The sequence below is a fragment of the Terrapene carolina genome, unplaced genomic scaffold (assembly GCF_002925995.2).
Source record: "Terrapene carolina triunguis isolate 2854851 unplaced genomic scaffold, T_m_triunguis-2.0 Scaffold706, whole genome shotgun sequence".
Taxonomy (NCBI): domain Eukaryota; kingdom Metazoa; phylum Chordata; order Testudines; family Emydidae; genus Terrapene; species Terrapene triunguis.
This window is the reverse complement of record NW_020665057.1, coordinates 4,254,420-4,388,898: the sequence shown is the minus strand read 5'-3', so window position 1 is coordinate 4,388,898 and position 134,479 is coordinate 4,254,420. Positions and strand designations below refer to the sequence as shown.

At 40.6% G+C, this 134,479-nt stretch overlaps 2 protein-coding genes across 3 annotated transcripts in view; both read right to left on the bottom strand.

Annotated features, from left to right (window-relative positions):
- LOC112111240 (cytochrome P450 2U1) overlaps nt 1-9,604 on the bottom strand; it is a 21,065-nt gene extending 11,461 nt beyond the window's left edge. Inside the window, exon 1 of the mRNA XM_026659884.1 lies at nt 9,196-9,604. Coding sequence (XP_026515669.1) covers nt 9,196-9,604 — 409 coding nt within the window. The remainder of the gene's footprint in view (nt 1-9,195) is intronic.
- A 17,653-nt stretch (nt 9,605-27,257) lies between these two features.
- SGMS2 (sphingomyelin synthase 2) lies at nt 27,258-83,051 on the bottom strand. 2 transcript variants are annotated; one of them, XM_026659885.1, is made up of 6 exons: nt 82,669-83,051; nt 38,715-39,386; nt 37,407-37,524; nt 31,908-32,061; nt 28,521-28,687; nt 27,258-27,461 (listed from the first exon to the last, which is right to left on the bottom strand). In XM_026659885.1, exons 2-6 carry the CDS (start codon nt 39,167-39,169, stop codon nt 27,258-27,260), a joined length of 1,098 nt encoding a protein of 365 aa, XP_026515670.1. In that variant the 5' UTR covers nt 39,170-39,386; nt 82,669-83,051. The 2 variants fall into 2 exon arrangements, with proteins under 2 accessions (XP_026515670.1, XP_026515671.1); XM_026659886.1 differs by lacking the exon at nt 82,669-83,051 and adding an exon at nt 82,484-82,546.
- Nucleotides 83,052-134,479: the final 51,428 nt, after the last annotated feature.

Below are 134,479 nucleotides of genomic sequence, written 5' to 3'. Positions count from 1 at the left end.
TGCAGCAAGGGAGGTCTAGGTTGGACATTAGGAAAAAGTTCCTAACTGTCAGGGTGGTTAAACACTGGAATAAATTGCCTAGGGAGGTTGTGGAATCTCCATCTCTGGAGATATTTAAGAGTAGGTTAGATAAATGTCTATCAGGGATGGTCTAGACAGTATTTGGTCCTGCCATGCGGGCAGGGGACTGGACTCGATGACCTCTCGAGGTCCCTTCCAGTCCTAGAATCTATGAATCTGTTAAATAGTCGAAGATTTTAAAATTATTAAATAAAATTGGCCCAGTCCCCCCAGTTCACGCCTGTAGTTTAAATAATTTTATTTGAATGATGTGGTATGATAGAACGTTGGAAATAAACTGTAACAGGAAAGCGGATTCAAATTGCAAGCACAGTCCTTTTAGTAAAGAGCAAATTTTCGGAAATATGTTTTTCCTTCATCAGGCTGGAAACATTATACAAGATAGAACCTGTTATTTGCTCTATCTTGTATGTTTCCAGCCTGATGAAGGAAAAACATATTTCCGAAAATTTGCTCTCTTTACTAAAAGGACTGTGTTTGCAATTTGAATCCGCTTTCCCGTTAAAGTTTATTTTCAACCTTGTAACGCGTAGCCTCGTTACTTCCCAACAATTAATGTTGTAGAACAGCAATAGCACGTACTAACACTACGGCACATACCAAATTTCATTGATATATCTACATTAAAGCGTTTTTGAGATATTAATTAAAAACTTGGAATATATTTCGAATATTTTTACCACAAAATTTCATAAGAAAATCTAACTTGCAGTTTATAAATAAAAATTTATATTATGTATATTAAAATACTTCTAACATTAAAACTGCAAGAAACATTAAAATAATAAAATATACTTTAATAATAATTTTGTGTAAAAATAAAATGCAATCATTTTTGTCCAGAAAATCCAAAATAAATTCGAAGTACCTTAAGTGGTTAAGATATCACAAGCAGGTACATTATAAAAAGATGTAATGTTTTTGTTCATTGCTTTTTGAAGATCATAACAAGAAACATTTGAATGCGGTAGCAGCACAAGAAGATTTGGCCATGGCTTCAACAACAACAAAAATCAAATCTGCCCCCCATGATTGATAGCCAATTTACAGAAAAGGATCTCAATGACGTCTTTACTTTTGAATTTGAAAAGCCCAAATTTGGGCTTTTGGGAAAAGCAAAGAAGAAATCGGCAACGTGCAAGGTGGAAAAGGAAGTGAATAGTGAGCTCAAACCATGTAGCTTCAAGACAAGTGAAGCAAGTGCTGTGAAAAGTTTCAACCTTTGGTGGCATGTAAAACATAACCACCCTGAAAATGATGCGGCTCTGGTTACAAAAAAGGACCAGGAAGATGAGACAAAACAGAAAGCTGACGCGGCTAAATGACGTTCATCTGGCTCTTTGAAAACTCCTGGAGAAAAGATTTTTTGCGGAGCTTCATCTGAAAAGAAACCCAAAATTGAGCAAACAAAACTTGACTCATATTTTAAGTCCTCAAAGGTTACAGTCACCATGGATGCCAATCCTTTCCGTGAAGGGCTGATGGAAATGGTTTGCTTGAGTTCAACACCGCTCACTACCTTCAGGCTAAAGAACAAAGGATTCCAAAAAAATTGCAGGTGAAATGGGTCGGCAGCTTGGCGTTTCGACGGGGCACGATCCGGTTCGTCATTTAGTTGTCAGCACAGCTGAGTCTGGTCGCGAAGAGCTCAAGAAAGCTTTGGAGCAAAAATTGTGCTACCTGAAAATGGATGCGGCAACCCGTGGAAACAGAAATTTCCTTGCAATCAATGTTCAGTACTACGAAGAAGGAAAAGATAAAGCTGTGGTAAAAAAAAACCTTGGACATAATCGACACTGAAGGGTGTCACAATTCTTCTTACGTGAAAAGTCAAGTAAAAGCTATTTTAGAAAAATTTGGGATCAGTGAAATGCAAGTGCTGAGCATCTGCGTTGACAATGCAGCAAACATGACGTTTGCCGTCAAAAATTTCAGCGAGGACAATGAAACCATTTCTACCTCTGAGAACAGGGATGTGGACAGAACTGAAGCTATTTTGCCTGATGAAGGAACTAAAGGAATGGATGAAAACGAACTCAACATCGATGCTGCTGCGCAATGGGTTAATGACCCTAGCCTCATACTTCCAACATGGCTTCATGAGGACAACTCAAAAGTCCAACTGATGAGGTGTGGTATTCACACTCTTCAGTTGGCAATCTGGGATGGACTGAACAAAGAACATGAAGAAATTTCTGGCAAAAATTCGACAAGTCGTCAAACTACGAACCCCAAGTATTCAAAGTGTTCTGCTTGATCTACATGGGGTAACTCAATCATTGGATACTGTGACTCGCTGGGGTTCAACATTTGCGATGATTGATCGGCTTCTCGTTTTTCAGTCTTACTGTGAACAAGTGGGTGCTGTTGGAACAAGAGAACTCAAGTTAACAAAAGCTGAATGGGACGAAGTGAAGAACCTGCGAGACCTCTTGGCAAAGCCAAACCAAACAACCGTGAATCTTCAAGCTGTCGATGTAACCCCGGGAGTTTTAATGAAGGAATGGCGAAAACTGTCAAAATCCTTGCAAGAAAATGGTGGACAAATCGCAGAAGGAATTCTATCCTCCATGCAGAAACGCGAAGAGAAGCTTTTTGACAATATTAATTTCCTTGCTAGAGTTTATGTTGACCCACGGTATCGGATTCTTCTTACCTCAAGGGAAATACCAAAGGCAAAGGAAGGGCTCCTTGATATTGCTCAACAACTCGACAAATAAAATCTATTGCTACATTTGAACTCGGCAAAAGAGGTTGAAGAAAACAAAACACAACAAAAGGAGTCATCAACAATCGAATTTGCAGTTTCGGAAAGTACACATCCTTCAGAAATAGCAGGCTGTTCTCAAACTTCTGTCTCCATTCTGAACTTGTTCGAGCGTCCATCCCTGAGACGACTGCAACCATCACAGAGAAATGGAGATAATAGAAGTATTATTTCTTCAGAAGATGATGACTTCGAAAAGGAATTGGAAAACAAGACAGATGCCGGCGAGTTTCTGCAATTCATAATTGTAATGAAGCATTATTCGAGAGAAACTTTCAGGAAGATTGTGAGGCGATGAAGTCTATTGGTAGGCTAAAAGTTAAGTTTGTTTTTGAGGCCATTCACAGCTACCCACACCGCATTCAGGCTGCCTGTAGAATTGCTTCGAGCATGCCAACAACTCAAGCTAGTGTAGAGCGACTGTTTTCGGCTTTAAAGTTAATTTTAAATGATTTGCGGCAGGCTATGAAAGACGACTTGATTGGTGCAATAATTTTTTACAGAATGAATTACGAATGATTCTAGTTGGTATCATTGTTGATGACATTTGAATTGTTTTAAAAGTCTGAATAAAAATAATGTTTTTTCAAAATTACAATATGCACTTTTTATTTAGTTAAAAATTAATTTGAGTCAGAGCGGAGCTGGAGCAGTCACTATTGGTGCCGAAGCGGAGCTGGAGCAATTCAAAAATTTGATTGCTCCAAATCCCTGAATTAGACAGTCTTATTAGGCTTCTATGTTCATAATACTAGAGCTCACACCATTGCTACCACTGTTGGAGTTATATCAGAGAGAGTTTTGGGGGGGTTTGCCAAAAAACCCAAACCAAGAAACCTCCACATCTATAGGCAAGGCGTACCACGTATGATAGAAACTCTCCCACACAACCATTCAGCTACGGGCTCAGAAATCTCCCAGTATATATTTCTGAGTTATCCAAGATGTCTTCCAACAACTACTACAACATGGAAGACCGTACTTGATGTTGCCAATACTGGCACAAAGTCTGCTGACCTTCCATAAAACACAAATCTATGTACTTTAAATTATGTCAACATGGCTTCTGGGTTAAATCCAAAAATGGAGTTGTATTAGTCACTACAACAAGTTTTTAGACTAGATGATGAACTTAATCCTGAAACCATAAACAAGTTAATTAACTTTATCTAAGATCAATTATATCAGTACATGAAGAAGCAGGAGAATTGTTACTTTTTGGTGGTATTTGTCTATGGGGAATGTGTATTACAAAAATCAGTACATATATCATGTTTACTTCCCAGGAAATTTGCATCATGTATTTGTTTGTGAAATAAAAATTAACTCTTTATGGTAATGTAAATAGGACAAATACAGTAGTTGCATTCAACTGAAAACGTAGGCTTTTTTTAAAAAAAAAATGGATTGGATTAGAGGAGAAACATGGAGAGTGGGGCGTCAGTGATGATAATATTATGTTGAAAAGGATAAAGTAGTCCAGGGATCACTGGTGCCCAACTAGAAAAAAAACAAAAAACAGTTATTTGGTTTATCTTTTTAGCAATTTTAGTTTCAGTTTTGTTTGTTCTGCTGAAAGCATGTACCCTACAAAGAATAGCATGTGACTATATCCCTTTCTGTGAAACTTAAGTGAATGAGAGAAAGGAGAATGGATTGCACTGAAGAGAAAACAACTAAGCATTTCTTTACAATGGGAGGCTACAGAGCCCAGAAGAAAAAGGTAGTCAAATACACTGTTCTGAATAAAAAGAACGAGGAGTACTTGTGGAACCTTAGAGACTAACAAATTTATTTGGGCATAAGCTTTTGTGGGCTAAAACCCACTTCATCGGCTGCATGCAGTGGAAAATACAGTAGAAAGATGTATATACACAGAGAACATGAAAAAATAGGTGTTGCCATACCAAATCTAACGAGACTAATCAATTAAGGTGGGCTATTATCAGCAGGAGAGAAAAAAACTTTTGTAGTGATAATCAGGATGGCCCATTTCAAACAGTTGACAAGAAGGTGTGAGTAACAGTAGGGGAAAAATTAACATGGGGAAATAGTTTTTACTTTGTGTAATGACCCATCCATTCCCAGTCTTTATTCAAGCCTAATTTAATGGTGTCCAGTTTGCAAATTAATTCCAGTTCTGCAGTTTCTCGTTGGAGTCTGCATGCATTTGATGAAGTGGGTTTTAGCCCACGAAAGCTTATGCCCAAATAAATTAGTTAGTCTCTAAAGTGCCACAAGTACTCCTCGTTCTTTTTGCTGATACAGACTAACACAGCTACCACTCTGAAAACTGTCTGAATAGTGTATTCTCACTTGGAGAGTAGTAGTTTTCTTAACAATACAACAACATTAAAAACCAAGGATCAGTATTTTATCATTGATCCTGAGCCAGTATATGGAAAAGTTGATTGGTTAAAACAAACAAACAAACAAACCTGTATGTCCTGATTCCAAGCTCTGACAATTTTGTGAAACAACAGAACTTAAATCATATTACCAATTCCAGCAATCAATTTACTTCCACCCACACATGCTGATGTGACAGCTATCACCTTGGCTGACAGCAGGGATTGAACTAATAATCTCCAGTCTTAAAGGCATAAGTATCTACAGCTTGAGCTAAAGAGCCAAACTCTCTAGCTAGGAGCTGTAACATCCTCTGTGGATCAGGGGAACACAACACACCAGTGGGTTACAACAAACAATTTTAGCCAATAGCTCATAATCTGCTGGAATTAGAGATTCACACTGTGCTTATACTATAGAAAGTGTGGAATGCAGAACTTTCAGAGAGCAAAAAACACTGATTTCTAGCTCCACTCTCTCTCAAGATAATGGCCCCCAAGTAATATTGAAAGGAAAATAGAGGCAAGTACTTTACAGTGACTAGAATGATCATTAAAATCCAATAGTCCACTATTTGCCATAGTTAGAACCAAGTGCTGGGCTTCCAAGTAAGGGGACCTACACCATCAGTTTCTATAGAATTTAAGATTTCATTTTCAAAAATTTGACACACTTGGGGATGCTCTGGGCAGCTATCCCATAACAGAGCATAGAGTACTGCTGAGATACCTTTCCAAACATGAACCACAGATAAGCCAGCGTCACGTTACCTGTTAGAGCCTGCAGACTTCAATTTCTTTGCTGCTACACAGAGCTTTTCAAAGCAGCTGCAGAGTGAAATTCAGATGTTGCCTGTACTACAACTCCCCTCTCCACCTCTGGAATTTAAATGGTTGTTGATATTCTATTTAAAATGCTTGCGTGCACTGATTATTGTGCTGGCCCACTCTGTACCACCCTGATAAGGGGCTAGGCTAGCAAACAGTTGTCATCTTACCATAACCAGGAAGCACATGCTTATTTTGCACTATATTGACTGGCATGGCATGACTCATTCTTACCATGGAGTAGAAAAGATATCCCAGGATGCACTTTTGCATGTGGTGCTGATGCCCCTATCTGTGAATGTCCTCAGGGAACTCTGTGCCCTGTAGAAGTATTTATTATGGGTTACCTTCCCAGATTTTCCCAAAATACACCAGCTACCCTATTCAATTAATGTGTATGGTAGCATTAAAGAGCTATGGTCCAGCCTTGGTTTTGTAGCAGAAAAACTGCAGAGGACACAACTCAGACCTCATCTCATCTTGTTGACAAAAAACCAACAGCTGTACCTGTAGGCCTTGTTTCCACTAGCATTTCTCATCAGCTTTCTCATCATCGCATAGCCACTGGTGCAGCTTCAGTGGCCACAGCAATGGTGCGAATGATAGGATGGACTTGCTGCTGGTGCTTTTATCGCCACCTTGTCTAACACTGTTCAGAACAGGTCTGGATGATGTGGTGGTTAAAAGAGAGGTTGCCAGAAGCTGCCAGACTACATTAATGCCCCACATTGCTGCCACAGGTGGAGCTGAGCTGTGGCAGTTTACTGGTGGAAAGCTTGAAGAAAAATGTTAGTGTAGTGTACATGTGGGCTAACAGGATCAGTTAGTTTCATAGCTGCTATTCAGAACTTGGTGGGTTGCAGTGAAATGGTCAAAGATCACTCCAATTTCAATCTGCTGCTGCTGCTGCTCAAGAAGGCTACACAGAGCAGCAGAGTCAGGCACTGAAGTTATTCATGAGAGGACCCAACAAACAGAGGCTGGGAGAGCGACAGACACTCTCCATCCTAAACAGCAGCCAAGATTTTCCATGGGAGGGACAGTTGATAGTTTCACTTCAAGTATACATAGCAACCAGGAGGTCCAGAGGGGAGAAAAGATGCTACCACAGGCCGTTAGTGGTAGCATCCTTGCCCCAACCTTTCACATCTGGTTACTAGGAGTCCAGTGAATTTTTCAGCCCTGGTTCACAAGGCATCAGAACTTAAAGTCTGATAAAAGCAACAGCTGGTTAAAAATGCAGCAACCTGCTTTCCACCCCACACAACCATGTCACCTTGGGACTCTGCACAATTCACTGGCTCCCCATGAGATACAGATCAAATTCAAACTTCTGGCCTTGACATTTAAAGCCCTCAGTGGGCCAGGCCTGGACTACCTCAGAGATCAAGAGCCACGAAATCTATTATACTCATTAGAAACAATGAAAACATCAATGGCTGAAATTCACAAAAGAGGGGAAGAGCTGTCAGAAGCCAGCCCTCAGACATGGAGCTCCATGCTCTGGATTGGATTGCAGAACATGCCACAGTTAGGACAAAATACAAAACTCCCCCTCTATAAGCTAGAATTCCCAAAAGTAAGATGTGCCAAAGCCTAAGAACTCTAACACCTACTAACAGAAGGAGACAGACCCTCTGTCAGGAAACCACTTATTTAATGTAATTGTTGTACACTCAGATACCAGCCTGATGAACATAGGACACATTAGATGCCATTGGCCCCTCAGAATTATAGTGATATTTTGGTACTGATCTAGGACTAAATATATTAAGTCTTGGACACTAGACTAATAATACAAAACAATTCTTCTCATTCATCCCCACTAAGGGCTACAGTTTAAATGCTAGAGAGGCACAGCTGCACAGTTGCAGCCGTGCCACTGTACAGCTTCCCGATGGCATAGGTAATTCATCTCCCTGAGAGGCAGTAGCTACGTCAACGGAAGAATTCTTCTGTCAACCTAGCGCTGTCTACATGGATACTTAGGTTGGTTTAACTATGGTGCCCAGAGGTATGGATTTTTCACTCGACTAAGGTAGTTAAACCAACCTAATTTTCTAATATAGACCAGGCCTAAATATAATCAATTCCTATCCAACTTTTATCTACATAGGTCCCGACCCATCACTATCGTATCTGAACATCTTGCAAAAAGGTAATGAATTTACTGTAATACCTCCCCGTTACGTAGAGAAATACTGTTCTCCCAATTTTAAAGACGGGGAATAAAGAGGGAGAGAGTCTTGCCCAAGCCTTGCAGGAAGTCTGTGGTAGATCTGATAATTGAACCCAGATATACTGAGACCCGATCCAGTGACTTAGGGCTTGTCTGCACTTGAAACACTACATCAGCATTGCTATAGTGCTCATTGTAGACACTCATTACACTGACGAGGGGGGTTCTCAGTCGGCTTAATCCACCTCCCCAAGGGGCAGTAGCTAGGTCGAAAGAAGAATTCTTCCGTCGACCTAGCGCTGTCTACCCCAGGGGCTATTCCAACTTAACAACGTCACTCAGGGATGTGGATTTTTCACACCCCTGAGTGACGTCGCTGGGTTGACTCAACTTTTGAGTGTAGATGAGGACACCATCCTTCCTCTCTGCACGCAGGGCTTAAGACTTTTGGGAAAGGTAAGCAAGCCAATTCTTCGGGATACACCCTACACCCAGACACATTTTGTCTCATGCTTGTTTGTACCTGCGTACATGGGGGAAGGGGAGTAACGACAGCCACCAGTCAGTGGATATTGACCCCAGCTGCCATGGGACCTTTAATAATCTGACCCATGTCAATTACCTGGGGCCAGGAAATAAAGACCAATCTCTTCCCAGCACTGCTGTGTCTCAAGCCCTTTTTGTTGTGAGTATAAGGAATCCAACAGGCCGCCCCTTAAGGCTCCATTGCCAGGGCTAGGGGCTTCCCTGTTTGGAGAGGTGAGGTTTGCCCCTTTCCTGGCACCCCCTCCCCCAAGGCCGGTTGGGAAGACCTGCCTGGAGAGAACTGCACCTCGAAGGGAGCCACCTGGCCACATTTCCCTCCTGCAGGGACCCCCGTGCAATGCAAGGGAGGCACCCCTGGATCTGCAGCCCCGGCCGGACGGCGCCAGGCCAGTGCCCGAGCCGGGCCGGGGGGCTCGCTCGGCTGCTCCCCCAGCCCCTGCGCTCACCCTTCTTCTTGGTGAGCATGGCCACGATGGGGATGCTGGGCCGGTCGCTGAACACCTCGGCCTGGCTGACCAGCGCCTCCCGCACCGCCTCGAAGTCGCTGAGCACGATCATGGGGCGGCTGCCCACGAAGAGGCTGAAGACGCTGCCGTAGACCTTGGCCATGCCGGTCAGGAGCAGGTGCGGGGGGAGCGGCCGGGAGCCCCCCTGCCCGGCCCGCTCGCCCAGTAGCCACCTCTTCCGCAGCGGGCCGGGCAGCAGCGCGAAGCCGAAGTTGCCCACGAGCGGCCAGGGGCTGGGGCCGGGCGGGAGCCCCCGGGGCGGGCGGCTCAGCAGCCAGTAGAGCCCCAGCAAGAGCCCGGCGGCCGCCAGCAGCGGCCAGGGCCAGCCCGCCAGCCCCGCACAGGCCATCCCGCCCTGGGAGCGCGGCCTCGGCACGGCCGCTACATCCCCGAGGCGCCCGGCCCGCCTCGCCTCCTGGGATTGGCTGCCTCCGGCTGGGGGTGGAGCTCTGTGCGTCGCGACTCGTCCCAGACCCCGGGAAGAGTCCCCGACTCCGCCCCCCAGCTGGCCGCGTGACGTCCCCAGCCTAGGGGGTTCCCTCTCCCCAGACCTGCTCACTCCGCATCAGTCTTCTCCTGAGTCCTGCCTCCGCTCACTGTCCCCTGGCAGCAGCAGCGGCCGCCAGCCCTGCAAAGAGATCGGGGGTGGGAGGAGAGCAAAGAAAGCAGCACACGGCTCTGACTGAGTTATTGTTTCCCCCCCTCTAAACGTTGCTTTGCAGTTCCCTGACAGCGGTGGTGGCAGGCTGCGGGGAAAGAAGGAACTTGGCACCTGCCTCATCCATTCAGCGACTCCTAGATATTTGCAAATGGGAAATGGGGCTGTCCATAAATAGAGTCAGTAAATATCCTTTTTCATTTTCCTCTTGGCCCCACCCACTCTCGTGGCACCTGGATGTGCTAATAATTAAAACCAACATAACAGTCTGGGGATACCTCTGCTCGGAGACACTCAGGAACATTAAGCCAGATTAACTAAAGGCACGAATTTAAAGTGCGTTAGTTAAAGTGCATCAGCCCCCCGGTGTGGATGCTCTTATTCAGAAGTAAAGAAGCCTTAGTTTCTTTTAGCTTAATCCCTTTTAAAGGAATAAATTAAGCACATCAACCTTAAGCATGTGCCTCAGTCCATCCCTATTTATCAAAGCACTTATGTGCTTTGCTGAATCAGCGTGGAGCTCTGGTGGGCCACCAGTGATGACAATGTCCCAAAGAAAGACATAGTTTGAGGAACTATAATAAATAAATGAGGAAACTGTGGAGGCAGCAAAACTAGAGGTGGGAGGAATAGGGGCTAGCGCCTCTGCAGTGGAAATATAGTGGGCGGGGGAGCGGGCTGGGCTGATCTATGTTTCTGCCCCCTGTCACTGCCCATAAACTGCACACAGTTGGTGCAAGGTGGGATGGAGGCAGGAGCAGGACCCAGAGGGGTGGGACTGGTCATCACATCTGGGATGGGGATGGGAAGCATGTAGGACACACACAGAGTCTCTTTAATGCTCCTCACTGAGCACCACCCCTTTCCCCTCCTATCCCCGACACCCCAACATTCCCCTCTGCTCCTACCACCCCTGCTCCCCATCTAGAGCACCACCCTGCATCCACAACAAGCTTCCACTGGCACTGGAACTGTGCATTTCTGGGCCTATCCTACACTATCGTCTATGATGCCATAAAATATAGGCATGAACTATAAATATCAGCCAGTCTGACAAGATTTGTCATGCACAGCTGCAACATTTCACCCAGGAATATCGCTGGTTAACTTTTTTGTAATTCTCAAGTATGATTTACAAAATTTACAGCCTCTAGTATGTTTGATGCCAAAGGCCACAAGTAATATGAGATGGGCCAAAACCACAATTTGAAGTCCAACCTATTTCAAATTTCAGGAGGAGGTTTTGATTCAACTTCCCAGGTGTGAAACTGTCCCTGCTGTTTTGGTTCTGGGTTGGATCCAAAACTAAAAGTATATGTTCCAGCTCCAATTCACATGTGACCGAAATCTCACAAGAACTTCCATTTTCATGAGATTTTGGCACAGAACTGAAATCTTGTGAGAACTGCTGGACTTCAACTAGGTTGCACTATTCATGAGTGTAGAATTCTCATTAACTCAGCTGAATTGATGAGTTTTCCATCATATAGGGGCAAAATCTCACAAGAATAGTTTGCAAGTTTGCAGTAACATTAGACCCTCAAACTCGAGCTATAACTCCCAAACCACATTGGGGTGCAGAAACAGGAAAGAAGATCTACTACATTGTTAATGAAGAAGAAGCCAGGATGCCTCAGCAGTGGTTGGGACAATGTCCAAAACTCAGCCAAGACCACCCTGGTTCACCTGTTTTTATTATGAATGATTTGCACAACTCAGAATGCTGCCAACTATTAAAAAGGAAGAAGTCCTTCTTTCTTGCTCAGTTTCACTAATTGTTCAATAAGAATTGATCCTCTTCTTCATTTCATTGGTCAATCTGATAGCATGGAGTCTGTCTTAAGCCACTGCTTTTCTCACCCCCAAATTACTCACCTTCAGATGCCACTGATGTAGACAAGAGTGTAGGAATGGCACAGCAGGGGAGGGGTGAATTCCCACTTAGCAATGACAAATGTGTATTTGTTTGATAGAACTTTCACCAATTTCTTATCTTAATTACTGACCAGGGTGTCCCCACAATCATCTGGAATCAGCCTGGATTTATTCATTTGCCATGGCTGTAACTATGTTATAGATGCTTTTCAAAGCCTTCAGGAGGACAGTCCTTGCTTTGAGGAGATTCCACTCTAAGCTTGTAGTTGGAGCCAAAGAAGTTCTGATGAACAGAACTGTATCTTTCTTTTCAGAAATCTTTTCCATTTCACCTACCCTTTTAATTTGCGACACTCTAAGACCCTGCTGTTATAATGGCCTGCTCTCCGAGAAGGAGGGCTTGATGTGGCTCTTCCATGACTGGTCGTCACAATTCTGAGCTTCACATCTAGAAAGGCACTCTTGCACCTCCCATATCACCCAATGTGTGTTTTGCCCAGCCTTGGAGACTGTGCTAGAAGACACGTTACTGCACAACCTCATTATGTTATGAAACTGATACATTATTTTTTAAGGCAGACTATCAGTAGCATTTACTAAACAAGGTTGTTGAGAAAGGGCATGTATACACCAGCACTGTAGCCTTAATTCTCCAATAAGGCAGCTGCAAAGGAGGAAGTGGGTTGCTGAGGACCCCAAATAGTTTATTTTTTCAGTATTAGAATGTCTCTAACTCTACAGCAATTTACCATAAAAAGCTCCATGACATTAGCTGAGCTATATTTAAAAACAATTTATGTTGATTATAAAGGAGTCTATTGAAGTGGGCATATTTGAAATTTAAAATAGTCAAGGCCAATTTTTCTTCAAACAAATACGAAACTGTTAGATACAATCTCTCACTAATCTGCTCCATATAAGGGGCTGATATTTTATTAGCTGCTGACATACAATATAATAGAAATTAAGTTCACGGAGACAAATCAGATTGAAAAAGAAGAACCTAATCAGCCTCTTCCCTTGGCTTTGGCTGAAACTCTCAGTACTTTAATTAGAACAGTCAGCAGAAAACATGTTTCTATAAATAGGGAAGTAACATTTAAAAGAATGCAGATAGCTTGGAACAATATGAAGAAAACAGCATGAGACAGTGTGGGCATGCAACTGTTTAGCTGAACTAGGCATTTTATCAGAATAAGAAAAATTACAGTATATTTTGGAGTCTTAATTCGGAAAGAGAAAGGCTAACGCATTAAGAACCAATAAATAGAGTACTGAAGAATTCTGCTGTTTTTATGGGGGAAAAACAGTATCAGGTGAATGTGTGCCCCCTCCCAACCTCTTTCCTCTCCACTCATTGTAGCTGCATTCACTATTTTAATTCAACTTTGCCACCATAGAAATTAGAGAAGAAAGGTATCTAGGGTTACCAAACCCCGCCACATAGCATAGGAAGATTATCCCTATCCATCCCCATATTTATATGGCTCCCATTATGTTAAAATCAGAGTATCTCCCATGTCTTTAAAAATAGGAATAACCTCTCTTCTTCCTTCTTTCATAATCTGTTGGAGAAGTAGCTTGATCAGTTGATAGGCTTCTTGTTTATTTTTCTGTGGGTGTGGTTGTGTGTGTGTGAGAAAAATTTATTCAGGAAATAATAAGTCACAATGAGTTTTGCATTCCTTCTGAACAGGATATGATTTCATTTCAGGTGCCTTTGTGCAAGCAAAATTTCACCTGTGTGTGAAATTTCATAAAATGTGGTTTTCACATAGAAAAAAGCTAAAATTCAAATTATGACAGTATTAAAGTTTAAAATTTTGAAACCTTGATGCCTTTTCCCCCCCTGAGGATTGCTGAGTGAAGGAGCCATTTTTTAAGCAAACACGCCTCAAAATGTCAGACTTTCATGTATCTGGACAATTTGAATGAAATGATGAATTGCAGATGCTTTTTTCCCTTAGATGTATTAACTTACTCTCCCACACCTAGCAATGCATGATCCATCCCTTCTGCCTCCCTAATGACATAATTATTTCAACAGAATAATGGTCAGAATAGAAGTAAAAACAAGGCTCTAAAGTTTGAGAAATTGATAGTGTCCTGGATTTTGTGAGTCAGTCTCGTACTTGACCCTCATCGTCTGGTCCATCTGCCCCAGATGTAACTGGGGTACATGAATTAAACATTCTCTCCTTGCCCCCCAAATAACTGGATCATCCATCCACTAAGGGCTATGCTACCAACTGGCAACCACATCTTTTTTTTGACTCCCTCCGCTTTTCTTCAGATACTTCATTTCATTCTCTGCGTGCCTTTCCTCAAAAGGTCAGGGCATGGGAATGAATGTGGACTCTTGTCCCTCCCTCTGTTCCCATCTCAGACCCACTAACCTCCACCTGGTCTGCCTGAGCAGGCTATTAAGACCTCCAGTTTCAGAAGGACCGGAGCACCAGAGATGCACCTGCATAGATTCCAGTAATTGGGCTCCTTTCTGTCACAAGTAAATGTGGCAGTAAGTTATTGCCCTCTTCATTTTCTTCTCTCCATCTAATCTGCCCCACTCCCACACCAAGCACAAAAGACTAGGATGTCTTGGGGCTTAGAACACACTAGCAAAGGAACAACTGAATGAGGAGGGTGACTGCATCAGTCACTGGCAGCAGAGCATCACCAGAACTCACAAGAGGGAGCGGGGCACCAGCTTCATTGAAGGGAAGGCACAAAGTCATAACATCTCAGGGAAGCTTGGGTGGACAGGAATTAGAGGTAGAGAGACGGAAGATAAGTAAAGGAAGGCCGAGAGCCTAGAAGGATTGGGGGATGGAGACTGGAAATGTGATGGCAGAAATTAGGGTGTCTGTCATAGCATTGGAAAGATAGAATGGCTAAAGCAGGCAACAACTTCCCTCCTATTCACTTTCCTGCAGATGTAACCCTTTCAATACTAGTGTTAATGATTTGGCATCCCTTCCCATTTACTTCTTAGCTACCCCTACAGTAGCACAGACAACACCTCTTCCTTCCATTTTCTCAAGTGTTTCCCTGTCAGTGTCAGAGCACTGGCACCAAACCCATTCCCAACGCTCTCCCCAGCCTCTTTCAGTGGGACAGCACACACACAATTTACCTACCCCCCTACTCTGGGCAGACAAAAATAGAAGTGCCTTAGCATCATAGTGATGCATACATACCTTTGAAAATAAGGAAATATCCAATAAATTCAGAACCGTCACTTATTCTGTACTTATAAAAGTAACTGAGAACAGTTATGAAATTAAACTTGCAAAACTTTTGAAATTCTATTAATTAGTAAAAATAATTCTCAACTTACTGGTAAATTTACTATCAAACTCTTATAAACTACCCATATCTTGGTCTTTCTCTGTTTCAAAACTATAGTACCATTGTAGTTTTATGGATACAAAGGACTTCTGTAGGTTACAATTCAGCTAATGTTATCACTTTTTGCATTATCAAACAATGTAAAGTGTTTGAGTTACATTGTAGACTTTTCTAAGCAAGGAGCTTGTCTTTTTATTTGCTTTATAAAGTTCATTTCAAATTGTTGACAACCATTTGGATCTTTGCTTTCACAGGCACTTTATTTGAAGAAAATGCTGTTCTAGTGTTACATGTCCTTTCAAAATATTACAAATTTCTCAGAATAAAACTGTTACTATAGATAAACATCTTCCATAAGTTACAGAATAGTTTAAAGCCTGACATCTGTGATCCACTAATCAAGCATGAAAGTAGTGAAGTGTACACCAGTAACTTAGTCAATTTTTATCTAAATAATGCTAGATGGACAGGTAGCATGTATTTACAAATACAATGATGTATTCCTGTTAATAGTGAACTTTTATCTAGGAAATAAAAAAAACCCTACTTTTTCATTTACCATACAGTAGTTAAAGACAAATTGTAAAGGCAAAATTCTGCTTTTGGATCTGTACTGTGGCTTAATGGCAGTGTGGATCTATATTACATAATTTTCAACTGAACTCTTGTGCAAATCTCTCATTGATGTCAATAGGAGTTCCGCACAAGAATGGCTGGGCAGGTGGTGAGCTGAGACCACTGCTACTGATAGGGTGAATAGATGTCCTGATTTTATAGGGAGAGTCCCAATTTTGGGGTCTTTTTCTTATGTAGGCTCCTATTACCCTCCACCCCTTGTCCCAATTTTTCACACTTGCTGTCCGGTCATCCTAGCTACTGATCAGAAGTATTTGTTTCCATTAATCAAAAAGACCCCAACCACTTCTCCACCTGGAAAATGTGCACACTATCCAATGCAAAAATACACTTCCCCTCACCCATTTTTCAACCATTACCTTGTCTTTTTTACTAAGATTGTAAACATACAATAAAATATCCATACCCAAGTAAAAAGATCTATAACATGATCTGTAAGGGGAGTTTTACCTAGCTGTTTCACAGGGGCAGCATCTTACAACAGAATGTCAATGTAAATGACCAACAGAACATTCAGATGTTTGTATAAGATTTTAAGAGTTTTCTAAAATGTAACTTCCTTATGGCAAAGCAAGTATGCAGCCTGACTCAGTATATGTTTGGCACACATCCCATCAGCAAACTATGCACCTGTGTCCATAAGCAGAATGTAAGATTTTAGAAAATGTTTGCTTGAATCGAAGTTCACTATACCAGTATTTCAATACATATAATTGACATTATATATATATATATAAGCCTTTGTGCAAATACAAGATGAGGGATTTTTAACAGTGAAACTCTTAAATATAGAGGCCTTGCATCCTCCAGAAGATGAGTAGTATTGCCTTGAGTGTTTCCCTACTTGTTCAGCCAGAGCACGACTTCAATCTGCAGGAACTACTTTTCTCAAAGCTGACTCGCTGGCCAACTTCCTCATGTTTTTAGTCTTGAATAGAGTATTGCCTTAGATTACATAATGAGTTATTGAAAAAAATACTTTCCCTCTTCAGTTCTAGCAGAAGTCACATAATCCATTTTTCCGGTAGACATTTATGCTTGTGGAACTTAAGCATTAGTAGAACATGAAATTGAAGATTCTGGTTGATAGTTCAAGCAGACATAGTATAAGCTTCCTTAAAACAACTTTCTTATATTCAAGGCACTGACACATATCTTGACATGGAAGAGCCAGCTCAAGAAAGGTTAACTACAGTTAGGCCACAGACAAGTTAGCTCCTCGGTAGGCCTCCCTTGAGAATAGATGGTCAGTTATGCCAAGTAAGTTATTTTATCATGTGACAATAAGTACTTCTGATTCTGCTTTTCAATGGGAGCTTAAAGGCCAGAGATTTTACTCAGTAGTTTTCCTCCTCCAAAAATCTACATTTTAAAACTAGAAAAGAACAAAAGAATGATGTCCAATCTCTCTCTCTTTTTAAACAGGCTTTTATCTATTACTTGACATCATTACTGAAGCACTATTATATATAGATGAAACCATATAATTTTTTTTTAAACTCAGCCATTAGTTCATGCCACAAACCTACCTAGTGGCATTCTTACATTTTTAGATCAAGTGATATCTAAGATTTTCTAAACCAGCTCCTCTTTCCTACCTCATACCATGATTTCCTGTATACAATCTCACAGAAGTGTGGTTTGTTTGTTTAAAATTTATTTAAAATCCATGAACTATCCTTATTTCCTCTTGCAGCACCCGATACATAATTTTTTCCCTTTTGTTATACTTAGTTATATATAAAACTGCAAATTAACAGTAAAATTGAGAAACTAAAAGCTTTATTTACAAACAAAAATACTCTAACAGTTTCCAAAAGAACAGAATTTGTTCCTGATTTATTTTTAAAGTTGTGACACTTATGGTCACAAAGTCAATGGTGGTTCTGCATGCAGCTCCGTGGCAAATATTTGGTTCCTAACTTGCAAATTTTGACATGACACATGGGCAAGGTAGGGACTTGAAATCAGAGACTCTACCCTTATTTTACAGCTGTAGGTGTGCAGACCCATGTACACAGCTGTGTCATATATTATGGCTATTTAGCCCTCGCATTGGATATAGAAGAGTTTCAGCTTATGTATGTGTTTCAAACTCACAGGATGGCCTTCTTAGGCTATGTCTACACTTATGGCAGTGTACAGAGTACATACACTGCACACTGCCTAGAATGAGTATAAATAGCAGTGTAGAAGATGAGGCACTGATTAGGCGAGGACAACATCCCATTGAAATGTGTAACCAGGAAATGCTACTAATTATTGCCCCGATTCTTATTTTCTTAGCACCAATATTACAATAACTTGATCATGTATCTACTGCAACACTTTGTAGTAGAGGATGCAACATTTCATAGCATATGACAGGCCACAAAGCAGCAAAAATTCTGGCCCATTATGTTAATGGTTGGACACAAAATAAGAATCCTGCATACATTTAGTAATGTGCATAGCATTTACTACTGGGAGCAGTCTCACTGACTTCAATGGGACTGTTCATGGTTGTAGTGCTATGCCAAGCAGTAAGAGTTCAGCTAGGTACTTAAGCATGTAATTTTGAGCATAAGAATAGTCCCACTGACTTCAATAGAACTACTCCCATGCTTTAAGTAAGGTACATGCTTAAATACTTTGCTGAATCAGGACATAGGTGCCTAATGACAGCAGCTTTGCAAGAGAAACAGAATTCTGAACTCAGTTAGTGAATAGCAAAATCCTTAGTTTTCTTTTAAAATGCATCTGTACTTTAAGGTGACTCACAATTTTTTAGAACCTCATCCTGCAGAGGGATTTTCCCACATATAGCAGGGACTTCTGTGCAGGCTTTGGTAGGGTTCTTAATGATTGGCTCTTAAACAGTTTATAAAGAAGCTATTCAAGTTCACCTTTTAGCATACACCTCTACCCCGATATAACGCGACACGATATAACACAAATTTGGATATAACACGGTAAAGCAGCACTACATGGGGGCGGGGCTGCACACTCCGGCGGATCAAAGCAAGTTCGATATAATGCGGTTTCACCTATAACGTGGTAAGATTTTTTGGCTCCCGAGGACAGCGTTATATCGGGGTAGAGGTGTATTTTCTACTCACTGAACTTTTTTTCTTTTTGAAAAATTTTATAAAGGTAATTAAAAACAAAATCAACATCAGCTAAATACATATTGAGGCAATTGTAAGATCTATCCAGGAAAAGTAGTGTTCTGGTATGAAGGCTAATTTTGACTTTATAGATTGCTGATATGTGGTTAATCCCTGCAGCCTTACAGAAGCTAACCTCTCAGAGCCCTGAATTAATCAATAGTACATTTGTTTGGCTTGGAACCTAGACATATTTCTCCAGAATCAAGCCCATATACAGGCACTGTAAAAAGTTGAGCTTCAACCCTACAATAGTGGCTGTGCATTATATGTAGCTTTACAATATTTTCGTTTACTAAAAACAAACCAGATTGTGGCTGACCCTATGCAAGTGCATAAGGGAAGGGGAGAGGGTTCAACGACCCTCCACTACACAGAGACTCTGTGCAGTGGCCGGACAGTGCCGCTGGGAGCACACTGATTGTACAGGGCTAGCACCAACACTTATCATCCCAAAAGTGAAGTGAAAAGCACATCAGCTGTGGAGGTGAACATGTGCTGCACCTTCTCCTAGGGTGGTATGCCAGGCTAGCATGTACCGAATCAAACAGTCTGCTAAAATTCCTCCTGGGGGTTCTGGGTGCAGTGGCTTATGCTGCGTCCTCCTTAAGTGTAGGCACAAGTTAGCCCAAAGCACACATCCACTAAAGACCATTATAAAAATCTTGTATATGATTCATTTAGATTTAAAGTGTTTGCACGGAAAGCAAATTCAGCCATCCCCCATCCAAAGGCACTTAAAATCCACATTAGAAGCCAACGGCCTCAACCTTTGAGCTTAAAAATGAAGCAGAGTGTTTTTTTTGGCGAAGGGGAGAGGAAGGAGAGGTTGTTATAAGAGATTAATAAACAAACATCTACTGTAATATAACATCTAACAAACAGAACTCCCTGCTCCCCTCGTCCTTAGGATTTATGGGGCCCTATGCAGTATTATTAAACTGGTGCCCCTTATGCCCAATGGCAGCCCAGGCTCACATGTGTATTTTAGATAAGGGTGGTCTTTTGAAGGATTTATTTAAAAAACTAAATGTCTGAAGATCCAAGCATTTAAGGTTAAAGATGAATACTTAGCTTGTGCCTCTAAAAATCTATGCAAGGATTTTTTATAGATGTGATTTTATAATCTTCAGCAACACACCCGTGAAATATTTTTAAAGCAAATTTTAAATTAACATTCTGTAGACTAATATGTTCTGAGTAAATATTACAGTAATGCACAACTGTTTTTGTCAGTAAATTCAGAAACTGGCAGATACCTGGGGGTTGGCAAATGCCTGTTAAATGGCTTCATTACCACTTGAATGGCTCTTTAAGTTTCAGTGTTGTGCTAATAGGTCTAGCAGGCTGGAAGACTTTTTGTTGTAAGTACTAGATCCTCTCTGGAGGAAGACTCACCAGGTTGCAGCAGCCTGCTGTGGTGGGAGCCTGCAGGAAGGGTCAGAACAGGGATAGGAAGAACCGGAAAGGTGGACACTAAGGGCTGGTCTACACCCAGCCGCTAGTTCGGCGGCTGGGGATCGAAGTTCTGGGTTCGACTTATCGCGTCTGGTCTGGACGCGATAGTCGAACCAGGAAGTGCTCGCCGTCGACTGCGGTACTCCAGCTCGGCGAGAGGAGTACCGCGGAGTCGACGGGGAGCCTGCCTGCCGCGTGTGGACCGCGTCTGAACCGCAGTAAGTTCGAACTAAGGTATGTCGACTTCAGCTACGTTATTCACGTAGCTGAAGTTGCGTACCTTAGTTCGACTTGAGGGGTTAGTGTAGACCAGGCCTAAGACCCAGGGGTGGCCCAAGTTTGCAGGTGCCCTACGCAGCCTTGTATGCCTAAGGCCAGCCCTGTACCCACCTCCCCCCCACTTTTGTTGAAATATTTGCACCTGGCCTGAAATCCTCACATGCTACCTTTCAGCCTGGCATGAAGTTAACTCAGGAGCTTTTGAGCCGAAGTGCTAATGCACCCTTAGTATAGAAGCATAAAAGTATAGAAGCGCAAACAGTGTTTCTGTAAGGTCCTGCTCTGCTACACGGTGCTGTTAATGGCAGTTTGAAAAGGAGCGGTTAGTGTGTGAAATAAAGATTTTTTTTAAGTTATATTAAAATTTGATTAAAACCTGCAAGCATATCCTAATACAACTATAACTTAGAATAGCATACACTGTATATATATTTATCTTATAACAGAAACTATTGAAAAAACATTTCACAGTATAATACATATAGATATAAAACTGAACAATAAGGCACTTAACACATTAAAATAGTATATTTATAAAATAATACAACTGGCTACCTTTGAACTACTAATACATTTTCTGCAACGCACTCTCATGTTATGTAGCATTAACAATTACATAGGAACATTGATTTAATTTACCTCCTAACTTGGTAAAGAGAATGATTTAATTTGTGTTTATGGTTTCTTCAAGTCTTACTTTTTGGAAATCAACAATAAATCATCATGCTATAGATACTAAAGGTTTCCTCTTTATTCCTGGATTCATTTCTAACCATGATGGATGCTATACAGCTAACTGAAGCTGAGAGGCTATATAAGCAATTTGTAAGGATGCGTGTAAGTGTATATTTGCATGAAATACAAGACTAGGTTACTTTGACTTTGGTCCCAATGCTTGTTAAAAAATTCTGCATCACTGCTTTGCAGCATCTATAGTACTGGCATTTAAGAACATATTTATAACAATGAAATGGCATTAATTCTGTGCTGGGAAGTTATTCTCACATGCAGTTAAACAGCAATCTTGATTTGGCTGACTATCAAATTCAGCCACTGAAAAAGTGAGGTCTGGTTAAAACCTCTCACTGGTTTTACACTGCCTGGTGCAGCCATGTAAGGGCTTGTCTACACTGGCAATTTACAGTGCTGCAACTTTCTCACCCCCCCTCTGAGCGCTGCAAGTTTCAGTGCTGTAAAGCATTAGCGTAGACAGTGCACCAGCGCTGGGAGCCATGCTACGCCCCTTGTGGAGGTGGGTTTTTTTAAAGAGCGCTGGGAGAGCGCTCTTAAAAAAAAATAAAAAAAGAGCCACACAAGCCACGGTAAAGCACTGCCTTGGCAGCGCGTTAGTGTTCAGTGTAGACTAGCCCTAACTCTCAAAACATACCTCACATGACTTCGTTTTAAAGGAGTGTTTTACCAGAAATAAAATATTTGCACTTCTATAGCACCTTCCATCCAATCATCTAGAAGTTCTTTGCAAACACTAAGCCTCAGTAGGGTTATAAGATAGGGAAGCAGTCTCTCTATTTTACAGATGGTGAAAATGAGACACAGAGTTTTCAGAGGTACTGAGCTCTCAACTCCTAGCAAAAACAAATGGAACTTTGGTGGCTCTGATAATCAGGATGAAAAGGTTATGGCTTCCCATATCCACACAAGTCAGTAGCAGAGCTGAGAGCAGAATCAGAATCTGCAGTTCCCCAGGCCTTTCCTTAAGGGCCCATCCTTTGCAATAAATGGGAAGACTCCCCACTTCAATGATCAGATTGTAAAGCACTAGACCATGTTTCATATCCAATATAGTAAGAAACAGATCTTGATTGGCACTATGTGTACTTTAAACAAACAGGACAAGTCATCTGGCGATGAAAACACTAGCAATGGATGAAACTCAAAGTTTGGAGGATTGATTTAATTTGAGATGATTATCTCACAGTATTCAAATATCTTGTCTTCAAATCTCATGAAATTTTTTTTCCTGCCACTTCTTAGTTCTAGCTGGGTTGCTGATAATGCAAGACCACCACCACCTCATATTAGCGTATGTTATTTCTGGGTCCTGGCCAAAACTAGGTAATGTAGAAACATGTAAAAATGAATAAAAACAGTCAACCTTAACCACATTCATTTGAATATATATATAAAAAAATCAGTTCTAGTGTCGGCAAATGTTTTATTTTTTTCTGGACTGGTTGCCCAACCCTTAATAATTAATAGGGTTACCATCTTAAAGGTTTTTAAAAAGAGGACACTCCATGGGGCCCTGGCCCCGGCCCCGGCCCTTCCCCACCCCCGGCCATGCCCCAACTCCGCCCTTTCCCCAAAGTCCCCACCCCAACTCCGCCCCCTCCCCTGAGCGCCCTGCATTCCCCCTCCTCCTCCCTCCCAGCCACGCGAAAAGGGCTGCCCCAGCGCTACCGGCTTCACAGTTTGCCAGGCAGCCCCCAGATCTCCAGACCCTGTGCCCCAGGCTGGGCGCTTCCCTAGCGCAGCCGGAGCCCGGGAGGGGAAGCACCCGGCCGGGGGCGCAGGGTCTGGAGGTCTGCCCAGCAAACCTTGAAGCCGGTAGTGCTCGGGCAGCTCCGCTCTTCAGCTACACAGAGCTGAGGTGTCTGGGGGGGGCGGGGGGGAGCAGCAGCAGCCGCAGCGGGGAATCCGCCCGCAGCCTGCCGGAGCCGCTCAGGTAAGCAGGGGACTGGGGCAGGGATGCCGGCATTTTCCCAGGTATGTTCGGCTTTTTGGCAATTCCCCCCGTACGGGGGTTTGAGCACCAAAAAGCCAGACATGTCCAGGAAAATCCGGACGTATGGTAACCCTAATAATTGCCCTAAAAATACCATTTTTACAAGTCAATAAGTGATATTGAACACATACCATTTATAGCCACAAGGGGGCATTGACACACCATAGAGATAAAATCTAAAGTGGTTGAACAGGGCCAAGTTTATTTGCTAATGTGACAGATCTGTTGCAAACCAGCTGTAGATGGAGCATAACATTATCATATTACCCTTTTAAGTAATGACCATGGCTGAGATTTTTTTTTAATATAGGTGCGAGATGAGAGACCTGGATTTCAGAAGTGCCAAGGACCCAGCAGCTCCCGTGTCTTCAGTGGTGTGCAAAGTGAAGTGCCAAGGACCCAGCAGCTCCTGTGTCTTCAGTGATGTGGCAGATGCACATATGGAACTTCCACTGATTTCAGAAGGGCCCATCCAGGCTTTTTTCAAAGGACAGAAATTGCAGCTCAACTTCTCTGTTTTGTGGCACAGCAGCAGATACAGACAGTATTTAAATCAAAGAAAAGTTTCAGAAAAATTACATAAAATGAAAGGTATATAAAAAGGCATGAGGAATAAAATCCTGCACTCAACCCTATGAAGGTTTATGAAGGAATTCCAGATAGCTTTTTTACTTTTGGATTGTATCCGCTTTACTCCATTTCTTCCCATCTTGAAATTTTGTGGAACTTCTTTATATTTCAACATTTATCACAATCGCTGTCAATTCTTTAAGCTCATTTTCATATATACTGACTGTAGCCAATACCTGATTTGTTAGTGCAGTGTGGTTATAAAGAATAGGCTATAATTATATTATGTGAAAATGTAAAGGGTGTAATTCTACATTCTTGCATAGATTTAAGCTTAAAATGTTTTTGAACGAGATGAGCACTTTTTAAAAAAAATGGATCCAATAAATTTACTACTTTCTTTGTATCAATAAGAAGAACTTTTGAGATACTCCATCTCTATTGTTTAAAGGCCAAAGTATGCAAGCAATTTCTGTTGACATATACACCTCTACCTCGATATAACGCGGTAAAGCTGCGCACTCGGGTGGATCAAAGCAAGTTCGATATAACGCAGTTTCACCTATAATGCAGTAAGATTTTTTGGCTCCCAAGGACAGCGTTATATCGGGGTAGAAGTGTATGAGAATGGAGGGAATTTGAGCACTTAGCAGGCCTAATCCAAAACTAGGATTAAAAAAAAAAAAAAAAAAACCACAAAAAAAAAAAATAACCCTACTCACTCAATTTTAATTCTCTCTCTCTCTCATCTAAACAAAATAGGACCTCAAACAAATTGTACTGAATAAGGATATTGCTTATGAGCAGAGCACTTGATATATTCTATAGGTCAGTCATTAGCTAAATACCCTTCTAAATATCTCAGTGGAACTTTGTTGTAATCTATCTAGGCTATCAATGGATGTGTTATTCAGTAACTTAACAGGCTACCAAGTAAAAAGCATAGTTTCTGATCCTTCCTAGAATGCTCAGACCACAGTGCTTACCGGTATATTGAAGCAGGTTTACTAATGAAATTCACCCACATTTCCCTCCATAGACTTTGCTAGTAGAAGTGGTTCAACTAAAAATAACTAACATGTCAGTTCGGAGATTAAGCTATAGCCCAGTAGTCTGTGGTTTGACTTCAAAGACATTGTGGTCCATGTAGATGAACTCAAACAAGAAATAAAACAACAACAAATTTGGGGATCTGCAAAGGCTGATATTGTACTAATAGGATTGGTTAGCTAATAATTGAAGGAACACTTCTCAAAATGTATGTCCTTGGTTTCAGGTTGTGAGCCACTCAAGTTCCGCTAGGAAAACATTAACCTTGTGTCCATACGCACATCATCAGACTCCCCAGCCTGATGTTAAACATTTCCAGTGAGGAGAAATAAAATCTTTAAAATAAATTTTTTTTAAAAAAGAGCTTGGATATCATTACTTTGCTATGTTTTACCAGAATGTACTGTAAGAAATGCAGTTTATTGTATTATGCTTTGATAATGCACAAAAATATTTTTCTGGTGTACAATTTTATAGTCATTGACGTGCACTGAAAAAGAAACCAGATCTGGGTACTGTATATTTTATTTTATTTGTAGCAATTTTTCTAACTGGATATTTTTTAAATGAGAATGTCATTATTTAATTTTCTTTTTAGTGTTCACACTTGTCAAGGCATTCTAAAAATAAGAGCAAATTTTTCACTCAAGTTACAGGTTAATTTAACTATTAACACAATTATTTCCTCTGTGATCAGCTTTTACTGAAGGTTTTGAAATAAAATACTTGAGTAGCTGAGGAAATGAATACAGAACAAATTAACTGTTAAACCCTGGGGTGCCCAGTATCCACTTTGCTTCCCCAAGAACAACATGAAATACAACAAAAACAACGTTGACCAGGTTAGCTGCTAATCTGCAGATCTGTTGTACACTAACAAAGTTGTGTATTCCCACATACTAAACCAACATACTTGTGTAGATACTTTGGTTGGACAAACAAGTCCTGATAGGAAGGAATAGCGGGTCAGTCATATGACAGCACCATTTAATAATAAATATTGTTAGGTAACATGGAAGAAGTGTTGCTGTTGGAGTGTATTCACCTTAGCACCTGTTTATGAGACATTGAGATTTGTGCCAACAGTTTATAAAAAAAAAAATAATAAAAAAAAAAACAAAACAAAACAAAAAACCGCCTGCCCCAAACCTCTAAATGCATAACATCAGGCTCTCAAGCACAATGTTTATATAGTGTCATCAAGATACAGTAACTAAAAATTTAAAATGTTTGATTTTTACATTTTCCATTTAGGGACTGACTTTGCAGTACTGAAGCAGGTGAAGGAAATCAGTGGGAGTTTTGCTTACAACAACACATTATACACAGCTTTCTTTTCATTTATCTAATATTGGTTAATGTGTGTGAATACACAAAAGTATGTATATATACCTATATGCATTACATAGTTATATATACACATAATACATACAGACCCAGGCTAACTTGCCATTAAATGTTTAGACTTTGAAATATTTTTTTTCCTTGTTACATATATATGTTTTAAAAATAAAAATACTTCCATGCTTGTAGAGCTCCAATGATGTTAGCAGCTATTATTTATAATTTGCAATGTCATCATATCACAACAGCTTTCTTTGTCAGGTGCTTTTTTTTTTAAGTTTTTTTTTAAATATAAAATTACCAATACAAAATGTAAAAACTGGTATATCAGAGTACCTGGGAGGTGGGAGTACTTCAGGGTCATAGTACATTCATTCCCATAGAGCATAAAATGTCAAGGCTCACTTCCGGCTTCACCAGTCCTATATCATAAGTCTTACCTTCATTAGCAAGAAGAATACAGTAAACCACTTCCCACCATTGTAGACAGATATTGTAACTTTAAATTTTAGTATGCTTTTGCCCTCAAACTCAAGAACTCTAAAGATGAGTTTTTTGTGGATGAGTGATAATTAATAACGAAAGGTGTGGTGTGTTCTTTGGCACCTCAATCTCATAAGTAAACCAAACTCCTGCTTCTTTTCTTTCTCAGGAAAAAATCCTATCTGTGGTGCACTCCTAGTACTGAAGAGTAGAATAGCCCTGTACAATGTGATGAATAGAAAACATATCAAGGGGTGTTATATTTTGTCTACAATTGTCTTGTACGATTGCACAAGAATTTGGTCCACTTATTCCCTTACAATCTAGTCCTTTTAAGAACTTTGGTTGTAGCATTAATGTTTTGGTAAAATAAAGAGCAAATGATTTCTTTCCTTTCTTCATCTTTCTTTCAGGTGGATTTTTCATTGTCCTCTCCTGTCTTCTGAACACGCGAATATTTTTTGCATGAAGATTTGAAGCAGCTGGGAGGCCAAGATATTGGCCATGAGAAGCAGCAAGGAACTGAGCCTTGTATATTCTTCTCAAAGAAATAAAATATCGGATACCACCATGCTCGAGAGAGAAAATTAGTCTGTGAAGAGATCTTCAAGTTCTATATTGGGGGAGGGGGGGGGGAAGAGTGGGAAGAAACAATTTAACAAGTTTAGACAGTAGAACCAATCACATTAGCTGAATCATAAAGAAGAGTATGACAATTACAGTATATTTAAATGAAATTCCGCAAATAATAAGTTTATTTAACCTGGAAAGGAAAACAGTTAGATGTGACTTGAGTATTCCATAATGAGAACTGAACACTTTCTTTCTAACATGTCACACACAAAAAGAATAAAGAGGAGACTCAAATTGAAAAGAAGTATATTTAAAGCCAACAGAAGGAATAATTTGAAAAAAAAAAGAAAAGAAAAAGAGGATATAGCCAACCTTTGTCCAATTTACTGCAGGAAATGTAACTGGAATTTTTAAAAAGACTGGGTAATTTAAGATCTCTAATAACGTTAGTAGCTACTATTCACTAATTAAGATATGGTGTGGCCTATCCTATCTACCTAAAACAGTGATAAAGTATTCACGTTTAGAAAGAAGTTAGATCTTAAAAACATATGCATGCCAGAAATGACAGACAGGGCCGGCTCCAGGCACCAGCTGAGCAAGCTGGTGCTTGGGGCGGCAGATTGTTCGGGGCGGCATTCTGCCCAATCCTAGGACGGCATGGCCGCTTTTTTGTTTTGTTCCACTCCGGCCACCCTGTAGGGGGCGGCAGCGCGGAGAACCAGAGCGCCCTGCAGGGCAGTCCTCTTCCTTCCCTCCCCGCCGACCGGAGCAGAGCCCTCGCGGCAGGCGGCGGCGCAGCGGGAGGGGCCGCGTGGCAGGGGCGGCCAAAAAGCCAGAGCCGGCCCTGTGACAGATTATTTCTTCTTAACATGGGCCCCAATTCAGGAAAGCATCTGCTTAACTTTAAACGTGTGCTTCAATTTCTGTAGAAAAATTCTATTTTTGCCCCAGATCTAATCTACTAATTTTAAGGCCATTATGACCTTTTCTGTGGAATTTACAAGGAGAGACCATTATTGGGTTTATAGCGGTTTACACACACACACACACACACACACACACACACACACACTATATATATATCCTTTGCACTCACCTTTTCATTAGCCATTGAGTGGTACCACCAGAAGAGCCTTGTGGTGATATAATAAGCAACGATAACATCCACAGTGTAGTGTTCATGGGCAACAAGAATGCAGATTATACCAGCGGCACTCATCAACCAGCAGATCAAATGATACCACCAAAAGTGGCGAGGTGAGTCTGTCAAAAGGAGAGAATTATACGTTTCTATAAATATCCAAGATTAACTTTATAAGTTTAATTTGAACCTATGTGATGTGTGTGGGTATGGAGAGAGAGAGAAAAAAAACCCTCTGCTTTAGTAAAAATGCACTTTGAACAACTAAGGGCTGGTCGACACTACCCGCCCAATTTGGCGGGTAGAGATCGATCTTCTGGGATCGATTTATCGCGTCTCATCTGGACGCGATAGATCGATCCCAGAAGCGCTCCCCCGTCGACTGCGGAACTCCTGCTCGCCGAGAGGAGGAAGCACTGTCGACGGGGGAGCCTGCCTGCGCCGCGTGGACCCGAAGTAAGTAAATTTAGTTCGATATAGGAAACGTCGACTTCAGCTACGCTATTCTCGTAGCTGAAGTTGCGTTTCCTATATCGATCCCCCGCCCCAGTGTGGACCTGCCCTAAGAAAGTTTACTGATGCAGAGGTATCATCTGCTGAAATATGGCCATTAGGGCCCATAGACTTTCAGCTGAGGGACCTATGAAGGTTAAGACTAATCTAAGCTTTCATTTTTAAAATGGTTTTTAGTTCATATTACCAAAGAAAGGACAAAAGTTGACCACCAAGATTCAAAAGTTTGTCACTGTAATTTTCCCTAAAGATCATGGTCTAATTCAGAGTCCTTCCACCATTTTGTGGAGAGAGGAACCAAGACCAATTCACAGCGGAGGGTGGGTGGTGCTGTCCAAGCTCCTGTTTTGGATGTTAATTGCAAGATGCCTCCCAGCCAGCTACCTTCAACTGAAACTGCTCTTCTACTTAACATCCAAAATGGCTTCTGGCCACAAGAGGAGTAAGCTCAATAGCGTAAGAGGCAATCTATTCTAATGGGTTAGACGTGGAACTGGGAGCAAGGAACTCCAGGCTTCTAATTCCAGATCTGACACGATCTGTGGTTTTAGTTAAGCCACATAACTTTTTTTCTAAATTAGTATCCTGGTCTGTGAAATGGGGCTTGTATACCACATATGGGAGTACATTGTGATGATTAACTTGTTAATGTTTGTGAAGCAGTATGCAAGTGCTAAAGTTATCCAGAATGCCCACAACTCCCGAGCAGCTGGCAGTCTTGCTGTTTAGCTGGAAAATTTTCCTTGAAAAATGCTTTTGATGTTGGCAACTATGGACATCATGACAGGCAGCTGGGCTACACTTCCCCTGGAGTGGGAGGCTGGTGGTGGACCCCCTAAGATTCCCACCCCACTTTTTATGTAAAATGAGTCTGTTAGGTTTGGGGTACCGTAAATACTATATCAGTGATCTTACTCAAAGAGGCTGGCCCTGTGCATAGTGTTACCTAGTCACTGTAATCAGGACTCAGTTATGTTTTGGAGGAAGGGGGGAAAACTGAAAAACATCATCATAGAATCCCCCCCAAAATGCTAAGGCTGAGTCCACCCCACTGATTTGTGGACCAGGATTTTGAGTCATATCCTGTCATTTAGTTGAGGAAGCAAGCTCCAGGCAGAAGTGTTACTCCACACTAGTATATTTTCCCGTTCTGAGAGAAAGAATCATGGGGTCAGCAGAAAGCTCCCCTGGCCTTCCTGCCTATGAGTAAAATGAACTGACAATAGCCAAAGATGGGAGGATAGGGCGCAGCAGAGGGGGGGGAAAAACTACACCTCGAAATAAACAAGGTCTCTCACACAAGAAACATGCCTGATCAAAGAGACCAGCAGAGCATATTGCAAGTAACCTCTAATTCAAAACAATGATATAGTATATGCTCTTGCTTAGAAAACTACATTTTCCTAATTACACAGGAAATAGAAATGGGTACATTATGCACTTCTGATGTACAGAGCACTTTGATTACAAAGCAGAGGAATTCAGATGGGATACATAGCCAATTCTTAGGCAGCATTTACAAAGCTTATTATAGGTACAGTCTGCTTGTTATTCTCCCCCACCCTTACCCTGCTATTTAAAGATATCTGAATTATGCTACTGTACCAAAAAAAAAAAATCTTTAAGAAGAAGAGTTAAATATATCTTGTCTGTGGCATATATTACAGGATAAGACTTAAATGACCACTGTTAAGCTGTGATAACACACATACATACAAAATTAATAAAACAGAAAGCAGGAAATCCTGTTGCCACCTACTCATGGAACATTAGGCTGACTGCCATCTGTTCTTCTAGCAGTTTTGATTTATTAATTACACACAATACAATGCTAGAAAATTTCATAGTACAAAGACTTAGACTTAATAGGCACCATGCTATACTCCTTTGTTGTTTAAAGAAATAAAAGGTCTTATGTCCACATGGAAGTTCTTGGTCTCTCTTTACACTGTCAAGTAACATTGTTTGCCTCATCATCAAGTGATGGGACGTTCTTTTGTTACAAAGAAGAATGTTTTAAGTTATCCTGTATGCTGAAGTTAGACTTCATTAAATTTATTTTTCTAACGCCTCAATCAAAGTGCTCAGGAAATCAGCAATGAAATAGGGACAGATTCTAATTTTAGATACATGCCAAGCATGAATTTAAAAGAAAATGCTACTGCACTGACACATGGCCAAACAAGTAGCCAAATTATTGAGGTCCGAGTAGTGCATGCTGCATATTACAGCTTACAGTCTGGTCCTCAGTTACATAATCTTGAAACTCATACTGGGAGACTCCAGAAGCCACTGAGTTCCCTACTGCCCTTAGGAGCTGGATTTTTGACAGACCATTGTAAAATGATGTTATAAAGGTTTATAAAAAAGTATCCTCCATTGTGCAAGCCAAACTCAGCACCAAATTCAGCACTGGGGTAGGCAGGCATAACTCCCATTGAAGCAAGGGGAGTCATTTCTCTTTCTCTCTCAAATCATTAACTAGAGGTTTATTTTCTGATATCACTTCTGTCTGAGGCAAAGACGGATAGTCACTTTGTGCACCTAGCTGATTCAGCCCCTCTCTCAACCTTACCTTCACCATCCCCCTCCCACATCATCAGTCTCCCAAAACACACAGATGTTTGCCAGTGGTACTTCTCATTCCAGAAGCCACCCTCTGGAAGGGTCAAGTGCATTTTGTCAAACTGTGTATTGCAGTTTTGCCATTTATTTTATGTTGTAAAAAAAATAAAACATGAATGAATGCAACAAAGTGGTTTTAGCTTAAGTGCTCTTCTTGTAACACAGGCATCAGCAACACAACTGTATTCAAATACTGTAACTTACATTCCTTGATAAACAGGTAGCTGAGTGTTAGCACTACTGTGTGACCGCTGAACAGGAAGTCTCCACATAAGATGTGTGATCCAGTTATGGACAGACCACCACCAGAAATCAATCGTAGGATCCTCTGCACCTTAGCCTGTGAATCTCCATTCAACTGGGAAATGAGAAAAATTCAAGATGACGAAGAACATATATGTCTGGACAAGAAGTTTAAGTCAATTTGTGCTTAAAAATATAATAATGAAAAGCTCTATCTACTAAAACATCTGAATCTTCTTTGTCTATTGTCTATGTATTTCTCAAAGATAATAGCATGTTTACCAGAAAAATCTGTCAACAACCAAGGCTGGGCATTACAGGATTAGACTAGGACAGGGATCGGCAACCTTCGGCACATGGCCCGCCAGGGTAAGCACCCTGGTGGGCCGGGCTGGTTTGTTTACCTGCTGCATCTGCAGGTTCGGCCGATGGCAGCGGGAAGCAGCGCGGGCTGAGAGATGTGCTGGCCGCCCTTCCTGCAGTCCCCATTGGCCTGGGACGGCGAACCGGGCCAATGGGAGCCGCCATCAGCCAAACCTGCGGACGCGGCAGGTAAACAAACTGGTCCAGCCCTCCACGGTGCTTACCCTGGCGGGCCGCATGCCAAAGGTTGCCGATCCCTGGACTAGGATATGCTTTGCTGGATTTTAAACCTTTTTGTTTCTTATTTTCCCAATCAAAATGTGCACGTCCTTCATAAAAATAACCGCAAAGCTTTCTATATGCATTACATAATATTGATCAGTATATTTCAAAAGGGTGGACACATTAAGAATTGTGTAAGTGCATATTACATATTTGTCATTTGTGTGCTCAAACAGATCTCTTTCAAGAATGGGGACATAGATATGACAGTATCTGCAATATCCTGGGCCAACCTTATGGAGTCAAGTTAAACCTTATTGAATTTTTTGGAGGAACAAGGAGATACCATGAACTTCAAAAGACTATGTTAAACAATATAGCAGACATGATCGATCTTTTGGGACAGTATGTGTGAAGTGGAGTTTCTAGGAAGTACCTATGAACTCAGCCTTTGAAGCTTTGTCCTGAACAGGAGACTTTGTCTGCTGATCACCTGTTGCTCTGAGGACAGATCAAAGACCCAGTTTGGTTTCTCCAGGGAGCAACAGAGAGGACTTTTGAATAACCAGTCTGAGTTTAAGCTGACTCAGGGCTTTCTTCCTGATCCAGCAAACAGACGGGAACTCTGGTCCATGGAGGGCCCAAATCCTTAGGGAAGAGTTGGAAGGACTTGGCCTACTGAGACCTCATAAGACTGGGTTCTGAACTGAAGCTGTTATGAATTTGTGACCACAAAAGAGAACTCTTTGAGAGGTTTGAAGGACTGACCTGTCAGAGCCCATGTTAGAGGCAGTTGGAGTGATCTCTGGTAAGCTTATTAGCATGTGTGTAGGTTCTTTTATTATTTTAATATGTTTTCTCTGTAATGCTTTTACCATATGAATAAATATGCTTTCATAGGAAGTGCTATGTGGTAACTTACAACTGTTGGCAATTACGGTTAGTAGTCTCTGAAGAGAAAGCAGGAGAAGCCTGCTTAGGCAGCTTGTCTTTTGCTGGGGATATCACACTATAGTCAAGGGACTGTGCAGCCTGGAAATGCCCTGGTCAGGATGGAGAGAGACACAGGTCTCTACCCAAGAGAGGCAATGGCTAGGGGCTGGAAGCCAGCCCTTGCTGGACCACTAAGGGGAATACAGGTTCAGTTGCCCTGAACTGTGAGAAATTATTCTAACAGAACCAATATAAATTATCATTGTGTGAGGTGTTACATGCAAGTCATTCACTCTTTGTCCAGAGTGGAGTAAAGTGTACACAAATCAAGACTTCAAACTAATTTGGGGCTTAGTTAAATAGTCAAAAAAGTCAGCCTAGGTTTGTTGGCATATTTATAGACTTTTCAAATACACTTGGGCTGATTTATAGTTTCTTACTGATACTGTGCAAACGCTCAGTTTCATATCAGTTTTCACTAAGATTAACTTGTTGTGGGCTGGGGGAGGGAGGGGCTAAAGGAAGACATGAATCCACCAGAATCAAAACTGAAGAAATGATTCATGTACTGCAAACCAACCAACCAAATTTTGTAAAGCTCTAGAGTGTGCCAGAGTCATACATTTTAATATATACTCCCCAGACAAGTTCATCCCTGGTTTAACTCCAATTAAGACAAAGCAATTACATCAAGAATGAATATGCCCCCCATCTCTAGAATAGCCATGAAATATTAATTCATTGAACTGAGTTGCTAGTGAGAAATTCTGTTCCTCCAAAGCTGTCCCGAGTGGCTCTAATGTTTGTTCTGTGATACTTGATAGGATAAAGTCTGTTTTTAAATTGCCATATATCCAATTTTAATTGCAGCATTCAGGGATGGGATGAATATTGAAAGCAAAAATCAGAAATGTGCAATTTAAAATACAAATTCTACTGTAGATGCTGCAACATGCCAATGTTAGTATTAGAAAAAACTTCCAAAAAGCAACAATTCAACAGTCCTTAACATGTCAATAAAGAAATCTTTTTAAAGTGGCTATGGAATCTTAGTTTGGCAACCTGGAGTTATCATAACAGAAACCTAAGCCAGTTCTCCACCATCACCACATACAATCAGGTACCAGAATAATTTTAGTAAAATATGTATATATGAAATGTTAAATTAATACAGAATATTTCACTGAGATTAAAAATTGCAATCATGGTATGTAAACTTCTCAAAATAAGCAGAATTAAATGTAGTCTGTACTTGGCTAGGAGACCTCCAGTGATCACACGTTACTATGTTTGTAATGTGTGGTACTGTGTTTGATAAATTTTCCTAGTGTAGGCAGGACCAATTTTTTTCCCCGCTTTTTAAATTTGCTTGATGTTGATAGTTTGGTGTTTTCATTCTTTATTCTATACCTCTTCTAAGCATTGTGGTATTGCTGATTTTTATACATTTAAAATTCAGACCCATGACTTATTAAAGAAATCTGCATCTGTTTTATTTAGGGCAGCATTTTAAATGTGACATGGTATGAACTAAAAATAAGGGATATAATTTGTGAAGTGGGTACTCTCCGAGACAGATAGCATAAGCAGATTTCTATCCCATGTCAATACTGTATAAACAATCAAACAAAAATAACTTTATATTACAATATGCAAACAAATTTTTGTGTACATAAAAATATAACTTCTTTGGAGATATTACATTCAGTTTTGCCAAGGCCTACCTTGGTATCTCTATTCAGTGAACCAAAAAGAGCTGCTATTGTGTATTTGTTAAAACTTATGAACAGTTTTTTCTTTTGTAATTGGATTGTGAGATGTATACATTATGAAAAGAACGCATTTATAGGTGGACAAAAGTTTTTTCCATTGTCAGTTAAAGCGAAGCCACCTTGACTAATGCTAAAATTGTTGTTCCTTCCTCAATTAACCAGCAGTTCCAGGGAAATGCAAGGTTCTAGGCATAGATTGTATATAAAGTACAAGGTTCTGAACAGACAATCACACAGGACAAAATCATGACCCACTATATACACTTGCACAGGCGAGTAAAGGGGCCATAAAGGTAAAGCTCCCCCTTACTCCTTTGCACATGTTTCCTGCATCCTGGGTCACATTGCAGGGGACAGAACAGCCTCCATGGGGCTGCTGCTTCTCTCACACATATTGCTGGAATCATGTAATTACTTCCCTAGCATGTGGGGGCTGAATTAGATTTGCACAGGCATCCTTAATGCTGGTGGTTCCTAACTTTTCAGTGCTTGATTTAGCAACCTTCACATTCTTTTAGTGTGATTTTTTGGGGGGAGAGGGGCAATGTTAAATTCAGTCTGTATCAGATAGTTAATATTCTGACTTGCAAGAAAATGTTTGATTTCTTACTGTACTAGTATTAGAGAGACAAGGTGTGTTGGACAATATCTTTTGTTGGACCAACTTCTATTGGTGAGAGAGAAACTTTCAAAAGCTTTTCTATCTTGCCAACAGAGGTTGGTCCAATGGAAGATATTACCTCACCCACCTTGTTTCTCTTATATCCTGGGACAGACACGGCTACAACACTCCATGTACCAGTATTAATTAGTTAACTCTTTGATTTGTTGCTTACTATATACTTACTTTAAGAAAAATGTTAATAAATTGGAGAGCAACGAAAATTATTAAAAAAATTTAGAAAACGGGGGCTATGAGGAAAGGTTGAAAGAGCTGGCGTGTTTAGTCTGGAGAAGAGAAGGTTGACGGGGTCATGATAAAAAGTCTTCACATGTGTAAGATTGTTATAAAGAGGATGGCGATGGATTGTTTTCCATGCCCGCCAAGAATAGGAGAAGCAGTAATCAGCTTAGTTTGCAGTAAGGGGGATTTAGGTTTCATGTTAGGAAAACTTTGTAACTACAAGAATAGTTAAGCACTGGAAAAGGTTACATATGGAGATTGTGGAATCCCTGTCATTCGAGGTTTTTAAGAACAGGTTAGACAAACATCTTTCAGGTACGGTATAGGTATGCGTACTCCTGCCTCAGCAAGGGGGATGGACTAGATGATCTCTTGAGGTCCTTTCCAGCCCTACAGTCTATGATTCTACGATATAATGTACATCTTTACTAGTATTTACAAGCCAGCGTGTAGTGGACTATTTAATTAAATGTCTTCTTAAAAAAAAAAAAAAGGTCTTCAGAACTAAATGATGATGTGCTCTAAATCTGTTAGTCTTAAAGGTGCCACAGGACCCTCTGTGCTCTAAATGTAATAGAAGTACCACTGGCAAACAATTAAATTTGCACAAATATTTGCTAAATTTTTTGGGGGGAGAATTTGCTTTTCCCATGTTTACATACTTTTTGCCATGAGTATCAGCTGCCCAAACTGGATTTAGAAGCCCCAGACAGCCCTGGCCAAAACAGCATCACTGGCAAACATGCTTACAGCATGCCACCAGTGCCTCTCAAAAAAAAAATCTAGCTGCAACGCAAGGCTTTATTGGCTTATCCTCCAAGTAGGTGGTTTGTAGGTCAACTGACAAACTACAGTAAGGTAGATTATGTAGGTCTCAGATGAAAAAAAATCTCTCTGAAGATATGAACCTAGATGGCTGATTTTTTAAAAAATAAAGTCTAGCCTAGAATAATCCTGACGTATCTATATGTACATAAAACCAAGAACAAAATGGGCAATCTGTTCTAATACTCTACTCCTAAAAGATGCTCACTGTTCACAAAATCCTGCCTTACTAACAACAATATACCAAAATAAAATGAAAAATTTAGCAATCACCAAAATAAAAATATGAAGACACCTGCCAGGAGCCACACTTATCTCTGAAGAGTATCATATAATATGTGGAGAAAACATTAACTTTATTAAAATAAATGAATGTACCAATATGTCTTTTTCAGATACACCAAATACAGTAATACTTTGGCCAATACCAAGATTTCTTACCTTTGGAGCACACTGAAAATGCATTCCAGGCACAGGTAGGGTGGTAACATACATGGTAATACAGCGGTACAGGTACAAAGTTCCAATTATAAAAAAGAACCTGCGTCCCACTATTGATCTGAAAACAAGGAGGAAGGGAGAGAGAAGAAAGCAAGCGTAAACTCGAAGGCAGGATATATTTACTTGTCACGAGGAGAGAGGGAGGTATGGTGCCTCCAGTGTAGCCGTAACCTCATTAAATGGTTAACACCCTAAATTTAAAATTTATTAGAGCTTTTAAATTGTGATCTAACCAATATGAAAACAAAGTTTCAATGGTACTACTTCCATGTGAGATTTGAGACACACACACACACACAAAACATTTGATGTCTGGACACATCTTTCTGGGTCATGTCACACAGACTTAGAGAGAGAGGCACAGACAGAAATTGAAACATGAGTGTGCTGCAGTTAAGAGAGAAAGAAATTGCTGCAAATGTAATGATTTTGTTTCATTTAACCACTAGCTGATAAGTAAATTCAGGCCTATTTAATAGCTCTAGTGTTCTCCTAGTAATGTTTTTATTTTGCTTGGTAGTTATTTTATAATCTCCTTTTCATTTTCAATCCCATGTCAAATAAAGTTTGTTTTCCTTTAAAGTATCTATAGAGATTGTTTCTTGAGGAAACAGGAGGTGATCTGGAGGGAAAGATGGGCTGATGTTCTCAGAGACGTGACTAGCTCGAGCATCCAGTCTAATGCTAGTGAATGGTCTAGCGCCTTGTTAGAAATTTAAAAGACAAGTTTCATTGAAAATGTTTCAATCAGCTCTACTTAGGGGTACTAAGGTCTCACAGCACTTTCTGTCCAAGAGTGCAGTTTTAGTCAAAACTGAAATGTTTTGGGGAATGGTATCACTTTAATGAAAATGTCATCTGTAATGTCTCTGAAATCCACAATGGAATTTCTAGCCAGAGATTTATCTCAGAATAGCCAATCGCCTGGTGATTGCTCTGTGGGAATGTGAGAGACCAAGGGTCAGGTCCCTGCTCTGAAAAGGTTTTGTTTTTATTCTGCATCAGAATGAAAACAAATTTTGAAACCTCAACATTTCTCATGAAACTTAATTGTGGTTTCCAAGCCAACTCTACTCCGACATATGGGTGCAGAGCCTAGCTGCAAGTTTCCTTTAAATAATCTATTACTGATACTCATTTTGGGAAATCACTGTAACTACTCAGAGAAAAGTGCTACTCAACATGAATAAGGGTGGCAGAAGCAAATTCTGTTACTAAGTAGAAGCAGAGATAAATATAGCTACTTACTTGTATCTGAGAAATAGCCACTGGATTATCCATAATCCAACTAGTATCATTCCATTTATTTCTGATACAGAAAAAGCCCATTTCACACGATCAATATAATCAAAAAATTTATCTGGCAATGGAGGACTGAGCTCCTTGGGAGGTACCCTCTCATGAACCACGGTGATCATGACAGTCGTTAGAATTAAATTGAAGAGAGCATACACAAAGGCAATGCCTGTTTTCCACCATTCCAAAGGAAATTTGTTCCTAGATTCAGCAGGCATAGAAATCTGAATATAGTCCGGATATTTCTTTGTGCCTTTTCGCAAACCATTAGGTAAACCCTTAGGTTTGGTATTGCCATTTTTGCTCTCTTCACTGACAGACAGGGTAGGTCGAACATAACCATTTGAGGTGTCATTGTTTTGACCTTCCATGTGCTCTTCAAGCTTTGCTGTCTCAATGGTATCCATTACCCCAAGACCTTGAGCCAAACCAGGGAATTACCAATTTCTGGATGCTTTTTAAAATTTCTTACTCCTAAGTCCACCTTATGTTTCCAGTTGATTTTTGTTCTCTAATAAAAATCTTCAGAAGTTGTCCATTCTGCTTTTTCTCTGTTCAGTTGTTCTGCAACAGATCTTTGAGACAAATCTGAGTTTCTTTCCCCAAAAGCTCTTACTGTATCATCTGTAAAACAACAAAATCATATTCAGAAACTGTACAGCTGGCAACATGACAATGCACAAATGAAATACCAAAATAGCGTAGGGAAATCTGCATTCTAAATATCAACACAATTTGCTTCACGTGGAAGTTGTGGAAACAAAGCAGCCAAATATTAGGCAGTATTAAAAATGCTCACTAGTTTAAATCCAAGTAGATGGTGTTAACTTTTATATTAAGGTGGAATAACTTTGTTTTGATCTTGACTCAATCGGTTTAGTGGGTGGTATCAAACTTGTACAAAAAAAAAAAAAAAAAAAAAAAAAAAAAAAAAAAAAAAAAAAAAAAAATAACAAAAAAAAAAAAAAATAAAAAATAAAAAAAAAAAAAAAAAAAAGCCAGTATTTACATGGCTTCAACAGCAGTTGAAATTACAGTGTTGATTTTCTGAATTGTCAACAAGTCAAGATTTCCCCAGACATTGATCATATTAAATGTAAACACACTGAACAGAATTCCATGCTGGCTTACACCCCACAGCAACCCTACTAAATTCAACACACCTGCATGGAGATTACACCAGGAATTAGTCAATTATGTCCATAAAATTGATAAAATGGTTTATTTAGCCCTGGGGATGGGCCAGAAACTCAGAGCAAAACATCCCCTATTTGGGCTTGATTCTGCAAGGTGCTGACCATGCAGTACCAACCTAGTAAACACATGAAGCCAAGTGTAAGTTTAAGCATGTGAGTAATCTCATTTACAGCTCAATTTTGCATTTAAATTCATAGGTATAGTTTGACTTCTATATTTTGGGGGGGGGCAGCTCCAGTGAGGCCTGCTGTGCCACACGTTGCGGGGGGGGGTGTGTGGAAAATTCTGCACTTGTCCAAGGCTTTCAGTTTGTGGGCCCTCCCCCCGCAGCATTCCACCTGCCTCCCCCCAAATATGCCCATGATTAAAATGAGAATTCAACCTGTGTTTTTTTATACGAAACAGTGTAGCCTCACCAATTTTTCAGCAGTAAATCTGTTAATTAGCTTCTGACATGTGTGCGCATTTTGAGAATTTCCTCAGCAGAGCAGAAGCAGGCATCAACTCTGTATTGAGGAAATACAAATGAGTTCAGTATTTACTCCTAGGTTTATGCAAGCTTTTTGATAGTATGATTGTAATGTAGGCATGGGAAGCATATTTTGGTACTATTGTAAAAATGTTTCAGGCTGCATTAAAAAAAAAAAAAAGGTAGGAGTTCTACTGAAGAATAGCTTCATTACACAAGTATGTGCTTTTAAAGGAACTTTTACACAAAGAAAAAGGAATGCTACTCACATCTATAGAACAGAAACAGCTAGTCTATCTCCAAGACTGTAGTGCTCAAATAATGGCTGAACATTTCCTATTGATTTGAAAGTCCTGTGCTACTGTACACTCATATCATAGCTATGGCACACAAATTTGTATGACTCAATTTGGCTCAGACGAAGCTATGAATAATAGCCCACTTATTTGCAAAATATTTACCTTCAACTAGCAGTGTGAGTATGTCATAATGCTCACCCTTTCTGGCTTCTTTATGGGCAGAGGCACAGCACTGTCATCACCTCATGTTCCATCATACTGAGATAGTAGCCACAGCTTGGATGGGTAGCATACTTTTTGTATTATATCATGATGGAAGTAGAGTTGCCAGTCTTTCCCACTGTTATTATAATATCACCTGGCTCTTCAATAGCACTTTACGTCAGTAGATCACATGTCAGAGTTTGATTTAAAGAAAAACTACTTAAAGTCTTTCATCGTATTTCAAAAGCTCAATTACACTGAAGTTATTTTTAAGAAGTCCAACACATTCAAGGATTGAAGAGTTTCCAACACCTCATATGAGGATTAAAGCCTCTTAACCTGGGAGAAACCTATGCTCCCATGCCCTTCAAAGCTACCCTCCCCCCAAAGTCACACCAATTTAATTATATTGTCACATCTTGACTCCCCACCAAAAAAACCAACTCTGACAGATTGTCTCCCTCCAATAAATCCATTTAACCAATTAATTCTAGCCACCGTTACCCCAATCAACTGAATTAATGATGCCCCACGTCAAACCAACAACAGATGCTGGTTCCCACCACTTTGCAGAGCTCCTCTGCAACTACTGCCCATACTGCTCTTGTGGATGCACAGAAGGGCCTTGGCTTTCCATCCAGTTGGGTCCTCTGCTCCTTTTCATTTCCTCTTAAAGGAGCAGTTCTCAGAGGCAACTCTGCTCCTTTCATTCTCCCTCTCTTAGGCTTGGTCTACACTTACCCCCCAATTTGAACTAAGGTACGCAACTTCAGCTACGTGAATAACGTAGCTGAAGTTCGAAGTACCTTAGTTCGAAATTACCTCGGTCCAGACGCGGCAGGCAGGCTCCCCCGTCGACTCCGCGGTACTCCTCTCGTCTAGCTGGAGTACCGCAGTCGACGGCGAGCACTTCCGGTTTCGACTTATCTCGTCCAGACAAGACGCGATAAGTCGAACCCAGAAGTTCGATTTCCAGCCGCCGAACTAGCAGCTGGGTATAGACGTACCCTTAGAAAGACCCACCTAGTCCAAATTTCCTCTAGTCAAGTTGCTGAGTGTATGGATGGAACAATTGGGCATAGTCATTGCCTAGCTATGGGCCTCATCTGAGTTAATGAATGCCTCCTCAGAGATATTCAGCATACGGACTCTTGGGATTGGGCTCTAGATAACTTTCAATCTTCTAATATTTGTAGTAAGGCCCAAAATAATTTTGCACAATTTCATTACAAACCTAAAACCTGGGATAGTTTATGCAGTCCAAGGAATAGTGTTTGTAAGTTAGCAAAATAAAAGTGTGCTTTACCTGCTATGTCAAAACAACATTTCTATTTTTCTTCCTGCCTGGTTAAAAAAGTCATATTATGAATCTCCACAGTCTAAAATTTTTATAAATACAGCAAATTTTATGGACAAGCAAAATATCTGTTTTTGAAAAATGAACCAATTAAAATTTTCCTTCTTCTGAAAACAGGCTCACAGGGGAATATCTAACATAGGCAGTTTTGAGTCCCATCACCCACCCACCACTTTCTCTTCTCAGAACTGGGTCTGAGAAGTGGGCAGGGCCTCCAAAACACACAGAGACTGAGATCCGTGGGAATAAACGCAAAATACATCATAAAATCCGCTTTACTTGATGCTCCCATCTAGGCCTCTCACAGTAACTGCAGTACATTTAGCAAACTTGGCATGCTGCCATTGGCTGTCTTTTTCCCCAATATTCCTCTGGCAATGTCTGAAAGCCACAGAGGAGGATTTAATGAGGGCAGCAGTAACTTCTGAGGCTTTATTTTGAATTGTAAGTTCTGTTGCCCTAAGAGGAGAGCATGCTTCACAGAGCAGCTTGTCATCTGACTTCTCTCAGCTATGCCTCCTACAGCAGATGAGAATGCATCTGCATAGCAGCTGCAAAAGGGAGAGGATGAGCTATTCGGTAGTGTTATAAGAACATTCCTCTTCTCACCCCAAGTCCTTCTCTGCGGGATTTGGACTATTCTGCCCCTCTTCATGTCATAATAATGGAGGCAAGTCTATTCAAGCCTTAAATTAGAAGGCAAATGAACAAGCACACATACAAATGCTTCTGATTTAATTTACATTAAAAATAACAGACTAAGAAAAAAGGAGAACTATCTAAAATTATGTCAGTATAATAATTGGGTCAGGTTTAATCAAGAAAGGAAAAAAATTACAATCTGTATTATTAGATTATTCTCTTGGTAGGTTTGAAGACTGCTTACTTTCTCATACATTTAATTGAATTACTAGCAATGAACAATATTATAGATGGGGCTTATAGTAAGGTTTCCCTACGCTTACCATAACAACACTCTATTTTCAGTTGCTTATAACTAAGGCTAAGATTTTGTCATGGTTATTTTTAGTAAAAAAGTCAGATAGGTCACGGGCAATAAACAAAAACTCACAGCGCCCATGACCTGTCCGTGACTTTACTAAAAATAACTGGGGCTTGGGCTAAGTAAGTGAGGGAATGGAATCCCATGGGGGAGGAGGGGACTGACAGGCAGAGATCCCCACCATGGTGGGGGGCACAGCCCCAGCAGCCACAGTGGGGGGCGCAGCTATGGGGAGCACACAGCCCCCACTCTGGAGCTGGCCACAGCTGCAGGACAGGGGCGCAAAGCCCAGATGCAGCCCCTGCCAAGCCACGGCGGCAGCCGGTGGGGGGGCGCATGGCTCTGGGAAGCCGCGAAGAGGGCACATGGCCCCCACTGCAGCCACCGGGCAGAGGAAAGCGGCCCCAGCATAGCCCCCACTCTGGAGCTGGCTGCAGCTGTGGGACAGGGATGCACAGCCTGGCTGCAGCCCCGGCTTCAGCTGCTAACAGCTGAAGCGGAAGAAGTCACAGAGGTCCAGTAAAGTCACGGAATCCGTGACTGCCGTGACCTCTGTGACTAAATCGTAACTTTACTTATAACTTTGCAAAACTAACCATTTGGGCCAAAATTGCATCTGCCTCAGGCTGTTCTGTTGTTTTTGTTTGTTTTTTTGGTGGGGGAGGCAGAAAGAGAGGGAAGGAGGGGGAGGAGGAAAGGAATTTTCAGCCAAAACGAGTTAGGCCATTTCCAAGAACGAGGCAAGGGGCAAAATATATTTTTACATGTTAAAAAATTCTTGAGACTTTCTTTGAAATGCTTTAGCTCCCATACGCTTTGAAGGAGGGACTTGAAGTTTTGCAGAGGGTCGACTTTGTGTCCAGTGATATGCTTTTTGCCATCACCATGAAAATCCACCCAAAATTGGCCAAGCAACAAGGTTTTAAAGAGACTCACATATGTACAGTAGAGACCTCTTATTTTAACAGCTAAAATCTCCAGATAATCACTCCTCAAGAAGCATGCTCCAGCCTCTCAACTTCTATGTGTGACTTGACTGTACATGGGGGAATCAGAAAGCCTTTCCTTGTAATTACTGCTCCCAGCTGCTCTGGGTCAGACACTGGAACCGAGAACAGGAAGCCTCTCTCTTTTATGACTCTCCTGCTGGCATCCAGCAAACATGGAAGAAGAAGCCATCCAATTTGAATACAGAAGAGATAAAAGTTGAATTAGGGGTGAGGGGAGGGAAAGGAGCAGTTTGGGACAAGGAGTTTGGGGAGACTGGGAGTTGGTGAGGAGGGGAGACTGAAGAAGTAGAAAAAGCCAGTAAGGGAAATGGGAGGTGGGGGAGGGAGTAGTAAATAATGCCTGGAGTAACACATTGAACAATGGAGGAGAAAAGAAAATATTGAATAGCAGGTCCTTAAGTGAGCACCATCTTTCCTGTGCTCTGAAGGAGACGGGGTCCTGTAGAAAAAAGATAATTTATGATCATGAAATTAAGGACTGTATCATAATGCATAAACACAAGGGAGCTAAATTAACACTGCACAGGCAAGCTTAATTCTTGACTTTTCTAAGGCTACGTCTACACTACCACGGTAAGTTGACCTACGCTACGCGAATAATGTTGCTGGAGTTGACGTACCTTAGGGTCTACACTGCAGGGGGTCGACTGGAGAAACTCTCCTGTCGACTTGACTTACTCTTCTGGTCAGGGGTAAAGTACGGGGTTGACTGGAGAGTGATCTGCTGTCGATTTGGTGGGTCTTCACTAGATCCGCTAAATTGACCGCCGGTGGATCGATCTCAGAGCGTCAATCCCAGCTGTAGTGTAGATGTGGCCTAAGTTTTGAATGCTTGACTTTGCAGCCTTAATACTGTTCTTTTAATGAAATGGTATGTATAATGATATTCACGTTAGCATAGTAATAGGCTCTTTGTGGTAGTCCATAGCCCCCTGCTAGCAACAAACATTAGCGAACTTCTTGTGAGTTTTTAGAGAGAACGTACACAAGAACACTCTAAATACAACATATTTGTGCAGGTCCTTCCTGAACAAACTATCACCATAACACAGAAATTAATCAAAGCATTATTCAATTTAAAAAAAAACAAAAAAACCCCGCAAGGGACACTTCCATCTTTTAACTTTTGATCCAGTTAAGACCCAATCCTGAACACATAGTAGTCATCAATAGAGTCTTAGCATTGATTTCAATGGGAGCAGGATCGAGCCTTTATAGTTTTAAGGCTTTCTTACTAATGCCATTGCATATTTCATGAGTATTATTAATAATCTGATTTGATATGTTGCTTTTGAAATCAGTAGGTTTTAAAAATCAAAACCTAGTTTTCAATAAAGATTTTATTGTTCCATGTTGTTCCACGTTTTGTACACGCCCAGTATTATGTGAGAAATCCTAAATTCCTGTAGAAATGTCAAACATATCATTATATAGCAGATTCATTTATGCCAGGGGTCGGCAACCTTTCAGAAGTTCTGTGCCGAGTCTTCATTTATTCACTCTAACTTAAGGTTTCGCGTGCCAGTAATACATGTTAAAGTTTTTAGAAGGTCTCTTTCTATAAGTCTATAATATATAACTAAACTATTGTTGTATGTAAAGTAAATAAGGTTTCTAAAGTGTTTAAGAAGCTTCATTTAAAATTAAATTAAAATGCAGAGCCCCCCGGACTGGTGGCCAGGACCCGGGCAGCGTGAGTGCCACTGACAATCAGCTCGCATGCTGCCTTCGGCACGTGTGCCATAGGTTGCCTATCCCTGATTTATGCCATTCTTAAGTACTAGATCGACTCACAGGACACCTTTTTTTAGCAGTCGTTTAGAAATAACACACAATGTTAAATTTCCTATGGCAAGTATCCACAGATTAGCAATGGAAAGCAAATTGTTTAACAAGCTGATGTTAACACTGCTCCACCAAGAATAAATCCAAGGAAGACCCAGTCTCTAAACAAAATGCAACAACAGAAAACAGACATTGTATGACAGGTTGGATGTTTGCTATTAACTGTTTCTGGATTCATCTGCTGTAAGTGGCAGCTATGTACAAATGAATGAAAGAAAGATTATATACTTAATTATTTGTTATTAAAAACTATAGATCAGATTGTACCTCTTCCCCGATCCCCATGCAGATACAAGGAGGAGAGAAGTATGCAATTGTTACACCACCAGACCAGAGTGTTATTTTAAACTAAAGCATTTTATTAAAAAGCGTCAGAATCCAACACATCACAGCTTACATGAGCCCTATTGCTGGAGAGCTTACCAGAACACCCAACTCTTTTGACCACATCTTGCTCCCCAGACCTTTCCCCCCTTGAGCCTCTTTAGCACAGTTCCAAACCTTAAAAGCAATAGGGCACTGGAAGATATAGCCTTGGCTGGCATTCCACCAAGTTCTTACATCAAAAAAGTTACACTTAAATTACAAAATGTATGTTAGTGTGTGAGTGCTACACTCAAAGCATTATTGCCCCTCAGTGGGGTCTCTGTAAGAGCCAGGCACTCAGGGAAGCAGAGAGACTACATACTACCCAGGGGTGCACAGTGTCCCTACAAAGGCAGAGGCCTGGTCTTGCTCCATCCTCCAAGCTCTTGAGTGAGCCTGCAAACTGCAGAGCAAGAGCAACATGGAGGCAGAATAGGTTGGAATGTGATGCACTCTATAAAAGGCTACAGCAATTGGTGTCCTCCTACCATGCACCAAGGAACTAAGGGAGGAATCCCTTACTATGGGCTGTGCCTAAACGGTATGATTGAACCATTGATAGGACACAATACTGTACTAACAGGAAAATGCATTAGATGGTCTGTAATAGGGTGGCTTGTTCTTTAATAATCTGGGTTGGCCAACTCCAGGCCCTCCAGCAGTCATTAAAGTGACGGAGACTGCAGAGAGTGTGTGGAAAGGCTTCTGCAGGGAAGACCTTGAGACCAGGGAGTCTCAAGTCCTAGCTAGGAGGACTGTGAATAACCTAAGCCAAGCCAGAAGAATTTGGAAGTCAGAACCTGAAGGCTGAGGTCCAGCCACGTAAAGAACTGAGAGCTGGTGAACCTAGACCCCGCTCCAGGAAGGAAGGCTGTGGACTCCCTACCTAGGGGAGAGAGAGACACTAAACTGGGAATGGGGCCTGCAGGGCCAATGTGTGTAAAGATTAAATAAATTGGACCCCAGAAGGGGAGAGTTTTAATTACCTTTTGGATGGTGATGTGGAGTTACTGAGCAGCCAAGAAGGAAAAACCGAGGCAGGCACTACAGCATGACCTCTAGTCACGAGGCAGTGCTCAGTTGGAGGACAACCCTGTTACATGGCCCTATAATAAAGCTGGTTAGGAATTTTTCAAAGAAATGGCACTCTCTCAAAAGATTACGATTTGTCAAAATGAAACTTTTCTCAGGAAAGATTTCTCAGGTCCAGGATGGAATTTCTGGTTATGGCGACAGAACAAGACCCACTCCAGAAGAGCTACTAGCTCAGTGAGTAAGGTACTCACCTGGGATGTGGGAGATGCAGGTTCAGGTCTGAATCAGGCAGAACAGGGACTAGAACCTGGGTCCCCACATCCCAGGTGAGTGCCCTACCCCCTGACTTATTGGCTATTCTCTTTGTTTTTTGTTCCCCCCTCAAAAAAGTGTCAAAAGGCCTCAGGTTCATCCCAGAGCAGAACATGAAAAATTTTCAAATCTTAAAATTTTCATGGGATTGGAAAATCATTTCCTGTCCAACTCTACCTAATACATTTCTACATCTGTGAACCTATAAAAACTAAATGTTTCTCTACATTTCAACTCTGAACAGTAGAACATATATTTTAAAGTGAATTTGGTGTTAGGAAAGGTACCATGTGACCAACCATGCTTATTTACAGAACAGATACTGAACAAACAGCAGCAAGGCAAGCTTCCTCTTTGTTGCCCCACTAGGGTGACCAGACATCCCGATATTAGGGGCTTTGTCTTATATATGCAGTTATACCCCTCTCCCCGGGGAAAAAAAAAAAAAGTGTTCTAATTTTTCCATTTGCTGTCTGGTCACCCTACGCCCCACTAACTCGTCTGTGTTCTGCAAAAACCATTCAAGACCTGTGCTTCTCTACTGGGACTGACGACTGGTTTTATGATACACTTTTATTTATCTTAGCTATTTATATAGCCCCCCATTATTGTTGCATCTGAGCACCTCACAATCTTGAATGTGTTGATCCTGACAATACTCCTGCGAGGAAGGGAAGTGCTATTATTCCCATTCTACAGATACGGAACCGAAGTACAGAGAAACTGATCTGCCCAAGCTCATACAGTGTGGCGCAAAGGAAGGTTTTGCACCTGTATAAGGGTCAAATCAGCCCAGACTAGCATTCTAATCACTAGACTGTCCCTCTCCTTTAAGAGCATCAACACACAGCAATCATAATTACATGGACACATATCCAATGACAACTAGATTACGACAACAACTCATTTGATATAGCATAAACAGCTATCTGAGACCAATGACTTAAAGGCATTTTTGACCTGGGATGGATTTAAACCAATAACTTTGGGAGTAAAGGTTTTCACATTCATCATCAAGCTTCTGAGCCATCCTAATCCTAGTTTCACATATTTGTTTGATGTCTGGGTTAAGAAACAAAAAATAAATAAAGTATTCGTAGTAGTCTGAGAAAGAAGGTTACAATTATGCCTCAAAGTAGACAGATCAGAATCACTTACTGGTTTCCTCTATTGAATGATCTGTGACTCAGATACTCGCTGTATGTTCTAATCACTAAATACATTTGCTCTGGCTCGCCTTTGTTTTCACATTTCTTTGATCAGTGGATAGAACTGCAAACAGAAATGCCATGCAGGATATTCTCCCTTCATCTGGAAACTCTACTGAAGTAGAACAATGATGTTACCTTCCCTTTTGTATGTTAAAATGAAAATATTACTGTTGTCAAAACACAAAAGCTGATGCCTAGATACTGTACTAGGGATTATAAAAGTATTAGAGGTAGACAGAGAAATATATTACATAACTTCTGAATAAATAAAGTCCAAACCCTGCCTCTATGCTATTGAAACATTGCTTTAAAGCAGCTAACCCAGAACTTATGGTTAGTATATTTTTATGGAAGCATGGTGAACGAGCAAAGAACTCAATACCCGGTTGAGTGGTGGTGGTGCGTGTGTGTAGATTACAGCTACAGGATCAAATAAATCACATATCCTTTTATTCTACCCTAAAAATGAACACTGTAGGCCAAATTTATTTCTATCATGAGAAAACAAAATTCCACTGAATTGTACCCATTTCTGTCAGTGGTAAATTCAGCCCACTGTGTTCAAGGATTTGACTTTCACCTAGGCTTTTGTTCCAAATGGTATGAATAGAAATTATGCTTCGCTAAATGTGTAACCATGATTTTGATCTTGGGGGTGAGGGGAAGGGAAGTCGTTCTTACACTACAGTGTTATTTTGACAATATACAACCTGCACTTAGTCTTCATTTTCTAAAGTAATAAAAAAATATGCATGAAGTCACTTTTTAAAATCCAAAAATACAATAGCAACGTTAAAAAAAGAAATAACTTCCCCACAACTAAATGTAGCTGTCTGGCTCCAGTTTCTGCCACCAGAATATAAATGCAACTCCAAATTATGTTAATGGAACATTATACTAATGCAACATTTGTAAATGAAGCCACTCATTTTTCTGTTTCCCATCATTTAATCCTCATTTTCTGTATATATTTCAGGGATCACTTTCTGCAAACAAACCTACTTAGCAAGAAGATTCACACTCCCTCCAGTCACTGTAGATGAAAGAACAATCTCCTGAATTCAACATACTGGAGAAAAAGCAAAAAGGATAAAATATCTTGAAGCACTATTCAAAAGAGACTAACTCCACAGATAAAGTTTATAGTCTTATTGAAATTTTTTTTTCCTACTTGGTTTTCATGCACACAAAATGGAATAACGATTTACATAGCTGAATTTCTTAAAATGAGGCAAAACCCTTGTCTGTTTTAATATATACTCTTCCTTATAAAAATTTGTTCCAAGATACATAAAACTACACTTTAGCCACCTCCTTCATGCACACACTCTAAAAATGTTTAGTTAGCAATGATTGTTATGAAAAGCAGAAAAGTATAAATATAATTGTGTACAAATCACAGCAGAAAACCATCATATGTAAACATTTCCTATGAAATTAGGATTTATCAATTGTAAAATAACATGAAACCAAAGGAATTCTAAAATTTCTACCAATGTTTCCTTTGAAAGCTGGCAAAAAAATAAGTTACTAAGTTGCCTTTTACTTTTTCTTTAATGATATCTGCATTGACAATTTAATGAAGTACAGTGTAACACTGAATTTACATCTATACAAGGACAGGGAATTTAAAAATCTAATTAAGGGCCTAATCCTACAAACACTTATTACCAGGCACAGTTATTACTGCCATGAGCACCTCATTTTAAATGAATGGTCATTGTGATAATCACTGAGGATCTGAGCTGAAGCCCACTGAAATCAACATAAAGACATTCATTCACTTTAATGAGCTTTGGATCAAATTCTAGGCCCCTAAATTTGCAGGTCAATATTTATTAAGTAAATATTTTAATATATCTTAAATATTTTGAACAAAGATTTTTCCAGTATGTATTGCATTTTATTTTGTTTTTGATTTGCTAATCTAGATATTGGACAGATAAAAACCATATTAAGTGATGTATATTTGTCATGCAACTAAAAGGTGGATAACATCTCATTTGAAAGAGTTCCTGCCCGTTCTCTTTCTGACTTATTGTAATAAAGATTATAGGGTTTGAAACTAATCCCAAACATTTTAGGGTATACAAAAACTTTATACACTGGAGACAGAGTCATAGAAATACATAGAAATATGGTATATTGTTTAATCTAACTGTTTAAAATCTATCTGCTCTTTAAAAAAAAATGCAGTGGTGTTTCTTATTGTGGGAAGCAAGAGATTTTGAGCAGAAGATCTGTACAATAGCAGAAGCAACAGACCCCCAACAACATAAAACTATAGCACTGTTAAATTTATTACACACAGCCTCTGAGGCCGTTCAAGAGATTCACCTCTTTTTGGAAAACAGCTAGTGAAAGATAAATTCAAAACAAAAAGAAGGCACTCTCTTGGGTAAAATATTGCTTTCCTAAATGAGAGACTAGCCATCTGAATGGCTCATGCCGACAAAATGATTGCTCCTCTGTAACAGTAGTGAAAAGATGCATAGTTTTGTCCTTCAAAAATCCATATTTTCTTTTAAAGGAGACTCAAATTAGGGTACAAATAATCTATGTGACTCATTTTTCCTGCCACAAATGCTGTATAATTCCACTGAAATCATGGGATGTTCATCAGCAAAGAATCGTGCATCATTCTTACAGTGGTTTACAGTGTGATGGGGAATATCTATAAATATCAAATTAAAGTCTGTCCTCTCCAAATACATCATTATAACAGCTAGTGAGATCACAAAAGAGCTTTTCCATACATCTCAAAAGTGTTTGGTAAAATGGGGATAATGGTTCTTTCCTTTTAAAAAACAAATCAGAAAATGGAGGCACAGTGCTTTAGAGAATTCATTTGAAGCAGAATTAGACCAAAGCTGAGCACTTTTGAAAATTCCATACAGACAGGTGAAGCGACTTACTCAAGCTGATACAGCAGGTTAACGGCAGAGCCATGATTAGAACCTAGGTGTCCTGACTCCCAAGACAATACTTGATCCACTGAACCACAGTGTTTCTCCGGCTCTTTTATAGATGAGCAAATCCAAAAATAGAACTTTTTTGAAACAATCCTCTCTTGTTCCCCTTGTATGGGTTCTCTATCCAACAAGCACTGCTCCCAGAGCTGTACATATTCCTGATGACATCACTAAGGATGACAGAGCCCCCTTTTTTTAAATGTATACAAAATGCAGCAGAAGCACTCTGTTATTTATGGTGATATTCATAGATTCAAGGACTGGAAGGGACCTCGAGAGGTCATCGAGTCCAGTCCCCTGCCCGCATGGCAGGACCAAATACTGTCTAGACCATCCCTGATAGACATTTATCTAACCTACTCTTAAATATCTCCAGAGATGGAGATTCCACAACCTCCCTAGGCAATTTATTCCAGTGTTTAACCACCCTGACAGTTAGGAACTTTTTCCTAATGTCCAACCTAGACCTCCCTTGCTGCAGTTTAAACCCATTGCTTCTTGTTCTATCCTTAGAGGCTAAGGTGAACAAGTTTTCTCCCTCCTCCTTATGACACCCTTTTAAATGCCTGAAAACTGCTATCATGTCCCCTCTCAGTCTTCTCTTTTCCAAACTAAACAAACCCAATTCTTTCAGCCTTCCTTCATAGGTCATGTTCTCAAGACCTTTAATCATTCTTGTTGCTCTTCTCTGGACCCTTTCCAATTTCTCCACATCTTTTTTGAAATGTGGTGCCCAGAACTGGACACAATACTCCAGCTGAGGCCTAACCAGAGCAGAGTAGAGCGGAAGAATGACTTCTCGTGTCTTGCTCACAACACACCTGTTAATACATCCCAGAATCATGTTTGCTTTTTTTGCAACAGCATTACACTGTTGACTCATATTTAGCTTGTGGTCCACTATAACCCCTAGATCCCTTTCTGCCGTACTCCTTCCTAGACACCGAGACATTTGGGAAATTAGACCACCTGGTGAGCCTAATCGATTTTTAGTCAGTGCTCCTGGGATAACACCCGACATTTGGATGGGGTTAGGGAGTCAATGGACATTTTGGCCGTTAGAACCTCCACAGCTTCAGTGTATATGTAAACTGAAGCCAGGGGAAGTTGTCACTGTTCATGACATCGTTTGCTGGGAGGGTAGGGGACAAGGAACTACCCTGCCAGGACACCTACTTTTTCAAGCTAATGATAGCTGTGTGTATGTTGAAGCCACCACGTTGCGAGATATACATTTTAATTATATTATTTACTGGCCTGCGAATAGAGTTTTACAAGTAGCCCTTAGGTTTCAGATACCCTTCAATTGGACTAGCTTAGTACCTGATCGATTTCAAAATTTGCTTTCACTGTTACCAGAGGTTCAAAGAATCTCTGAATTACAAGGGCAAATTCACATGCTTCAAATATATATCAAGTTGAAAAGTATGCCTTTCATACAGCTTATAGAGGGTCTACTTTATGTACTAAGTATGATGTATTGTGCTTTGTGACTAAAACTGTACAACAACCCCATCATATTATTACTATGGGAATGTTACTGCTTGTATTGTTGTTGTTTAGTTTAGGATTATGTTATTGTTGTTGTAAAGGACGTAATAATAGTAATACCTGTATATGTATATTAATAAATACCAGCATAAATAACAGAGTGAGCTGCTTCTGTTGCATTAGAAACAAAGGAGAAAGAGAAATAGAAAAAGGACAATTGTCAGTAAATGGGATTGTTCTATTAAGCTTCTAAAAGGCACGTAGAGTAAAAAAAGATGCACACAGACATTATTTAAGTAGCTGACAGTATAGGTTAAGGTGGCATATTAAAAAGGGCACTGCCAGGTTGTTTAGGCACACATTTTACATTTGTGTATCATGTCAGTAAAGGTTCCACTTGCATCTGTTTTAACTTGATCTCTGAGACACTGATTATATCAAAAAGGCAAAATGTACTTACTACATAAAGGCAATTGCTCCTACCATGATAATGTATATCACAAAATAGAAGAGCTATTGCTGCACAGAAAGTAGGCTGATATCATGCATCGATAAAGAGAAAATTGTAAGGGTGATTTTTCACCTCTAACTCTCATTTTGTAACACTGAGAAAAGTCTGATTCCAAAATTTGAAGATTAGCGGTCAAAAAGTAGCACTATTCCCCAAAATGTGAAGGAAATTGAAAAAAAACATTTTTTTCAGTTGAAGAAATGACTGTTCTGAAATTTGTGACGTTTCTACCATTTTCTTGTTATCAAGCTAAAAATTTAGGCCTCGAACTTGCATTGTGTGGGGGCACAGGGATCTGCCCACAAAGAATAGATTGCAAGATCAAGGCCTTACTTAGTAAATAATCTTCATCATAACCTTGTACACAAGATCGTTTTCAAGCAATAAATAAATAAATAGCAGTATTTTTGGCAGCATATTTTTCTCTCCAGTCCACTTCAATGAAGCTACTCAAGTAGTTATAATTTTCAGATCTACAATTTTAAGACAATCTATGAACTGTACGGGTATTGCAATATTTATCCTTGTTTCCTTAATTGATCATTTCCATACTTTTTATTCCATAGGTCCTATTAACTGGAATGTTTCTGGTATGTATTTTTTGCAAGGTGTATATTACTGTAGCAACAGTAACTAATTTAATAATTTTTTTTTGTGTGTGGCACCTATATTAAGTGTATTGGTTTTGATTTTTAAATATAAAACCAAAAGGCAGCCAGCAGCAGCACATCCATATTCCCTAAATTTTTCATATTTTGTATTTTATGTTACAGGATTATTTGTTTACAAACTGTTACATTCAGTCACATACTGAAATAAATACTGGTGCCTGGAAATTACTCCAGAAGAGTCAAATGGATCAGTGGAATACAGCTCAGCAACTGCCATTATTTTACCATCTCATATAAAATATTTTGGAATCATAGAAATGCTGGGCTGTAAGGAACCTCAAGAAGTCATCTAGTCCAGCCCTCTTCACGGGGATAGGACCAAATAAACCTAGATCATCCCTGGCAGGTGTTTTGCCCAACCTGTGCTTAAAAACCTCCATGATGGGGATTCCACAACCTCCCTGGGAGCCCTATTCCAGAGCTTAATTGCCCTTATCGTTAGAAAGTCTTTCCTAATATTAATCTAAATCTCCCTTGATGCAGCCCATTACTTCTTGTCCTACCTTCTGTGGCCATGGAAAACAATTGATCACCATCCTTTTTATAACAGCCCATAACATATTTGATGACTTATCAGTTTATTATGATCACCTCAATCTGTAGGGCCTGATCCTACAAACATTTAAGCATGTGCATAACTTTATTTATATGAGTATTTCTATTGACTTGAACAAGACTTCTCATACATACATGCTTAACTTTTATGTGTAAGTATTTGCAGGATTGGGGCATAAGATGATATATGTATAAACTGCACATTCACCTAAATCAACCACCTAAGCTGTTTGTGCTGTACTCAAATTGTACATGGATAATAAAAGAGTAACTCTGTTCTCTACAGAAGCCCTTCAGGACATGGCTGCTGAGGCACCAGAAGTAAAGCAAGGCTGTACTCTAACACTGTTATCAGACCGTAATATATATTAGCAAGATTAAAAAAAAAATAGGACCGCTTGAAAGGTTTACTGTCCTACTCAAGAAAAATACTACCAAATTTAACAATAAGGATAATATCTTTATGTCATTTTAGCCTCAGGAAAATTAGCTGTCTTGAGCCCATAATGCTTATTCTAGGATAAATGTGCTTCTACTTACCTGAACGTTCTCTCTCTTTATATAAGCAGATCCACAGATCCATCCAGTGGATCTTTAGTCTACTTGCAACTCTGGAAGTAATTTTGGGCCTGTCAGTCAGTAACACAGGCCAAATCTTTCCCTTTGAATAGCTTTCCATAGAAGAAGAGGAAGGATGGTTCAGTGGTTAGGACACTAGCTTAGGTATGGGGAGACTGTAGTTTAAGTCCCAACTGCATCACAGACTAGTGTCAGTCGGGGGCGGGAGGGATAGCTCAGTGGTTTGAGCATTGGCCTGCTAAGGATTGAGCTCACAGCCCTCGATTTGAGGGGGCCACTTGGGGATCTGGGGCAAAATCAGTACTTGGTCCTGCTAGTGAAGGCAGGGGGCTGGACTCGATGACCTTTTCGGGTCCCTTCTAGTTCTATGAGATAGGTATATCGCCATCTATTAATGAGAAATTGTGCTACTACAGAGTGACAACTTTCCCTGAGTCCCAAATTGATCTTGGGTGGGTCAGATTTGTGGACTTGCTGATTTGAAGAAAAACAATTTTAGGTAAAAAAAAAAGAATTTTCTATTCTTCATCATTAGCCAGTCCACAGATTTTCACTGTAGGATTTTTATGAGATGTGTACAACTGGGGAAGGAAAAACTGAAGTGATTTGTGATAAAAATATACACAGTTAAAAAAAAATTCCTCAGGCATGTAATATCCTTCACCCAAAGGTACCATTTGCTCAGGACTTGCAGCATTTTGTGAAAATTGTATACTGAGGATCACCTTGTCACTTAACATATTTCTCTCTTGAATCACCCTCATCCTGTTTCATTGACTTTCTCCTCTTTTCATATTTCTTTGAGGAATGAATACATTCAAAAAGATTGCTTAATTTTGTAATATCATTATACTATTCCCGGTATTACCAAGTGGGTAGGAGAAATCTTTTAGTTTCTTAGCCTTGTCTAATGGATCCTCAAAAAGATTCTCTTAATAATTTTGAAGTATCCAATAGCTGATTTTCACTTCCAGAGCCACATGTGCCTGCATGAGAAGTTATTGACCAGTCAGGAATGTGTCAGAAATAAAGAAGCCCAGAGCTCTCTAAGTTTGCCCCTAGGCTTGTGTTTTCTTGATTTTACATGGCAGGGATACTGATGAGGTCATCTCTTGTAAAACAAGTTGGAGCTGCTGAAGGCATTTTAGTTTTACTGGGGATTCCCATTCTGACTTAGTTACATCATTTCTTAAGCATAAAGATATACGCCCTATAGCATAGAGCCTGGGGGGAAAGATTTTTGCATGATTTCTCTGCCCTTCCTTTCTTCCTACTTCTAACTCTTGAGTGATTCATCAGGGAAGAGAAAGTCAAGAAGCAGCTACTGCCCTTAATAGTTTCAAAATATTCCAAGGGAAGAAGCCTGTCTTTGTCTGGATTGAGTGCGTACACAATCCCATTTATCTTAATATTTTGGTCGTCTCCTTGGGTGATTTTCCTTCTATATTCTGGAGTTGACGAAGAAAGAGGAAGTGAAAAGAGAAGGGCTTCTCCAATATTAGCTGGGCTTCCCTTTCTTTGATAAGGCCTTGTGCAAAAATTGACTATTTATAAATCCTCTTTTATTGGACCAACTTCTGTTGTTAAAAGAGAAGCTTTTGAGCTATACAGAGCTCTTCAGGTTTGGGTCCTTTCCCATTTTGTTTTATATTGTACATATTTAGGTATGCATTGTATTAACATATGTGGACAAGATATGTAAGTAAACTTTTAAAAGTTCTATCTAAATATGCTCCTGTGACTGAGATCCAAGCAAAATGCAGCAATCTGAGGAAACCTCTAAGCAGTCAGTTCACTTTAACATGGATACATAATGGGTATTTTTATCAGGAAGCTATATGAGTAGCTCTATACTTAATTTCATTTGTATTAACTGAAACACTCATACGAAGGAAGAAGGCACATAAAGATTGCTGTGTTATCTAATATTGGACCTAAAAAAAAATTATTTTTTCCAGAATTTAACTGCCTCTTTCCCAGTTAGTGACATTTTAAGAGTGTATTCCAGATCCTGCCTTGTTAAAACACTGCAGTACCACCTCAGATTACCAGACATATGGTGACTGAAACTCACCCTCAACTGAAGTTTTGTTAGGTCCTCTGGTGTTGTTTCGAATGAGATTGTACATGGTTCTTTCAAGCTAGCCAGACAACTAAAATGCACTCTGGGTGGAGGACCCAGAGTGTAGCCTCCTTCTCAAATCCCCTTTCCTCCCTTCAGAAAGTCTTGCATGTCCTTTCAATATTACCCTGAAGAGCAAAAGTCCTAATTCTTCAAGTCCTCCGCACACAGAACACCCACTGACTTAAAAGGTGGCCATGCAGGACTGAATTTACATGACACAGTTCATTAGCTATAAAAGTCTCTTATCCCCCCCAAAGCTAAATCCAACTCCTGATTAAGAAGAGGAGTTTCTGATTACCAGATCAGATTGGGGCCAGACAGTTAATGGGCTGATTAGCCCCTTAACTAGGAGACTGGATAAAAGAGCACAGGAAGGAAGAGACTAGTAGGGCCTGACAAAAGGGCATTCTCTGGGAGGAGACATGTTTTCTCCCCACCCTTTGGAGAAGAGATAGTAAAACTAAAAGACATCAAATACTGTGACTGCATAAACATGTAGAAGGTGGTAGAGTGTAACACTGTAAATACACTGCATGGTGGGATCTACACAAAAGAAGGTCTGAGCAGTCTGTGCAAGGCAAAGAGAAAGGAAACCGAAGGGGCCCCAACACAGAGCCATATGCTGGCCTCAGTTGCACTACTGCAATCCCACTGAAGTCAATGGCTTTGCACAGGCACGACTGAGGGTGGAATTTAGTTCCTTGTATTTTCTTTTATTTAAATATACCCTACATATGAAGGCCTGACTGCATTCCTAGGAAATTATGATTTTACTAGCAGTAAAATGGCTATTTAAACTAGTTCTTCTGACCAGTCCAAGACATTTATGATTAACCTGGTCAACCAGTAGATAAAGAGAGATAAAAACTGTACTTGAAAACAGCACCTTTATTTCCTCCATCTTCTAGGTCTTCATATGTGGAAATATAAGGAAAATTACGAGCTTTAGCCTGCCCTTGATTCCCCAAAATATTGTTACTTAGAATCTACCTACATATTCACCTGAGAGGATATTATAAAGACCTCTATTTGAATGAAATTATGTCCACAAGATTTGAAAAAAAAAAAAAAAAATTAAGCTCTTTTCTATACCCAGAATGGTCCCAGAAAAGCAGAGAAGTTTTAGTTATGAAAAATTACATAAGTGAATGGCCATCATATACTAGAAGGTCCAGACAGTTTTTCCTTTCTTTTTAAAAAAAGAAAACAGTCATCTGTACACAATGATGTGATGATGCTTTGGCCCCAATTATACTTTATTTTTCAGGACACTTGATGACTTCAAAGTGTAGCTTCCAGGACACAGAAGATCATCAAAATAAAGGATAACCCTAACTCAAACCAAACTTATCTGATAGTCAGGTACTTTTATTAACTGCGTATTTAAAACAAAGTTATTCATAAAGTTTATGGGAGAAGTGCTTGTATCTTGAAACTTTACTGAAGAAGTTAAAGTATATTGATCTACCACTTCTCATGCTTCATGTATAGTAAGATCATTTGAAGCAAAGCATGCTTTGTGGTCAAGGTTTAATTTAAAGCGACAGCCACTTTAGGTAGACTGATAATGGTAGGGGCTCAAGAGCTCCAATTATCTTGTTTGAAATCTCCTTCAACTCTCTTCTTTGCCCTAAGTCTATTTCATGCCATTATCATGGTCGCAAAGTCTACTGCCTAGTATCTGTAGGACAAACAAGACTCCTGAGATTTTGGAGGCAGTTTTGATGGCCTGAGAAATACCCCCAAGTCCTGTATTTATGCAGGTATGGCAATATTGCTTTTTAACTAGTTATCTCAGATGTGCAAAGTAGAGGAAAAGAGATTATAAATTTCACATCTCTATTAATATAACACTGGACTATTTCAGCTATAACATCACAAGTTTTAGACAAAGTCTTTGTATTTTTTAAATATATAGACTATTAATGGAAACTATGAGAAATGCCCTAATGACAATGACAGCTTTAGACTTATACCGCAGGGATGCTTGCACCTTCTAAGAGCCAGGTGAATGGAACAGTGAATCAGTAAGCAGTTAATTAATCTTCAGCAGTACTAAATATACAGATTGACAGCTGACAATCCATTACAGAGTACAAACTATTATCCCATTCTTTCAGAATTGTTTGCTTTCAGAATTTCAGCTTGCTTCTTAGAACAATACAAATATTTTTCCAGTAGTGTGAAGGATCAGTATAATGTCTGTATCAAACTGTGACTTTTAATTGGTAGTCACACCATTTTTAAGAATGTGACCTACATTGTAGTTACCTACAGGTCAAGGACAGACCAATGACAGCTTACTGTAATGCCTGACAATGCTCTGAAGGGCTACACAAGAGTAATCAACTTTGATTGTCTTCCAGTCAAAGGGGTCCACCCCTAGAACAATGGTTTTGCTACAGAAAGTGGCCAGACCAAAGGAAACTGGTTTTCCCAGTTTGGAGTTGGGAGAAGGGGGGCTGGCATTTACCAGTTAGCCACCTGACTGGTGTTCTGAAGCTGATCAGCTGGTCACATGAGAGAGGTAACTAAAATCTTATTAAGAGCAGGATCTGCTCCAGGCTTACTCTCTCTCTCTGGCTGACCATTCCCAGACAACAGAAGGACTCAAGAAAGAGGTCCATTCACCTAACCTAGGACTCACAAGAAGAGGTCAGCATAGCCCCAGGGAAAGATTATATAGGTTTTCACTGTCTTTCCTCACATATCTGTAACTTCCATCTGCTTTAAAAGGTAAAAGTTAAAGGTTTAAGCCTGTATTCCTTACCTTACCTGCCACATAGTTCCCAAGAGTCAAACTATAAACAAAAGTACTCCATGGTGAGGTGAAACTCTGGGTAAGTGTTTGTAAATAACTGGGGAGATTCGGGAAGTCTCAAAATTGGTTTCATGGTCTTGGGCAGTTGGAATGCAAAGTCCCACATCCCAACAGAGGGCAGACAGGTAATCTACACGTGGGAGCGTTCCTTAGAAATCCAGAGCTAGAGTCTGGACTCTGCCCTGACCAGCTGGCTTGAAAGCATGTGGGACACAAATGTTGAGTCCAATTACAACAGACTGAGGACTGTCCACTAGGGGGATGCAGCCAGGTCAAAGCAAATGGTCTTTCTTAATCAGCATTCATATAAACCTACTGGGATAAGGCGACCCCCACCTGAGGTGCATTCCTGCTGCAAGCTGCAGCATGACAAGTTCACCTACCTCAGTTTCCCACCTCCTTCTGCCCATGAAAGGGACAGTCTCAGCATCTGACGTAAAGCCCACCTCTGGGTATAATATATTCACATACACCAGTGCAGTATTTCCCCCAAACCCTGTAGTAAAACCATTTTCCAATTTCCACAATTAACAAACATACAGCAGGTGTTTCCCAGGCCCCTCTCCAGGGGACATCAACAGCAAGTCACCCACCCAAGAGTCAATAGCAGCACTTCGGTCTCGGTTCCTTTGGCCCCTGAGCCAGGCATCTGCCTCCTCAAGCCTGAGAGTGACCAGTCTTCCCACACCCCTTCACTCAGGTCTTCATCCCGAGGGCTCCCCATCTTGCAGTATTCCACTCCTCCATACCTCCCTGCCTTTGAGTCATATCCCGGCACAGAGGATCTACCCTTTTGCAGTAACCCTCTTGTTTCTGGGCTCGGCTTCCCCTGCCCAAACCACATCTTCTCCTTTTCCTAGGGGCCATTGTCCATGCCTTCTGCTTGTCAGGCGACCCCAGCTTCAGTCAATTCTCACCCAACAGCTCTCTGCCAAGCTCCTCACTGGCAGCTCACAGTTACTGCTTTCCTTCCAAACTCAGCTCTCCTCCAAGCAACTCCTGCCACCATTTCCTTGCTAATTTTCTCTTGTCTGGGTCTCAGGCAGCTCTCACCTGCCCCTTCCTGCCTCTCTCAGGCAGCCTCATCTGCCTCTTTCTGACCCCTCAGGCTCCAACTCACCAAATCTTTTCTCCTCTAGGGTTCAGATGTCCTTTTTAAAGCCCAATTGACTTACACAGGCACTAGCCCAACTGCTCCCTCTTAAAGGAACCAGTCAGCCTGTGACAACTTCCCACTAAAATTATCTAGCTGGCCAAACTTTCGTTTTGTTTTATTAATAGACTGCACTGCAGGAAGATTGAAATGGAAAGGTTCCATTGTAGCTATAGCAACATTGGAAGAAGCCCAAGAAAAAGCAGAACTACATCATCTTTGCATCATTTTGGGATCCAGTCCTCAAGACTTATGCTTCATAGCTATAAGAACATATCACTGTGGTATGTTGCCTTCTACAATATGGCTGATGAGATTTTAGTTTCCCTAAATCAGCCACTTAGGATTGAGCTGCAAAGACTGAGGTAAACAGAAAGACATTCCTGTTAAAAATTAAAAAAAAAAAAAAAAAACCACCATCCTTTTCAAGAAGCAGAGTTGCTTAGCCAGTGATGTTATCATAAGAATAAGAATTACTAATGTAATTAACATGTTTCAAAGATGACAAATTTGGAGAGAAAAAAGCAAGTGAGCAGAGTATATAAAACAAAAAGGTAAATGGCTGTAATAAACTACAAGCAGTTTCTAAATGTGTGGTAACAGAATGTTCTTACCATTCTTGGCAAGTAGTTCTCTCTTGACTGTTACAGGCAAGAAATCTTCTCTGGGCTATAACCAATCAATTATTTTATTTTCAGCAACGTTGTTATTTTAAGAAAGCTTTGGTGCGAAGAGGTAAGTGCATAAGAACATATACAATTTACTCAACTTCTTTGTCAATCTCAGGATTTTCATGCAAGGTTCATTCTTTGTGCTAGTTATTTCCAAGATTTGAAACATTTACACTGATTTTTAAATATTTAACCAACATGCATTTCTTAAAATACATGCAATAATCCTAAAATTTGTGTATCAGATTCTTTACTGCAGAAGCTTGGAACACCTGCACAGAATTTCTGAATTTACAAATTTCTTTTCAATTTTTAATTATACTACCGTAAGTGAGGATAATTAGGTATTCCTGTTACAATGATAAAAATGCCCTTGCAGAGGATTTTAAACAAATATTACTATTAAGGGCATCTTTTCATTAGGTTCCATGTTAAATATGTGCTGTTCTATAAATTTAGATTTTAAATGTAAATCAGTTTCTCAATAATTTTATTTTCAAAGCAAAATAGCTTTATTAGGGCATGTGCATACTTATGAAAACAATTTTAAATAATATTTGTGTGCATTTTATATTTGTGGTTGGGGTGTGTTGAAAAGAATACCAGAGACAGATCAGTATATGTACCGTTTGGAGACAATTCAGAAATAGCTAAGCCACTTACTCTGAGAGATCAGGAAAAATTATGTAAAAGATAGTTATTAGTGCTATACCTGATCTTATATCATACAAAACGTGTCAATAAACTGTTTGCTAGTTTCTCAAATATTTTAAAAGGTTTACTTATCACATACATTATAAATCATACTTTCCTACAATGAATATGATCTTCTAGGATGCAGCTGGAATCAGACCACAAGAGGTACTGCGTTCCCCTCATTCCCACTGAAAGCAATGGAAGTGGACGGTGCTCACCACATTGCTGGACAGGGCCTTTGAAAGCTTTCAGATCTGCAGTGCTGCCATTTATGTCTAGTCTAGAACTCATGTCTGTGAAAATAAAACTGTCAGACTTGACTTGAGCCAAGATCATAACAAAATATTAAGCGTGAGCAAATTTGTTTGCAAGATTCTCAAATATTTTCATAGGTTTACTTATTACATAAAATATTTTCCTACAGTGAATATGTTCATCAGTACTGCACTTGAAAACTTTCAGAACTACAGTACTGATGCTTGTACCCACACCTGTATAAATATATGTCAATGAGAATAAACGGATGCCGTTAACAGAACCGTTTAGGAATTTCTGAGAGAAATTCCTCGATACCCTGCCTGTTCAGATGTTGCACCCAATCCGAACTAAAGCTCAATAGGAGACTTAAGACTGGATTGCAACGGTACAGTTTCCGTGGAATGAAATAATGGTTTTCCTCAGAACAGAGGATTGTTTTTCAGTGTTCCGTTCCTTAATGAAGGCCCAGTCCAGCAGCTACTGAAGTCAATGGAAAGATTCCTGTTGATTTTAGTGGGAGTTGGCTCTTCTGAGGCCAGAACAGCACTATCCATAAATGGATATACAGTCTTTGAACTTGACCCTGGATTTATTGTGCATTTCAGAATAATAATGAGAAGTTCTGACATGCACACAGATGCAGAACGTCGTTATCATGGGTACATTCTTCAAGAGTTATTTCACTGTGAAATATGACTTTGCAAAAAAGGCAGTTGGAATTCTACATTTTTCCCTTAATGATTCCCAAGACAAAATGTTGTCAGTTTATAGAAGTTAAATAATTTCTTTCCCTGCCCCCTTCCCCCGGCTCCCATCTAGCCTTATAACCTCAATCTGGGATTCAGTCTAGCTGGGTTCTTTCCTTCTTATGCATCATCACTAGTAGTAGCTCTGCAGCACTGGGAAGTGTCATGCAACTGGGGTGACCCTCTTATTTGGCAGCCACATCATGCTTGCCCATGTCCCAGCTGTGATCTTCCTTCTTATATTGGGTTGTGGGTAGATGCTGCAGCTGTTCCTCCTGCCTACCATGGGCCTCGGAGGCCCCTGTCTTCAAGCAGCCAGGAGGCCTTTCTGCCTCTCCATTGTGGAGCCACCAGAGAGAAAGGGAGCACCAGGGGACAGGAAAAAAACAAAAAACAAAAACAAAAAACCCACCAAATATCAAAAGACTCAGGTCCTTGGCAGTGGGGTTTGCATTTTTGTAGACCACACTGGGGAAGAGGCAACAGGGCCAGGAGTAATGATTACCTGCATTCTTACATGAGCACTGATAGTTGCAAAGAGAATAACTGTTTGGTCTCTGCCTAGTTTCCTTGTCTAGAAAATGGGGACAGATCTCTACCTCCCTGCTAATGCTTCTACAGCTCTCTGAAGATGAGCAGCACTATCAATGGTAAGTGTTACCTCTCCTCATCCTTTCAGACAATGAAAGGAAAGGTTAGCTTCAGCCTTCTTTGGCCAAAATCATAGGTTTATTTAGACAGGGGTTGGCAACCTTTCAGAAGTGGTGTGCCAAGTCTTCATTTATTCACTCTAATTTAAGGTTTTGCATGCCAGTAATACATTTTAATGATTTTAGAAGGTCTCTTTCTATAAGTCTATAATATATAATAAACTATTGTTGTATGTAAAGTAAATAAGGTTTTTAAAATGTTTAAGAAGCTTCATTTAAAATTAAATTAAAATGCAGATCTTATCAGTTTAGCGTGATCCGTGCTTTTCCTTGCTGAGTTTTCCAATGTCTGGCACGCATTTGGACACTTTAAGCTGCACACAGGCTTCTGAGTGATCAGTTATTAACCGGCTCCGAGAGGGACAGAGGACAGATTTCATGTGTGAAAATACTTGTTCACACAGGTATGTGGATCCAAATGCTGAAAGCATTGCAAACGCAATTTTCTTCAAAACAGTTAAATTTCACTGGCAGGATGTCCAGCAGGTCAGAATAGAGGCCCCATGATCTCTCTCGGTAGCTTCAAGTGCACTCCGCAGATCTCCAAACTTTGATGCCCACAATTCTGAGGTTTTTAAACTGAATGAGCTGCATTTCAAAATCTTCAACACCCATCCACTGAAATATAGACAAATCCAAGTCGCTTTTGTTGAACTTTTCAGGTTTAATTAGAAAAGAAAGCATCGGGCCAAATAGCTTGAAATCTGTCAGAAAATTCTGATTCCTGTTCTTGCACGTACATTCTAATCTCAACGTCAAACGCAGTGCGCTGTTCCACGTGGCATGATAGTGACGTAAGCAGCAAATCAGGACTTAAAAATATCCCAGCACAGTGGCGCTGGAACAATTTTTAAGGTGGGGGTGCTGAGCTGCGCCCCCTCTTGCCCCTGTCTGCACCCCTCACTGCCCCAGGTTGGGGCCAGTGGGCCACAGCTGGGGGCAGCTGCACAGCCCCAGTCCCCCAGGCCGGCAGCAGAGCCCCCCAAACTGGTGGCTGGGACCCGGGGCGGTAGCCGGGACTCGGGGCCGGCAGCGGGGCCGGCAGACGGAACCCCAGCTGGCAGGGGTCTGGCGGCTGGTACCCCAGGCCAGCAGCGGCACCCCCGGGACTGGTGGCCAGGACCCGGGCAGTGTGAGTGCCACTGAAAAAAAAATCAGCTCGGCACGCGTGCCATAGGTTGCCTACCCCTAATTTAGAATATCTTTTAGCATACAGAGTGCTGTCTAAGAGCTTGCTAGATATAGGTAAATTTGTATCAGGGACTTTAAGGATAATAATCATGCCTTCAAAACTGCTAGTAACAAAACTTTTGCAATCTAGCCACAAATTCCCTGGGTCATATAAAAGCTACTAAAAGCATTTAATCCCACATCCTAAAGAATCTATCCTTTACTGGGGTCAAAGGAATTTCAATATGGTTAGATTTAACTTTAAAACTTTAGGCAAAGTTATGACTCAAACACTCAATTAACCTCTTAATTCAGACAACTTTCAATCAACACAAAAATAGATAAGGATTCTATGGCTATATATTCAGTAACACTACAGAGAAATATTACAGTTATCTTGCCACTTATTGAAGTGTAGATCTTATTCACAACTAATATTCCACAAACCTTACAGACCTATGGTGGTGCGGTAGTTTTACTCTGCCCGAAAAAGATTTTAAAAAGTCATAAACAAAACAAAGAATTACAGCCACAAGAAAGTCCAGTAATCTTGATTTGAAGTGACTTTTGTACTGAGGTACTGTAGAATGTTTGTACATAATATATGTATTTTGACTAAACTTCTTCCATGGATGGTACTGAAAATGGCTTTATAGGTGCTTTTTTTCCCCTCCTAAAAAAAAAAAAAAAAAAAAAAAAAAAATAAAATTTTTAAAAAAAAAAAAAAAAAAAAAAAAAAAAAGGTGAGGAGGCTGAAGTTTGCACATGAGCAAGGTTTATCCCTAGGGGGATCCAACTTGCTAGCTGGCAAGCCTGCCTGGTATGAACTGTTGAGGAGAAATATCCGGCATAATGAGAAGAGCAAAATCACTATATTTTTTAAATAAAAGGAAGGGAAAAAAAAAACAAAAAACCTGTCTCTCTGACCGGTCCTATGGGTCCCACTTTTTATGGGGGTCTGCTGTTTCATCAACATAATCATGTTCTCTGACTCGGATTTTCTACTGCTGCTGTACTGGCCAGCATCACTGCAGTACTATACAACAAAAGATTATCCTGTAAAAAACAGAATAGTTGTCAAGGTTTGTTGGTAACCCAAGCACCACAAATGCTTGCCCAAATGCCCACTCTCTCCCTCACCAAATAAAGCTTGAAGAAAAACAGTGATCAAGGGGACAAGAAATTCCATGTAAAAGGGATTGAACATTCCACCTTAAAGTTGTCACATACAACACTTGCTCTCTTCTTTCCAATTCAAAATCTTTCCCCTAGTTGCAGAAGGGTAAAGGTTGAAACAGAGAGCCTCAGAGAGAGTAATAGTTTAATCATAATGTCTAAAGGGTGGAGACTGCATTGAGTAATCTGTGATTCAAAGTGCCTCCGCTATAGGGTGTGTATCAATAGGCAGTTATCAGGAAGCATGTGACTTCCTTTTTATTAACAGTTCACTCTGTGCATGAGACATCCTGAAAATATGCAGTGTAGTTATATCCTGGGACCAACACAGCTACAAGAGAGATAAGGTGCGTGAGGTACCCTGTATTTAGCTGTATGCTCCGAGTACCTTTCCCAGACCTGAAGAAGAGCTCTGTGTGGCTCAAAAGCTGATCTCTCTCACCAACAGAAATTGGTCCACCTCACCCACCATGTCTCATCCTGAAAATATTTCAGAATGACCACTAGTGCCATGGGACACAATGGCAATGGAGTTAGCAGTCGAGCAAGTTATTCACAACACCTTTCCTGAAAGGAATGCAGTGCCAACTGCAAAATAAGCAGTTCATATTTATAGAATAGTAATATTCATAAAATATTCACCCATGCACTAAGATCATTGTACAGTAGTACAATAGAAACTACCGACCTAAAACTTCAGAATAAATATGTAGCCTCTTTGATCCCAAAAGAGTCCAAAGTGCTTCAACAGCAGGGACCATCTTTTCCACCACTGGAATCACTTTGCCTACCACTTACGCACACTTCACCTCTCAGGTTGAATGTGGCAGCTCCAACAGTTCCCAGCAACAAACAAGGTAGGGCAAATGTAATAATTCAGAATGGAATTTGATCAGAATATCAGTAACAACAGCCATACTCTTGCAAAAAGGGTCTTTAATAGTCAAAGCCACAAATAATCAGGACTTTAATTTCATATTTTACCTGCAAGTCAGAAGCTCCAACAGCACCTCTTAGCACTATTCTAAGGGCTTGTCTACACAGAAGCTCTCAGGGAAACTAAACTGAATTAACAAAAGGTGCAAATTTAAAGTGAATCAGTTACAGCACATTAAACCCCGTGTGAACCTTCTCTTTCAGAAGTAAAATAGCTTAGTTTGTTGTAGCTTATTCAGTGAATTAACAGATATAGAATTGAATTCATTGGATAAAATTAAACCAAACTCAGGCCATTTCACTTCTGAACAATAGTATCCACACAGGGATTTAAATGTGCTTTCATTAACACACTTTAAATTCACGCCTTTAGTTGATTTGGCATATCCTTCCTGAGCATTTCCTGTATAGACAAGCCCTAAAGATTCCTGTTCATTATTTACTTGGAAGAGTTTCATTTACGGAGGGCAAGTCTACACTACAGCGCTACAGCTGCACTGATGTAACTGTGCCACTGTAGTACAACTGGTGAAGACGTGCTATGCCGATGGCAGAGCACTCCCCCATTGGCATAATTACACCACCTCGTCGAGAAACAGAATCTATGTTGGCGGGAGAGCGTCTCCCACCAACATAACAATGGTGTGTACAGCGTGAAATTTGTGTTGCTTGGGGGAGGGAGGGCTTTTTCACACCCCTGAGAGAGACAAATTATATCGACTTAGGCTGTAGTGTACACCTGCCCCAAATCATTAATTCCATACTACAATTAAGTCCATACTACCGACTACATGACCAGGATGGTGGTGATGACTGTGAAATGCTCAGAGAGATTGGAGAGGCTACAAAGGCAGAAAATGCAATAATAATGGGGATTTATACTATCCTCATATTGAGTAGGTATGTGTCACCTCAGGAAGGGATGCAGAGATAAAATTTGTAGACACCCTAAATGACTGCTTGTTGGACCAGCTTTTCCTGAAACTCACAAGGAGAGAGACAATTTGTACGTTCTTAGGATGTCTTTGGAGGTCTTTCATCCAAGTACTGAGTCATCATCATGTACCTTAGTTAGTATGATTTGATGGCATCATTGCTGATCTCAATCAAGAGAATGAAGGGCTGGATACTTGAGAATGCCACATTCAAATGGCACTGACACAGGAAACTAAGTTTCCCTCCTCCCAAAAGCCACCCCATATTTACTATTCCCACTCCCCACTATGTCTGACCTGCTAGCAATGCATGTTCCTTCACTCCACATCTTTTTGAAAGTGATGCCAGAGCTTTATGAAGCAGAAGTGACAGACTTATTAGCAATTTTAACTAGCATCTAATCCATGTTCTTCCTATACACATGCCTGAATGGGAAGTAAAAACTTACATACAAGGAATGAACTCAAAGGCAATATCAACGGATTCCAATAAGATCCTGGTAACCACGAGAGCAAAGCTGGAGGGGTTTGTGACATCACCAGAACTTGTATGAAAACACTTATTCAGAATTCTTTTGTTGTGTTTCATAGATTTGGTGGGTGGTATTTTACATGAAAAACATATTTTTTTAAATTATCATAGTCAAATAGCCCTGTGACTTCCTACCTGTTTGCTTTTGGTAAGATTGCAAGTTCAAGTTTTGCTATTAACAGGAGAACAGTCTTCTCCTCTCTCTCAACTAGATGTGAGGAATTCATTTCCTCTTTTCATTCAAACCTGTAACAATATGTCCTCCACTCTACTGATATCTTTTCCTTCCTTGTCCCCTACAGTTCTTTGAGACACAATACACCTCTACCCCGATATAACGCGATACGATATAACACGAATTCAGATATAACGCGGTAAAGCAGCACTCCGGGGGGGCCAGGCTGCATGCTCCGGCGGATCAAAGCAAGTTCCATATAACACGGTTTCACCTATAACGTGGTAAGATTTTTTGGCTTCCGAGAACAGCGTTATATCGGGGGAGAGGTGTAGTTCCCTTAAAACAATTAGTTTGCCTCAGGTACATTCCACAGTCCTCTAAAGTCTGCCACTGTCAAGTTTGTTTTAAAACCTGATACTAATTACTGACTTATTTTCAAAATTATCTTTGTCAGCAAAGTGCTTGAGAAAGTTACTGTGTCTCACTCTTCCGTCACCACTGACAAAACATTCTTCACCATTTTCCATTGAGTTTTGTGCTGGCCATAGCATAAAAGTCATTCAGCTCCATCTTCAGCTAGCCAGTCTCTGTGTTGATAAAGCCCCATTCTACATCCTTATTTTATTTAATCTCAAGACAGACTTTGGCACTAGTATAGATCAGATACTCCTATCTGATATCCCCTTGTCATTTCTGTTCCGACAATACACTGTGTTTCTTCCTCTGTGCCAATCCCCTCCTTTATGGAAGCTGTTTGAAGTATAAGACACTTCAAACCCTCTTAGCTAATCAAAATGCTAGTTAACATGGCATAGCAACTACAGCCATTTTAGAGTGCACCCCAGCTGAATACTTTTTTCTGTATTTTCAATTTCTTTGATGAAAAGTTTAATCTATGGTACTAATATCACTTTCAATCACTTTTTCTTTTGCAAAAAGAAATAATTTAACTATGGAGTCAATAGTTAATAACTCCATAGTTAAATTATAATTTGCTTTCCATTTTAAGCCCAATTTTCATCTGCACCTTACTTCCTGTGGAAAACCCCCCAGTTTTTAGACGGGGTGTTTTTGGGAAAGTTTGAGGCTGATCAACTAAGCTGTTTCAGAAATGAGATTTTCAGGAAAATTTGTTTTGGAAAAATATCTGGTTTTGTTTTCCCTTCAAAATGTCTGGGTCTAGGAACTTGACATTTATTTTATTATTGAGTCCTAGATGTCTAAGATCAAGTGCACAGGAATATTTTCAAAAGGTAGGGTGTACACATGAATCATTCTTTCCTAAAAATATTTGAACCTTAAAACACTCCATCAGTTCCTCACAGACTTCCCAACAATCTGGGGGAACTTAGAAGCCCCAAGCAGTCCCTTCAGCTGAAATTCCCTGCTTCAAGTTGGTTACATCCAGATGAATTTGTAAATTCTAAAAGCATGAGCTTAGAGAGTTACAGATTTTGCTAGTGCATTAACCATAATTTTCAGGTTCTGACTCTGCTGGCAGCACATTTGATATGCATACACCTTTGCAAGCTTCTACAATATTTTCTCACTGTTTTTATAAAATTTCTTTAACATTCTAAAGAAGTTACATTTACAACAACAAAACATGTTGGTTATAAATAGGAGTCTAAAAATTCAACGTTAAAGTAACACAAAACACTCTTAAAATTCCCACCCTCTTTTACAACAAGGCCTAGATCCTCAAAGATATTTAGGCACTTAACTCCCATTGAAATCAATGGGAGTTGGGGCCAGATCCTCAAAGGCAATTAGGTGTCTAAGAGTCCTTGTACACCAAGCCACTGTACTATTAAACCACCCTTCCAATATGGATCTCAAAAGCTCAGATACCATATTTACAGTAGGGTATCTGAAGAACCAGAGCTATTGGGTTACTTCAGTGTTGGAGTTACTGTACAATATTTTGGCTCCACTTAGTATTATCACCAAACTACCATAATACAGTTTTAAGTCTACAACTTGTCCAACCTGTGGACATTATAATGGGTGTAACAGAGTCCACTAGAGAATAAATATTAGTATTCAAAGTGCTTTTAAAATCCTGTTATCGATCAAAGGTGATGAATCTGGGTTGACAGTTCTCACACAAAATTTCTGCCACATACAAGTAAGTGTTGAATTTTTAAAACCCCTTCAAGACACAGGTTTTTTAACAGAAACATCATCACTTACAGCAGAATTACTGAGTTGATCCTTTGGTAATTCAACAGCAAGACAGTCATGTATTTTACAAAACAAGCAACTTTTTATAAAAGAAAACCACAATGAAAAAGTAGAAAATCCTAATTTTTTGCATTAGACTTCACAGCAAACATGAGACAGCTATGGGGGCTTCTCCCTGTTCCTTTATATTGCAAAGTTACAACAGAAAGTTTGAAACTTCAAACTTGCATTTATAGACATGGAAAAAGAGCCATGTCGAATTGCCTGTCTCTTTCTGAAGTGATGTACGGTTGAAGATTATTCCCTGACAGGTCTGTAAAAAGGAAGAAAATATGATTCAGTTACACTCTTAAATTCTCCACAGTTTTGTAAATCAAACAAACAAAAAACCCACCCACACACACTCACTATAGGATAGCATTTTAATTAAGGCATTTGTCTATGCTTTTGGGGTTGTTCTTTTAAATGAAAATTCTCCTATAAAAGACAACTTATATCTTATTATAAAAATTATATTATTTTGATATCCTGACTCTGATTTAAACAACTGGCCCTCCTCTCTAGAGGTACTTTTTTCATTTTCTGTACAGAGAAATAAGTATAGGCCCATGGCTTATCTCCCCCCCCCCCCCAAACTTGTCCATCTTGCTGCATTCCATGAAGGTGATGTTTTGGGTTTTTTAAAAAATATTTTATTTCTTTCCCCCTTGAATGTTGGCCCTCCGATGCTGCTTCAGAGTGTGATAAAGAAACTGGGTTCAGGGAGTACAACAGAAAAGTTTCAGTTTATCAGGACTGTTCCTGCCCTTGAATAAGGTGGACTTATCTCCCCTGTCTCCCAGGCGATCATTCTGGGTCTCTCAAAGAGTGGGATGTGATTCAAGAATGGACTCTCCACAAGATTGATGAATCTGCATTTCCCCTGAAAGCCTTAGCCTGGAACATCAGCAGAAAAGCCCTGAAAGCCCTGTTATAGAAGTGGTAGGGCTTGATGACCCTTTAATGCACTTAACTAGCAGTGTCCATGCTGTGTTCAACTGCGCCCTGACTAGGCAAGGTGGCTGAGCTCTGTAATCAGGAGCATGGCTGCTGCTATGGGTTCTAGAGACTTGGATGCAACCTTCTACCTGGCATGCTGCCCTTCTGGAGTTGCCCCCTTCATGGAGATGGGGAGCCACTTGTCTCTGCAGCCAGCTTTTCCACTCCTGCCTGCTTGCCTTGTTTGCTGCCTAGGATAGAAGGGAGTTTGAAGACAGCAAGCAAGGTGACCCTACTGGGATTGGGCTGCTGAGACAGTACCTACATCTTCCCTAGCAGAGTTGGTCTCTCCAAACCTGCCCAGCATCTTTCCTGCCTGGATGGCGAGGGGGCACTGTCCAGGCTTGGACTCTGAGGAGGATGCTGTCCACAGAGATGGTCAAGCTTCCCCACAAGACACTTGATAAGAGGGAGGTGGAGCTGGAGACATAGACCTTTCCTTTACCCTTTTGCTAATTAACACAATGATCAGCATGGTCCATTGAACCAACAAAGAAGTGCTTCTAAAAATCCCTTCCCAAGTTTAATCTTACCACACAATAGACTGAGTGGATAACAGTAGTAACAAAAAAAGATGCAGTACAGTTCTCTATTCAAGACTTAGCTGATTTGTGACAAATGGAGGTTGAGGAGAAAACGAGAGAAATTAAAAGAATATCTGTAATATTGATGAAACATTAATCATGACTGACATGAAAGGGAGATGACTGGTGTACACAAATAAAAAATTTTCTGTCCACAACTAGAAGTAAAAGTATGGGTCTCAATTTACTAAACCACATCATTACACAGAGGCATCACCACAAATACAGTCCCCTGCCATTTACAAGATGTTGGCCTTTTTGATGAAATAACAAATGAACAAACTTCTGGAATGACATTTTACTTGACGAAGGACTTTCACACTCAAGTTTCTATATCTGAAGAAATGTCGTAAGTACTCATCTTCTGTACCCTACTTACAGTGTCACAACTATGTTAACAATTGCAAGAGCTCCCTAGCTGGTAGGCCAACTTTTCCTTCAGCTTGATACCACCGTGAAGTCTAACTTGTGTTTATCTTCATAATACAGTCTGTTGTTCTGGAAAGACTTGTGATACCAAAAGACCAGCTTTATGACTTGAGTGTAGGATGAAATAAGATTAGGATGAACCTGGGGAAAGCACACTGTTTAACCTGTTGACCTCAGACGGGTACAGCTATGTAAACAGAGGGTTGCAGCACATGGCCCTCCTTCCCCTCAAGAACTTCCCACCCAACTACAAGTTTCACCCTGCCTAGGAGCAATAATTCAAATATATTCAGTGGTGAAGGAGTAAGGTACAAAATTAACTTCCAGCTAACCAATATATTAAAAACTGTCATGTATAACAACAGCATTTGAAAGGCAGGTGGATTTTTGTATGCTTAAATGTTCCCCTTAGCATGAGAGAACTATGATGTTTTAGTATGTTCATATATTCAAATGGAAAGACTACAGAAACCTGTTAGGAAAAATATCCATGCTGCAATGCAAGGTAATTTCCTAAAAATGCTGACTGCTCTATGCTTGTTTATAAAGTCTTACTTACAACCATAATAGTATAAACCAGTTGTAATCTGGCAGATGACTCTATTTCTTGCAAAACATCTTCTCAACAAGGGGAAGGGTCTAAATGTTAAAGGAAAATTTTCAACAGAATTTTCAAATAGAAGTGTGATCATTTTAAAACTACTATTACTACTGTAGCTGAAAGGGATAAGCAAACAACAAATGTTTCTCTATTTAATCTTGTTTATTTAGTTTGTACATGTGACAGCACTTTGGGTAAAGTCTACGTATAGTACCACATCAAAAACTAAATGGTTCTTAGTATGTCATCTTAATTAGAGTAGTTAAAACCAATTCTTATTTGGATAAGAGATTTTAGTAATATTGATTGCAGCCTACATGCAAGAGTTTAAGAACTGCTGATATAGTCAGTCTGATAGTCCATTTCCTCTGTTCTGAGGGGTCTTTCATACAAAAGGGAGGGGGGAAAAAACATTGAGCAGGAAGAAGTTACTGTAAAACCACAATAACTGGGAGGAGCAATCTGAATCTACTTTTAAACTCATTTTAAAAAATTGAGCAGATGTCAAGCTAATGTTCTCTCTCAATATTAAAACTAATTACCAGTTTTAAAGGTAACCATGATTGTAACTCAGAACAGTGTGCTTGCAGGTCAAAGATATTGACATGAAACCTCAATTGAAGTTGAATAACTTGTTTTTAGTTAGATGCACCTTATAAAATAAATAGCAGAAATTGAAAAAGACTTATTATTGAGCACAACTGCCTACAAATATAGGTTATAATCTCAAAAAAGGCATCATCTTTGAAAAATGCATCATAAATTTTGTCAATGATTCGTCAATAAATGGTCTTGTGACATAATATCTAAGAGTGTCTGAGAATCTTGGGGGAAGAAATTCCTTGAAGCAAGTCATTATATTGCAAATGTAAGGGGCTTACTTGGGGTTTGTTTATTGTTGAGACTACAGTCTAATGTGAAAGCCCAAAGTCCTTCTAAAATGACACGGAAAAATATATTATTTATTGTTCCAAGTAATCCTGTATTAAAAACAGAAAAACGAGATTCAAAACAATGCATCAGCCTTAGGGCCTTTTTCAGGCTGTGGAAAAAACAACTGATTATGTTCCACGCTGTGTTCTAATTTCTATCTTATTTTGAAGAAAAATACCAACATGCTAGTTACATCGTCTTATATTTCTAAAGCATGTAGACGTTTTCATCTGAAATCTTTTGTTCATTTTGCATCACATTGCAAAATAGTGTAATTGATTTTACTTTCCAAATCACACCTCAAAGCTCCATGCAAAGCATATATACACACAAAAACAAAACCACTCTGTGCGGACGGCAGACCCTACAGCATCTGCACTTCAGTAACTTTTACAGGGCAACAGCATCTTTATTTGGCCTTGTTACCTAATAAACTTGTGAGAGCCAAATTCAATCCGTATATACAACCCCTGTTAAAGTCAACAGGAGTTGCATGGGTACGCTGGAGGACAGGAATGGGCTCTCATGGTCACATTATGCGGTTGGATTTGAGTGCAAGCTCCTAGTGAAGTCACCAGGAACCATGCTCATGCTTCCAAAAATGGAATTTAACTTTACTCATACCCTAACAATGCTATGTAAATGACAGTGTATGTCTACACAGCAACAGGACACCTGTGACTGGCCCGACCCCTATAAGCCAGCATTGGTTGGCATGGGACAGCCACAGGTTTCTAGTTGCTGTGTAGACATACCCTTAGAATCTGATCCAATTGAAGTCAATGGAAAGACTCCAGTGGGAATTGGATCAGGTCCTTAATACACAGCACCACACAATTATATGGCAACACTTTTAAAAGTTGAAATAGTTGGTTAGAAGTAAAATCTAAATCAACATCCCTTAGAATGAGCCCACAAAGCTAACAAATTATCAGCAAATCTGAACATAGAAGATTAAATTAAGCCAATTAAAATTGTAGCACTTCATGCTTCTAGATGTTAAATTTAGAACTAGAAAACTTGTATCTTTTAATGTTATTTTTAATTCTTTAGAATTAAAAATTTGTATGCTATAGAAATTTAAACGGGAATAATGAGAGGCGATCAAACTACATAATTGGACAATATTATATTCAGCATGTTTTTTAGTACTGCCAAGGCAAGAATGTGGCATTCCAAATTTAACATGTTCTTTTGAGGCTGTGGTGATGGGAACACTTTGCTTCAATACAGCCTGTGTTCAGACTCAAACGGACACTGGCTGCAGCATTTGGCATCCTAATAAAGCATCTACAAACAGCAAGGGCTGTTTCCCCATTTGTGAGGTTGATGTGGGGGAGGGACAAAAGCAGCAGAAGCAAGCTGGAATTGCTGTGACAGGAAATATACAGAGCCACCTACCAGGTGTTTGACTTTTATTGTGCCCTCCCTATGTAAAAAAGATTTTAATTACCATGGGGGCATGACCTTTGTCCCTGTTGTCATTCCACTTTAACAGCTATTGTGTTCCTTAAGATAATACAGGACATCTGTACAATTGCCCCACTACTCAGCACCATTGAACTTCAATGTGTCAATGTAAGCAGGATCTTGAGGTGTGGGTAAGCAAACAATTTGTCACTGGTTTATGTAAATTAAATGTAACTGAAACTAACTGTGAGAAACAATTCAGTATTCTTTGCTCTTTCTGTTAATTAATTGGTTGGCAGTTCAAGATACTTGGAGTCTTAAAATAAATAAGTTAAGCTTTCTTAAAGCACTCAACACCTGAAAATCTGGATAAACATTTCATGTGGGAAACATACAGGAGGAGCAGGTGAACTATTAATAAAGAAAAGTATTGGCTTGATGCAAATAACTCTACCTGTATTGCAGTATAAGGAAGGTTGAACTTATACTTAGGTCACTAAACTGGGAGTCAGGAAATCTGGGTTCTATATTATTGCTCCTGCCAGAGATCTCCTGTTTGACCTTGGACTAATCACTTAACTTCTCGATCCCTAATAATACCTCCCTGATGTTGTCAGGATAAATTAGTGGTTTTATTGTGTTCAGATACAATGGTGATATATACCAAAGAAATCTATATAAATAAAGAAAACACAAATAATATTTTGGGTACGCAAATTGCTTTTAGTTTTGAGGGAACACAGCTACACACTATGGCCTAAAATGTATTCTACTTTCAGGCTTTCTATACCTAGTTAGTTCAGCAATTACAGAAAAATCAGACATCAACACCAAGATGATGTATATACAATGTTTACAAATTACATTTGACCCCTTTGCTTTCCAAAACTGGTATAGTGTTCCAATAGCAACAAGATGGTACCTTATTTCCAGGAAAGAGATAACATTGAACTACACTGGGTGAAAGGAGTTTTCTCACTTGAAAGTTACCAGAATTTGTAAAATAACCTTTTACCATTTTCAGCAGTGATACAGTGGCACACTGACGGTAATGACAACTGACCCATTAACTATGGTGTTAGCTACCTTGCTAAAGTGTTAGGAACTTGCCTAGACAGAGTGTATCACTCATTCAGTTAATCAGAAAATAATTCCTACTTTGGCTATGTCTACACTGCAATATAAGCCCAGGGTTAATGGAACTCAAGTCAGCTGACCCTTATTAAGGAATCCTGGGGCTTGAGTATCTACATTGTATTTTAACCCTATGTTAAGACTTTTCTAATCTATGCCAAACCTAGGACTCTGGTGTCCACTCTTCAGTGCACAAACCTGAGTCAAAGTAACCATATCCCAGAGTCCATAGCACCCCCTACCCTTGAAATGTGGCTGCTCTAGCACTAGGACCATGGTGCACTGTGGAAAAATTTTGCTGCCCACCCTGCACATTACTAGGAAGCAGCTCATTTTGCAAAATGCTTGATTGGTTTGCTCTCCATTGGAAACCCAGGAGGCTCTCTACCTATATTAGCAAATACTTACGGTCACGGATACAAATCTCAGTGGAACTAAGCCTCATTGTAGCTACACTGTTATAGCTACACTATTTTCTATTAGTGTGAATGTTACACATACACATACTAACAATCTGTAACAGTGATCGTGCAAACAAAGATATGCTGGGACAGTGGGGCCTGTTGTCATTAAAATATCATAGCATCTGCTGGAACAGTAATGCCCAGTATGGTTAAGCAGCTCTCTCAGCAGATACAGAGCCGAGAAGACAGTAGTATCTGTGTTACATAAACTTTCCCATCAATGCCTGTTTTAGCTCCTAAAGTCTCACAGCATCTTCTGGGACAGTAGTGTCCATGGTACAATAATTCTCCCAGCAGACACAGATCTGTGAAGACAGTAGTGTCTGTTATATTAAACTTCCCAGCATCTGTTAGTACTGTAGTATTGTAACCATACTAAATAAAGTGTCATACTGTCTGCATTGTCTATCCTATACTAATATTGTGAAACTATCTTGTGAACTGATAGCCTATAGAAGTATAAATTAAACAAAAATTGGTTACTAATAATTTCAGCTTCACAGTAAAGTCTTGTATTAGAAAAGAAAATTTAGAAGAGTAGTACTCCAGAACACTGTTCCTAGAGGCTAAAGAATATAAAGAGGGAGTTTTAAAGAGATACTGACTTGTGTCAATAAATAGGAAGAATCTAAAAATATAATTGTTTCCTACTTTTTTCTGTTTGTGTACTTTTTGTATGTTTCTCAGCACAGATAATGAAAACAGACTAGTCACTTCCTTTGCACAGAAGTTACTTGGCAAAATAGAATAAAGTTCTAGGAATATAAATTAGGTTTGTATTTGTGGACCCAATCCTGCACTTCCTTCTCAAATAACTCAACTTGACTTTTGTCCAAGTAATAAGTTTATATTAGCCAAGAAGACAGGCTCCTTACAAGGTGTGACTATATAGTTTTAATGCCCCAGGGTGTCAATTGCCTCATAATAATCACAGCCTATTAATATCTCTTCCTATTGTAAGAGACCTTTAGTGACAGAGGAAATGGTTTTATGCTTACAGATATCAACGCTGAGAGTTTAGGTATTGTTAACCTTTGGAGTTTGAGGTGGCAAATCGCTGATGGTATGGTAGAATATTATCTGCGATATATTAGTGTACATTGCTGAAGCAAACAACTCCTAAAAAAACTCATGACATTTGCAAACTTAGGTGGTAAGTGTGTGGCTTAACAGATTGCCTCTAAATATGGTATCTATTTAGACACACACACAAAAAAAAGTGTTACAAATTACAGTATTCTTGATGTATAATTTGGGTCTCCAGAGAAATATTCTGTATTGTGACTGATAAGAGAAGTGTCTTTCAGGAAACTGTGTTCAGATAATTGTCTACTGTTAAATTTTGCTTAATACAGGCACTTTTAAAATCTGAGGTATCTGGCAAAATTCAGAAGAGAAATAATTTCAGTGAAAGTATATTGATATGTAATTACTGTGCCCAATCAGCAATAATTTTGCACACAGAACTCCCCTTGAAGTCAATGGAAAATTTCAGTCAGTGGGGATTGATTACAGGGTGAGTCCTAAAATGGAGCATAAGTAATTTTATATAAATTATTGCTTTTTCAGGAGAACAAAATGACAGGAGATGCTGATAGAGAATACAGTGTGTGCATAAATCCAAACTGGCAATGCAGATTGTAATTTCAAAGTCTTGTAATGAGGGCCACAGTAGAATTACATTGTTGAATCTAAACACCTTGGTTGAAATTCCGTTCTCAGTATTGCTGGTGGAAACAAGGAATAACTCCATTGTAGACAATTGTTATCAGTGCAACCGAAACCAGCATTTGGCCCTTAATTGTGAGAACTAGCTTGTTTGTAAGGTTAAAAAAAGTTAATCAGAAGGAGGTTTTATGGCCTGGAAAGGGACATTCGCAACAGTTAACTCCTCAACCAAAGCTCAAAAAACAGGAGTTTCTTTAAAAAGCCTGTGAAAACTCAAGTTGCGTACAGACTAACTAACATTTTTATTTTGAAATGTTACTGAGCGTCACACTCCTGTTTTCTGGTCATACTTTTTCTCTCACATTCATTTTGTGCCCTAACTACTGTCCTCTCTGCTCTGTGAGCTCATTTGAAAGATTGGTTTTCTTAGTTGGCTACTACATAAAGAGTATCACTATCCAGAGACCCATCATGCTCACTAGATGCCCACCAGAGCATGAAAGTCTGGAAGTCTTGGTTGTTCCTTCATTCTGCAATTCTTGGGCCAACAGCATAAAACTTACTGAATACAGTTGGGAAAAGCCCCATCTCTGTTAAAATTTTAGGGTTTCCAAATGCCACCGCTTACTAAGCCTACTTTGTATGGAACATTTTTTTAATATCCTTGGGAAGAACACAGAAACATCTCCATATATTTTTTAGGTATCAAGGGTCCCTACTAAGAAGTCTTCCCCAACAGCACTAAGGACCCTATACCATGCCCACTGTAACCAATGGAAAGACTCCCATTGACTTTAATGGGCAATGGATCAGGCTCTAGATGAGCTTTTATTTAACTTACATATCTAAACCCTATCCTAATTTTATAAAGGTAAATGAATTTATTCCTACAAAAGATACATTAAAATAATCTCTCAAATAACAGCACCTCTAAACACCATAACTACACTCTAATGCCTAATACCTAACTCCAATACAGAACTACCACCTTCTGTAAATATAAGATCCAAAGAGGGAGAATGAAAACACATTATACTTTCTATCACTGCAATGTATCATTCTTTAATTTAACCCAAATATGAGGACTATATTTTAATTTAAATGGCGACTGTTAATGCTACTGTAGGCCCCAATCCTGCACATTTTAAACACTTGGTTAACTTTACAGCAGTAGTAGTCCCACTGAGATATCATTACAATATTAACATTTCAGATGTATAAACATCTATTTATAGGGTTATAAGCTGATAGGAAGCTTTCATTCAAACAAAACTTGATGGACATTTTTAGAATAGAATTTTCTTTCCAATATCAAAAACAAACTGTTCACTGGTTCTTGAGTCCTGAATATAAAAAAAGTTGACTGGTTTGAGAAGTTTGGGTTGTTTTATTTGATTTTATAAAGGTCAAAGCACTAAAGACGGTTTTGTTTGCAAAAGAAGTTGAAAAGCAACTAGTCCATAGTATGATCTAATCACTTGGTTTTTGAAGAAAACAAAAAAAAAAGTTACCAATATTCTACATTTCAATCAGTTTTTCCTGTGCTGTAACTACATTTCATAAGGATTTTTAAGTTTTATTTTACTCTGCAAAAAGTGCATTTTAGGTATGCATTCATCCAATGAATATAAATCATAAAGATTTATAGCCAGACATGCTCCCACTGAAGCCAATGGCATTGGCAAGAGTCCCATGAGCATCAATAGGAGCAAGAAGCGGACTTTACGAAGCCACTGTGGTCTAGAATGTACAAACATTTTAAAAAGTTAAGAACTTTAAAAAGTTCTTACAAACCATTGCTCAAATATGCACGTAGCATGGCTCCAAAGGGTCCCATTATAACTCTTGGGTAACAAATGTACATTTTAAAAAGATACATAAATCTGTTCCCCACATTAAATAGGCATTTATAAGAGAAACAAAGCAGCCTATAGTATCACTCATACACTTACATTATTCCCCCCCCCCCCGTTAAAGAAACACTTTTTAAAAAAGGTAAAAATGATTTGGCAGAAGGAAGTGAACAGTCTGTAAAAGAAATTAATAAATCATGTTAGAAATGAAAAAGACCTATTAGATTACCTTGCCAATGCACGATTGTTCTCTACAGTTGCATTTTCTAGTACTCTGTCCAGTCTAGTTTTGGACATCTTATGTGAAATACTCAGGCTGTCGTGGTACACGTCAGTAACAAGCCACATTCCATCATTCCCATCCTTACTCTGCAGAATACAAAGTTGTATTGATTTGTGTCATTGTCAACGTACCCACTTAGTTGCATAAGGAAGCACTGGAGCTGAAGGTAGTTCCTCCTCCAAAGGCAGCAGGGAAGTCTCCTTTGCAGCCTCAGGACTCTTTGACATTTGGGCTTTGCAGCTCTTTATGGCCAAAGACACAGACACTCCCACTTCTGGGGTGGTAGCTGAAGAAGCAGCTAGAAAGTTTGCCCACACCTTTATCTTCTCCTGCAATTCTCTTCTCTCACAGCCTCTTACGCCTCTCCTCTCCTTCCTGGCAGCAGAGACTGGCCTTAAGGACAATGGGGAGGGCGATACTTCTAGTAAGGTTTCCTTGAAATGATTGCCAGATCCGTATGCACTGTTACCTCAGCAATGCTACAGCTGGAGAAGCTCTCCTGATTGAGGGCGGCTCCAGGCAGAAGGGAGGGCGGGGGGAAACTCGAGGCAGCTTTCTCTGCGTGCTGCTGTGTTTACAGTCAGTTTCATGCTCTTTGCTCCCCCCCGAGCCTGGATCTTGCCTGACATCATTCATTCTCTTACACACGCCCGCCCCCTCCATTTCCAAACAGTGACTCACTCCGGTGCTGCTGCTATTCAAAGGCAAGGCTAGAAAAACCGGTAACACCGGTAAAGACCCCCCCCCGTCCCGCCCCCCGGATACTAAAGGTGGAGAGAGAGCTTGGCGCTGAAATAAGGAATGAGTTTGCTCAGTGCCTGCCTGCTTACTTGCTACAAGCACTTGAGGTATAGAGCTGTCAGGCAGGGACAATGTGAATGAGCGAGTTTGCATTTGTCTGACTAAAAACACACAGCAAAACTCTTCCGAACGTGTATAAGCTGCCTTAAAATTAATACCCAAACAAATGAGCCCTCCTTCTCAGTGTGTGAGCTTTTGGCAGACCTCCTTGCTTTCTCCCTATGCTGAAGTCCACTCCCTAACCCAACCCTCTATGCCCACCCCCTCTCCTGGTTAAAACACATTTCTTCCAGGAGACAACTAAACCCTCCCCCTCAACATCATATTCAACTGGCTGACAAGAATTTATTTTTTTATATATATATAAAAATATATAAAAGGGAGGGAGATATATATATCTCCAAACCACTGAATATCCAAGACCACAGAACCATAACAAGATGTGTGTTAAAAGCAACAGAGGGTACTGTGGCACTTTTAAGACTAACAGAAGAATTGGGAGCATAAGCTTTCGTGGGTAAGAACCTCACTTAAGATGTGTGTTAAACTTCATTGCTCAGTCACATTGGCCCTGATCCTGCAGAGGTGCTTAACTTTATGCATGTGAATAGTTCCACTGACCTCCAAGAGACTGCTCATGTGTGCAAAGTTAAGCTCATGTCTGTTTGAAAAACTGAAGCCACAGACTCTTTGGGGCAGGCACCTGAGGGTAAAATTTCAAAAGTGCTAAAGTGACTAGGGAACCTAAATCCCATTTTCAAAAGGGAGTCCGAGACTCACTTAAAGGCACTTTTTAAAGTTTTACCTGGGGCAGCTTTAACTTGGGTCCATGTTGTGGGTGCAACTGCACCCACAGAAATCAGGCATGGATTAACAATGTGCACTTGTAGCTCAGGTTTGGCCCATGTCTTCTTACTATTTGTGGTCTTATCTACTATAGCATTTTTCTTAAAATATCCTGTGATTGCACTAGCAGTGGTAGCAACAGAGGAAATGCTAGTATAAACAGGTTGCTGGTGGCCATCAAAGTTGTAAGTACTGCATCTTCTAGAGAGTCAGAGCTAGTATGGGCAGCACCAGATGAGAATGCTTTATGCAAAGGCAACTACTAATGCTCCTCTTTGTGCTATCACTGATAGATATGCACAAGTATTAGTTAGTATTAGGGAAATACGTCTATATTTCCATCTGTAAAGTGCAAAATGGTCTTTTGGTGCTGTAAAAATGATTATTATTTTTACAGCATCCAAAAGTTTGCTAGTTGCTTTATAGGAAAAGAACAATAAAAACACATGAGATTCCTGCCCTGAAGGACTTAAAGCCTAAAGTCCTGATCCTACTTATGCACAAATGTACAGGACTGGATCTTAGCTGAAGATGCGATATAATGAGAGGGTAACAAACAACAGGTAGAGGAATGTGTGAGGAAAATAAGGGTTACAGGAGTAAGAGTTTCTTACAGTGATGTGGGCATAGAAGTACATTTAGCTTAACAAATCTGTCAAATTTTTCTTTTTAAAACTCATTTGTCTCTGATTCCTTTACATAATAAAATGTAACAAGGTGAACAGTTAATAGCCGTTCCTCCAAAATATTTATTTTCAACCATTTTTTTTTAAAATGTTACATTTACTTTGGTTACAGGTAATACCTTAGACTACTATAGCTGAAAGAGATCATCTGAGAAAAAAATGTATGTCTACTGTTTTCATTTGTTTACTTTGTCCATGACAGCACTATGTTTATACCAAATTAGTGCTGAGCCATGTGGGTGGACACTTGTGTCAGTGTGGAACCCCTGAAATCACTGAGGCTCCATGTGAGTACAAAGATCCATCCGTACAGATCAGCTTGCAGGATCTGGGCCATAGTTGCTTTTCTCTATTTTTTGCAGGACTCCTTCACACAACAAGAAATGAGAAGAAAAACATTTTAAAAATAAGTAAATAACTTGAAAGTCAAAAAAATTGGCAGAGGGACTCAGGGACAGTATAGTACTGAAACAACCATAAATTTGTTACTTGAAACTAATTAGATTTTAAGATGAGACTGTCCCTTTAAAATAACTATAGGAGAATGTGGCCCTTTAAGATCTTCAAAGGAGTTTTATCATTTTAAGGAAAAAATCTGTTCTCCAAAATGTTGCTCTCTCCAACATGTGCAGATTTCCATGGGCAGATCAGAGTATATCATTTTTCCCTAAGCATTTTTGATGGGGGGGGGGGGGGGGAAAGAAAAAGAAAGATCAGAGAGAACTTACTGTTCATGTCAGCTGAAGCAAACCCAAGAATCTTTTTCATTACTGTTTTTTCTTCCATGAGATCAGCAGGGATATTATTGGAAACAGTAATATTATAAATGGACAAAGCCAGCTTGTGCATTAAAATTGTAATTATTTCCAAAAAGATGCCAGGCAATTTTCAAAGGAAACACTGCAGCTAGAATGCTGCACATGGCTCATGGGACAGAACTAAAGCTGTATCTGTGATGGGGTGGAGGGTTAGGGGACGAAGCATCAGAATACTGAATAAGCTTATAGGAATTTCTCATTCAAACTAATCTTACAGTTTATAGTTATGGTAAACAGCGGTACAAACTATGACCTAATAAGATACAGGCAGGCAGACTTTGGCAGGTATGTGGAAGTGAATGGGGCTCTGTAAGGGCACAGGGGGCCACCCTTTCAGAGAATATTTCAGGATGCAGACCTAATGGGTAGATCCTGCAAACATGCATGAACATGCTTAACTTTAACTATTTGTGCAATCCCATTGAAGTTTTACAACCATCGGCCTCCACACATGCTACACTCCTGCTGCGCAGCTGCACCAGCGGGAGATTTAAAGACAAGGTTTTTTTGTAGCATAAACCCACCCTTAGAGCAGAGCTCCTCTTTCATCTGACAATCTCTAGGTGCTTTAAAAACCAAGCCCCTGATTCCGCAACGTGCCCACACATCCAGTTGCAAAACTGGAGCCTAGTTCTCACAACAGCCCTATGTACAGTAGGCACACATTATTTGTTATTCCCAATTTAGAGATGAGTAAACAGAGTCAAAGGGAAGTTAATTTTCTCTGGTCATGAAGCAAAGAGTTAAGAATGGAACTGAAGTGCACTAGCCCATATTTATATAGAAAACCAGCACATTGGTAGATTCCAGCTCAAGTTGGTATGTGTGAAATGCCCATTTTCTACAAACCTAAGTAAATGGTAAAGTTTTAGAATCAGATATATAATGAACAGGAATGCCATTTATTCAACACAATTTGAGCTCCATCTTCCTAACTTATCTCTTGAATAGAACTAGGCTCTTATAGCTTTTTCATACTCTAAATATCTCAAAACATTTTACAAAAAAGCCAGCCTAATTGATTCACCAGTAAATGAAAACTTAGGGCATGGCTACACTTGCAGATGTAGAGCGCCAGGAGTTAAACCAGCCCTTGGAGACCGCAGCAGTGAAAGCGCTGCCGTGTGTTCACACTGTCAGCTGCAAGCGCAGTGGCATAGCCACATTTGCAGCGGCACTGGGAGCAGTGCATTATGGGCAGCTATCGCACAGAACACCTCTTCCCATTCTGGCGCTGTGGCTTGTGGGAAGGGGGATGTAGGGTGCGGGGCATTCGGGGTCCTGTCCCAATGCCCCGTGATGCATTGCTTCGCATCCCAGCAATCCGTGTGCTTCTGTCCACATTTGGCACCATCTTTCAACGTTTTTTGTACCACGCACTCTGAACTTGTGAGAAATATGCTGATGGGTCTTGCCAGCACATCACGAATTGCAATCGAGTTACTCCTTAAGCTACAAAGTGACAGTAAGGAGTCCGAAGATATCGATTTGCATAACACAAATGTGCTTTGTGGAGCCTGGTGTGTACCATGCTTTGTGGTAGGCATTCCGCAGCTCTTTCACTTTAACCCTGCACTGCACTGCATCCTGGTCATGGCCCCTTTCCATCATGGCCCTTGATATTTGCCCATAGGTATCGTAATTCTTACGGCTGGAGCGCAGCTGGGACTGGACAGCTTCCTCCCCCCAAACACTGATGAGGTCCAGCACCTTGCCATTGCTCCATACTGGGGATCGCTTGGCACGTGGGGGCATGGTCACCTGAAAAGATGCGCTGAGAGCACTCCACGCCTTGCTGAGCAAACAGGAAGGGGAGTTTCAAAATTCCCAGAGAATTTAAAGGGTGAGTCTGACAACTGGTCACCTGAGGACAGAGCAGTAGAGTTCAAAGTGATGACCAGAGTGGCTAGAACAGGCATTGTGGGACACTTCTGGAGGCCGATCAGAGAGCATTAATAGACCAGGGCATCCACACTGGTACGGCGGCGCCCCAGTCAGGGCGCAGCAAGCTTTATGCTTCTCGTGGAGGTGGATTCCAGGGGTGCTCCAGCCGCGGAGTCCTGGCAATCTACGTGCCTTGCCAGTGTGGACACCTCAGGAGTTAGGGCGCCCGGGGCTGATTTAATGCACTCTAACTTGCAAGTGTAGCCAAGGCCTCATCCTCTAAAAAGGACTAGAATACCCTAATGCAGTGATTCCCAAACTGGGGTTCATGAACTCCTGGGGGTTCGCGAAATGTTACAGGGGGTTCTCGGGAAAGAAATCCCTAATGGCGGACAGAGCTGTCCCTAAAAATCCTGGGCAGCACCGGGCCAGCAGCCCAGAGCCCCTGGATTTCCAAGAGCTAAGCAGATCAAAGCAAGCCTATCTATCACACCGAGGAGATTTAAACTTCAAGACTCCTTATAAGAAAGGAAAGGGAGGTGGATATTTTTTGCTGTTTTTAAAATGAAATAGGCAGCTAGTGTTGTTTTTAAAATTATTATAAAGAACAAGTTTAAGCTTTGTTGTAACTGCGTTGTTTGCCTGGACTGCTCAAGACCTGAATGCTTGTGTAGGAGGAACTCTTTGAGTTGACTTCTTAAATACTTTCCTGCTGTTTCACATCTGATACTCCTTGATGAAACATAGGAACCTTGTCTTATAACAGGCTTATTCAAAGTGATACAAGCTACGAAAGTGAGATCTTGGAAGAGTGTTGCCATGTGCATAATGTAATAAAAATACTGTAATGATAAATAATAATTAATAATGAATAGTGTGTAATAATCATGTCATAAAAACAAATTGTGTATTTCCAAGATCACTGCTTTTATAATTTATACTGAGGTAAAGGAGAAAATCCCTGGAAATATTCATTTTTAGGAGGGGGTTCGTGAGACTTGACATTTTCCTGAAAGAGGTTCACAGGTTGTTAAAGTTTGGGAACCACTGCCCTAATGAATACAGCATTTAAGAAAAGGTACTCAGGTACTCCCTATCAGTCTATAAACTATAGTTGTGATTTGCACTGTGCAAACATTACAGTTTTCCAATCAGTGTAGCAGTGTAAGAAACACAGATGCTTATCTGCTAAAGTAATCAATACAGGTCCTGGCTTGTCTAAACTGTTTTGATGGCAAGCCTGACTCTGCATTTCCAGAAGGTTGGGACCCAAACAAACATTCAATAAATCATTGTTATTGCATGGCAACATATTAAGAGAACGGCTAGGATGGGTTGTGCAAAAAGGAAGTATGGAGAGAATAAAGATGAACTATTTGTTCAGGAGAGTTCGTTCAGGTAAAGTATCTAGTTATGAAGATTTTTTTTTAAACCTAACTTCACTTCTAAGACTGATAGACACAAGGAGATGATGAACATCCAGATATTCCATCTGATGTCATGGAAATGGTCAGCACTTCTAAAATCCAGGCCAAAACTAATTGCCTAAAGCCATAGATTGAGTTAATGAGTTCAATCAGAATCTGAACCCAGGTTCCTAATCATTTGATGCACATGCAAACACTTTTGCTCTGAATTTGACAGTGTTTCTACATAGCTGTCAAAACTTTAGCTAGTAGTGATGACCCACAGCACAATTACCAATATGTAACTATTCTTGCCAGAGTCAATTTTCCTAAAAAGCCAAGGGTCTGGGTACTACTAGCTCCCCACTTGTAACTGCATGTACTCATTCTAGTGAATGTTAGGATTTTTCTTTTTAGAAGGTTGAAAGGAAAAAAAGCCCACCCCACCAGAATAAACCAAAAGCCCTCCCCCCACTGTTTATTTCACAAGCTGTCCCTCCAGGGAAGGAAGGCAAACTCCCATTCTAGCCCCCAACACTAATCTCACCTCTTTGCCTACATTGAGCACAAACTCCTCAACTGGTCCTCAGAACTGGCTACCTCATCTTCAGCCTACAACAGGGGGTGGAGCTGGCAGATAGCTTCCTGCAGGTTTACTATGAGGAAGGAAGCCAGCCACAGGGGAGGGGGAGATTGAGTAGGTGAGAGAGGTACTGGCTGTGCTAAGAATGCAGAAGCCCAGATTCTTCTATTGCAATCAATGGAAGTTAGGAACCTAAATACATCCAAGGCTCTGGGCCACAACTGCTTGTCACACAGCACATACTCCATTCACAGTATTTCTTATGTAAGCTTTTAACCTTTTAGCTACCCCATCCTCTCTACTAAAAGTAGTAGTTACCCCCCCCCTCCACAGTAGACGAGAAGCTGCTAACTGTTTTCCTGGAGGTAGAATAGAAGCAGAGTATGGAGGAGAACTGTTGCCACTCTCCCAGGCCATTGGTAATAACACCAGTGAAAACTGTCCTGGCCAAACTGGGACTGCTGGAAGTAAAGTGTGTGGTTAACATGAGAATTCCTCCATTTGCTTTATTAACAGAGGGCTTTTTTCATTCATATCTGATACTTAGCAGATCTGTTGTCATTCTTCCCTTGTTATAATTATAGTGTTGTATAGTATATATTTGTCCATTGGATGTTCTTCAGAGATTGCAATATGAATCACTTGCATTACCAAAAGTGTCTTAACGGGATATCAGGATTCTCCCAATGCCCTTAAAGTCTAAAGAGATACATGTTGAATTACGGAGGATATTCCTTTTGGATAATTAATTGTAAAAGTTGCTGAAGCGTCACTAAACCTGTGTTGCTCAATACAACCCATGAATAATTGTGAAAAAAAATGGCCTGATGTAGACAGCTATGAAGGATTAAAAAAAAAATAATACAGTTCTCAAAAACAAACATCACATTTTCTTCCTCAAATTTCGATTAGATAAGTAACAGAAGACAACAGAAACTACAACCCACTTCAGATGGCTTTTGTATTCTCCGCCTGAAAACTCCTCCTCCCCACTTTTTGTATTATACCTTTATTTGCTTAAAAATAAAAATGCTTTTCCCAAACCTCCCTTATACTAGGAGCAACAAACTTTTTTGAAGCTTGGCTTGTTTAATTCCTACAAATATACTCTTTTCGGTCTGTTACATTTAGCCAGATTTATAAGAATTATTGACTCCAGCTTTGTAGCTCTTTCTAGATATGACAACATCTCTTGAAAAAAATGCTTTGGCTCCACATGAGGGACCACAAGATTATGTGGTGCTATTAAATCTCAGCTATGACATTTTGAAAGGAAAACAAATCCTAACAGCAAGGGCCCTGGCAGAAAGGTTTTGGGAATAGGAAATGAAGGCAGGGCAGGCACCAGGCACCCAAGCTGGTGCTTGGGGCGGCACCTGGAGGGGGGCGGCGCGGCGCTCTGGCCGCCGGGGGGAGAGCCGAGCCCCAGCCGGGGCTCGCCGCCCTCTCGCCGCCCTGCCCCCGGCGCTCTGGCCGCCCTCCTCCCAGGGCTCCGGCCGCCCTCCCCTCTGGCGCCCCCCTCCAGGGGGGGGGGGGGAGGGCGGCCGGAGGCTTTTTTGCCTGGGGCGGCAAAAAAGCCTGAGCCGGCCCTGAATGAAGGGGCAACACAGGATCAATTCTAGCTTATCCTCTGCATTGAGAAGTTTAAAGATAGACATCCCCACAGAAAACAGTTTAAAGAAAGAGGTCTAGGGGAAATTCTCACCCTCTTTGAGAAAAATAAAAAACATATTTTTGGAAAGAACTAGTAAATCAAAAGGATGATGTCAGGCAGCAAAAAGCAGACCATGAAGGTGATTCCACAGCACTCACAATCATCTTCTAGAAATGACATGAAATATACCAGACACAAGAGAAGACTACTGAGCTGTGAACAAACCTGCCAACAGCTAGAGTAATTAGCTCACCTTCTCCTACTGTTATCCACCCCTTCCCACTCTTTTCTTGTCCCAATGCTCCAAGATAGTCCCCACCCAAACAGACTTCACCCCCAATTCCTTCTGAGGCCAGACTTCCTATCTGTGCTTGCTTCATGTGTAAGGCTGTTAATTTTCTGCAGCTGACCCAACTGCACTGCAATGGTGCTGATAATCTCCCAAAGGCTTTAAAAATGCTATTTTCACTATGATTGACACCAGCTACCCCACACAAAAAGGTAAAATAGGTTTTTTTCAAGCCCAAAGAAAACTTTCTCTACAAATTGAAGGCAAGTAAACAAGGTTTGCAGATCTTGGATACTGATTTTCTCTTTCTAGATATACACTTTATGTATAATAGGGTAAACTTTTTCTCTGCCAGCTTGACAGGGAAGAAATTCATGCCGAGGGGAGGGAGATAGAAAAAGGAAGGAATAAAGAAGGGGGTTGGAAAGTGAATCAGAATTCTAAGGGCTATGGGATTTATTCCTTCTCATTCATTTAAATTGCAGTAAGAGAGGTTTAGGTTGGACATTAGGAAAAACTTCCCAACTGTCAGGGTGGTTAAGCACTGGAATAAATTGCCTATGGAGGTAGTGGAATCTCCATCATTGGAGATTTTTAAGAGCAGGTTAGACAAACACCTGCCAGGAATGGTCTAGATAATTAGTCCTGCCATGAGTGCAGGGGACTGGACTAGATGATCTCTTGAGATCCCTTCCAGATCTATGATTCTATGTTTATAGAAATACAATTTTCTTTCCGATTTTTCAACTTTTTAAGAACTATTAGTGTGTTTAAAAATTTTTTTTTTAGAGATAATTATTTTTAAACCTGAACAGCTGATGCAATTGCATCAGGGACAGATGGCCTATTTAAAAACAAAACAAAACAGGTAACTGCTGGTATCACCTGAATGTAAATTTAATGCAAGATGTACTGTAAGAATTGCCACACCAGGATACCAGTCCATCTAATCTGTTGTCCTGGTTCTAATAGTAGTTCCTACTAGATGCTTTAAAAGAAATGCAATGTCATCAATTGTCAATATTAGCAAGGGAAAGGATAGAAAGAGAGGGAGGGAGACATTTTCCTGCTCTTAGCTGTTGATCTGCTTATCCTCCCGAAGCATAGATTTTTGTTTTCATTCTAACTGTAGACTCTTTTTTTCCATGTAAGTATCTACTACATTTTCAAGTGTGCTAAAGAACGGTTACTTACATTACAGTAACTCTGGTTCTTCAAGAAGTTCTGTCCACATGGATCCCATGCCTGGTGCATGTGTGCCCAAGATCAGATTTTTCTGACCAATAGTGTCTGTTGGGGCTGTATGTGCAACCTGCACATCCTCGTACCCCAACCCAAAGGCAACACAAAATCCTGAAGTAGAGAGGAAGGAGGGAAGGTCATGAGATCCATGTGGACAAATCATCTCTAAGTATTTGTTCACATGGAACCCCTAGTTGTCTTGCTAACAGTTATCTTGCTAAGGAGGTGGGTGCCAGGAGTCCTGTTTAAATAAAGACTGAAAGACCACCCTACCAAATGGATTTAGTAGCTGCAACCAGCTACTAAATGTCTGATATAGGGATGTTCCTCAAGTACACCAAGGAGATCTGATACTCATTTTAAGAGTTTCTGGGTCAAAATAGCCTGCTCTCTAGTCCTGTCCCCAAATATTACAGACAGCGTAGGTGACTTGTGGAAAGACTTTAATCTGTGTAGATAGTGGAAGACTGCCCTTGAGACATCAGTCAGGTAACATTTTGCTTCTCCAGGAGTCGAATGAGGTTTGGGGAAAAACATTAGGAGATGTATGAATTGATTCAAATGATTGGTTAAGGCCTGAGAATCACCTTGTTTTTGTGAAATATAGTGTCAGAGGTCCTCCCACTCACCCTTCAAGCAAAAATGCTGCCTTGATGAGAGGTGGAATAAGAAGGATAATGCTAAAGGCTCAGGGGCTCCATTAGTGCCAGGAGTATAATAAAAAGTCCCTTAGTGGGGGAAAAGTGTGAATCAGATCTTTCAAGAACTTAGACTCAGCTGGATGTCAGAATATAATATGATTTTGAATTGGAAAGTGTCAGGCACATATTGTGGCTAAATGATCTCTAGCCAAGCTGATTGAAAGTCCTGAATGTTTCCAGGATAATAAATAGTTATGGCCCTTCATTTTCAGTTTTTAATGATTTTTCATCAAAATTTTGAAAGTTTGGAATTTTGGAAGTGCTGGAACTCCCTGGACCTGGCTCCCCCTTGTGCTGGAGGGACCCCCGGTACCACCACCGTTGTATCCAGCTCCCCTCTCCAGAAGGAGAGATGGTGACTCTGTAACCCGGACTGCCAAGGTATCTGAATACATTTCAGAATATAAGGATTTATTTTTAAGGTTATTTTTTTTTTAAATGAGGAGAAGTGATAGTTACTGTATTTACCTAGAAAACTGCAAAGTTAATTTTTTTTGCATTGATTTTTCATGTTTTTTAATTTTTGCAATAAACACTGATAAATTCCCAGGAAATGTTAAACAAAATAAAAACTGAAAACAAAGGGCTTTATAATTAGTCAAGAATAACAGGAATTATTATTTGTTATTTGTATTATAGTGTCTGGACACCACAGTCATGGATCAAGTCACCTTTGTGCTAGGCACTGTACTAACACAGAACAAAAAGATAGTCCTGTGTCTCTAAGCGTTGAAGGTCAAGCTGAGCAGCCTAGACCAATAATTTTTTTCCATGTGGATCTATATGTTGGTCTTGAAGAAACTTTCTGTTTTGAATCAGAACATCTTGTATCTCAGTGGAGCAGCTCTGGGCTACAGCACTTAACCAACCATGGATGACAGCATCCATGCTGTCAGATGTAGAGAGGAAGATTTAGGCTTGGGTCTGATTCTGTGAAATAATGTCTGAGAGATCTGGAAGAATGATGGGCAACTGTGTTGAAAGATGCATCCCAGTTCTGAATCCCAGAACTGATGTGACCACGTGGGTGCTCTCAATATTAGTACAGTTTTGTCCTCTCTTTTCTGAGGACTCTGGGGATTAGAGAGAAGGCATATTTCAGGTCTCTGTTCCACTGATCAGGAACGCATCCCATAGGAAGCCTGGGTTTATGCCTCCTTGGGAGCAAAACATGACACTCGATCAACATTGGTGGCAAAGGGGTCTGTGGTGACAGACTCCATTTGAAGAAGACTTGGTTGATGCATGAGTCTTTGAGAGTTAAGTCGTGACTGATAAAGCACTGAGCTGGTCTGCAAGGTTGTTCTGAATACCTGGTAAGTGTAGAGCTATAAGACTGATCTGGTAGTGTATGCACCGGTCTCCTAGATGAATCCTCTTGACAGAGAGGGGGTGATCTTGCTCCACCTTGTCTGTAGATGTAGTCTTATCTGTCAGAACTTGAATGGTGGTCCCTTGGAGGAGGAGCAGGAAAGCTCCACACGCTAAACATATGTCCCTGAGTTCTAGCACATTTATGTGTAGACAAAAGTTTGTTGGAGACCACCAGCCCTGTATTTGAAGATTGCCTTGCAGTACAGGTCAGGCTTTGAAGGAGGAATTGTGGCAGAAGTATGATGGCTCGTCAGTCTCCACTTTGACAGTACCGGGGGAGGTGATCAGTGCTGCATTTTGATCTTGGAAAGCTGCTCCTTTCTGCCATTATCAGCAGGAACAACTGACTGACCCATGCATGGTGTCAAGTATCAGGGGGTAGCCGTGTTAGTCTGTATTTACAAAAACAACAAGGGGTGTCACCAGACTCCTTGTTGTTTTTGACTGACCCATGGAGGCTTCTACTGATCATCCACTGCCTCTATGTGAGGTCTGAGGGCTTTTGGTATTTGTGGAGACCTACGTATGGGGGCACTGCTGAGATGAAGTTTGTGCGCAGCTGAGCCCCTTTTCAACTCACGATTCAAAAGTGCCCTTCACTGATTGCATCAGCAGAAATAATTTCAGGTGAACATCCTGGGCTTTCTGGGTCTGTGTGGAGAAAAACCTACAGTACTTAAAGCATGGAGACTTTGCCTCAGCCATGAGTTCAGTGCCTCAATATCAAGGATCATCCAGTTTTCTAAATATTACTTAATTCTTTTTGCCAGTGGTCTAAATCAAATAGTGTTAAATACTAAACTAACTCTAACGCTAATCTAACTCTAATAAAGAAGAGCTACAGGGTAGTAGGCTGATGTTGGTATGTTCTGTCTTGCTGCCACGTGCAGTAAGAAGGAACTGAGAGGTGTCTGGGCCTGCTCTGCCCTTTATGCCCTCAGATAGGTGTAGCCGCAGCCCCAGTGAACAATGCTGGTTAAAAGAATCTGATGTTAGATGCAAAAGGTACACGCATTCCCTGGCTTAATTTAACAGTCTATGAAGAAGTGTTATGGATTTTTAAATCTATTTTAAAATTTGATGCCTTCTGATTTCAAGTTCCCTCTTCTTTTTGTATTAAAGTATCATCATTCTGGTGGGATTTTGGAACAAGAACAGAAGCACCTCCTATAATACACGTGTTTAGTAGGAAGTTAATTGGGTCACCAACACTTCATATTGAACAGAAAGATGAGAAGAGAGAGTAGATAGGATTCATACTACAGGCCCTTGTGTTTAAGGATCTTTGCAGGATAGCAGAAACCACAACATGAGCCAGGTCATTTATTCCTAACAGAATCCATGTACAACTTTATAAAGGACCTTAAGAGGTTTATAATATAACTGATGATAAAGAAGTTCTCAAAAAGCTCTTCCTTACTTTGTTTGCCAGTTGACATATCAGGTAAGAGTCACATAATGTAGGTTCAAACAATGGCCAATAATGAACACTTGAGCACCAGAGAAAATAGCAACAGACGTGGACTAGATCTTATGTTTAAATACTGTGAATTTAGTCAGAGCCTTTCCCCACAGCTATAATTTCAATTGCCCAGTTAAAGGCACATGGTCTTAGTTGTAATACTTACACAAAAGGGCAAGATCTTGCATCCCCTGTGCACCAAAAACCTGATCTCAAAACCATACATCTTTGCATTTGACTAACCCTCTACTTATTGAAATATAAAGGGATACTCTTTAAACTTCTTTAATCAGTTTATCCCCAATCAACTACAACAGCCTCAGGGATGATAATCTAATTTACTTTGCTTCTGAGGGCCCAGGACAGAGAGGAAAAAACAGCACAGCATGCTCTAGCCATGCCTGTACCCTGGCCTGCACTCACCCTCTCCAGCCCTGTACATCTGATATACCCTGTATGGGGGCGTGGGGGTGGGCTGGCAGCTCTTTGCTGGTGCAGGAGCCCCCTTACACAGAGGGTATTTCCTGGGAAAGGGGCCTTAGTGAAACCAAGTATCAGTCCCTGCAACTGTATTAGTGAATGTGACTCCCCTTCCACCACAATGCTTTTCACATTACTATCTCTTTAAGTGTACTGGAAAGATGAAGGGGTGCAAAATAGAGGCATGCTAATTTTGATTGTGATGACTGTCCAAACAGTTTAAAGGAAAACTCCATCGTGTTCACTGGGTTCAGCCTCCATTATTGGAAGAAGGCCAGATGCCAATTTGGTTACATTCATTCTACTTACCTAATTTCCCCCCAAATTTTCTGTTTTTTTTGCTTCCTCTCCTGTCCTGTCCTACAGTTAAATAGCTGCCATGTTTCACCCCAGAAAGAGGAATCAATTTACCACCCACTAAGGCACTATCTCTATGGTCTGCATGATGAATTAGTTACGTTTGTAAAGCACTTTGGGAGCTATTTGAATTAAAAGGTGCTACAGTAAATGTAAATTCATATTATTCAAATAATTTTTTCAGCATGTATCAATTAATGACGGGCACTTGATTTTCCTCCATTTCTTCTTGCTGAGTTAATAAATCACATGAAAATGAGAACACTTTGATTTGACATCTGAGCAAGTTCATGACATTCTACGTTATGTGAACAGGGTCACTGGCAAAAGAGCACAAATTCTGCCACTCTGGGATGATGTACAATATTTCGATGTACAATCCTTTACAGCAAAACAAATAGAGCATGTGTTTCAAGGTCATGAGCTGGTCTTGGGATGGGTTGTAACTACCCTCCCTTTCTGTATCAGTGGGTGTTTCCAAAACTATGTAGAAGGAGATCCTGAAACAATTTTCTGTTGTAATATGGGGTCACAGCATGGAAAGGGTTGAGAATTGGTGCTCTAGACTTTGTGGCAAAATAGAGATCTTTATGCTGTAGGAGTCATAACATGGTTGTTCTAGACTAATTTTAGCTACTTAATGAAAATTAAGTATTTTCCTGTGTAGATTCATTTTATAAATATTTTATTCTTACACCAGTTTTTTACTGTATAGACAATTATAGTGCTAACTTCTCCTGGAATCTGAGCTCTTCTGTGGTAGTCATAGACTCATAGACTCATAGACTTTAAGGTCAGAAGGGACCATTATGATCATCTAGTCTGACCTCCCGCATGATGCAGGCCACAAAAGCTGACCCACCCACTCCTGGAATAATTCTCTCCCTTGACTCAGCTGTTGAAGTCCCCAAATCATGATTTAAAGACTTCAAGTCGCAGAGAATCCTCCAGCAAGCGACCCCTGCCCCATGCTGCGGAGGAAGGCGAAAAACCTCCAGGGCCTCTGCCAATCTACCCTGGAGGAAAATTCCTTCCCAACCCCAAATATGGCGATCAGCAGAACCCCGAGCATGTGGGCAAGATTCTCCAGCCAGACCCACATTGACCATTGATACTAATTACCAGCGATGGCACGTTATTGACCTATTGACTAAAATCACGTCATGGATCATCGCACTCTGGGGTTAGGGTCTTGAGGCACATGCACTTATGTGAGTCTATCATCTCCTGTCTGCATTTGCTGTAAATTTCCTTGATTGTAATGATCATCTTCTGCTACTACTGAGTAGGCACTCTTCCCTTCAGCCACCATTCTTTTCTTTTTCCATTATCCCCTCTTGCAGTCAAGATTTATGCAGACCATTTTCTACTTATCACACAAGTCTCAAATTCTTACTCATGATGGAAGGAGTTTGGGCTTTTTTGGGATGGGAAAATTTTAACTAATTAAGCCAATACTTTTTTTTTTTAATATTGTATATATTTTACAGCATTTTACTTGATCTATTTATCTTGGTGCATAGAGAATGGATTCTTCTGATCTCTTTTATTGGTTATTATCGTAGGCGCTGACTCCGTGGGTGCTCCAAGGCTGGAGCATCCACGGAAAAAAATTAGTGGGTGCTTAGCACCCACCAGCAGCCAGGTCCTTCCCCCGCCCCAGCGCCTCCCTCCTGCCAGCAGCCCCGCTGATCAACTCCTCCCTCTCCCTCCCAGTGCCTCCTGCCTGCCGCGATCAGCTGTTCCGTGGTGTGCAGGAAGCGCTGGGGGGAGGGGAAGGAGCGGGGATGGGACGCGCTTGGGGGAGGGTGCGGAACTGGGCAGGAAGAGGCAGGGTGGGGGCTTGGGGGAAGGGGACTGGGGTCTGGGGCGGAGCAGGGTTTGAGCACCCCCAGGGCAAGGAGGAAGCCAGTGTCTGTGGTTATTATAATTAAACTTAACTATTTAGCACTTTTCATCCATAGATCTCAAAGTACCTTACAATGGAAGGTAAATATAATTATCCCAAAGAAGAAAACACAGGTATAGCAAGGTGAAATGTCTTGCCCAAGGTGACACAGAAGATCAGTGGCAGAGCTAAGAACAGAATCTAGGACTCCTGACTCTCATTCCAGTGCCCTATAGGCTATAAGTGGATTTCACTGCATTTGATCTCAATGGGGGAGTTTAGGGTGTGCAAGGAATGCTGGAATAGGCCCTGAATGCTACTGTATATCTGAGGAATAATGAATATGTATATAATGGTTCGCATCTTCACAAAAGAGCTGCAAATCTGCTTATGAGAGAGAAGGGTGTAAAAGGCCATATGTTACAAACAGTGATGCACTGGCCAGCTGCTTTTGTACCACTACAACCCACTCCTCGGGCAAAAGTCCTGCCACAATTGATGTCCACTACGGTTTAAGATGGCATAACTCAACTGTGAATTTGGATTAATACTAGCACAATACTTTGAAAATGTAAAGTGTTGTATACAGGTCAACTATTATTATAAATGGTGATATATGATGCCACAGTTTATAAATAAATGTAAATATATTTATATGATACAATTTTGTTCAGATTAATACAGCATAATAGTTTCACAGGCATTATATTTTAGAACAATCATGAAGCAATCAGGATAACTCTAAGTACAAACAATGTGAGCAAGCAGGACAATCAAATAAATGGGATGAAAATAACTGGGAACAAAGGAATCCAGTCTCAAGAGAACTAGAAGGGACATTACTTTGCGTGAGTTGCCACTTTGCCTGATGATAATGAACTATTTCCCTATTTTTTTCATGTAGCACAATTTAAAAAAAAATGGAAATTTACAATCATCTTCACTCTTGAAGTAATTGTAATCACTCAAGTGACCTTACATATTATGACAGGTTTCAGAGTAGAAGCCGTGTTAGTCTGTATCCGCAAAAAGAACAGGAGTACTTGTGGCACCTTAGAGACTAACAAATTTATTAGAGCATAAGCTTTCGTGGGCTACAACCCACTTCTTCGGATGCTGTAGCCCACGAAAGCTTATGCTCTAATAAATTTGTTAGTCTCTAAGGTGCCACAAGTACTCCTGTTCTTCTTACATATTATGATGCTTAGATATCACATTGTTAAGGTGCTATAGATAATCTATTTTAGCTTGAGACACTCTAATAAATTGTAAGGAATATAACATTATTATAATCTGGGCAGTTTCTTCTGGAGTCTATCTACTCTTAAAACAAAACAAAACAAAAATACATCCACCACTGTGTCAGTAGAAAAAACAAACAAACAAAAAAAACCCCCAGTATCCTTTCTTTTGGTGTGACACACCAAAAAGAAGTCAAATTCCACTATGACCTCTCAGAAAGCAGGCCCCAGAACTTCATACTTTTCTGCTGTCCATGTGGACCATTCATCTTCATTTACAGTTTACAGAGTTTCTGTCCAATCCATATAGTGAGGATGAGGGAAAGTAGGTATTCGGCAGTTCAAAAAGGACATGATACTAGACTTTCAGGGAGATTGTCAAGCTTTCAAGAATATCACAAGAAATGACAGTTAGGTACAGGTCCGTCTCATCTTACGCAGGGGTTCCATTCCGCGGTTAGCGCGTAAAGCGAAAACCGCGTATAGCCAAAACCCCATTGAGTTCAATGGCGGGCGAAATCGCCCGCACTACAGGTATAGTATTAAAACTGTTGTTTTTCTCTCTTTTTTTTGTTTTGTTTTTGCTGACCGCGTAAAGTTGAAATCACGCATGTTAAATGCGGGTAAGATGCGACAGACCTGTAAGTATGCACACAGCTGCCTCAGTCTAGGCATGTATCCCATGCGTAAATCTCAGTGGGACTCTCAAATTAGGCATTCCCTTGTGGGACCTGATCAAATAGGCATTCTCAATGCATACCTAAAGCTACACAAAATAGCCAGAGGAAGAGGAGGTTGCTACCCACGTCCATTTAGCCCAGTAGTTAGAGCATTCACCCAGGAGGGATTTTAACTTGGTCCTCCTCCATTCCAGGTGTGTGTCCAAACCACTAGGCTTCAGAGTATTTGGGGGCAGGTCTCTCTGTTTCTCCCACTGATTATTCATTAAACGTTCATTGGAGCATGGTGTCTGTACCCTGACTCACTCATCTCCCAGGTGAGTGCCCTAACTGGCCCAATTTTGGCAACATTTGTGATATTGGTTTAATTGTATGCAGAAATGTAACTAGGCTAAAGCTTTACCTTCTCCCTGATCAAAATGGCTTAAAGAAACATCAATTTGTTTGCTTTTTTTCCCAACCAGGCAAATCTTGGTTACAGTATTATACTGTAACTGATGGGTAGAGAACTCTCCACGTCTGCCGTCTGCCATAAGTTTCTGAGGTTTAAATAGAAAGCCACACAGCTAAAACCATTAATTCTGGGTGTGTTGTATATGTAATACATTTTCAGAACATGTTGCTATTTGCAGATACTAACCACTCTAGGTCTGTCATCGTCCTCACATTGGGATTTTCTGGTATTAAACATATGTCATTTAGACAGTAGTCTTCAATTCAAAGCTTTATTTACACATTGATGACTCACAGTAGTTATGGAACAAATTTAGATTTGTCCTCCATTCTGTTGCATATATTGATTGCTTAAGTTGCCTGACTTACGTGTCTCAGCCTTAGAAAAGAACTTCTGAATTGGCCCAAATGATCTAAGACAGGACTGCATAGCCCCATTCATACTAATGCTGACTTTGGAGCCTATTTATGACAATAAAAGGGCTGGTTTTATTTTTTAAAATTTGTTTTACCAACCCCCACCCCCCAACCAGAAGCTCCCTCAAATGCATTTACGTGCAATTACCCATGCTGCATGGCTATCTCTGGATAGAAGGGCAAGAAAATGGATAGTAGGGCACCTAACTACTTGAACTAAAAATATCCAATTTTCAAATGCACTTCTGGGTATTTAGCACACAAATGTGTTGCTATGGTAATGCACATGTAAAACACCTTGCCAACCTCCATTTTGAAAAATCAGGCTCTGTCAGCATTGTTACCCATTTCATTACTGATCTTTTTGGCAGAAACATGCAGCTCTCTAGGATTATGGGTGTAGCTAGAAAAAGTGAATGGCTCTTGAGAAGAGCATTTCCATTCTTTATTTTTGTCTAATCTGAACACTGATAAGAAACATCTTTATTCTTTCTTGTTACCTGACAGTATAATTAGTAGAAATTTATAAGAACTAACAGTCTTTACATTCACTACTAGCTGATGCGTGTGTGGGTAGCCCTTTCCACAGCACAGTCATGTATTTCAGTTAGGGCTTGCATAATTTAAGGAAAACAATCTGTATTAAACCCATATTAATGTGTGTAGTTCATTCTGGGAAAAGAACAGCATGGCATTTTGCAATCGCTGTTGTTTAGGCATTTACAATAGTGGATATTTTTTATATCTGCATTGATCCTTGATGGTGTTTTATAAACGAAGTCTATAAATTATGCATATCTAAGATAAATCAGGTACTTGAAGAGAACCTTACTGCAATCCATGTTAAAGAGCAACAGATCTGTAAAGTCAACTGGCTTTTCTATAGCGATTTCTGACAACCATTCAGTTACTAATAATACTCCACCAATTATGTGAAAAGCTATTCTCAAACATTGAAAAATAAAGCTATTGATGCATAAGGAGTACAACTGCCAAGTAGTGGGAATTTTTTTCCTGAATATTTTTGTGATTTGTGAATCATTTCCAGTTTGCCACGTTTGCACTCCTTTATGTTCACATTACCAAGAAGATTTGTGTGGGTGGATTTTTGCTCACATTAATGTTGAGGAAAGCCTGTTTGTGCAAATGCCTATATTTACATACATAGGTATTTGTGTGCATCTATGGGTATTTTCTATTTGTGCCGAAAGTGCTGGCCCTTTTTATGTCTCAGGGACCAGAAACAATACCATGTTGGCATGTGACTTAAATAAATTAATCACATGGGGCCTACTCTGTCACTCTTAATCACATTGAGTAGTACCTTACTACGTAGCAGTCCCACTGAATGGGACTATGGGCCTAATTAACCTTCAAGGGGAATTGGATTAAACCCTTAGTTTGTAGTAAGATACTATTCAGTGTAAGTAAGGGTGGCAGAACTGAGCCAACATTGAATAACTAGTAGCAGATAGTTTAAGATATAGTTGAACAAGATTTTCAGAAGTGACTAGTGATCTGGGGTTCCTCAGTTTTTGGGTATCCAGCTTGAGACACCTTAAAGAGCCCTGATTTTCAGAGGGTTTATGCTGAGCACTTGTTGAAAATCCGGGCTCTTTAAATTGTCTTAAACTCAGCACACAAAAATGGAGGCAGCCAAAATCACTTGTCGCTTTTGCAAGTCTTGATGGAATTCAATAGTTCATGAATGATGCATAGGTTGAAGTAAGTTTACATTGTACTAAATCCAAATATTTGTCTTTACTCACCCTTCATTTTAGTGCAGCAGGTCTGGAAAAACCTGTAAAAAGGGAGGAAACCAGTAAAATGCTGTTAACGTTTTCTTTTGCCCATTATGGAATTATCCTTTCTAATTATTTAGAATTATAAATTGTCATCAATTGTCATCAAAAGCATTATTAATTATTACCCTGCCACTCAGATTATCACATAATTTGTCATTAATTCAAATGGGCCTCTCTAGATATCAGTTCATCATGTTTGCTTAAATGCACTGCTGCAAACCGCTCTTTGGCAGCCTGATCCTGCAGTCACTGTGAACAGAACCCCACTGTTTATTTCAATGGGAGATGTGTGCCTGTGGACAACTGTTGCAGGATCAAGGTCCTCTTGGCGCTCTGGGAATGCAAGGCATGGATTCAATAATGTGTAGCAAGTAAAAAGTATAAAGTACTCCTTATTCAGAAAATGAAGTGGACAGATATTTTTGTGATAAGTAGTGATAGCTTGAAATTGGTAGCTACAAATATATCTCGTCTTCAGGCTATTTGCTCCAGAAATCTGAGTTGGATCCTGTAATCTAAAAAGGTGACAGGTAGATATCATGTGCTTTTTCCATTTTGAAAGGATGGTTATTGAGGTATTACTTAAAGTTAAAATAACTCAGTGATAGCTGGAAAATCTCTCCTTTTAATTTACTCCAACTGGCTTTCCCTTCAAACTGCACACCCACTTAAATGTTGGCATAGGGTGAGGTTTCTTAGGAATTCTGGATTGCAGCCATTGCCTTGGTGATTCTTGGGAGTGGGGAGGGGGGAAGGTCAAAGCATATGTCTTGAATATTTGTAACTGGCATAGTGTGCAGCTTTGCCACTTTGTGTTATGATCCCATTGGATCTTAGGCCAAGCAGGTTTCAGGTTGGGTCAGTACTTGGAGAGGTGTTATGTGACAATGACAAGAAATCACAGAAAAGCCACTGTCTTCAAGCATGTAACAAGGAATTTTATCAGATATGAGACAATATTGTCCCTGAAGCTATTCTTTCTCTCCACTTAAGTTGTACCAGTGCACCCTGGGATGTCTGGAGCAACTATCTATTAGCACAATGGCATACCTATCTAGCACTTGGCTTTTGGGTAATTTCTAAATTCAAGGTACTGTACTGTGGGATGGAGATAGGAGGACTGGCTGAACAGAGCCAACAACAGGGCCTCTGTATTCCTGTTCACATTGGGGCGAAATTATCATCGATTATATCACTTCACGTAGACCTGAGCTAAAGACCTCATCCAAAGCATTGTAACCCCTGGTACAATCAACGGTTGTAAATAATGGTGATTGAATTTGTGCGTGGACACGTGGCATTGTACAGCATCTCAGGCTCAAAGTATTTCAATCAATGGTTTGTTTCAGTTGCTTTTTACAGCATCTAAGTTGGCCTTTCCATTTATGATTAAGAATCACCATACTTCCCTGAAAGGTCTCAATAAATCTTTATAGCTACATTTTTTTCATAACAGATGCAAGATGTGTGGTTGTTTTGGGTAGTAATTGTACATTAGTTCATTTGCTAATAGGATACTTTGTGTTCCCAGTAACGGTCCAATGATGTGCTGACAGTGCAATATTTTAATGAAGGGCTCCCACATAAATTTTTACCTTTTAGCTTTTGATAAATCCCATGCAGGCAGGACCACATGTACTGCTGACATGAGAGGTGAGTTGCGGAATCTATTCATATGTTTTCCTATCTAAACGAAAAGGCTTTCTCATATTCATAACTAAGGAGGAAGGCTGCACCACCTGGCAAACAATTATATTCTGCAGCAAAAATTTCCCTTTGGTCTCAAACAATATACATCCTGATCTTCAATCATCACTTACATGAGTAATTCTTATGCATTCAGGTACGCCCATGAACATCACTAAGACAAGCTACATGAGTAAAGATTACTTGTGAGTGAGTATTTCAGGATCTGGCTCATACCAGTGGTTCTCAAACTTTTGTACTGATCCCTTTCACATAGCAAGCATCTGAGTGCAACCCCTCCCCCTTATAAATTAAAAATACTTTTAAATATATTTAACATCATTATAAATGCTGGACACAAAGTGGGGTTTGGGGTGGAGGCTGACAACTTGCGACCCCCCCCATGTAATAACCTCATTACCCCCGCAGGGGTCCCAACCCCCAGTTTGAGAACCCCTGATATATACTAAATGTATTGATAGCACTGTATAGTTACACACTATTCAACTTGTGTATTGTGAAGTGAGGGGTGCAGGTTAGGGCAGGGTGATGACCTTGTAAAGGAATGGGGATTGGGTGCATTTTACTACAGAAAAAAGTTGACAATATCTGATAGTACAATCTGATACATTCCAAAACTTTAAAATATTGTTTACTTTTCTGAAATATTTTTATGAGCTCCAACAGTAAAAGCTGTCTCAAGAAGGCATGATTCAGTAGAATCCAGAGTGTGGTGAATCACATCACTGGAAGGAAAATCTCCCCAATGCATAACAGCGTTTTATTACACCAATTAGTAAAATGCCGTACACCAAGTGGTGGCCTTCTGCTCGAGTATAAGGAGCAAAGGATATTAACATAAGTGCACAGTATAAAATAAAATGCTACAGGATCCATTTGCTCCCAGATTAAAGCACTTTTTTCTCTTCAAAGTGGAGACTAAGGAAATAATCCTTACATCAATCCTGTGAAGTAGGTAAATATTTCTCCCATTTAAGAGATTGGGGAAAAGGTATCAGCAAGGTTAATAAACTGGTTACAGAAGAAGACAATTGAGCTATATTTAGAACTCTGGAAGTTCCTGGAAGTTCTTGTGGTCTGACCACTAATCCCCATATGTATGTGGAACCGGCCCTGGTAGATGGCTCGAGGAATTTGTAACTGATGTGCGCTAAGCCTATTAATACTGCTAGGATACTAGTTCTAATCCAACACAGTTTGAAAGGGACCAGAATGCCATACCAACTGAGTTCTGTATTAATTTAGTTGGTGTTCACAGTCCAGTTTCCAGTGGATATATGCTTGCATCACAAAACATCACTATGACTATTGGCAATGGTTAAAGTAGACACACAGGAGGGGGGGAGTTCTCACTACACCAGCCAAGGAGAAAGGGGAGCACTGCTTACCCCAGCTAAAGAGAGGAGGGGGAGCTGACTCCTTGCTTTTAGCCGGGGAAGAGGAGTGCACTCTCTATTAATTTAACCCTTGTGTATTTGGAAGAAATGTTGACTGTCTCAGAAGGCATGCCAAGTTAAAAATGGAAATGGAGGCGGAGTTGCCCTCTCACCACAAATATGATCCAGGTTGGGAACGAGGCACAGTTGTGAGGCAGCGTAGGGACCTTGCATTGCCACAGTGTGTGTTACAACTGTTCTGGGAGAAACAGAAGATTTGTGTCCAGGCCCATTCAGTAGCTTTCAAGAGAACTACATTCACTAAAATAAATAACATAAAGTAAATAAATCTGAAGCACAGATAATAAATTAAATAAATGGAACATAACATAAATACAATACAATGAGTCTGTAAAATAAATGTTTTCTTAAGGCCCTTTGTAGCCTCTTTTCAGATGTAGTTGTAATGTGTGGGCCTTAATTCCCTCTCTCTCATACTGGAATAATTCAATGACAACAGTTACACTAGGGTAAAATGGGTGTAAGGCGCTGTCTATATAACAAAACTTTCATCAATGTAATTAAAAATCTATCTAGTTACACCATTGCAAATCCCTAATAGAGATGCACTTAAATCAGTTTAAACTGGTTTAAGGACAATTTAAATCTGTTTAAGTGCATCTATATTATGGGCTGCACCATTGTAACTGGATCAAATTTAGGTTCACCCGTGCAAGTTTTCTAATAGACAAAAGTTAGGTGAAAGGAGAATTAGACCAATGAAGTTGTATCAGGGCTGTTGTCTAGCTCCTTACACTTAGTAGCTTTAGTAATATCCTCTGATTACTAGTTGTTAAAATCTTTGCATGTTCAACACCACAACACTGGGTAGTATAGAAACAGAGGAGTTCTAAATGTGATGATCCTAAATTCTGTCTCCCTATGTATTTTGCTTTGTTTGTTTATTTTGTTTTTTCCCTGCTTTTGCCCTGTTGAACATCCTGGGATCCAATGTTGTTAATTTAAAGAAAAAAAGTGTTCCTGTTTGAAATTATGGGGAAAAAGCATTCCATTGGAGGAAAATTTCTAAGCTGATCGTGTGTATGTGCATGTGTGCCTGGTGTGGGAGATCAAAAGTCATTGTAAAGCCTTCCTTTTTCTTGAGTGAGATTAAAGCAGGGTTTGATTTATAATTCAAGCGTAAATCAAAGACACATTGTCCGTTTTAATTTTCTTTCACTCTAAGTTTTTGTAATATTCTTAAGAACTTGAAAATACAGCTCCCCTTAACAATATTATCTTTTTCTATGTAGAAAACAATGGGTTTAAAAAAAGTTCAGTGATGGAGAGGCAGACGGCTAACTATACACACACACAAATACAAAGCCCAAGGCTCCTCCAAGTTGATCATATTAAGGCCAGGAGAGGCAAATGTTGGGCTTGGAAACCATGACAGTATTTCAAAGATCTGGACAGATTTCTCTGCATTACTGGTTTAGGGTGTAGTTGTTTGGGAAATTGTAAATGTTGTCTTTTGCTGTTTATTTTACATCCCCATGTAAACACTGGGGCTGGGAGAGAGGAGAGAAGGAATTTTCCTATGCCTTTATAATATCCTTGCTATAAAATGTATCCCTAAACAAAAATTTTAATCATCACTCACTATTGTGAGTGCTGTTGCACTGCAGTCATCAGTCCCCCATAGCGTGTCAGGTACCACTCCTAGGCAAGTGCTGTAGGGCTTTCAGCTGCTAGGCGGGCACCTGGCAAGCTCCAAACAGAACTCTGCCCAGTGCCTCCAGCTACCGCTCAAAGGTCCCCAAGCACCCTGCTCCTGCCAGGGCCCCAGGCACCCTACTTCCTCCTCCAGCTGCCACCCTGCTCCTGCCAGGGCCCAAAGCACCTGCCTCCCGCCAGCTGCCACCCTGCTCCTGCCAGGGCCCCAGGCACTTACCTCCCGCCAGCTGCCATCCTGCTCCCGCCAGGGCCCCAGGCATCCGTCTCCTGCCAGTTACCACGCTGCTCCTGCCAGGGCCCCAGGCACCCTATTTCCTCCTCCAGCTGCCACCCTGCTCCCGCCAGGGCCCCAGGCACCCGCCTCCCGCCAGCCGCCACCCTGCTCCCACCAGGGCCCCAGGCACCCACCTCCCGCCAGCCGCCATCCTGCTCCCACCAGGGCCCCAGGCACCCGTCTCCCTGACCTCCCTCCTCACCAACTGCCTTCCAACTGCCATGGCAACTTCTCCTCCCGGTGACCTGTATCCCTGCTGAGCAGGAGGAAAAGAGCAGCAGCAGATTCACCCCCAGCAGATTCACCACACTGTGCTGGGACACTAAGGCTCAGCCAGTCCATTACAGTTTAGAACCTGATCCACAGCTGGAATCACTTGCATTGACTTCAGCAGGCTCTGGCCATTAGTTGACACCTCAGGGCTTCAAATAAAACTGGTTTAAAAAACCTAACTACTCTTAAGCCATTTCAACATTGCAAAAGACATGTTGCTGACCACAGGCGTCAGCAATAGGTGCAACTGAACCAGTGCTGAACATTGCATAGGTGCAAGTGTAGACAAGGACACATTGTATTCAGCCTCACTTCAGAAATGGTGATTTAAAAACTAGGGCTGAGATCTGTGCTGAACCTCCACAAGGCACAGCACAGTGAGGCACAGCTCAGGAGGAGAGGTAGCAAAGGTGGATTTATGTCACCTTTGCACTCATCTGATTCAGGCTGCTCTGGGCACCAAAACAGTCCCCAGCATAAAGCGGAGCCACCAGGAGCTGCTCTAAATTATTCACCTTCCCTCTGCAGCCTGTGGGCTGCTCCACAGCAGTGAAGAATCTCCACAGCTACACATTTTTGGGGTAAAAAGGGAATTCTCATGACAACTCCCCACCCCATGCCAAGACTTCCAAGGATGTCTGTGCTGGCTAAGGGGCTTTCATCGCATTGTACAGGAGCAATAGCAGCAGATAGAATCCCTCCCTAAGTCTTTATGACAGTGAAGATAAACCCTTAGTTACCCTGATGGGAGCAAAGGCATAATTGCCAAAATGGAGGGAGGCACATGCACCCACAGTAGTGGCTTGGAAAAATGCCACCATACTGATGCTGTTGTAACTGTTGACAATGCTATTTATTATAGAAAAATAGACTAATCAGGTTCTCCAAAACTTGAAATTGAGCCCTCACAGTTGTGAAGAACAGCTTGAAAATGTGATCCAAGTGTACCCGAAAGGCTCAAGAACCAGATCCCCAAATTCATGATTTTTGTTAAAATCTCATGATTTTTAGTGTGAGAGTTAGCCCTGATGGGACCTTCTAAAGCACATAGTTACCACAGATTCCATAGCACTAATGGGTGAGAGGTGATAAACCTCTGCTTTCAACAGGATGGAGGTGTTAAATCTCTGTCTGTACATCTGTGTGTATACTAGGAAGGCCAAAACCTCTTGACCCTTCTAATTAATTGTGATGGTTTCAGTATTGAGTCAGGCCCACCAGTTGTCCCAACAGTGCAGTTACCCCTTTAATCATCTGCTCTTTAGAAAAACAGTTCCCTTCAGAGATCTGTCTGCTGGAAGCGTAGCCCATGGATCTGATCTTCACTGGAGGCCATTTCCCCGCTAATTGGGTTAGTGAATCAGCTCTTCCCTGAGCTACCGGTAACACGACTGACTCTGTGAGCATCCCATTCAGCTCTTAGTAGGCTTCCTGGTTCTTCAGGACAACTTTCTCTAACACCCTGACCCTGAAGATTCATCTCTGTACTGGCCTCTATGTGCTTGGTGTCCTAGATTGCTGGTCTTGTCACTGAATGCTGGTCATGGAATCATAGAAATGTAAGGCTGGAAGTCATCAAGTCCATGGTCATCCTATTTGTATAAATGTACCACTCATGTATCTGAAACTAGAAATATGAAATATAACTCTGAGGGCCTATTGTAATTATGCAAAGTGTGGACCATTAATGGTGGTTTGGAATCTTGATGACTCCCATTAACCAAGACAATCATCTGCAGATGGCTCTCTTTTACTTGTAAGTCTCCCTGTATACCTGTGTGCTGGCAAGAGGGTAATGTTTTCCCTTTAAAAAGGTGATCAAAATTTATGTGAACCCCTCCAGGTATTTAATAATTTCAGAAAGCCTGATTCTAGTATCACTTATACTGTATAAATCTGATATTACTCTAAACGAATCAATGGTTTTATAATGGGGTAACTAAAAAATAACAAAACAAAAAACAAAACAAAAAGAAAAACCAGGCCCATAGGCTTTATCCTTCATGTGTAATGGATTAAATTTTTCTGTCATGAGTTTGTTCTTTTTTCTGTTTTCACAAAACATGCAATACACATCAACTTCACTATGGGAAACATGTTCCTAATCTTCAATCTATTGCCTGAAAAAAACACAGAAATCACCTCCCAGAATCTACACGATTTAGACATTTATGCTCCAATACGTCTGTTGGTCTAAAAGGTGCCACAGGACTCTTTGTCGCTTTTTACAGATCCAGACTAATACGGCTACCCCTCTGATACTTGACACCATTTAGACAATTTCTGATGTAAATTTCTTAATGAAATGATTGAGTTCTATCTTTCTAGGCTTTTATACCATATTATCAATGCAGCTACCTGACCAACTGAATGATCCCTTAAAATTGTAGGATAGTAAAAGAGGAAATTAATTCACAAAAGAAGACCAGGCATTTTAACTGCTTTTATTAGACCAGACTGATGCATTTGAAAAGAGCCTTGCAATCAAGTGAATGTCATTTCTCCCAAATCTGGGGTGGCAGTCTCCCCTTTGCTCTGTTCTCACTTAACAGGGACAGGAGCAGGGGCAATCCTTCTCTTGATGGCTCTCCTGCCATTCCTCTTCTTGGAAGGTAAAACCACAGGCTGATTTAAGTGCAGGACTCCGCCCTGAGATATGGTGACACCTCCCAGCAGTTTCTTGAGCTCTGAGTCGCTGTGAATGGCCAGCTGCAAGTGCCGTGGGGAAATCCGACGCTTCTTGCTGCGTGCAGCGACTTCCCCAGCAATATCCACAATCTCATGAGTCACTTATTGAAGCACCGCGGCCATATATACTGGGGCTCCAGCTCCAATACGGTCTGCAAATTGTCCTTTGCGGAGCAATCTGTCTATGCGACTGAAAGAGAACTGCAGCCCAGCCCGGGAAGAACGGGTGATTTTGGCCTTAGGGTCTTTTGCGGCTGAGGTCTCACCAGAGTGCCCTGTTCTGAAGGTGGACCAAGTATATCTATTTCATCCCTGACAGGTGTTTGTCAAACCTGTTCTTAAAAGCCTCCAGTGATGGGGATTCCACCACCTCCCTAGGAAACATATTCTAGAAATTAATTACCCTTTTATCTAGACAGATTTTCCTAATATTTAACCTAAATCACCCTTGCTGTAGGTTAAGTCCATTACATCTTGTCCTAACTTCAGTGGAGAACAATTGAATACTATTCTCTTTATAACAGGAAGGCTGGCTCCTGGCACCAGCGCAGCAAGTAGGTGCTTTGGGTGGCCAACGGAAAGGGGCGGCACGTCCGGCTCTTCAGCAGCAGTTCGGCGGCGGGTCCCTCAGTCCCTCTCGGAGGGAAGGACCTGCCGCCGAAGAATGAAGTGGCGGCGGCGGTAGAGTTGCCGCTGAAGTGCCACCGATCGTGGCTTTTTTTTTTTTTTTCCGCCGCTTGGGGCGGCAAAAATGCTGGAGCCGGCCCTGTATTACAGACCTTAACTTATTTGAAGACTATTATCAGGTCCTCCTTCTTTTCCCAAGACAGAACATGCCCAGTTTTTTTTACCCTTTCCTCATGGGTCAGGTTTTCTAAACCTTTTATCATTTTTGTGGCTCTCCTCTGGGCTCTCGCTCTTTCTCTCTTTGCACAACCTTGGACTTAATCATTACTCAAGAGTGGAATTTGTTCTGATCATTTTCAAAGCATTTTAAATCTGAATGGATAAGGCACTTCAAACATGTATTATACACTCTGGAGTATCATTAATAAGGAAGCTCCAGTGTGACTTCAAGATTTGAAGAAATAGCATCTGGATGCACCACAAGAAACTGACAAACATCTAATGCTCTAATGGGGCCCTGACAAATTAATGGTCTGGAAGTTATGGCTGTAGGTCAGAAGGAGAGAAGCTGTAGTGGGATCACGGGTGACTTATCTGAACCTGAAGAAGGTTTAGAGTCTATTCAGTATGGGATGCAGATAGTTTTGGGCTGGTTATTTTACTTCAACAAGGGGTTGTTCATCCCATTTTCTAGTCCAATGAGAAACGCTGATTCCCTGGGCCACCTTGGGGAAAGACCGTGACCTTTCTGTACTTCAACCTATGCTACTGTAAATTTAACCAAGGAGCAAGCCACTGAAAACCAAATGCTGAATCTGAGCTAATTACGTTTTAAAAACTCATCTGTATTGTTTGAAAGGGAGATTGGGGGGTGAGGGTAGGTGGGTGGGAAAGCCTATGAAGAAAAGCTTGTTTGTACCTTACACATTGGACGAAGTGTTCCTCTCTGTGAAAGCATGACCCATGCTACGCTGCCAATGGTCACCATGACTTTGGCTATCTAGTGAGTTAGTACCTGTCATCTGAGTTAGTACCTGTCAAACCAGATAAAGCTGCCTTTATAATCTTAGTCTGGTTTAGATTTCTACCCTCAACTGCCCCCTCCCCAATGTTTGAAAGAAGACTATATGTAATTTGCTTATTTTGGCTTGCTTTTCTACTTTTCTGCCCCCTATTTTTTGACAGGAAACCCCTTCCCCGCTTACTTACATCTCTGGGAAAAGTCCCAAGAGGTACTAAATTCTCAGAGGATGAATTCATTCCCTGAGCCAAGAGAGATCCATTAAAGTGTGCTTCTAAAACTTTAAATTACACAGAAAAATTATGGAGGACACAGTCATATGTCAGATCAGAATAAGGCTTTATTGGCTGCTGTGTAAATAGACCTAGACTGGTGCTTGATGTGGTTTCCCACACTAATTGCACTAGGCTCTCATCTGTGGTAATTTTCACTGACTGTGTTCATCTGCTGACCTAACTACAGGTTCTAGGAAAATTCCTCTGTTCATTTTTAGCTCTTTATAAAACCAAAAAAGGTTAGAATAAAGAGTCACAGTAGCCATAAAACAACATTAAAAACAATACTTGGTAACTTCATAAGACTATATAAAGTGACCATATGTCTTGTTTTCTCCAGGACAGTCCTATTTTTTCAGGATTTTGTCCCAGAATTTGGAGCAAGTCGCCCATTCTATGCTCAGCAGCTCCCTTTGTTCTTCTTCCATAGCACAGGTTGCTGCTGTGGGCTCTTGGAAGCCATTCTTCCCAGCCATATGGGGAAATTCTCCTCAACACAAAGCCTGATCCTGCCTATATGACAAGTATCACCCCTTCGCCTGCCCACCCTGTACCCTGAGTGACAGATGCCCTATGTTTTTTTAATTGGAGAATTTTATTCACTTTATAGTGATCAGGGAGTCTGGCCAGCTTATTTCAATGAAGTAAACTGTACTCTGGTAATATTTTTACATTTACTATATAGCACCCTTTATCTCAAAGCACTTTACAAATTATGCCCCCAGTTCATCCTCTGTCAATCCACACCTGGAGGACTCCTTTCTTGTCTGGATTTCTCAATTTTCACAGAGTAGCATTGGAGTGCTGACTCTATGGCCCCATCTTACCCTTCCGTGTCTCGGAGCAGATGTCCTTTACCCCCATCCCAGGATGCCCCCAGGCTCTGTGGATGGCCAGGAGCAGGAAGGATAGGACAGGAGGAGATACCACTATGTATACCACCATTTCCTCCTTTTCATGTAGATTTCCATGCAGAAATCTAGGCAAAAAGTTACTTCAACTCAGAGTTGTATTGCCTTCCTCTTGGTCCCCTCTGCAGCTGTCACTGAGCAGATTTCAGGGACCAAAGTGGACAAATGCCCAGCATCTTTGGTGCAGGGAGATAAATCACATCCTAATTTGATAACTGTTTATATATAGAGAGAGAGCCATAGTGATTAGTGCTGATATCATGAAAGACTACATAAAGAGTGTTTTGTTAAAGAGAGAGTTAAATGAAAGGAAGGTGAGAGGGAAGGAGGTGTTTTAGTGCATAAGGAAAGGGATATTGTTCCAGGCACACGAATCAGCATGAAATGTGAGTGGAAGAAAGATGTGAGGTAATTTTATAATATCGTGCAGTTTAACCAGATCAAAGGTGTTAGACACAGATGCTCAGTATCACAGGGAGAGAAACTGTACCCAGTATAAACAATGGCTGGTGGCTAGCCAGCTGTTGAAAATAAACTCTTAAAAGCAAGATCAGCCTCAAGCCAAGTAAGGAAAAATGTCCCCAAACTTACCAAACCATAGGACAAGAAATCAGTAAGAGTAGGAACAAATGAAATCAAAACAGTGAATTTTATATGAAAACACTGTATCTGAATCAATCAATTTAAAACATTAAGAGGGGAAAATAATATTTAAAAGCAAGCAGAAATGAAATGATTGATTTGGCGAGAACTTCATGTCCAGCTCATGTTTTGAGTTACCTTGATTAGAGGAGTTTGGAATCTAAATTGTTTCTTGTTTGTTACCTGTTGTGTTCTTTGTCATGATGGTTCCCATGATTATCATAGTTTATCATCTTCTCGTTTTGGAATTCTACAAGGCAAGAAAAGAGTGTGGGGAAAATATCAAGGGGAACTTTTCTCTCTTTTTATATTTTACCTCACTCCGAGTCCAACAGCACACTCCACATTCTACCCCACTCCATTGGTTAGCAAAACAGTATTTTTAAAAGTTTAGACTTTAAAAAAAAAAAGAAAGAAAAAAAAAAAGAAAACACACCAACACAAACTGTGTAGTCAGTCTTGTGATTTAGCCAGACTGCTGCTCATCAGGAGTACAAGTCAGCCCATGATAGTGTTACAACAGGAAGTATAGCTTGCTACAGAATCTGTGCCCATTTGTTACACGTCTAACAAAATATATTAGTGTATATGCTACAAAATTTATGTATAAATTTCCACTCATCATTTGGGGTGAGAGGGTGGAATGCTTGTACACAAATCAATACTATTGGTTTCAACTTTGCTTAAATGAGAGGCTGGCTTATATGGAAGAAATCTTATATGTGAGGGTGTATAACTTCCTGCCCATCCCCATTTCTATAGCACCTTGCCTCTAAGGATCACAAAGTGATTTACAAACTCTATTTAAATAATATTTATATTATTATGAAATACAAGTGCTAGCTGTGGCATTAACACGTGTGTGTTTCCAACATAATGGGTATCTGTTCTCTTGTCAGAAATAATAGAAAGTAGGCAATTAGCTGCTAAAAGTGACATGCAAAAGATTTTGTAATAGATACAGCTGCTCTGTGCTGTGGTACACTAAACCTCTTATGCTTCTCCAAAGCATCAGCTGTACCACATCTTGGAAGCAGGTGCTGAAGATGCTTCAGCTGCTAGGCCATATAGCCGCTAGCCCTGGTAACTCCCAACAAGCACTGAGACACATGGATAAAGGGATATTTTACTAGGGTTGGCAGGAAAAGGAAAGGTTGCAAATTCCCTAGGCTTAACCAATTATGATTCAAGATAAAACTATAGTGGCTCCTATCTTGGCTTCTGGGGATAGTCCAATAGAGGATTATGGCTCCTCAGCCCTAGTGCCTTGGGTGCCTTTTCCAGTATTAAAGGGAAGTAGGTAACTTGCAGGTTTCCTTGCAGGGACCAGTCCATGGTGTCTGTCTTTGGGGTCCCTCTGCAATCTTTCGCTGCTGGTAAGGCAGCAGTTCCTTCACAGCTCCTGAAAACGGGCTGCTCCAGTGGCAGGGATGGCTAGGCTACATGACCCCCCAGTTGTATACAAGGATAGTAGTCCCTTTGGTTGGGTCCAATCCCTAATCAGAGCACATTGACCACTTCCCAGTCTAGTCACCAATGTATAGGGCACCTTATCTGCAATAGCCTTCTTCAGGCTCCTGTCCCTTTAGCAACCTGATCTAGCTGCTGGCTCTATGTCCCCAAGAGTTCTCTCCAGACCCCTCTCTGCTCTATATCTCCTGCTCCCCACAAGTTCTGTGTAGCCCCGTATCTAGCTTCAATGTCTGCCATCACAGCCTGCTCCGCATGCAGCTCTTCAGCTTCTGCTCCCTTGTTTGGCTTCTTTGCAGCCTGCTTCCCTGCTCTGCTCCCAGCTTGCCACTCCATGCCTTTCTCAGTTCCCCATACAGCTCCTCCAGCTCCAGCATATAGGGCTAACTTAGCTGACATGAGCAGACCCAAGTTAAGACAAGACATGCCTGATCAAGTAACTGCTGAACAAACCCAAACAAAAGTACTTGCTGAAACAACTAACTATGGTGAATTTGTTTGTAGTGTTTGTCACCCTTACTTACTAACTAAACTAACTATTGTGGATGTGTGTGTAGTAAACAAAGTAGGCAGGAACACCCTGAACTAATAAGCTTGCTTTACACAGTCTGCAAAGTGGTTGGTTCTTATGCAATCTGCAAAGTGATTGGTCCTTATATGCAAGAAGTATAGAGGTAAAAAGCTAGGAAAGATGTATATAAACTGTGTAGTGTGTGATATGAATTGGAATTGTGGTATCACCCTGAACCTAAACCCTGCATCTTGGCCTGGCCTGTGTGGGCAAAGAACTGTTACTTGTCTAATAAAGCAACCTGAGTGATGAGCTGGAGTCAAACCAAGTTTTTGGATCCCAGAAAACTGGATGAGATTCTGGATAAGCCAAGTGAGAACAGGTCTATGAGGGAATCCCAATACAGCTTTCCAGCTCTGCTCTCAGCTTGCCATGCAGCCTCTTCAGCTTGTCCTGGTCTTTTTTCCCCAGAGAGAGGTTGCTTCTTGGGTGAAGTTCTTTCAGAGTTTCTGCCCCATCTCTATTGGCTAGAGGAAGGAGATATACCTCTGTGTGTCCACCCTGGAGAGTCACAGGTCAATGGTCAGGGAATTTGAGTGCTTTATATCAATTTAGCCAATTTAGGTAAGGAATCAAGGCAGAAGATCTAAGCTAAAACTCAAAAATTTGTTTGGGTCAAAATCACTTTGGGAAAGAAAGGTAACAAAGGCTCCGTCTAGTGCTTGGAGTCTGCTACAGACCCCTCGGGATCCGATTTGGATATGGATAGAGACCTCTTTAGTATTTGTAATGAAATAAGTACTACTGGGAATTGTGTGATTATGGGAGACTGATTTCCCAGATATAAATTGGAGGACAAATGCTACTAATAACGGCAGGGTCCAGATATTCTTGGATCTGATAGCCAACAGATTTCTTCACCAAATAGTCATCAAACCAACAAGAGGTGATGCCATTTTAGATGTAGTATTGGTAAGTAGTGAGGACCTCAGAAGACCTGGTTGTAAAGGACAACTTTTGTTTGAGTGATCATGAGTTAATTCAATTTAAACTAAATGGAAAGTTAAATAAAAATATTAAGGGAATTAGTTAGGGAAGTGGACTGGACTGAAGAACTCAAAGATCTGAATGTGGAGGAGGCTTGAAATTACTTTAAATCCTAGTTGCAGAACTATCTGGAGCCTGCATCCCAAGCAAGGAAAAAAATTCCTAAGGAACTATTGCAGCCCACACTGGATGAACAAGCATCTTAAATAGGCTATTAAGAGAAAGCCGAAAGCCTACAAAGAATGGAAGCAGCAGGGAGGGCTCCAGGCACCAGCAAAGGAAGCAGGTGCTTGGGGGGCCAATGGAAAGGGGCGGCACGTCGGGGACTTCAGTGGCAATTCGGTGGCAGGTCCCTCCCTCCCTCTCGGAGGGAAGGACCTGCCGCCGAATTGCCGCCAAAGAATGAAGCGGCGTGGTAGAGCTGTCGCCGAAGTGCCGCCGATCGCGGCTTTATTATTATTATTTTTTTGGCTTCACCGCTTGGGGCGGCAAAAAAGCTGGAGCCAGCCCTGGGAAGAAGGGATGGATCAGCAAGGAAAGCTACTTCTTGGAGGTCAAAAAGTGTAGGGGAAAAAAGTGAGAACTGCCAAAAGACAAGCTGAGCTGGACTTTGCAAAGGAAATTAAAACCAATAGTAAAAGATTCTTTAGCCATATAAATAAAAAGAAAACAAGGAAAGAAAAAGTGTAACTGCTAAGCACTGAGGATGTGGTGGAGATTAAGAATAATCATGGTGTGGCCTAAACAAATACTTTGCCTCAGTTTTTAATAAGGGTATTGAGAAGCTTCGGGGCAATGTCAGAGTGGCTTATGTGAAGGTTGAGGGGAAATATGATTGATCTCTATAAATACATCAGAGAGATAAACACCTGGGAAGGAAAGGAGTTATTTAGGTTAAGGACCAATGCTGACACAAGAATAAATGGATATAAACTGGACATTAGGAAGTTTAGACTTGAAATTAGACAAAGCTTGGCTTGTTTAGCCTAACCAAAAGAAGGCTGAGGGGAGATATGATTGCTCTTTATAAATATATCAGAGGGATAAATATCAGGGAAGGAGAGGAATTAGTTAAGCTTAGTACCAATGTGGACACAAGAACAAATGGATATAAACTGGCCATCAACAAGTTTAGGCTTGAAATTAGATGAAGGTTTCTAACAATCAGATGTGGAGGAACACAACACAGAGGAGTGAATTTCTGGAACAGTCTTCCAAGGGGAGTAGTGGGGGCAACAAACCTAACTTGTTTCAAGGCTGAGCTTGATAACAGAGAGCATGGTATGATGAGGTTGCCTACTATGGCATATGGCTAATCTGGGACTGCTATTAGCAAATATCTCCAATGGCTAGAGATGGGATGCAAGAAGGGGATGGTTCTGCGCTACAACAGAAATTTTTTTGCCAGGTGTGTGGCTGGTAGGTCTCACCCACATGCTCAGGGTCTAACTGATTGCCATATGTGGGGTCGTGAAGTAATTTGCCCACGTAAGATTGGCAGTGGGCCTGGGGATTTTTCACCTTCCTTTACAGCATGGGTCACTTGCTAGTTTGAAATAATGGTACATTCCCTGTAATGTGACATCTTTAAATCAAGATTTGAGGACTTTGGGAACTCAGCCAGAGGGATGGGCCTATTACAGGGCTGCGTGGATGAAATTCTGTGGCCTGAAACATGCAGGAGGTCAGGCTAGATGATCATGATGGTCTCTTTGGGCCTTAAACTCTGAGTCCTAAAACAGATGTCAGTGTTTTAAGCATTGCAAGTGTTGTAATGATGCTTATGGATCACTGCCACTTGTTTATAAAATTTACTTGGGAAGAGCGATTTTATTAAGGGAGTAACTTTTAGTCTGCATAGCTTTAAATTTCAAGCCATGGGATCCCAGATGACCAGATTAAGAGCAGACTGAGATGAGAGGGAGCATGGAGGGGAAAATATGAACAAAAATATGTTGATGATTCTGATGGCATTACACTTAGCTTTAAGATTCAAAGCTTTCTTTGTTTTCTCCCTCTTTAGCTTTTAGTAGCTTCTTCCTTTCTGCCAGTTTGTCCTTCCTATCCAGATGCTCCTAGATACTGGGACCCTTATTTTTCATTCTCCCCTAACATCTTGAAATGTGATTCCATGGTATAATTCCCTAGAGAACAAAAACTCACTATTAAAAGGTTATTTTCCCTGCCTGGCCATACTATACGTCACTGCAATCCAACTTTTGATATGAAAAATTATCCATTGAGATAAGAGAATTTCTATGAGAACCCAGTAAAATCTCTAATTTCTTCTATCAATGAGGAATCCCACTGTAGCATGGCTCAAATGTGACCCTACCAGCGCATAGTACTGCACAGCTGATTAACTCAGGGTCAGACTGGTTGCTCAGAGTATTTTGGGGTCAGCTTCCCACTTTGTGTTGGCTGGTTTCTGAGGTATTCAATTCCTGGAGCTCATTTTCCTTTTCAGCTTCTTGATGTGCTCTTTGAATGTCAGTGACCCTAAGGTACACCAGATGTTCATAGTGCTCAAGGATTGTACTGGGCAATATCTGCAGTTTTTGCTTGGCCTGATGGCATTTCAGCTGGAAGATGCACACTTCTGTCTTGATAGGGCTGGCATTCAGAAACCACGTGTGATAGTATTTTCCAAGTACACTCAGGGAGCCACTTAAAATGTGCTCAACGTCCTCAAATCTTTTCAGCTGTGTGGTGATGCAAAGATCATCTGCTCAAATGAATCTTCACACATTGGGGAATTCTGGTTGGTCATTTGTGTGGACATTAAACAGCAAGAGTGATAGCACTGGCCCTTGGGGTAATCCATTTGACTTTTCTGATGTTCCATCGTGACAAAGAAACATCAATTGTTTTTTTGAGATGGGAGGAGAGGACCTGGACCATTTTGCTATTTCTCAAAATTCTTTCCAATTTCAGTAAAAGGGTACAATGGTTCATTGTTGTAAGAAGCCGACAGATCAACAAACACATACATCCCCTGTAAATGTGCAGATTTCCAAGCCATCTTTGATGTATTGAGTTAGATTTGCAACTTGGCTGCAGCATGAATGTCCTGGACAGAAACCAGCATGGTCATCCGTCAGCTGCCTTCCACTATTGGTGTTATTCTACCCATCTGCATCCACTCATATAGCTTGCGGATTGAGCAAAGTGATGATATTGGGTGGTAACTCTGAAAAGAGTTCCGGTCTTCAAGTGGTTGGAGTGGTGCTATCAATCAATCACTTTGACCTGTCTTCACCGCCTGGATATCTGCATTGTCTCTGTGCAAGGATTAAAGAAGTCATTTAGCTACTTCTGTGCTCTCATCCCGCAGAGTAGTAATAGTCCACTAGATAGACCATTGAGTCCAGCTGCCTTTCCACGTTTCAGGGTTTTCATGGCTATTGTCAGCCCCTTAATGTTCAGCTGTTCATTGTGGACTTTGCTGTCTCTGAGGAGTGAGCTAACTTGTTTCGTTCTGAGCTTTGCTTTGTAGGCTGGTTTACCAATTAGAATGAGTTGGTGTGCAACTTGGTTTGGAGAGTCTGCAGCAATGTACGTTGGTTGTTATCCATCCAGGTTCAACTTACGAATGGTGGCTAATGCTTTTTTTTTTTTTTGCTCTTATGACACAGATTTGTTATTTTAATCAGCTCTCTCCAGTGGTAATACTGTTCCTTTCCAATCTTGCTCATGTTACACTAATAAAATAATACCAACAGGATCTTATAAGAGGGATGAGGCAAAAATGCCAGGTTTATTGTAAATACAGAGAAAGAGAGAGAAATCAGGATATGCAATTCAATATTATTTCACTACCATTCCTTATTCATTCACACACTCATTCATACAAGTTCTGCAGAGTTGTTATAGTTACCAGCCTAGAGGTTGCGCATGGCAGAGTACTGGCCAGGTAGCCTGCACACGAGGGTGGAGCCGAGTCCTTGTCAGATGTGCATCCGATGCTCCTGGAGGGTGGTTGCAGAACCAGACTCAAAGTCCCTGAGTTTTTGGTTCTGTTCTTATAGGATTTTGTCCTTATACAAGTCTATGGGAATTGCTTCATCCTGCTGATGTTTGTTTGAAGTGATTATTAATCAGCAGGTGGCACATCCCTGACGGCTGAATGTTATCTTGTTCTTCGGCGTCTTCAGCCCTCCATCGGGGGGGGGGGCTGGGGGGGGCACTTGGGTGGATTCCGGCCTGCCCTCTAGGGGTCATCTGGTTCTCTAGTCTGCACATTCTTCGGCCAATCGAGACTGAAGTTGTAATTCTTAGGCTGGCACTTCCCTTACCATTCATTCTTTATCTAAATCAATTTATCCTTTATCTAAATCAAGCATCCATTCACATACATCCTCTATTTTAACATACATTTATCACTTATTACTTTACTATTTCTTAACTGCTAGCAACTCTCAGGATGTTGTAAATTTACTTAAATTTTAACATACATAACAAACAAGTTAAAAGCTACTAAACTGTGTTCTGTTTGGAAGAACAATTACAGTTGTTTTTGAGAACAGACTTTCTGTCTTAGGATGTGTTAACACAATTAGCAGTTTGGCCTTGCATGTTTCTCACAGAGAGGGAGAGACACAGAAATGGAAAAAGCAAGAGGCCTAAGCTGTGGGGAATTCAATTGAATTCAATCTTACCCCTTGTCTCTCTTGGCCTCAGACTTGTTATACACATACACTTTATGGTTCTACATACACTTTATGGTTTGAATTTAGAAATTCCCTGGTATGGTCCAACACTCATAAGCATTTCCCCAAGTCTAGTGGTTTCTTCACCAAAGAGATCCAGGTCAAACAGCTCTGAATATCTGAATATTTTTGGTTTGTCTGTTCTGAACGCTCAGGAACACTGAGTGTCCAGCATGCTTTTGGGCAGTCTTCCACACCAGGAGACAAATTCTCCATCATGCTCATATGTTGGAGTAATGTTACAGATGGATTCATGCAAATCAAAGGCAAAGCTTTCCTAGACAGCCTTTCTGAAGCTGAATCTTGACACGTACTTTTTTCCCCTGGGTTGTACTGCAGCCTCTACTGTCACCTGTACTGGTCCATGCTGCAATCTTGGGGTCACTGTCGTGACCTCCCTTCTGAAGTTGCCTACATTTTCAGAAGTAACAAGGACTAGGTTGGGATTGTACCCCTTGTTCCATCATGCACCTGGGAAAGTACATTTGTCCTGAATTTATAGAGCAAGGTTAAGATGTTTGTTGCCACCCACTTCTCAACTTCTTTCCCACTGTTGTTATTCAGTTTGCATAATAAATCAAACACAGATCACATGTAACCCCTTTTAAAGAAAAAGAAGCGTATCCTTTTTCTTTTAAAACTGCAGAGTGAAATCAGACTAAAATTCAAGTGTTTCATTTGTTACAATACTAATTTTATAGAATGAACCTACACATCACCACCAATCAATCAGCCACCAGGTCTTTTTCAAGGTAAAGAAGTGTGCAGTCTTGTTGCATTTGTTTTTTGGTTTTGGTTTTGTGTCTGCTGTTGATCTTTGTCCTAGGGATTTAGGCTTTTGTAACACGTATTTTATGGACTTTTAAAAATGTTTTCTTCTTATCGAGTAATGATGGATGAATCATATGGATCATCAGATAGATAAGTGAGGAGAGAGACTGGAGAGACTCTTTATAGTGGAAGGAATGAGGGGAAGATGTAGATTTTTCTATCAGAAATTAAAAGGAGCAACTAGAAAGGTAGGAGTCATACTAGGAAAAGGAAATGTTAGAACTTTTTAAGTTTTTGAGGGAAGACTGTTGTGGCAAACTCCAAGCAGAATCTGGAGAAAGGGATGGAAGGAAAAGTATTTAGAATAAAGTGCAGTTCTATGAATCACCAGCATCATTTCAAATGACTGTTAAGCTTAACTGGGTCTTTGCACTGTGGGAGAGAGGTTTGGTAGATAGCTAGTAAGCTGGGTTTACAGTCAATGGTCCGTTCTGATTTGTACCACTGTCTTCTCAGCCTGTTCGCATTGGGACTTTTTACAGGCCCCTCCACATCAAGTTTTAAAAAACAAACAGCCTTTCCCCAGGATTTTTTCCTACCCAGTGTTGCTGCTGCAGAGCCAGATTCTCACCAGAGATTTGGAAGTTACAGTATCAAAACCGGTAAAGTTCACCCCAGCTCTGTGAGGGACGGCTAGCAGTTCCTGCTTCCTCCAGTCTTCTTATTATGAGGGATGCAGTTCTTTATATTCTTCCTCCTTCCTAGTATGCCCTGCTTTGGAAACCTACAATACAAGCAGCCCTGGAGTTACAATTCCCAGGATTCCTTCTGTCTGAAAGAATAGGGGAGCCAAGGCTTGACTCTGAGCCATAGACAGTCAGCAGCCTAGGTTCTCTTCCAAATCACAAACTGCTACCTCAGGACCACTTCCACACAGGTCTGTCCTTGCATTATACCCCTGGAACAGGAGACTTTGCTCCTCAGCCATAGATCCAGTAGACCCTGTTACAGGATTTTTCTGTTTTCTTTTTTTTCACGCCTAGATAATGAATCCACGCAAGCCCAAATACAATGTATGCTGTACCTCTGAGAAGAATGCCAGAGCCCTTATGGAGGGGATTCCAGTTATTCCATTCACTAAAGAGGGTGCCCATGAGGCCAGAAACAACAATTTTGTATCCTCATCTAATGGTGGCCCTAATTACCTCTGTGCTAGCTCCATGCCCCGGGACCTCAATGATGTGCAAGGCCATGTTTTAGTCCAGTGGTGGTGATATAGCCCTGCAGGGGGCTTAAAGAAACTATGATCTGTTAAAATAGTTTACCTGCTTTTTATACAGTATAGTTGACAGCGCAAGACAACTTTTGAGTAAAAGGGGAATGAGCATCAGAGAAGGAGACATGTATCAGGAAAATGTATCACCAAAGCAGGGAGTGTTGCTCTCAAATATCAGAGGGAAAGGAAAAGAAATTATGACTTTGGTCTTTATGGGCTGGTCCTGCCAGATAGTATACTAACAGCCTCCTGCGAGGTGGTGAGTAACCTCAGCTCCCTTAGACTTTGGTGGGAGATGAAAGCACTAAGGGCCTGATCCTCTGCTAACTGAAGTCATGAGAGTCTTTTAGTTAGAAAGGAGCTTATAGGCAACATTCTATACTGCCTTTGATGCACACTTACAATCCCCATTGGGAGACCGTTCACAGACTGACGGTAGTATATGGCCCTAATTCTGTAAACTCCTGCAAACTAGGAAGTCAGAAGAAGAGAAGTTTCTCAGAGACGTTCTGGAGAAAGCATCTCAGATTAGGCTGTTTCAAGCCTCCCAGTTTGTAAATATCTCCTATATATTTCTTACCTTAAGGAAAATGATATCTGTTTATTAAAGATATTAGATTAGAAAAGAAATTTAATCTTGCCTGCACTTTAATTACTGGGAATAAATCACCTCATAAACTGAATTCTAAAAGGGTTTTGATCACATCTGTCAGCTTAGCCCTTGGCTGCACTTAATTGAAATGCATATGATATCACAGAAAGTTATGTATATAAAATAAATAATACTTAGGTCGTGCACAAAATTATTCTGGGATTTCAAAGCATTTTCCAAAAATTAATTCATCCTGAAAACATCCCTGTAAAATAGACATGATTATCCATATCTTACAGAAGGGGAACCGAAGCACAGAAAGGCTAAGGACAAAATTTTCAAAAGTGATCACTGATTTTTGGGGACCCAACTAAGGTACTTTGAGACACCTTATTTTTTCAAGCGGTACTGGGCATCTACAGTTCCTATATTCTTAAACTGCAGAGTGGACATCCAGGAAATTAAAAATCAGATCAAGGTGTCTCAAGCTGAGCACCTAAAAATTGGGGGCACCAAAAACTGATGGCCTTTTTTTGAGAATTAGAACCTAAGTGACTTCCCCAATGTTACTGAATGCACAGTTCCTAACTCCTTATCCTCTGCTCTAACCAATAGACCATATTTTCTTTGTAATTCTCTAATACAAATGTCATAATAGCTGTTATTATGAAGCTAATTTTCAATGTTTAATGCTAATATAGTAATGGGCCACATATGTGGTCTTTGTCCACATGCATAACATTGGTACTCTGTAAAATGTTCCATGTTAAGTGCTTTTCTAACTCTTCTTTGGTGTCTTTGGTAGCCTATTCTATATATGTTATCATGAACTAGTTGCCAAGGTTCATTAAAAAAATTGAAACCAATTTAAATCTTAAAAGCTTGACTGCATTTAAATTGATTCAACTTCATTTTATTCACTGGTAAAGATGAATAAAATAAGTTTTGTGAAACTTCATTAAAAAAATTGCTTCTGGACTAAATTTTTAAAATGATGTGCCATAGTTCCACTGGCAAATGTGACATCAGGCAATTGCACCTGAAACTATTTCCAAAAGGTAGCACTTAAGAGCCATTGCAAAAAAAGTGAGTGGGCCTGGGAAACAACCATCTATTTAACTATCCAAGTATCTTTTAAACATAGTTAGAGGTACAAATTGTGCTCCTGTACTCTACTTAGGCCATTGATATCCATGTTAAGGAATAATGAATTATCGAAAAGCACTCTGTTTGCAATGCTTTTGTCAAGGCTGTATCCCCACTTTGAACTTTAGGGTACAAATGTAGGGGCCTGCATGAGGACTCCTAAGCTTAACTACCAGCTTAGCTCTGGTCCACTGCCACCATCTTAAGAATTCCCTCCCTGGGAAGCCTTGAGAAACCTTTCACCAATTCCCTGGTGAACACAGATCCAAACCCCCTTGGATCTTAAAACAAGGAGAAATCAATCTGGTTCTTAAAAAAGAAGGCTTTTAATTAAAGAAAAAGGTAAAAATCATCTCTGTAAAATCAGTATGGAAAATAGCTTTACAGGGTAATCAAACTTAAAGAGCTCAGAGGACCCCCCTCTGTCTTAGGTTCAAAGTACAGCAAACAAAGATAAACACTCTAGTAAAAGGTACATTACAAGTTGAGAAAACAAAGTAAATCTAAGACGCCTTGCCTGGCTTTTTACTTACAAGTTTGAAATAAGAGACTTGTTTAGAAAGATGGAGAGAACCTGGATTGATGTCTGGTCCCTCTCAGTCCCAAGAGCGAACCACCCCTTAAAACAAAGAGCACACACAAAAGCCTTCCCCCCCCCCCCAAGATTTGAAAGTATCTTGTCCCCTTATTGGTCCTTCGGGTCAGGTGTCAGCCAGGTTACCCGAGCTTCTTAACCCTTTACAGGTAAAAGGATTTGGAGTCTCTGGCCAGGAGGGATTCCATAGCACAGTACACAGGAGAGCTGCCACCCTTCCCTTTATAGTTATGACAGCTTTACTCTCTATTTCCTACAAATCAAATGACTAAGGGAGACATATGATTGTGAATGTAGAGAAAGAGTTTTTGTGGTATATAAAAAAAATCCCTTTGTATTATCATTACAAAACTACAAGGCTGGACCCCAATATATATTTGGGGGTAGTAGCAAAGAAGATGTGGAGCACTTGGAAATTCAGGCAGTGAGGCACCAGTTCAGTAGTCTGGAGACAGTGAGAAATTGTTATGCAAACATTTATGCACAGTAGAATGTGAGAGACATTCACTTCAAGGAGTCAAACATCATTAACTGTCAGTTCTCTGGAAGACCATACAGCCAATGGCTCTGGTCCGGAAAAGGGAGGTCCCAGGGAGGAGGTGGTCTGGGATTGTTAACAGATGTGTCAGCCCTCTCCTCTTCCCTAGAAAAAGCACTAGCAGCTCAAGCTTCACTGTTCCCTGGCTCCCCCTTTCCACTGGGAACATAGCCAGTGCCCCTTCTGCTGAGCTTGAGGTGGAAATGGGGGTAGGGCTGCTGCTGTTACAGAGCTTTGCCTTCTCTGGTCTCCACTTGGCTGGGAAATGGAACAGTGGCCCCTCATTCTGTCTCCTCTGTCCTGACTCAGCAAACTTCTCCTGCCACTCCAACTGTCTTTACCAAAGATCCTACTTGCGACTCCCTTCGACTTCTCCATCCCATCCTCCTAGCACTCCCTAGAGCTGTAGCTTCTAAACAAAATTGTTTTTTCCATGGAGGAATGCTCTGTGAAAGTGCATTTTCTTCAAGGAATTTTATTGGAATAAGGAAAAGAGTATCCTTAAAGCTACCCACTCTCTCTCTCTTCCTGAGGATTGCAAGAGTATTTGGGAACAAGGCTGAGAGTGGGTGTGCTTTGCTGTTCTCTCTGTGTTTTTCTATTGGGGAAATGGGGTTTTGGTTTTTTGAGTTTTGTTTAGTTTTGTGATGGTTATTGGTTTAATTTCAGGATTGAATGGCCAGCTCAAGGGCACAGAGACCTCAGTTTGTTGTGGATTCTGAGGGTTTAACCCACGGCTATGGCTTGCGGGCTTTGCCTCCAGACCCTGCCTCTGTGGAGGAATGTGTTCTAACTGTGGGGAAGGTGACTAGGTTTAAAAATATGACGTATGCTTCCCACATGAACAAGGCTGTTGTTGCCACGCTTAGCCTTGTTGAGCAGGTGGTTGGGAGGGGATTGTTGTGCAGTGTTTTTGTCCCTGTAGTGCCCTTCTCAACACCTGCTGTTAAAGTCACCATCTCTAATGTTCCTCCTCTTCTAGAAAATGAGCAGCTGGCTAGAGACCTGGCAAGTTATGGTCAGATCACTCCTGTTAGGAGGATTCCTTTGGACTGTAAAGCCCCAGAGATTTGGCATGTCTTGTCCTTTCATAGGCAGTTTCATATGATATTAAACAATGCTTCCAAAGTTCTAAAAGTTTTCCTGAAGTACAGGATTAGGGACCATGACTACATTGTGTTTGCTGCCACTGAGGACATGGTCTGTTTTCATTGGCCTGTTGACACATTTGGTTAATCAGCGCCCAAAGAAGAGGCAGGCTGTCCCTGGGAATGGTGACCCTGTACCTGGGAGTGTGGGGGTTTCTGAGAGTAAAGCATAGGGTGGGGTGGCTGTGGCAGAGACTGAGCCCTGGTTTACACTACAAATTAATGTTGAGATAACTATGTCGCTCACACCCCCTGAGTGACATAGTTATACTGACTTAACTCCTAGTCTAGACAGTGTTATGTCGCTGGGAGGGCTTCTCCCGTCAAATAGCTACCGCCTCTTAGGGAGGTGGAGTACCTACTTTGATTGAAGAAGGTCTCCTGTCAGCATAGGTAGCATCTTCACTAAGCGGTACAGTGGCACAGCTGCATCGCTGCAATGCTGCAAGTGTAGACAAGCCCTGAGTCCCAACAGGTTCCAGATGTCTTTATGGATGTTGGTTCCTGGCCCCCTTTATCACCTGGGGGAGAGGGTGTTACTGGTTCTGTGGCTCCTGACTCACAGCCTTAGCCTGACTGCGAGATGGGGGCTGAGCCTGTTGCTATGGAATCCAGGGCCTTGGCTGTGGATTCTGCTTGCTTGCAAAGCCCCAAAGTAAAAAATGGCTATTAAAGGGGGACAGGGCTCCAGATTCTGAGGATGCTGCGAAGTGGGCTAGTTTAGTCAGTGCAGTTGGGAAGCATGCTGCTGGGAGTGCTGCTGAGGATGGTTCTTTGGTTTGGGGCATGGAGAATTCTCAGGTTGTAGTTCTGCCCCCTTGGTCCCAGAAGTCTCTTCTCTCTGGTCTCTCGGAGGTTCCTCCTTTGCGGTCAGTTGTGACTCTGAGTCTGAGAGTGTGGGGGATGATGAACTCAGATTCTTTGAGTCCTGAACATCCTGAGGGGGGGATATACATCAGATGCTATTGGTAGGTTTCTGGGTGAGACTAAGGGGAAATGTGGAGTAGAGGTGGCAGATTGGTTTCCTGATCTTAATCTGTTTTTGTCTGGATCACTACGAGATGTCTCTCTATGTCTGAATTTGACAAACACAAGCAGTATAGATTGAACTAACTGATGACCAAAGTGCATGTCTCTTTGACCAGTGGAAGTATTGAGGATTAAGAGAAGACAGCTTCCGGTGACAGACTCCATTCAGCCTGGCAAACTGTATACAAGCCTCCGATTGTGAAGAGGATGGGTGATCTCCAATCAGGGCCGGCTCCAGAGTTTTTGCCGCCCCAGGCAGCCAAAAAAAAAAAAAAGCTGCGATCGCAATTGCGATCTGCGGCGGGAGGTCCTTCACTCCGAGCGGGAGTGAGGGACCGTCCGCCGAATTGCTGCCGAATAGCTGGACGTGCCACCCCAAGCACCTGCTTGCCAAGCTGGTGCCTGGAGCCGGCCCTGTCTCCAATGGAGAATTCTTCACAGAGCTACTGCCACAAATGTGTTTGTGAATCATTTGACTCCGCAGGTGTCCATGTCATGTCTTTTTTGTGGCACTGAGGAGACTGGTTTTCACATGTTTCTTACTTGTTTTACTTCAGGGTATTTTTCAGTTATTGTCCCTAGATTTTTCTCCTACTGTATTTATTTTTACTGTTAAGTATATGTTCGCAAATAGATCTATGGCATGCCTTGCAAACTTTATTTTGGGGTCAGGCATAGCTGGCTATTTTAAAAAGGAGACCATGTAAATTATGTGATACTGGGGTTGCCGATGTTATGCATGCTTTTTTTAATTTTTAGTAGTTTTACGTGTTTGTTTGGAGTTTAGATATTATACTCATAAGCAATTTGGATCAACTTATTCAGAGGTGGGCTATGGGAAATGCACTTTGTACTGCTCAGGATGGGCAATTACTTTTGAATTTGTAATTTATTGTCTTGTTTTTACTGTTTCTGTACTGATTTTATTAAAAATGTTTTAAAAGTCGAAAGTCTCTTTCTCCGTCTCTCTGTTTCACTATAGAGTTCTGTCTAGAACCTGCCCTATCCTCAGCCCTGACTGGTTTCCCACTAAAGATTTAAAGAAATAATATACCTCATATCCATAGTCCTCACATCCCCAGGAAACATACATAATATTGGTAAATTTAACCATGTTTATATCTAATTTTGACTGTATCATGCAGACTTTCTATAAATATATATTATTTAACTTATTAAATTCCTTGGTCCAATCTTATAAGCAAAATTCCATCGACTTCCTTTGCTTTCTCTAGCATGTCTTTTAGTCTCTTTTTCTCTGCCTCTTTTAGTATTTAATAAACATAGCCAAATCCTGCATTCTGGGACTTTTGCATTTGGGCTCGCAAGATCTAAGAAACACAATTTGCTGTCTAACAAACACTCTTAAAGACACTTTTTTCATGTCTAATCTAACAGCACATTCTAATCTAACATGTCTAATCTAACAGCACAATTCAGATAAAGAACTTTTAGTCATGGAAAGAGATCCTCAATTTTGTTATAGGTCTTACAGTACAATTGAAATAGGCTGCCAAATCTGCCTATACTGCTCCGACCCTATAGTAATATACCCTATATTTTCATGTAGGCATTTTGACCAAGAATGAGACAGAACAGAAAAAAAAGATGCTTTGGGGTAAAATTTTCAAGAGTACCTAAGTGATTTAGGTGCCTAACTCCCATTGATGTTTGGTGCCTAGTGGAATCTTCAACAGTACCTAGGCATCTGTCTGTATCTTTAGATGTTTAAATGCCTTTTAAAATCTTCCCTAAGTCCCATTTTCAAAACTGACAAAAGCACTTAGGAGTCCAAGTCTCTTTGACTTTTAATGAGTTAGACTAGTAAGTACCTAGGTCACTTCTGAAAATGGGATAATGGGCTGATTTTAAAAGGCAAGTAAGCACCTAAAGGTACAGATATGTGCTTTTGAAAATTCCACTAGGCACCTATCTGCATCTTTAAGTGCCTATATACATTTATAAATCTGGCCCTTAGTTCTTTTGTTAATTTTACTCGTTATCTTGTAAATAATAAAAAGTTCTTGAGTTTCTATGGAGGAGTGAGTATTTCAAAGATATAGGTATGACAAACTATCAGTCATGTCTGTGAAAGGAATGGGAATATGATATCTAAACATAAACATATTAAGCTGAATAAACATTTTGTCCCAGTATCATTTAAAAATAAGGTTCACCTCCTATTAGTTTGTCTTACTCGTTGGATGAAAAGGAAGAAGAAGCTAGAGGCAGTTTCCATAGTGGATATGAGATACATAATAATATTGGAGCAGATTAACATATTAATGAGTATATGTTTGAGGATGAAGGGCTTGGCGAGGTATTGTTCAGTGGATGTTTATAAGTTCACAAGCTTCTCCCTGCATTTTTGTGAACTTCTGATATGTTGTGTGAACAACTAAGGGCAATAATTTAGCTTAATTACACTGTTTGTAGAAGGGAGAAAAAATAATTATTTCATTTTTCCTAGGTATTTTTACTGCACTTTTCAAACTGAATTTTTCTGTGAGAGAAAATTTGAACATTGTTGTTCATATTTACATGATTAAAATGCCCTGTGGAAAACCTAGTCTTTTTTAATCACACAAATCTATCTGTTTTATACCATCAGAATGGTAGATGAAAATCCAAAACTTGTATTTAATTTGCCACTCCTGACTTTTGTAAAAGGAAGAAAAATAGTAGAGCAACATTAGCTATCATTTTAAAAAAAAGAAAAAGAAAACTAAAGATCAGCAGCTTTAAATTATTTCTCATTCATTTGTGACCTCTAGTGGAGGACATATACCATTACAGATTTCATATCAGTGTAAATGCCAGTATGTAGGGACAGATCATCTTTTTTTGTTTCTTCCTCTCTTCCTCCCCCCTCCCACCCGCCCGCTTGTGTTTTATTTTTTAAATGGCCCCAGATTTTCAAATAGAGGGGGGTTGAACCTAAGTGGCACCGTAACTCTCTCTCTGATACCATAGAAACCCTTATGTGCCCTTTACATATTTGGGACTGGACTGCTTGGTTTTTGGGCGGTGTGACTGGCTGTAGAGAAATGGTGCCCAAGGACAAACCATTTTCTGTGGCATCATCCACGTCCAAAGTCACACAGATTTCCCCACATGAGTTTTGGTCCATTAATTTCTGAGTCCATTCTTTTGTGTACCCATTCATGATCTTAAAACAGTCCTTGGATAGTATAAATAGACCTTTTTATTTGGATTAATCCAATCAGTTTTGCTTTGGTATCTTTTTCTATTACATTCACTGTTACCAGTGATTTATGATATTTTATGAACCTTTACCCACTTTCCAATAATTGAACTCACAATTGGGGAATGCCTTCTAGACTCTGATCACTACACTCTTTTACCAACCTCCCTCTTTCAAAAAGGAAAAATGGGAACATTTTACAATAAAGGGCAGGGTGGTAGAAAAGAACATTTACCTCTCTGTGATACTTTCCTGTTTTCCCCTTGTCCTAACCTCTCCCACTTCAATCTAGTTATTATGCCATCTCTCCCTGTCTCCCTGGTTCCTTTAAGGGGCTGGGGGCCCCAGTGCACTTGTAACTGATTACCTGCTACCCAATTAAGGGAGGGCACCTGGGCCTTATAAAGGGGGAGACAGTAGCAGGGGAAGGATGGCTACTCACTTCCTTCTCTCAACCCAGACAGAAAGTAGCAGCTGCATCCTAAAGTGACATATACCTAGCCAATGTGGGGATTATTGAAATCCCCCATTATTATTGCGTTTTCTGTTTTTGTAGCCTTTCCAATCTCACTGAACATTTCACAATCATCATCATCTTGGTCATGTGATCAGTATACTCCTAGTGCTATACTCTTATTGTTCAAGTACAGAATTTGTATTTGTAGAGATTCTATGATACAGTTTGATTCATTTAAGATTTTTGCTATATTTGACTCTATGCTTTCTTTCAGTGTTTTTCTACAGTGCCACTCCCTCACCAGTATGACCTACTCTGTCATTTCTATATATTTTGCACCTGGGTATTATTACTGTGTCCCATTGATTATCATTGTTCCAAGTTTCTGTGATGCCTACTATATCAATATTCTCATTTAATACTAAGGCAGTCAGGTTCACCCATCTTAGTATTTAGACATCTAGTATTGGTATATAAGTACTTATAAAAATTGTGAATATTTAGTTGTCTGCCTTCATCTGATGTAACTGAATGGGACTCTGACTATTTCTCTTCAGTTTCTTCCTTTATCAGTTTCTATCCTATCCTCTTTACTAGGATATAGAGTATCCCCTCTAACAAATCCTCCCCTAAAGGATCTCTCTGTCCAAACCTTGTGCTCCTTCACAACCGTCAGCTTTCCCCTAGCTCCCCCAGCAATCTGGTTTCTTTTGGTTTAGGTGGAGCCCATCCTTCCTGTATAGGCTCCTCCTTTCCCAAATGGTTCCTCAGTTCCTAATAAACTTAAACCCCTCCTCCCAAGACCACTGTCTCATCCATGCATTGAGACCCTGCAGTTCTGCCTGTCTAA

Excerpts from the sequence above, each read along its gene's own strand:
- SGMS2 (XM_026659885.1), bottom strand. The coding sequence starts at position 39,169 with ATGGATACCATTGAGACAGCAAAGCTTGAAGAGCACATGGAAGGTCAA. Across the intron at positions 28,688-31,907 it reads CTACCTGTTTATCAAGGAAT|ACTCACCTCGCCACTTTTGG; the intron begins GTAAGTTACAGT and ends TCCTTTTGACAG. Across the intron at positions 27,462-28,520 it reads ACTCAATGGCTAATGAAAAG|AACTTGAAGATCTCTTCACA; the intron begins GTGAGTGCAAAG and ends CCCCCAATATAG.